Here is a 144,179-nt window from a genome sequence, read left to right as displayed (position 1 = left end):
CTAATTTATCTATGGTTTATACAAACCTTGTAAAAATAAAGTGGGGGACCTGAACTAAGCAAAGAGTTCAGTAAAAGATATGGGAAGAAAAAGGATAAAGAAACTTAAGTGACAGAACAAAGCAATGGGAATGAGCTATGAATGAATTACCATAAACAGAATAAAAAAACATCATGAAATGATGATCGTGTTGAGGATATTCACAGATGGGATGAAACACTGACAAAAATTATGGGAGGGTCATAAAAGGAGGAACAAGACCAGAATAAAATGCAAATAAGAAAACTAGAAATAAGCTACGGTTGTAGCTCAGTGGTAGAGCGCCTGTGTAGAAAGCACAAAGCCGTGGGTTCAATTCCTAGCACTGCAAAAACAAACAAACAAACAGCAATGTTAAGAAAATTAGAAATGATTACAATAAAATAAATATGAAAACGACTACAGCAAAAAATATACATATAGAAATAAGAAAACAGAAATCACATATATGAAGGATTAGGAGCCCCAAAGAAGATAGCAGATCAAAGGGGTGTTTAACCTGTTGATTTCCTTCTCCCTAGCAAAAACTCCTCAAGAAAATAGCAATAATTTATAGTCAATAAAGCAATGAAGTATGAATGTGGCTGGTAAAAGTATTTTTGAGCATGTAGGAACCCAAAAGCTTCTGTAACATTAAGCAACTTTGTTGCTACATATTTAACAAACCCAGATAGTATAATTTACTACACAGGTCATATGGTGAATGTGCACACGTTTCTGTGTGTGTGTGTGTGTGTGTGTGTGTTTGTGTGTGTGCGTGCACGCGCGTGCAATACCCTATTACTGACATGATTCTGATAAATAAGATAACATGATATTAATAAACCATAGGAACAATAAACATATGCAATAAACAATATATGTGAGGTTGCCACCACCAACACAGTATGACATATTATCTTACAACAAGCTTTCTTTAATAAGCTACAATTTAATGATAAAAGTACAGTATAATAAATGCATATAGAAATAATGTAACTACTATTATATTATCCTTGTCAGGTGTCATATGCTGTACATCACTGCACATGCTATACTTTTGTAAGACTGGCAGCACAGGAAGCCTGTTTATACCAGCTCCACACAAAACATGTGAGTAATGCATTGCTTTATGATATAATGATGGCTACAAGGTCAGCCAACAATAGGAATTTTCAGCTCCATTATAATAATATGAAACCCCTATCATATCTGTAGCAAATCACTGGTTCAAAACATTATTATTAAGTACATGACAGTAATTATAAAGAATTAATATAACTAAGACTAAAATAAGTAGTGATTATGGTAACAAAATATAATAAATACGTTAGGAGCTCTAACATGTAGTGTTCTGTAATTAACAAAAGTAGATGAATAGCTACAGGCAGTCAATACTGCTGAGAGAAGGAGAATCAGTTTTCCCTAGGGACAGGCTCCTTGATAAACTACCAGATCCCTAGTGTCAGACCCAAAGACATGCTCATCTGAGCAGCATTAAACAGACTCATTATATTATATATACATACATACTTACATACATACATACTTGTATGTGTAACAATAATAGAATTAAGAAGAGATTATGAACTGAAAGGTAGTGAGGGGGACACAGGAGAAGTTGGAAGAGCTAAGATATGGATAGAAATGCTATAAATGCAGTACTCATGTATGAAATTCTCAAAAAAATTTTACTTTTAAAAATTGAGCTAAGGAAAGAGGTGAGAAAGCTGCTTGGTGTGTCTGTGCCAAGTCCCTGACCTTGCTTACAGAGGCAGGTGTAACAAGGGGGCCAATATAACCCAGCCTTCCAGCTTCTTTATTGACAAAACTATGAGGAGACCTACGAGCTGCATTATAGAACTTCAGTCCCATAGAGTATTCACTGGTTAATATCTACATGTCTTGGTGGATCCTTATCACTTTATATTAACTGGGTTTTGTATGAATATATGACTCATTTCTGGCCAATGAGTCCATGAGGGAGATAATTGTTTATCTGCTCTTAAGAAGAAAGGAGGGTGGCATTTTCCTCTGTCTCTGGATACAGCTACATCTAAGTTTTGCCTGTAAGTGCAAACAGAAAGAAAGAACTATGAAGATAAAAGGCTATGTGTTGAGGATGGCAATACAGAAATGTGAAAATGTAAAAGCCTTTATTCAATTTCTTTTATATTCTTAATTTCTCCAACAAATGCACACTGCATGTCTAGTCTTCCTAGGACGTCCCAAACTCAGTCCTTAAGAATATTTGTGGTTTCAATTTTCAGTGTGATTATGATCTATAAAAGAGGCCAAAGCAAAAAAAAAAGACAAAAAAATCCAATGGTTCTTTTTTTTAAAGACCTTTAAATTATTTTTGTTCTTAGCAAATCCATTCCTAAACATCAAAAGGGTTTTTTGTTCCTTCACTTCCAAACTTTTCAAAGTTACTTCCTATTTTACCCATAACAAAACAAAAACAAAAATAAAATCTTTTTCAAAGTTACTTCCTATTTTACCCAAAACAAAACAAAAATAAAATTCTCAAAGTTTTATGGGAGATAATACATCAGAGTATTAAGGGAGTGCCCCATGCCTCTTAAGAAGAAAGGAAGAGTTTGTTCATGTTTTGTGTGAGTCTCTTTCCTCTTTAGAAAACTGCAACAAGTGCTAACCTGAATGTGTGCACCTGGACAGAGTGCTGACGGCCCTTTATCTAGAGCAGTGGTTCTCAACCTTCCTATAGCTATGACCCCGTAATACAGTTCTACATGTGTGGTGACCCCAACCATAAGATTATTTCCTTGCTACTTCTTAACTGTAACTTTCCTACAGGGATCACAATGTAAATACCTTATAAGGGGTCATGATCCACAGAATGAGAACCAATGATCTAGCATGGGGATGTGTTTCTTATGTAGGTGTGGTGGATAATTCTTCATATTTTAAAATCTCCTTAAGCATTGCCTAAGGAAAAATGTCCTTACAAACAACAACATCTACTTTGTCATCAAGTTTTACACATCAGAGATACGACCATACTGTACGGTTCTGCTGTGTGGCTCTAAAATTAATGAGATGTAAATGCATACACTTATTAAATATTATAAGTAAACCATAAAAGTATTTTATTCACAACATCATTAGGGAAAGAACAAAATGTTCAGAAAATAGACAAATTCCAGTTCTACTTAAGATACCTCTCCTCTTCAGAACCTATCTGTTTTCAACTAGTTTTTCCAGTCAATCAATGATATATAGCTGTGTGGCCATAGTGAAGCTTTCATATTCCGTGACAATGACTGACACAATAGTTACTGTAATTGATCCTCTATAGCCACTTTCTTTATTTTCTAGTGAGATAAATAATTTTTGGAAGGCAGACTGAGTTTTTGCTACAAGATAACATCTCTCTCCACTTCCCCACATACACATACACATACATAGTTTATGTTACACACATGCTCACACACCCCACATATACACACAGGATAGCTTCCCCGCATTTATGTTCATGTGCACACTACACACGTTCACACACTATACATACACATATATGCTAAATTAACTCATACATTTATCTTATTGTCTTTGATCGCAATTTAGAACAGAATCTCCATGAAGACATGAATGTCGAGTTCTCTCTCTCTCTTTTGCAGTTTTCGTGAGTTTTTTTTAAACACAAATAAAACATGTATGCAAGTCATCTACTCATCTTCTTCTCTGCATAGCCTGGTATTGGGGCTGGTGATGCTGACCAGCTATGCTGCTCTTACTGTGATGATTTCCATTTCTTGGAGAAAACATTGTACAAAGTCAGCACAGTAAGATCCACTGCGCAACAGCAGCTCCTCCAGCTCCTTGACATTGTGAACCAGAAACTTCCAGAAGCTGCTAGGCAGCAAAAGCTTGGTTTTCTTGTTGCTCCCACAAGCAATGTTGGGCATTAGGGTCTGGGCCTTGTATCTTCTCTGCATCCTGCTCTCAGTACCTCTGGGTTTTCTCCAGTTTCACTTAATTTTGTCATATCAGTCTGACTGGTGCCTGATGAACTTCTTGGTCCTCTTTTGTACGATCTTCACCTTCACCAGAGGTTGGAGGGCAGCCATGATGCTGCAAAAGAGATGGTGGCAACCTTATAGGTTTCATGGAACAAGTCTAGTTCTCTTCATTGCTGCATCCTCAATACCAAGAGCAGCATCAGGCATATTGTAAGTGCCATAGCCACTGCACAGTGTCTGATAGTACTGTATACAGTCCCCAAGGACACACGTTGTTTGACTGTTTGAACAGTGAAACCCTGTGAAGGCACAAAGTATCTGCTAACTTCTGCTCTGGGTTCTGTGATAAAGGCACGTTCATGAAGGCCAGAAGTCCATGAAGCTTTACTGTTTGGTACATAGTAAGCTGGAACTAGACATTGTATAAAGACACTGTCTTCTGTTCCACCTAAACTTGTAAGAACCCTTCAAAGTTTGAGACTAATATGTTTCTGTATCCACCCAGGAAGCTATTAGTGAAATCGAGATAAACAATTTTTAACTGTCCCAAGTTTTCCATTCTTTTCTCAAATTTAAACACATAAAAATAGTTTTTCAAAGAAATTCTACAGGAAAACAAAAAGAAAACTAGAAATAATAAAAAAAAAGTTAAATCTTTCCATACTCTGTAGGTACAGAGCAAGAAAAGATTGGCAAGAGTTCCTTTTTTCCTTTATCTTTTGGAAATGAGTTGCAGATTCTTCATTCGTCCCAAACACGAAGATGGCTTGGAGGAATAGTCTTTGAAAGTGCACTAAACCAAGCTTCAAGCTGGCAAGTTCCTTGTTGCAGCTGCCAAATCTTAACTGGGCCATTTCTTTTTCTTCTGTTTTGTATAATCCACGTGGCTTTGACAATACAATGGCCGGTACTGTAGTAAAGTTACTGATCCCAAAAGAGGGTGTTCTTGGCAAGTTAAGAACTGAAGAGGATTATGAAAGCCACTTTATGCTATAGCTTCATATAATTTACAGCAGAGTATTAGGGATCCTGAAAAAGGAGAACCTTGCCTGTGATCTTAGACATGTTTACACATGCTCTCCATACACATGCACAAATAATTGCACATTTGTGTATGCACTCCAATTTTGTGTTTCTACACTTTATTCTTAATAGTTTTAGCCCCTGTGGTACTAGGTACAAAGTAGGATTTCAGAGTAAGTATTTATAAGCCAGTGTGTCCGTAGTTGACAGAAGATTTAAAAGGTAGCTTCAGGGAAGGAAACTGCACCTAATCTCACTGCATAGGTTTCTTTTCATTGTCAGATTTTGGAGGTTTTGTTATTATGTCACAGGGACTGAACATAGGACCTCACACATGCCATGCGAGGCAAGTGCTTTGTTTTTGAGCTACACCTTCAACCTTACTGCGGTTTTATCTCGAGACCATTGTCGACTGACACACATAAGAATGCCCAGATCCTTCATGAATCCTCTCTGATGATTTCCCCAGGGTAAAATTTGTGATACTATAGTATAATATGCTAAGTAGGATGCTGCCATTGAGGAAGGCACAATACCGAATATTCAAGTGTTACAAAGAGCCCCCCCATAGTGCTCTCTTAGAGTTATGTTTACCCCCTTATTCCACCAAAACTTCTTAAGTCCTGACAACCATATTCTGTTTCCTATTTCTATAATTTTAAGATGTTAAAATGTAATGCAAAGAGCATTGTATGCATAATCTCTGAGAGTTAGCTTTTTTAAGTCAGCAGAATTTCCTAGAAAGTCATTGAAGTTATTACCTATATAATCTGCTTTTCTTATTTCTGACTATTGGCCCAGGGGATGGATGGATGGATGGATGGATGGATGGATGGATGGATATATATATATATATAAATATATGTGTGTGTGTGTACATATATATATGTATATATATATATATCATAGGTTTTGTTAACCTATGGTATACCTATGTCATTGTAATTTATCTGTCTTGTTTTCAGAATTTGGCTATTACAAATACTACTGAAATAAACATGGAATATAGACTTTCATTTTAATTTAAATCTTGGTCTGAGGATATAGCTTGATGGTATAGCCAGTTTTCTAATATGTGTGAGTTCCCAGACTTGATCCCCAGAACAACAAGAAGGAATGGAGGAAGAGAGAGAAAGAGGGAGAGAGGAAGGGAAGAGGGGAAGGAAGGAAGGGATAGAGAAAGCAAGGGAAGAAGGAAGTAAGGGTAGGATTGCAACCCTTCTAGAATGGCTCTATGTAAGCAAATGTACAGGAAATCCACACTTTCACACATCCTTAACAGTGTTTGGAACTGTTACCCCTCTTTTTTAGAATCTTAGCCAATGTGGCAAGTGTGTGGTGGCATCTCTTATTTCTAAGAGCTCAATTTCCACCTGTGTGTCTTCTTGTGTCTTTCCAAATTGATTAATTATATACTTTCTTAGTTTGGGTTTTGAGAATTTCTATATCCTTACTACCTAGGCCTTGTGAGATAAATATTTGATTTCTTTTTAAAACAGTTTTCTTTTTTAATATTTACTTTTGTTTTGTGTTTGTGAGTGTTCTGACTGTGTGTGTGTGTGTGTGTGTGTGTGTGTGTGTGTACACTTGCACTACATGCCTGTAGTTACTCTCCGTCATTCAGTCCCAAAGAAAAACACAGAGATCTACATTAAATATAAACTGGTTGCCATATTAACTCAGGCTTTCTTATTAACTAACTCTTACATCATACATTAACCTATTATTCTTATCTGTGTTAGCCACGTGGCTTGGTACCTTCCTTTTATCAGTGAGGCATTCTCATCTTGCATCCTCTGTGTCTGGGTGTCGACTGCAGACTGACCCTTTCTTCTTCCCATAATTCTCCTGTTCTGGTCACCCTGCCTATACTTCCTGCCTGGATACCAGCCAATCAGCATTTTATTAAAGCAATACAAGTGACAAATCCTTACAAGGTACAAGACCATTGCCCCACAGCAAAACCTTTGCTTTGCACTTTTTAAAATCAATAGTAGAGAAGCTAAACAGGGAAGAGAAAATGTGGCAGACATTTCAGAAGATACAAAAGCTGATAGAGGGATAGGGAATATAGCCAATGTTGCAGGCGTTTATGAAAATACAATCAAAGAAACTAGAAATCCTTAAACAGGTTTAAAGCTCCAGTTTGCTTTAGTTTTAGGAACTATGTGGGATTACACAAATGAAGAAAAGAAAAGCATCAAGCCAATTCTTAAAACAAAGCAAAATGAAGCTACCTAGCCTGCCTAGCATGGCCCCAGACGTCCTATTCTTAGCAGACTTCAGGTTATGGCCTGAGACTAGCCACTGTATATTCTCATTTTCCTGTTTGCCTTTCTTTTCCTTTGCTTTGACTTTCATCTTTAAGGTAATCCTCCCCTTACTCCTGCCCTGATCCGTTTGACCCTCTTCAGAACTATAACAAACCATCCTTCTATAGTAGGTATGGCCTCACTACACCTGAGTAAAAATTAAACACACTATTTAAAGGATGTGGGTGTCACAAATAGAAGCTTTTTGCATTAGAATGACTAAGATGTGGATTCTGTCCATCACATACTGGAGGTTTATATTCAGAGTATAAAGAAGCAAGACAGGCTAAACCACGATATGGAAACTACAGTAACAGACATCAGCCCATCGTAAACTCCTTGGACTCTGAGCCCAGAGCCACACACAATCATATCAGCCACCACCGTCCCAGGAAGCCCTTTATACGTCTTGGCCAAATCAATGCCCTGCTCTGTTGACTGCTTTCTCCTACCCCTTCCATCACTCTTCATACATTTCACAATCACTTTTAAACACCATTTTCAGGATGATTTCCTTGATCATCACTCTCTCTTTGCACAGGCTGAGTGTCTTTTTCTATGATGTCCTTGCCCCCTATATTTATCTCCTTCAACATATTTCACAGCCTCAATTTAAATTTCCAAGGTTATGTCAGTGACAACGTTTCTCAAAGGAAAGGTTATCATACGGAGAATCTGCCACTTTGTTAACTCTTAAAGTGAACTGTGTTGATCATCCTTATCTGTAGTGAGGAGCTGCGGGCAGGACGGCTTTTCGTCCCGCCCGGCTCCCGCATAGCTAGTTTATGCCCCGAAATAACAACACACAAACTGTATTCATTTAAACACTGCCTGACCCATTAGTTTCAGCCTCTTACTCACATCTTGATTAACCCATATCTAATAATCTGTGTAGCACCATGAAGTGGTGCCTTACCGGGAAGATTCTAGCGTACGTCCATCTTGGGCTGGAGCTTCATCGCTTCTGACCCAGAGGGCAGAGGCATGGCGATTTATTAACTTCCCTTCCCAGCATTCTGTTCTGCCTACTCCACCCACCTAAGGGCCGGCCTATCAAATGAGCCAGGCAGTTTCTTTATTAACCAATGAAATCAACTCAAACAGAAGACCCTCCCACCTCACTTATCATCCACCCACCGCTTAGTATGTGTGGCATAGAGCTACCACCTGGGTCTCGGCTGAGTGAAGAGCCTTAACCTCCAGTACATCACCCATCTATCCAAACCATCACTTCAGATTAACCCACAACTGCAATTGGTGGTTAATGACTCTAACAATGTTTTCATTAGCATCTTAAAATCCTTCTGCCTTTCCTTCTTAACCCCCTTTTCTTTCCTCAGAACAAATACTGAATTTTCTTTGTGTATGCTTCAGGGTGCACAGTGTTACCACCAACAGTCAAATCACCATGCACAACATTACTGCTATAAACTAAGTGTTGGCCCCAGCTGTAGCCTCTGCATTGCTGGGCAACCCTTATATTTATCTTCAGTTGACACCTATCAGATTCCCCTACAGCAGCTGCTACAGAATTCCTCCAGTTTCTTTAAGCTCCAAATCCTACCTCTTTTTTTCCCCCAGGCTCAGAAAAAGCTCCCCCTCTACATAACTGAGGGGACAATTTTATGATCATGAGATGGTTTGAATCTTTTGTCTCCTCAGAGCTTTTCTAGTCCCACCCCCATCTATACACTGCTTCTCAGCTCTCACCCAGTGAAGGAAATGCCTATCGGGCATCCCAATGCCAAATTTTTTATCCACATTGCACCAAATATTGGACATCCCATCTTTGCTCCTTTCCTTTATCACAGAGGAATGTGTAAACCTTGTCAGTCTAAACAGCATTTTGTGGTTCATTGGTGTGTGTGAAGTAGTTACACGATCCTACTTAAAAGAGAGCCTAGTATAACTAAAGTAGTTTACAAATAGTATATTATTTAATACTAATGACAATCACTGATACTTTTGTTATTACATTATATATTATATTGATAGGAAATAGATGCAAGGGGAATAAGAAAGCTTACTCAAGGACACAGAAGTTGGTTTTGTGTCCCTCCCATTAATATATTACAAGTTTTCCAAAAATGAAACATAAGCTTTCTTGATTCTTATTCCATGTTCTCCTGCCATCTCTGTGCTCATTGCTGTTCCCATCACAGGTACTCATTGAGCATTTCTATCAACAAGAATAGGAATACACATATACCACACATAACTGTCATTGAGGCTTCTAGAAATGTTTGCCGAAGTGTTGAAAAATGAATTTTGTTTTTAATATTTAAAATATCTGTTTTAAATATTTTTAAAAGTATTTAAACTAGGTGGTGGTGGCACATGCCTTTAATTCCAGCACTCAGAAGGCAGAGGCTGGTGGATCTCTATGACTTTGAGATCAGCCTGGTCTATAAAATGAGTTTTATGACAGCCAGTGCTACACAGAAAAACTCTGTCTTGAAAAAGCAAACATATATATATATATATATATATATGTGTATATATGTGTATATATTATATCAGCACTCAGTCTCTCTCTTTTTCTCAGTGGTAATCATTTTCTAAAACACTCCTAGCACAAACAATTCAAAATGAAAAAGAAATTCAAGCTCTGGAGCGTTCTTTGGTTTGAAAAGTACTTTTTGACTTGGTGTTTTTCTTCAATTACCTAACTTGGCTCTATGACCCACAACTTGACACAGTTTCCACAGCTTTCAAGAGCTTTCTTTGTCTGAATAAAGACAAGATCAAGTCCAGAGAGGAAGAACCCACAGCAGCTTCAGCTGAAATTGCTTCCATAACAGAGGCCAAGGCTGACACCGAGGCTTCGGAGGAAGCAAACACTTCTCTCATTGACAAGAGTTTAATTGGACATTTTGAGAATCCAGTGTCATGTATGCAGATGCAAATGTTTGAAAAGTTGTTCACAGTGTAGTCTGTGCCAGAGAGAGGCCCCAATGCCAAGCCAGCAAATAGCCTCTGGTTTACTCTGCTGGACTCAGTTTCTAAAGACATTTCAGCGCTCTCTGGGCCTTGTAAATTTCCACATCCAAAGACCCAATCTGTGTTTTCAAAACAACCCTTTTCCCACATGGGCACACATCAGTCCTTACCCTGCCAATCTTGCTACTTCTTGTTCTGATTTAGAAAAGGAATTAGAAAAATAATTTGTAAGGTGTTTGTGCCATCCCTAGAAGTGTAGGATTGAATGTTTAGTAGATTTTGGAAACCAATACAAAGTTAGCAACAGACCCCAGTCCCTTTCTCTGAATTAAAATCTTGACTGTTATAAGATGTGATTCTGTTATTCCCAGTCCCAGGGAAAGACTGCCTAGAAGCTCAGATAAGAAACAAGTCCACTGTAACAGGTGAGCTATAGAGAAGTGTGCTGATAAGTAGAATAAAAAATATATTAACAAATGCGCATTGAGGAATTTATAAGCACCAGACTATTAATAGTCCACACTAAGTTATACAATGTAGAAAATATAAAAGTATTGCCAATTTTTCTGGGTGGTGATGGCGCACACCTTTAATCCCAGCACTTTAATCCCAGAGGCAGAGGCAGGTGATCTCTGTGAGTTCAAGGCCAGCCTGGTCTACAAGAGCTAGTTCCAGGACAGGTTCCAAAGCTACAGAGAATCCCTAAAAAAAAAAAAAAAAAAAAAAAAAAAAAAGTATTGCCAATTTTAATATTGCTTTTATTTTGTCTTCCTGTTATTTCTCAAGAGAAATTGTTAAATGTTTAAACGTATTTTTAGTTTGGTCCTATGCTGGTTCCTTCTGTGTCAGGCTGGAGTTGGTGAGCTCCCATTAGCTCAGGTAAACTGTTTCTGTGGGTGTCCCCATCATGGTCTTGACCTCTTTGCTCATATTCTCACTCCTCCCACTCTTTAACTAGATTTTAGGAGCTCAGCCCTGTGCTCTGCTGTGGGTCTCTGCCTCTGTTTCCATCAGTTGCTGGATGAAGGCTCTATGGTGACATTTAAGATAGTCATCAATCTGACTACAGGGCAAGGCCACTTCAGGCCCCCTCTCCATTATTGCTTAGGGTCTTAACTGGGGTCATCTTTGTGGATTCCTGGGAATTTCTCTAGTGCTAAGTTTCTTGCTAGTCTCATAATGACTCCGTCACATCAAAATATCTCTTTCCTTGCTCTCCATCTTTGTCCTTCCTCCATCTCAACTATCCAGTTCCCTCAAGTTCTCTTCCCATCTCATCTTCTCACCTCCACATTCAAACTAGGCCCTCTGAATGTGGGTGACAGTTCTGTGGCTGGGGCAGACTGTGGGGACACTGGCATTGGCACCAGGATTTATCCCTACTGCATGTACTTTTTTTTGGAACCTATCCTCTTTGGAGGAATACCTTGCTAAACCTAGATATAGTAGGGAGGGCCTTGGACCTTCCTCAATGCAACATGCCTTACCCTCTCTGAGGAGTGGATGGGGGTGAGAGGGGAAGATAAAGGGAACAGGAGGAGGGGAAGGAGTGGGAACTGGGATTGGTATGCAACATGAAAAAAGACAGTTTGTTTTCTTTTTAAAAAAATAAAATAAAAAACAAAAATAAAATAAAAAAGGTTCCAAGTCACGTGGCTAAACAAAGACAAGGAAAAAAATATATTATTTGTGTGTGTGTGTGTATGCGCGCGCGCACAAGGCACTTGCACACACACATGCATATAGGTGATCCTTTGGAACTAGAGTTACTTGTGGTTATGAGTCACTCAATGTGGGTGCTGGAAATGGTGCTGGAAATCAAACTTCAGTCTTCTGCAAGAGCAGCAAGTACTCTTAACCACTGAGACATGTCTCTAACACCAGAAAATTTTAAATGTTTAAAGCCCTAAACTGGATATATACATAGTGAACATTTATCATGTATTAAAAGTAGTTAATTCCAAAAAGAAAAAAAGAATCTTTACTCTTGCATAATGTTAACATGAAAAGTAGAGAAGAGAAATCAGAAGTCAAGAATGAGAATAAATATCTCAGGAGGATAAACAAGAAACGTAAACTCAGCGCTGCCTGTATCTCCACTTTCAGCTGCAATATAAAAAACTTGCAAGTCACTGTTCCTGTCCTTACCACAACAAACAGAAACAAACAAGCTGAAGACCAACAATTTCCTCTGGTTAATCAGAGGACCAAAGGGCAAACCAACATTGTAAGATGAAAGAAATGGGCAAATCCAGAGTCATAGTCAAGATTCATTCACCTGGGCCAGTGCCACCAGAGCCATGTGCTGGTAGGAACACAGAAATGGCAACTGGGAAAAGCTGAAGGAAGACTAGTCTAACACACAGTCCATTGAACAGTGTGAAATGCCTGGAGCCCTGGTCTTGGTGAAGGATGTATCAACCATTTGGAGCAATCCCAAAGCAACTATAGTGAAGAGGACCAGAGATCAGAATGCTAACACTAATGTAAAAAGCCACAAATGATATCACATACCCATTATCCCATTGGTGGAGAGGCAGAGACAAGAGAGTCATGGGTAGTTGCTGGCTAGTCTAGTCAAGTCAGTGAGCCCCCGGCTCAGCTAGAGTCCCTGTCTCAGAAACAAAGATAGAGTCACTGAGGAAAACATTCGATCTCAATATATGACCTCTGCATTCACCTCTACACTCACAAGAATCCATACACACATACTGCGTTAACGCCTCTCTATACATACACAAGTAAATCAGATATCTGCAAATCATGCATGTATTTGTTATTTTTCTGTTGTTGTGAGAATTTCAAATAAAGGAGGGATTTATTTTTACTTACAGTCCATCATGGAATGGAAAGTTATAAAATAGTGTAACTTGAGGTAAATGGTCACTCCAGCCTAAGGAATGGGGCAGCCCACAGCTATGGTATGTATTCTACCTAAATTGGCCTAATCTACATAATTCCTCACAGGTGTGCCTGGAGGTCTGCCTCCTTGATGATTCTTAAGGAATTATAAATATTCCTCTCATATAGTTTATATCTGTTAACAGTATGAAATGGCTCTGGGTCTAACGTAATGCCTTTGGTTTGGAAAGTTCTTGCTGCACATATGAGGACTGGAGTCTGGATACACACAACCCATGATCACAGAGTGATGTGAAAGATGTAGGAATAGTGGCCACTTATTCTCCCAGGAAGGAGATGTGGCTGGAATTTAGAAAGATCTCATACAATGGTTGGATTTTTAAACTGTGTTTTAAGGCCTGAAGACTCAGAGAAAAGAAAAAAGGTATTGTAAGCAAAGAGAATCGCAAAAGCAAGGAGAAAGAGGTGGGTGTACAGGGACCTGGCATTTCTAGAATGATGGAGGTTCAGTACAGCTGCAGAGAAAAGGAGATGTGTACCACTCAGTAATAAATGGTTCCTGAATGCCAAGCTATTTAGACGTTTGTTGCCCACCCCCATTCACTTCCTAGTTTCTTGACACACATTTTTCTATGTGCCTAGGCTGGTCTCCAACTTGAGATCCTCTTGCCTTAGCCTTCTAAGTGTTGGGATTATATGGGTGTGTGTCTTTTACCTTTTAAATTTTCTTCTAAGAAGAAATATGACTGGACTTTTTAAAAAGAAAGTAGCTGTAGTAAGAATGTTTTAGAAGAACTGGAGAGAGCCAGAGTCAGGAGGGCATGGGAGACCCTGTTGCTGTGGGCCACATGAAACAAAGGTAAGTTTGAGATATTTTTAGAAGTATAGTGGGCAGGATTTAATAATAGGTAAATATGGAAAATAAAGCATAAAATACTTTTGAGGCTTTTGTATTGCATAAATTGGCAAATGAAGATTCCATTAGTGAATATAATTCTTATAAAATTAGTGAATATTCTGGGAGAACAGAGGTGGCTACACCTAGTATTGCTATGCTGTGAGGGCACTTTTTGGAGGCTGCTGCTGCCACCCTACAACAGATCTCCAGTCAAAAACGGCACATCTGTTTGACAGAGCAAGTAGGAGTAAAAAGAAAAACGGACTTGACTAATAACTGTATTTGGTATTTTAGGTGGAGTTTTGAAGTTCTCTAATCCTTATGTCGGAGCCAGTGAAGGAAGAAAGGCTGAAGACTTGGGTGTTCCAAATGTCGTCAAGAGAAAGTGAAACTGCTGGACATGGTGACTCAAGCCTGTAATCCTAATACTAGGGAAACAGAGACAAGAAAATTGCAGGTTTGAGCCCAGTCTGGGATATCCAAGGAGATGTCTTAAAAACAAACCAAAATGAAGCAAAAAATAATAAAATAAAATAAATCAAAAACAAAGAGAAACTGAAGGATTGGAGAAAAGGGGGTGGTACAAAGGAATAAGAATTAGGAAGTGGGGGAAGTGTCGCCGAGAGAGACCGGTACAAACACAGTAAAGGCTCATTCAGAACACTGGGAAGGAGCTAACTCCCTGTTCTAGATAACTGCTCTTCTAATGGCAACAAAACTGAAAATTCTTCTTGTATTTTTCTGTTTGTTAACAAGAGACAAATAAAAGAATATCTGAGGTATGGATGCTGACAGAGAGGTTGATCTTACTTTGCAGAAAAGTAATTGGAAGGTTTTGCACCAAGTGAAGAGTGACAGAAAGGAAGAAACAGATAAAAAAGAAAAGGGAGAAATTTTATTTTATTAGGAGAAATTTTTCAGAACATTTGGTAAAGTCTATGACAAAATGCTAGCAAGGGAAAAGACCAACACAGTATGATTTGGTGTAATAGTATCAGGCTCTTTGTAGAAAACAATGTATCAGCATAGTACCTTACAGACAAAGAACACCTTTGCATTTGGTTGCTGCAGGAATAATCCAAAGTAGATGCAGCTGGATACTTGTATCTTTCTTGTATAAACTAAAACTTTAAAATTAAGGTGACTACCCTTTGTCTCAGTTCCTATGTATGGCAGTAATTAATTCACAACCTTCTGCCTTTTAGTCCATGGCAATATCCATTATCATAGAGCTTTGCTTTGCCTTGGAACTTTTTGCTGTATGTTCCCTCTAACTCGGTCAACCATGTCAAGGGAGAAACTAAAGCAGTAGAGTCAAGAACTCTAGGGAAAGGGTCAGTGCTGGAAGGTTCCTAGCACTAGCACTGGAGGACCCTGAAAGGTGGTATTTAGCATCTGTGAAAATCATGGGATACTTTCAGTAAAAGCGGGGGGGAGATCTCCAGTATAAAACATTCATGACTTGATCTTTAGCAAGGAAGATAACTCTTATGAATCGAACAATCATGCTGATAACTATTTTATCAAGTGAACAATCTTTCAATGGTAGATAGTGTGAATAAAGTCAAACTTACCAGTGCTGAATTTTCTTAAGGTAAAATACACCTGCAATACTGCTTGTCAAATGTATAATATGTGAAGACTTGGATATCAAGTATTAAGAGAATGGTCTGCTTCTGAATCTCTGGGTCATTAAAGACCTTTTAAAATATACTGAACATGATGATTTTCAGTTAAATGAATCTACTAACCTTTACTACTTAGCAAGCATCTACAAGTAGGGCATTAAACAATATAAAACTCAGCTGGGAAATAGAAAGACAAGTGTAACTCGGCACTGCCCTCAGTCTGACTCTGAGGAAGACCCAAAGGAGTCAGTCATTCATGTAAATTCATCCATATAGTGAGGAGACCCAGGGAAACCAGAAACTCTTATGGTCCTTGAATCCATATCAGCATTAAAAATTAAATAAAGAATTTTTTGTTTGTGTCTGTGTGTTATAGGTGTTTTGTTTGAATGTGTATGTTTGCATGTATTCATGCCTGTAGAGGTCCAAAGTTGATATCCAGAATCTTCCTCCATCTCTTTACCTGATTCATTGTGGCAGTGCCTCTTAATTTAACACAAAGCTTTCCAGCAAAGGCAACTTTGGGGTACATAGGAGATATCCAGTATGCCCCAGGGAAGCCCTATCTCTGTCTTTCAAACCCTGAAAATACAGGTATGCAACTACACCTACCCTGCATTGCCATTTGGTGTAGGTAAATATGTGATAGTTTGCTCTCTTGCTCAAACTCGGTGCTCTATTCCTCATGTGGTGATAGCATATACTCAGAAAACTGCTGAGATATCAATATTCGCTAATAAAATAGTAACTAAAAAGAAGCACACCAGTTGGTCCTACTACTTTACTGTATTTCAGAAAGGAACCCAGTGCTGAATGGGGTGGCTCACACTTATAACCCCACCATTTGGGAAGCTGAGAGGCAAGGGTAGCAGTAAGTTTGAAGGCAGATTTGGCTACACACTGAGTTCCTGAGAAACTGAAGTACAGAGTGGAAAATTGTGTTAAAACAAAACAGGAAGGGTAGAAGAAAATAAAATGTGGGAAGGGAGAAGGGACAAAGAAGGGACAGAGAAAAGGAAGAAATGAGGGAGGAAGAAGCATGCAGAAATGAAGAGAACAGACTAATAATTCAACAATCCAAGCACATGAATGGATTATTTATTTTTAAAAGCTAAGTGGTTTAGGAAAAGTGGAAGTGGGGGAGAGAAAGTACATTTTAGAGCTCTAGCTTCAGGGCAAGTAATAAAAGTTTTTGCTTTAAATTTTTTCATAATACTGTGAGCAAAAGGAAAGTCTATTCCATCATATCAGCCTCCAGGGCAGAAAACACTAGCCTCCTGAGCTAAATCAAACTGGCATGGGCTCTCAGACTTCAGGCAGCTGCCATTGGTCTCTGCCTTCCATGAGGCTAAACCTGGCAGACAAAAGGAAGCAAAATAAATTTCCACTTATTTTATAGGCAACTTTTTTGCTCTCATCAATTAATTATAAGAGTCCTGCAAGCCCATCTTCCATTCCCAGTGTTCCCTATTAGGATGCTGGCAAGCAACCTCTCACCAAAGACACAAAGCTAACAAGTTCACGCTTGTGCACACACACATACACATACAGAGAGACACAGTTTTTAGTCATGGTGCGATGTCCTTAAGTTGTTCACTGATGACAGCTCTCAATGTCACCTACTTTAAATTCCCTAAATCAGTAAAATTATTAGGATACACCAGTATTTAGGTTTAAAGTGTGGAATCATAGTGGAATTCAAACATTTTTGTTTAGGTTTTTTGTTTTGTTTTGAGACACAATCTTACCGAGCAGCCTAGGCTGCCCTTGAACTCGGAGCTCCTCCTGCCTAAGCATCTCCAGTGCTGGAAATGCAAGTGTGTGTCACCAAATCTGGCAATTCTGTTACATTTTGTGGGTTGTGAGCACGCATGCACGCACATACGTATACATACACACACAGGCAAACTATAATGCATATGTGGAAATCAGAGGACAACTTGCAGAATCAGTTCTTTCATCCCTCACTAGGGTAAATTTAACTCAGGTCATCAGAGTTGTTAGTAAGGTCAAGGGAGCTTCAGTTGTACCTTGGTCCTAGGTTTATAGTAAGGATTAAATGGGGCAATATAAGTAGGAAGTTTAAATGGACAGTAAAGTGTGTGGCCAGAGCACTAAACATATCAACCTTGAACATTTCATCTCTGAATGGCACATGTTTCTTGGGAAAAGAGCCTAAGAAAGTCAGCCTTTTTCACCAAGCGAAACATTTGTTCTACATCACCAAATGAACTTGAAATAAATAGGTAACCGCGATTTTATTCTGGGATTATATGTTTGTTAAACCTAGTGCACAAAGAAATATTTTAATATTTAAATAAAATGTCCTTTTAAGTGTTCTCTAAAAACATCCAAGGTCCTTCTAGCTCTAAAATGTTGTGATCTATGATAAAATTCATAATGAAACAATTTTCTGGAAATCATGGGATCATCTGACGGCACTGAGTGGAAACAACTGAGATCCAGACTGGGAGCCTATAATAGTATAGGAGAAAATGTTGACTTCTTTCCTCTACCAACTGAAGGTCTCGGGCTCTGCTTGCAAGTGTGGTAAAGAAAGCAAGTGAGCTGTATCTGCAGACAAAGAAGCATGTCAAGACTCACAGGATCCCAAGCAAAGCAGAGGAAGTGTGTAGAATTCCATGAAATAATTCAAAACTTCACCCTCGATCAAAGAACGTGCAAGAAATTTGACTCGGGAGGAATTTAGCTAAGTGACATCATTATAGAGATTGAAAAAGTAAAAGGTAGTAGTGGTGGGACGATGGTTCAATTTGTAAAGTGCTTACCATGCAAACATAAGGACCCAAGACCCATGTCAAGTCAGGTGCAGCGGTACATGGATGTGACCCCGACAAGTGGATTCCTGGACCTCACTGGCTAACTGATCTAGCTGAATCAGCGACCTTGGGGTTCACGGAGATATGCTGCCTCAATAGTTTAGGGAAGAAAACCCTTGAGGAAGATACGTGATGTTGACTATTGGCCCCACAGGCTCACACACACATGTGCGTACACACAGAAACACACACACACACAGAGAGAGAGAGAGAGAGAGAGAGAGAGAGAGAGAGAGAGAGAGAGAGAGAGAGAGAGAGAGAGAGAGATCAAATGACAAACTCAAGGTCAGCTGGTTTTCGTGGAACCTGGGGTCTAGGAAACAGAACTGCAGCAGTGACCAACTGTATGTGCACAAATATAAATTACTTTTTCCCCACTAGGACATAATTAGCTTTCTTCATTCAGCTACAACTCAACCAGTCCTTGTCTAAGGAAAACAGACATTGTTCGTAGTCTCGTCCTCAAAGAAAATGTCTGGTTTTACACACAAGTCAGTGGCATGGTTCCGCCTTTAGAAGTACCTTTGAACTGTGGAAACACAATAAATGTTACAGTGACGATGATGCCTCAAAAAAAAAAAAAAAAAGCAGGGGAGAACCAATTACAAGTAAGAAACAGTCCGGGTATATTTTGTTTTAAGCAAACACATATACTCAAATCCAACTAAAGTAGAAAACAGGGCGCGGGAGTCTAGTGATTATTTAACAACTACATAGAACCAAACTTCTCTTACTTAATTCCGAGAAAACAGAGTTGAAAGCCTGCGTGTCCGCTGTCTGCACTTCATATACACTGTGCTGGTCACATATTTGTTCGCTATGTGTTTGTCCACTTAATTCGTTCGATTCTACTTCATAGTCGTCTATTAGTTATTGAGAACTATTGGGTGTGACAAGTCAGACAATGGCAACTCAAAAGGGAGCTTTTCACGCTGAATTGGAGGTAGAAAGTGAAGGAAACCCCCAAAGCGCCCCACCCTACCCCATAAAGCCTCCTTGCAGCTCAGGAGACTAGAGAACATTCAGATAGGGGCTGAAGGCAGCTCCTAGGCCGATGAGGTACAGGGCAGGGCTGTGAGTGAGAGACAGCAGCCGCAGGGCTCTGCCTCTGGGCTTCAGTGTGTGTGACTGGAGGCAGTCCCAGGCCCCAGCCGGCGGCTCTGCAGCCGTCAGGAAGCTCATTGGTAGCCAGGCCTGTTGGCCTCCGCCCGCCCACCCGCCTCCCAGGAGAAGCCGGTCGCCCACAGCCCGGGTGCACGCACCTAGTCGCGAGGCTCTGCGGAGCAGCGGCTGCCACACCCGGGTGAGGCCTGCAGACAACCCGGCCGCGTCCGGGGGCGGGAACGGGAAGGTCGCTCGGGTCGCGCTGGGCCCTTAGGGCGGGCCTCCGGAGGCCCCAGGAACTGCTCCCGGCGCCCTGGGTCTGCAAGCCTGGCTTCTTCACACCGTGACAGCTGAGGAGACAGCCCTGACCAGTGGCCCGCGGACGATGGTGCAGCCCACCTTGCCGCAGCCTGAGGTCTGGGCTTTAACAGAAGTTGTGGCTGGACGGACCTGAGCCTGGTTTAGGCCAAGTGGGGTCCTCTGGAAATCTTGCGCTGGGAACTGTCAAACTCCTCCCCAAGGGAAGAACTGAACATGCCGGAAGTAATCCAGCACTAAGGAGGCTGAGCAGACAAGGAGATCTCCCAGGACTTTGAGGCTTAGCAAGGGATACAGAACGAGTAAGACCCTGTCTCAAAAACAAAACAACACACCAGGTTATTTTCTCCCTCCCTGCACGGTTTAAAGACTATAACAGAGGTGTCTGTGGAAGGCAGAGGACGTGATCTAAACTAGCTAATCAGAAATTGTTGTCTGTTTAGGCATTATAAGGTGTCTGGGAAAGAAATATGCTTTAATAATCACAAAGCATGTGTTCACATGTTTCTAACTTTTTATTATTATTATTTTAGTGAGTACAAATTCCTTTGCTTAGCCAGACTCTTATCACAGTTATCTTGGTGAAACACTTCTCAGTTCTGGTTTCCTCTTAACCACAAACACCAAGGTAAAACATAGGCATGCTGGTGCATGTGTTATCTCAGAACTCAGAAGATGAGGCAGGGTGATTGTGAGTTTTAGCCCAGCCTGGACTGCATAGGAAGATGCTAAGAAAAAGAAAACTCACATACATAGAAAAGCAGGAAAGTAAAGAATTATACACAAAGAAGAATATTCAGAGTCCTTTCATCTATGTGCACACAACTTTCAGATAACAGTGTTTACTAGTCCTGTGGCCTTCCACAAAGTATCATCTCTGTCAGGTATTCAAGGGTCTTCACAACATGGCCCTAGCTTGCCTTTCTACAAATAGTAGTATCCAGCCCCACTGGGTTACATTTTTCTGAAACTACCTGGACAAAGAATAAGTTGTATTATTTCTATTTTTTATAATAGTTATTATTATAAAATGCAATAAAAATCTAGCAAGTGTGTATTAAAAGCTGTAGAATGACAAACTCTGGTTTTTGTTTTAAAATGTATACAGATTGCAACAAGGGAAAAAAACTGCCCTATTTTACATTGCTTACCCTCAGATCTGTACTTAGCTCATCTGCACCAATAAAAACAGCCCATAGACTGTCTCTATGACTTGTTCTCAGCGTGTCAGATGCATTACCTTCCTGACCTCATCTCATGCTGTTCCTCTCATACTGAAAAGGATTGAACTTCTCCAGCATTGGCTCCAGTGTAATAATAAGAGGAGTTTAACTTTCGTTGCATGCTATTTACTAAGACGGGTGAATTATCTGCAGGTGTGTGTCAACCCTATGAACTAGGCATCATTATTACTTCCACTTTACAGGTGTGGAAGCTGAGAGCTGGGGAGGTCAAGTTACAACCAATGAGGTCAAAGTCAATATTCTAAACTGAGCAAGTTTGATTCCAGGGTCCATCTTTGCAAACACTGTGTTGGTCCTTTTACCATGAAGTCTCCTCACTAGCCGACAGAAGTTAATTACTCCATTCATGTCCCTCCATTGTAATACCCCCACCCTACTGGTTTTCATTTTATTCCCATCTGTTTCATAACTTAAATTTCTGATATAGTGACATCAATATAACCCCACAGCTCTTAGCGATGCTCTCTCTAACTGAAATAGCCTGATAGTCCTGAACTTGGCTCGTACAACTCAGTGGAAGTGGAGCTCATTCTTTATGCCACTGCCCTCTTCCAGGGTTTATGTTAGAATTATTTGCTACATCTCCATCCACTATGAAGCCATATGACATTTGATGCATTCATTTTCCTTACTAGTATAATTTGGATCTGCATAGTCCCAGCCACAAGCTCTATTCTTGTATGCTTGGTCTACAGCTGATGGTTTGGCTTGAGGAGGTTTTTGAAACTTTAGCAGGTGGAAAACTAAATCACTCCGTGCATGCTTTTGAGTGTTATACCCATAATTCCTTCCACATTCTCTGCTCCTATCTGCCTTCTTGTTTTTCATGCTTCTTGCTGCTACTGTAATGTTATGCCCAAGGGCACAGAGCCAAGCAGCCGTGAACTGAATCCTTTGAAACCATAACTGAGTAAACCCTTTCTTAGTTTGTTCTCTTTGGTATTTTTGTCATAGCTTCTTAAAATTAACTAATACACTTAATAAAAATGGTCATATTTATATAGACAAATATTTACCAACATGTAGTAAATCCACTACATTCTGAGTACTGAGAGCAATGTCTGACATATTACCTATTATAGGCGCTCAATATAGGGTTGTTATAAGTCCTGTAGGCTAAGCTGACCAGAATACCATAAAGGTAAGGGACAAGTGATTGGCAAATCCAAGTGAGAACAGATTGGTGAAATAATTTGAAGAGTTGGCTATACTTTCCAAATCCTAGTTGTCACCAATTCCTCTAGTCCCAGAAGTGACAGCTCTAGAATAGACAACAGGTTTGACATAAAACACAAAGTTCATAGAAAACCTAAGATAATAGTCTATGTCACACAAGTCAAGACCAGTGTATGATCTGGACTAAATCCCATGATAATGCTACTATTTTGTTTTCCCCACCCAGGATTTTCTGTGCATCCCTGGCTGTCCTGGAACTAGCTCTGTAGACCAGGATGGCCTAAAACTCACATATATCAACCTGCCTGTGCCTCCCAAGTGTTGGTATTAAAGGCATTCACCACCCGGGAATAATGCTGTTCTTGATTACAGTGAATCTATGGGTGATAGAATTGAGTGATCATACTAAAGTAAACGAGGATTGCAATGTTTAATCAAATTATGCTACCTAAAATCAAAAATAAAGAATATTCTAGTGACCCTGTTTTCAAAAGAATTTCTCAATGTTTATTTTGAACATCCTATTCTATAATTATTTGATTAATCTTTTAGTTTTACCAGAACAGAAGTACTAAATCCAGCACTTCTTTTTCTGAGACAGAGTTTCTCTGTGTAGCCTTAGCTGTCTTGGAATTTGCTCTGTAGACCTTTAGCCTCAAACTCACAGACATCTGCTTGCCTCTGCTTTCTGAGTGCTGGGGTTAAAGGCATGTGCCAATACCAACAACCTATTAAATTTGTTTATTTATATTTTTATTGGTGTCTTGTCTGTATATATGTCTGTGTGACGGTGTTGGATCCTGGAATTACAGACAGTTGTAAGCTGCCAAGTGGGTGTTGGGAACTGAACCCAGGTCCTCTGGAAAAACAGTCAGTGCTCTTAACTGCTAAGCCATCTCTCCAGTCCCTGAGATCCAGCTTTTTTATTTGTCTTATCTGTTATAAGATGTAAATGTCCTAAAAAACAGGCAAGTAAGTAGGAATGACTCGTTAATAGGGTTGACTTTGTAATTGACAGCAAATGAGAACACTGCTAATAAAAGATGCATCTTCCTCCTCTCTCTGCTACTCAGTATTGAGGTGGTAAAGGGAGTAGCCGTCGTCATATAGAAGGACTGGCTAGTTCAGGAGCTCTTGAATGTGGAAAATGGGTGAAGAAAGTACCACTGATTGGTACTGAAAAACCTCCACATTTTCAGGATTAGGTCATACTGGGCATCCATCTTGGGTCTCTAATCTGTACCTGTCTGTGTGCCCAGTACAAGGGACAATGTTAGTAAGAAGAGGAAGGCATTGCTTTTCCTTGACATCAGCAAGGAGTCTAGTTCCTTTATTTGACTCCACAGATTAAAATAGTAACTAGACCAACCCTGAGAAGATGTGGGTTCTGACTCCACTACTAAGCATGTATATACATCTCTATTACAGTTCTAAATTGTTCCCAGTCCACAGTACTTCACACCTAACTACTGGGAATTCTGTTAGGAGACAGTGTGTATCTCTTAGTCTCCTTCTAGGATTTCCTTTTCTGCAGGATTGTCTCATTCATAGTGACTTCAGAACTAATCTTTTGGGGCCATTCTCCTGCCTACCAGGAAACATATAGCACAACATACAGAATAATTCAGAAATAGATGTCTTAAACAGCAAGCATGTTTACTCCTTAGTTTGGATTTAAGTTTCCACAATAAATGCAAAATTGTGGCTCATCCTGAGTGTATTCATCCTCCTATAGTAATTTATTGCCCTTCTGAGCAACCTTTGCTCCTTCTTTCCACATGTTTCTGGAAGAATAACACCCCTGCCCATCACACAAGACTCAACCTGCCTTCTTCATGCACACAGAAGTTTGCAGATGAAAATATGACTCTAACTTGACCAAATCCCCCATTAAAAATAGCACAATGAAAGAGAAAGCACAAATCCTTCTGGACACATGAAAGACAATAGAGGTTGTTTTGTTTAAACATTTTTTCCAGTCACAAAAAAGAGCACATGTGTGGAAAAAAACAGGCAACACTAGAAAAGAAGTAGAGGCAAGTAGTTTGCAAATGGAAAGGGTTGAAATCATCTGAACCATAAGATCCAGATACCAAAAGCTAGATAAGAACCTCTGAAGCTACATATACAAGCAAATTTCTGCTTTCCTTTAGTATTTAGATCAACATTTCTGTCATTTGCTCTCATAAGGCTCTTTATTTACGTACATGAATTTGTTTGCTAACACCAACAATCCCTGGAAGTGCCATGCCTGCAGCTGCTAAGACCCTATAAACGACTCTTGTGGTTATATCCAATGGTTCAGAAAATTGCCCGAGGTTCCACTGTGCACTAAACCCTCTCACTATATTTCTTTATCTTTACTTTTATCCTACGGTCTGGTACCTGGATCTCTTTGGACTGACACTTCACAGTGATTGAGTCTGACTTCCTATTTCAGCTTTACCCCTCTTCTTGTTTCTGTTGCTGTGATAAACACCGTGACCAAAATCAACTTGGAAAGAAAGAGTTTATTTTAGCTTACACTTCCAGGTAATGGTCCAACACTGATAGAAGTCAAGATAGGAATGCAAGGCAGGAAGCTGGAGGCACAAACTGAAGCTAAGACCATGGAAGAACGTTTTTACTGGTTCAGCCCTGAATGCAGTTCCTGAAACAAGACTAGGCTATATCCTTTTCATCACACTGGGCAGTATCTCTGATCTCTCTGGTCAAATCAGTACACCTAAATAAGACATTCTTTTTCATAGCAACAATGACTGATTCTGTTTGTCTCCTCAAATGGGTTCTGTGGTTAACCACTGAGGCCCCATTGAAAGATGATCATTTTCATTTCTTGTCATTCCCTTTGGGTTTTACATTCTGAGATTTTTTTAAACCTAATGTTAAAACCTCCTGTAAATCCCACAAACTATTCAGTATTTTCCACAAGTTGGGTGATCGAAATTTTGATAGAAATAGGTAAGAAAGAATAAGATTTTATGGGAAGATTAGTCATTTAAATAAGAAAGTCTTAAAAATCTGCATCACCTAAAGCACCTCACCCAATACCAAGAAAACTACTGTGTGTTTTGTTATCTAGGACTACACACTCTAAAGTTCATAGCAGAGTTTCAGCTGTCGTTACTTCAGGATGTGGTTAATTAGAGATAAACTTTAAATAAATAATCAAGCCCAAATCCAATATGGCTTGTGCCATTTCTTGAAGAAATTAAGACACAGACACATACAAAGAATGACTATGTGAGAACAACTAAGAAGAAACTCATCTACCAGCCAAGGACAGATGCCTCAAGAGAAACCAATCCTTCCAGATCCTTGATCTCAGACATACAGCTTCTCCTAGCTGTGGGAAAACAAATTTTTGTGTTTAATCCATTTCTTTTCTAATATTTTGCTACAGCATCTCCAGCAAACTCTTACTATCTCCCACTAATTATTGTAAGTTGGAATCTTTCTCTATAAATTCTTTGGAAAAGAGCAGTGGGAATCTCTCCCTGGCTTCCTCTATCTGCCCCTAATGTTATCTGTGGAATTATCACTGCACACTTTATCTTCAACCAGAAATTGAAGAACTGGAGCTGAGGTTTCAGTAGTGAGTGGGAAATGAAGCTAGTGGTTATGTGTCAGTGTTCTTTTCCTCAAAAGGCAATTATGGCTATACCTATAATTGCAATACCAAAGAGGCTGAGGCAAGATGATTAAAAATTTGAGCCCAATCTGGGCTGTACTGCAACGTCCTGTCTCTAAAAACAAAATGAAGCAACAACCAAAAAGCCATGATCAATAGTAACTCCTTTTTATCCTCTTCTTATCCTTCTCTACATTCTGAAAAATTTTATGCAAGAGATTGATCTAGGCAAACAATGTTTATGTCTATGTACGTAGGAGGCCCAGAGACGGTTCTGGTATTTGAGTGAAACATCTAGTATCTATAAAAGGCAATAGGATCTGGCATAGGATGTATTTTGAAGCTCTGAAAATTCTACATGCGTTTATGTTAAGACATATAAGCATAGAGAAAGACACTTTGAAAAGGATTCCAATCCGTAAATAATAGACACTTCTCAAAGGAAGTGCATATGGTCAATAAATATTTGAAAAGTATTCACATTCTTGCTCACCACAGGAATAAATTAAAACTATACTAAGAGTCTAATTTACTGAAGTCAAATGGCTATCATCAAGAAAACAAATAACAACAAACACCCTTAAGGGTGTGTGTTTGGGGGCAGGAGATGCAAATACACTACTGGTAGGAATGTGAACTGGTGCAGTCTCTGTGGAGATCAGTGTGAAGAGTCCTCAAATAAACTGCTAAACACAGAACTAATGTATGATCGGTGTATATATCAGATTACATAACCAAATAAATTTAACTGCATCCTCATAGACAAAACATCCATTTTATCATGGCACTATTCATATTTTCTTAATATGTAGCCTCCAAGATTCCCATCAAGATATGAATAGATAAATAAAATGTAGAACATATGCACAATGGGGTTATATATCCAGTCATAACGAATAATGAAACTTTCATTTGCAGAAACATGGAAGGAACTAAAGATCATTTCAAGTAAAATATGATAGATTGGATCATCACATGGTTTCTTTGGTATGCAGAATCTGAGTAAAAATACACACACACAATGAAACAAGAAGGGAAGAAGGAGACTAGCAAGAATGTTGATGCTGTCATCATCCTGACAGCAGGAGGCAAATGTTAACAAAGTACAGTGCCAATTATGTATGAAATGCCAGAATGAAACAAAGTATTTTGTATACTAACTTGAAAAATATTTTTAAGAATGTGTGTTAAGGACATTTTTAGGATGACCTCCTTCGAGTGAGATATTTAAAGCTGAGTAGTCTCCATTGCTCTCTGAAACCCCTCCCCATGGAGGAAGAGCCCGACGAGGACAGATAGACGGTTATGTAGAAGAGTGATTAAATATATCAAGTGAATGGAGACCTAGTGTGGCATAGCTATTACTTCCAAATTGAAACATTTCTTTCCAGAGGGAGGAGGAAACTGATAAGACTCGGGAAGTAAACAAAACCTAAAGGGTTTAGGAAATTTGCAAAATTCACAAAACCCCTTCTCAAGGTTACAAAACTTGTTAGTGACTGCTAGGGGGAGGAGATGCTTCATCTAGCCAAGCTGCCTGAGTATTTGTTCATGTCTTCCAGGAAAAGTCACACAACAGCCAGCTACCTCATTCTTTGAGAGGGTGTGATGATGAATCTCAACTGTGATCTTGATGAGATCAAGGATGACCTGGGTGAGGAGCTCTGTGCACGCCTCTGAGGATGACCTGGGTGAGGAGCTCTGTGAACGCCTCTGGGGATGACCTGGGTGAGGAGCTCTGTGCATGCCTCTGGGGATGACCTGGGTGAGGAGCTCTGTGCACGCCTCTGGGGATGACCTGGGTGAGGAGCTCTGTGCATGCCTCTGGGGATGACCTGGGTGAGGAGCTGTGTGCACGCCTCTGGGGATAACCTGGGTGAGGAGCTCTGTGTACGCCTCTGGGGATTACCTGGGTGAGGAGCTCTGTGCATGCCTTTGGGGATGACCTGGGTGAGGAGCTCTGTGCATGTCTCAAGGGAATTAACTTGACTAGTTTAATTGAGGTGGGAGACCCATCAACTCTGAATAACTCCATCCCTGAGCTCAGACCCTGGACTGTATAAAAGAGGAGAAAGTGTCTAATTATTTTTCTGTTCCTGTGACAAAACACCAGAACCAAGGCAACTAATAAAAGAAACCATTTGTTTTGGGGACTCATGGTTCCAAAGGGTTCGATTTCACAACTATCATGGCATTGAAGAGCAGAAGCTGACAGCTTACAAGTAGGAGACAAAGAGAGCTAGCTGGGAATGGTATGGACTTTTGCAGCCTCAAAACTTTTCACCCCAGTGACCCATCTCCTCTAACAAGATTATGGCTCCTAATCTTTCCGAAACAGTTCAACCAACTGAGGACCAAGCATTTAAATAAATGAGTTTATGGGAACCATTCTCACTCAAACCACCACAGTAAACTTAGCATAAGCAATCATTCATCACTTGTGACTCTTGACTATGATGCGCATGTTCATCTCACAAAGCTCCTGCCAGTGTAAATTTCCCCAATGTATCTATTGCTTGTGTACAAAATGGGGGAGTCTTATGGATTTCCCTCCACCACACCAAAAGCAATGTTTCAGTTTGGAAGTAATAGCTACACCACATGATTCTCATTTCACTTAATACACTTACTCACTCCTCTAGGTACCCCGTTTTCCATCTCTCCTTACATCATTTGGGCTCCCTTATGTCACACTGGTCAGCCTACCTTGTGGATGCCTATCTACCCCATTCAAGCTCCATAATATTGTATTAAACAATCCTATCAACCAATTAGGTCTCCTATTGTAGGTAACCAAACTGTGAGTCAAAAAAAAAAAAAAAACCCCACATACCACAAAGACACTGTAGTCCATATTGTTTTTGTAAGGTATTTTATAACAATAATGAAAAAAAGGAACTAATATACCAGGAATTTAATAATTGCAAAGCATCCTATGAATGAGTCCTGTGGTGTTGGATTATACTTGGCGATAATAATGCTGATAATTTGTTTCATTACATAAACACTTTATGTTTGAAGACATAGATGTTAGAGAAATAAACATCGAAGTATACACATCACGGCATGTGTGCTTCTTATCACATACGACAAAGGGCGATTAACAGTGAGAACGAAACACTGAGCACAATGGGTGACTAATACTGGTTTTGAACACTATTCTCCACTAAAAGACATCCAGGGTCTTTGGAGAATGCCTGATTTCAGAATTGGGTTAAAGCACCAGAGAAACCTGAAACCTCTCTTGAATATTAAAGTAAGAAAATGCTAGGCGAATTTAACAACATGCCACATCAAAAGGGCATAGAATCCCAGTTGAAGGGACTCTTACTGGCCAAATATAGAATAATATAAATATGAAAATTAATAATGATAGTAGCAAGCTAACACTCCATAAATGAAATAAGAATACACACAATATAAATAAAGACCAAATTGAAAGTGTGACTAGGCTATTGATGCAAACTCAAAATATCTCCCCATAAGATACTAATGATAAAGGGCAAGATGCCTAGAAAATGCCACCTTAATCAGAGATCAATGTCAACATCAGTAGTAATGAGGCAGATCTAAATCCTGTGCAACTTAATGGGAGGTAATGAGAAGATATTACATCAGGTCTGTGATATTTCTGCTGTGATGTATTGCCTGACTCTACTCACGAAACCTTACCAGTTACATCTACATTGAAAGCATTCTATAAAATAACTATCTTTAATTCTGCAAATGTCAAGGTCATGAAGGTCAAGTAAAGAGTAAGCTTGTTGCAAATTGAAGGAGACTGAAGACATAGGACATGAAGTTCCAACATAATATTTTATGCTGAAATCTTCTCTTAAAGCATGTCATTGAGGCAAATGGAGAAACCACTAGTTGAGAGAAATAACCACATGGATTTCCTGCTTTGGTACTTGCATTGAGGAGATAAAGGAGAATGTCATTTTTATCCTTTTAGAAAATACATCTGAATATTAGAATCATGGGCCATCCCATGATTCAGTAGCTTCTGCTTTGATTCTTCAGAAAACCATTGTGATATGCAGCTTTTCTGTGCACTTGGGATTGTTTCCAACTTTAAAAGGAAAGTACATTATATTAAAGAGATATTTAAAAACAGAATTAGATAAGGGAGAGTTATTGAAATCTATATTCTCTATTTTCAGTCATTCATATTTTGTTCAGAATAACTATGGCATCTGGACCATTGGTGAACAGGTCTGCTCTTACACCCAATTCCCACCAATTACTTGTGACTACATTAAATCCTAGCTGGAGAATTCTGAAGTTGGCCTTACCAACTTCAGGAAGATGGATTAATGATGCATGCTATGAATGAATTAGTGGCCTAAAATCTAAGTGATTCCCACTTTTCTTCAGACTCATATAGACCTTGACACCAGCTGTGCTCTATGCGCCACCATACAGTTCGTGAACCAGGCAAGAGGCTGGAGATTGAAACACACAAAGACTCACAGAGACAGAGACACAGGTCATCCTTGATACCAAAATGCCCAAAGAATGCCCCCTTTATTGTGGCCAGGGGCATCTTATATAGGGATAGCCATGCCCCAGCCAAACGCACAAGAAACTACTCCCCTGCCATCAGGAACTCCTGAGGGTCTCATGCTTAGAGCAGCTGCAGGCACTCAGATCAGGGGAAAAAAGTTGTTTACAAGAAATTCAAGATCTCTGTGAGTTCGAGGCCAGCCTGGTCTACAAGAGCTAGTTCCAGGACAGGCTCTAAAAAAGCTGCAGAGAAACCCTGTCTCGAAAAACCAAAAAAAAAAAAAAAAAAAAAAAAAAAGAAATTCAAGATCTGGGGGTTCAATGCTGCCAACATAAGGTAAGGCTTGTGACCTTGGTACTTCTTCACAAGAGTACTAAGGAATATATAGAGGGAGGGACAGAGGGGACAGGAAGATAGGCTTCGGTGACAGTATGAGAGAGCCTAGTGAAAATGACGGCTGAGGAAGGGCTTGTGAGCTGACCACAGATGTTTAGAAGGACAGGTAATTTAGATGTCTAGTACCCCCGCATCAGCAAGGGCTGCTGATATTCTGCACACAGAATAAACATCTATATGATCTACTCAGTAATGATGACATGGTCCATTTTCTGTTGCGATAACTGAATACCACAGACTGGGCAACTTGTGAAGAATGGCAGTTTATTTAGCTTACAGCTCTGAATGCTGGTAAGTTTAAAAGCAAGATGCCAGCATCTGGCCTTAACTTTCCCACTGCATGACAACATGGCAGAGGGCACCTAGCAACAAAACAGAGCAAGCACAGGCTAGCTTCGTCTCTCTCTTTCCTTTATTTTAAAGCCACTAATCCCAATCTTGATCCTTAGCCTTATGAATTTTTCTAATTACAATTACTCCCCAAAACGATTTCCACATTTAAACAATATTAGTGTATAAATATGGGGATTAAGCTCCTAACAAACAAACTTTCGGGGTCCTCTTTAAACTACAGCAGGCAAGTATAGCAAGGTTAGTGATTAAAATGTTCTGTTCTGTTGCCATTCTAAGATTCTGATCTGAGAATGGTTAAATGACTCATTCCAGGTCACACAGAAAGACCCAAAGCATCAGTCATAAGTTATATATAAAAGCAATGTCAGAGCAGAAATAAATGAGACCTTTCAAGTCAGCAAAGCAATCCCACAAACCACTAGCTTATGTGCTAGACCATTCAGCTAAAAGTTGGGTGGATCCTTGCTCATCATACTGCTGAGGTTTTCAAAAAGGACACGAGGATAACAAATAGAGATTGCCTGTGGTTTCTTGAGGACTTGTTTCTCAACATAAACTAAAGAAAAAAAAAGTTCTTTGAACCTGAAACGGAGCACCAAGTCAGACCGCATTTGAGAAGAGTACTGTAACCCAATAGGCCCCTAAAACGTCATGTTAGCTTTAGAATAGGCATTCTCAGTTGCTGTAACAGAATGCCTGGAACAGAGCCAAGCAGCTTTAAAAAAGCCCGGTCCCTTAGACACAAATGACACTGCCAAAAGAAAATTAAAAGAAAAAATGGAGCAGGGAGGTCACGTATCCTAGCCTGGCATCTGGCTCTTACAGCTGCTGAATCATATCCATACAGTGTTCTCTGAAGAGATTCCCACGAGAGTCTCACAGGCCCAGCAAGCTAGAGAGTTGTCTATGATCCAGTTCACTAGTGCTTGCTCAGATTATCAGGAAACACTGAGAAAGCCCACAGAATTATTTCCCTGTCTCTTATTAACAGAATGGACAAGATTTCCTCTGGGCATGGGGGGCACTGCTCAGTGAAAGAAGAAAATGGAAGTAGTGACTAAGAAAAAAGCCATTTCTTAATCTCTTTTTCTCCCATGACTGAGATACAGGGATTGAAACTGGACTCTTCTCTTGCCTTGTGAGGAGGAAGCACAAAGGCAGAGCTAGCTCATTCTCACCACGGTAGAGGAGCCAAGCAGGAACCATTCTCCCACCCGCACAGATGCCTTGGGCTCTTTTTTTTTTTTCTTTTCAGATTGTTGGGAGCAAACAGATGGCTTCAGACGCCTGGATTTCAAATTTATGAATGGAAATTTAAACAGATGTTAGCAATCAAGATGGCATGTAAGATTTTTTTTTCAAACCATGTTTATAGCCCTGCCTCCTTCACATAAATGGGAGATGTGGGTCATAAAAGGGTAGGTTTTGATCTTGGGGACAGCCTGGATCCAACATGGTGATTATGCAGCACAGTAACAGAAATATTGAAAGAACAAAGGAAGAAAACACTAATCATCTCCCTGTATGAAAGCTAAATGTTTATCTGTAGAATGCTCTAATGAATCTGTACAGAAACCATTAACCATCTGAGCATTTTCTATGTTTTAAGTAGGTAAAATTGAAGCCTGGGGTTTGGATGAATATCCACAGACACCTAGTTGCTTGAATTTTGTTAAGATTTGATATAATAAAGATTGTTTTGTTTTGCTTGGCTGAAGGTCCCAGACATACAAGGTCCTTCCAAATTTCATAGACGAATAAGAGCCAAGTAATAAAGAACTGATAGTTGTTGTGTGGTGAGAAGCAGGACTGGGAAAGAGAGGTGGGTGGTACAGAGGGTATACTGTGGGATATTTACTCCTTTGGCTTTTTTGAGGGGCCCACCACCTAGAAGCCAAATAAATCACACTGAGGCTTATTATTACTTATAAATGCCCGGCTTTAGTGTGGCTTGTTTCTTGCCAGCTTTTCTTATCTTAAATTATCCCAACTACCTTTTGCCTCTGGACTTTATCTTTCCTATTTCTGTATACCTTTCTTTACTTCTTTCTCCATGGCTTGCTGTTGGCTGGGTGGCTGGCCCCAGATATCCTCCTCTCCTCATTCCTCCTCTTCTCATTTCTCCTTCTGCCTGCCAGCCCTGCCTATCCTTGCTGTTGTCATGCTATTGGCTGTTCATCTCTTTATTAGGAACATCAGGTGTTTTAGACAAGCACCGTAGCACAGCCTCACAGAGTTAAACAAATGCAGCGTAAACAAAAGTCACACACCTGAAAATAGTATTCCCCAACAGGAATGGGATTGGGAAAATGATTCAAACTTCATCAAGTAGTAGCTCCTTCTCCTCCACCAAGGATACATTTCAAAACTTATGGAGGATCCCTAAAACTGGATGGTATCCAAACCAAACTATGCAATGTTTTATATTCATGTGAACATATTGTAAAGCAGAATCAGGAGTTACTGAAAGATAAACCAGGAACTAATTAACAACTATTAATAAGAAAACAGAACAAACATAGTAGCATACTGTAAGCATGTATTTTTGTTTTGTTTTCTAGACAGGGTTTCTCTGTGTTGCTCTGGAGCCTGTCCTGGAACTCTGTAGACCAGGCTGGCATCGAACTCACAGATACCCACCTGCCTCTGCCTCCCGAGTGCCGGGATTAAAGGCATGCGCCACCACTGCCTGGCTAACTGTAAGCATGTATTTAAAACTTACAAATTATGCATTTCTGAAATTCTCCACTTAATATTTTCCAGCCACATTTGCCTATGGGCAGCTGAGACTGGAAAATAAAACCATGAAAAGGGGTGGGAGTGGGGAAACTGCCATACACTTAAACTAAAGGAAAAGGCGGGTGTTTATATTAAAACAAAAGGGCAGAGGCAAATATATGTTGAACTTTACAGGAATGAAAAGGAGTGAGTAAACTGGAGGGTTGCATGAATGTGATTCCTAACCATTCTGAAAAGAAGGGAAGGTTTTGGAAATTGTAGCATCTGGAAGAAGAATATCAACTAGAATCTAGAATATGCTGGAAAATATTGTTTATACCTTCAAAAAGTAGACTCCCCACAAAGTCTGGAAATCAGGTATTAGGCATTGCAGTGTACTGCCAACAAGCCCAATGCCCACAGGGATCCACACTTAGAGGCTGTCCTGGCTCTGCAGAATCTGCCATGTTTGTCTGTCTCCCAGTGCACTGACTACGGGATCACCACTAGTTTCCCTGCCCTATTTTTTATTACATCCTCCATCCTATCAATCGATTTTCAATAGCATCATCAAGGCAAATTGTGACATGATTCTCAAATACAGATTTTCAGACTCCATCTGAAGAACCAGAACCTTCAAGGTAGACCATAAACTCTGCTAAAAAAAAAAATCTACTAATGATTCCCATGCTTGCTGAATGTGTGTGTGTGTGTGTGTGTGTGTGTGTGTGTGTGCTTGTTTATGTGTTCACATGTGTAGGAGGGTGAGTATGCATGTGTATGTGCATGAATATGAAGGACAGAGGTGATAATGAGTGTCTCTTCCTCAACTGGTTTCTGTAGGGGCATTTCATCTGTATTTTAATAAATAAAACTTGCCTGAAGATCAGAGAATAAAACAGTTCCACAGCTTTACAGACCAGGCAGTGATAACACACACCTTTAATCCCAGTAGCTACACTTGTTGCCATAGAAACTGGGTGGTGCATGCCCTTAATCACAGATCTCGAGAGGATTATAAAATGGGAAGAGACAGCTCTCAGGCAATCTCATTCTGAGATTCCTAGGGGCAGGATCGCTATTTTCGGACTGAGGTCAAGGTGAGGCCAGTAGCTGACTGCTTTGCTTTTCTTGTCTTCAGGTTAAACCCCAATATCAGTCCCTGACATTTTATTAATTGTGCTTCAGATTTCCATCTTCTATTTCTTAATTTTAGATTACATTTTTAATTTACTCATTTATTTTTTACTTATGTGCGTGCACATGTACACACACACACTACAGTGCACTTGTGGAAGTCAAGAGTGACTAGTGGGTGTCATTTATGTTCATCAGGTATAGTGGCAAGTGTTTTTACACAATGAGCCATCTCACCCTGACCCTTCAACTTAATTTGTGAGACAGGATTTCTCACCGATCCTGAAGCTTGCCTATTGGTTAGTTTAAAGTGGGACTGGTTCCAATGAGTCTCCTGTCCCAACTTCCCCAGGCTGGGAAGATTACAAGCATACTTTGCTGTGTCTGGCTTTTTATATGTGTTGGGGTCCCAAACTCAGAATTTATGCAAGCGCATTACCAACTGAACAATCTCCTCAGTCCACACCTGCTGAAATGTGAGAATCATTATTAAAATTAAATTAAATAATTTATTTGCCTTGACTCGAAACCTTGCAGTGGCTGTCTGAGGTCACTGCAATGGATACGAGGACATGTGTATACCATCTGGCCTGTGAGTGCTCTGTTGACTACCCATCATGCTCCTCTCTTCCTACACTAAAGGTCTTGTCTCTCTGCTTACCCTGCTCCTGCATCCCACATTCCCATGGCTCCCCTCCCCCATTTCTGTGATGCAATTCCTCATCACTTTCAGCTCCCTTTAAGTGTTTAAGTGTCACCTTCTAGCAGAATTACAGCCCAGACTTGTTTATTGTCTGTCTCTTCTCAGGGCCTCACACCATGCTTGTAAACAGTGCCCCAGTAGCATTTGGTTAAGGAATGAATAAAAAAGCATCTTGACTTGATAGTCTACCAGATGCCAGCATGTTTTTCCAGGGCATCACCTCTGTTGCCTCAGGGACTTCAACAAGCACACACGATACCATTTGTTATCTGAATTTTACAAAAGAAAAATAAATAAATTAGTTAGGTGGAAAAAAAGAGGTGCTAAGAACATTAGGGCTTAAGGCATGGGGTTATCAGAATAGTATTTTCATGATCTCTTAATTCTGGTCTGATATACAATGAAATCATCTACATTTTAAACAATGTCTTCTATTTTTGTCTAAAACTGGTCTCAGAGAAAATTCAAGTTTACTCTGGTATTTACCTAAGCAAAAATAATTAAGGAAGCCAAACTCTTGTTTTCAAGGATCTCAGGATATGCTAGAAGTGGGAGCATCACATACTCTGTTTCCTATTTTAAACATAGATAATAGCTACGTCTTCTGGTTGTACAAACAATTCTTATTTCTTTGCCAAGTTACTTTCTTTTAACAACAATTCATATTTTGTCACTGTGAACATGTAACCCCAGTTACTCGAACCTAAATATTTGTTAGTTCACCTCTCCAACAACTGTTCTCTGCCTAGCAGCTAGCCAAATGGCAAAACAGTTCAGTGCGGGTAACTCTGTTTAAAGCTCACCTGAAAAGATAGATTTTGTTACCAGACAGACTCAAGGCTATCTGCCCCTCCCCCTGCTCTTCCAAATAATCCCATGTAAGTCCCATGGCTTTTCATACCATGTGGGAGCCATTCACTATTGTGGGATCCATGGGAGGATGGCAAGGAAAACAGAACCCATGCTGGGGAATGCAAGCAAGAATTTAGTCACTTGCAAACATGTCAGAAGGGCTAAAGGGCCATCTGGGGGAGGGGATTATCTAGACAGCAAGTCTGGAAGTTGCTACCCTCTCTGGGGCTAGAGAGATGGTGGGACATGGGTTATGATAGTTAAAGAATCATGTAAGTTCAGCCCACTCAGGAGGACTTGCCTAGTGGGAGTTCAAACCACAGAGAAGTTGTCTTGGGTCTAAAGATCTCCCTGACAACAGAGGGAGGAGGCAAGCCAGTCCAGCTTTCCATCCTCTAAAATGATTCTTAGGTATTGATTTTTATTTCAGGGCTCTCCTTTTCACTCCAGATCCATGTCCTTCATTTACCCTGTCGCTACATGAATGGCTAGTAGCCCTCTCTGACTTAACTTGACCTAAAAGGAACCTTTGATTCATACCAGCAGTAGGTATATCCCTTCTTTATCATAGCTCAGCCTTCTTAGATACTTTGCTTTCCTTGTTCCCCTTCTTCCTAACTTTAGCAACACATGGTGTTGTTAAACACTCTCCAAACAGCACCTCTTCAGACTTCTCCATTTTTATAGTCTTGATGTTTCTCTTTTGAAGATAATTATGACCTCCTAACTAACTATCCACACCCCTGGTATCCACTTATACACAGCCAGGAAGAAATTCCTTTAGACCCAGAGATCAAGGTAATCAATCAGTAGGAGCCTTAGTCTAAGACTACAGAAGCCATTAGAAAGAGTGATATGAGAAGAATAATATATAAAATAACAAGCAATGGAAGGAGAGACTATCTAGGAAGTGATTCAACTTTTTAGCCTCCTCTTACCTCTTTACTGATTTCTCCCTATCAGCAACCACCCTTGTTCCTCTAACATTCCAATATCATCGCCTTTCTATGGCTTTCCCATAGCCTGGAAGACCTGCTTGCTCTGGGCTTAGCACACAGGAATCTGTATCATCCAGGACCTCTCCCTTAGAGATCTTTCTGACCAGGTCATGGTACTCGTGGTAGCTGTGCACATTTCTCTCTTTAGCCATGAAGAATTGTATTCATGGTACTCATGGTAGCTGTGCACATTTCTCTCTCTTTAGCCATGAAGAATTGTATTCCTCTGATTCCATGAACCTTAAGTGTAGTAAATGACTTGATTTTGCCAATAAAATTGGGGTGGAAGAAAACATAGCTGTACTTTGGCCCTCTTCCTTATACTCAGTAACTGTCTATGGTTGGGATAAAGGCTATTCCAAATGCCAGAGCCCTGGAATTAAGATGGCAATTGTATAAAGCACAATTTACCAGTTTATCTGGGGCTAGCCATCTGTTGTGGGGCATATTCATATTCCTTGATGTGTGTCATGAAGGTAGAGTGCAATGGTAAAAGTGAAATGTTGCAGATCCCTGAGTGGCTGCAGTGTCAGAAGTGCTGCAGGTTCCCAAGCTGCAGCAGACAGAGGGTCCTGAGACCAGCCAGTCCCAGGCAGGGAGCTGCATAGTGGGAGAAACCTCGATGGGGCAGCCAGTTCCACAAGAAGAAACAGATGGATGGGCAAGCCACACAGGTCTCCATAGGCGGCTGGGCGGCTGGTCCCAGGGAGGGAGCCATGCAACAGGTGAGAAACAGAGACAGGGATAGGCACACCATGCAGAGTGAGGTTGGATATTTATTTAGTGGGTTATGGAAGGGAACCAGGAGAAGAGCAAAGAGGGAGAGGGAGAGAGAGAGAGACAGAGAGACAGAGACAGAGAGAGAGAGAGAGACAGAGAGAGAGAAACAAAGGGAGGAAGGGGAAAAGTAGGGAGAGACAGAAGCCGCCTCTTCGAGAGAAGGGAAGAGAGGGACAGAAAAGGAAGAAAGACTCAGGCTGCAAGCAGGAAGGAAGATCTGCCTTCCAGCAGACTGGGGAGGGAGTGGGAGGGGCTTGTCTCTTAAGGGACAGCACAGATCATTACATTGAGGATTGGTAGGTGGAAGGATAAAGCAATCCTAGCTACACAAGGAGTTTGAGGCCAGCCTAGACTGCATAAGGCTCTGTCTGAACAAAAGGAAACAACACACACCCTAAATAAACAAAAGAAATCATTGTTTAGTATTTGAAGTGACTGAGACTTTGAGATCCTTACCACAGCATGCCTATCTCATTATGACTCTTAGTCTCTTACAGTAGACTGCATGTCTGTGGTTGACATTAATATCAAGGGGATTGATCCACTTGTTAGTTTCATTTACATTTACTGACCTAATCTGTCTACACCAGCCATCGCTGTGCCCCCAACTCCTTGAAATATCCTATGCATTCAGTAGGCAAGCATTTGATTGAACTTTTAATTGCTTGCACAATTTTTACTTGAACTATTTCATCAAAACCAACAAAACTGTCATCAATGAATCCTGAGCTCAGTATGCTCAAAGCACTGAAGCCTAAGGCTTCATTTTGCCAGTATGAGCTGGACTGACGGCTTGCTTGGGTTACAGTCCAGCCAGCTAACAGGAAGTCAAATTTGTTCCAAAGCCACTAGGATTCGTTAGTCATAAAGTGGCCTGATAGGGAACAAGAAATTAAACCTTATTCCTCAGAGTGATGTTACCTCGGAGTGATGTTGGTGGGACAAAGTCCATTAATTCTACCTGTTTTAAAGTTTTCTGTATGGCCTAATCTAATTCCTCAGAAATGACCAAGTCTCAAATTTCACTATTAGTATAAAATATTAACAATGAATAACATTTTAACTAATCACTTAATATAGAGCAACCACTTTTCATTTGTCTTGATTTAAGTTCATTGGAAACTGCTTAGGAAACAGTTGCTTGCTAGGGACTTAAAAGAGTTGAGAATCTCACACTAGTCATGGTCTTTGTTTGCCTGCTTGCTTTCATTTTGGGTGGGTGTTGATGATCTAACTCAGGGCCTTTTGCATGTATACAAGACAATAAGGCCAAGACAGCTATTAAAATCTGACAGAGCTACAGCCTTAGACACAACCCCAGCATTTCAACCCTGCCCTAGACTGTTTTGGGAAATGCACTCTGTATTGCCCAACCTGGTCTCAAATTCCTAGTCTGAAGTGATTCCCTGACTGAGTCTCCTATGTAGCTGATTCGGTAGGCATGTATCACCCAAATATTTTTTAAATACACTGCTTCTATTACTTTATTATTTAAATTAATAGGGTTAAAAAGATCTTGCTTATCAAACAACTAGTTTGATTTCTGTTGTTTTGATAAAACATTGACCAAATCCAACCCAGCGAGGAAAGGGCTTATTGACTTCTATTTCCCTGTCAATACATCTCTTAGGGAGGTGAGGGAAGGAACTCAAGCAGGACCCATGGAGGAGTGGTCTTTGCTGCCCTCAGGTGATACTATCTACCATGGGCTGGGCCCTACCATATCAACAATTAATCAAGAAAATGGCTAAAGGCTGACCTATGGAAGCATTGCCTCAATTAAGGTTTCCTCTTCCCAAACGTCCTTACCTTGTGCCGAGTTGAAAAAAACAAAAATCAGTATTCCAAACTAAACCTGTGATACTTTTAAGTTTTATACTTTTGCTTCTCACTTAAAATTTTCTCTTGAATTTTGAAAATGTCTAAGACTTTGAAGGAACAAGTACCTAAGAACTGTGCCATTATTATTTTTAGGGCATTTTTAGTTTCTTTAGGCTGCCTGTATAAGACACCTAGGTCTACTTATTTACCATTCTACCTATGCCCGACACCAAGTTCACTGACTTCAGTATATGCTCAACAAGGGCACTGCATTGACTGGTAAAATAACTAGTGTTTCTAGATATCAAATCACTGGACATGTGACAGGAAACTATCCAATGCTAACATTAATTGAGGGAAGTTTCTGTCTTGTTTAAACTAAATTCTACTGTATTAACAAGGCATTTATTGTGAGTTCAGATACTTTTTCCAATAGCTAAAAGTTTTCTTCTTCTTTTTTAATGTGCTCTTCCCATCCCCCACCACATGCTGAGAACAGACAGTATGAAAACTATAGGTCTTTCAAACAAATGGCAGTACTTAGACAAGGGAGCTCACTCACAGGTGGTTAAGAAAACAGGAACTACCACAGTGGCCTTAATTTTTATAGCTTACCAAAATTTTCCTGAACTCAGTAATGACTACTAACGCTTTATGATATTATTTACTGTTTCTTAAAAATAAAAAAAAACTTAAGCAAAAAGCATACAGGAAAGTGGATGTGAGTCTATACAATGGTTTACTTTCGGCATGACAGACTTTATTTTGGCACTTTAACAAATTTGCTTTACAGCAGTGACAAAATATTTGCCAGAAAAATCTTTTCCTGGCACAGATATCCCAAGCAAGTAATTCTACAAATAGAATTGCACTGTTTAGACAGTTAGAGGTATACCCACTACATTCTTAGCCTCTGTAATTGAGGGGCATTGTGCAGCTTTGGAAGGGCCTATCATTTCCTTTTAATCATCCTAAACAAGGTGAATGACGTCTGTAATTGGACAGGAATTTGGGAATTAAGGCCTTTAAGGATTCAGATACAACACGGTTCCAAGTGTTACTTTAGTTTTGTTTGATTGAGTTCTGTGGCAAGTCCAGGGAAGGTTCTCAAACGAAGTAGACAAACTTTCTTAAAAGTAAACTTTATGCTGGAAAAGTTGCAGTTCTTGCTGTCTTCTTTCTACTTCCATGGCTCACAGTTTAAAAATAAAATTAATGGTAAAATAGAAAATATAACAGAAAAAAGAAATGCTTTGTACAGTGAGTACCCAACCAGGGTATCCCAATCCCTCCATCTCGTCCTCTGGCATTGCTTTTCCTAGAAATATCCATCCTAAGTAGCAAGACTGTCATTTATCATCCAGAGCCTCCCTACTCATCCCTTCAGCCCCGTGGAGTGGCTGTAGTGTTCCACACAGGAGTTCTACCAATCTCCAGGGAGCTTTGACAGAGAAATAAATCTGTAGGACTGAGCCCCAGATACCTACTTCCAGAAAGGTCCTTTCACTTCTTTGCAATTTGTCCTTTTAAAAGTAAATTGCAAAAGAAGGCATCTTTCTCAATATTGCCAGTAGCTATGCTATAAAGGTTGCAAATCTTGAAACCCCTTGCAGTCTTCCTATCCCTGTACCCAGACACATGGATGATACATACATTTCCTCTGGCCAGTTCAGAGGTGACTCTGGTAATAAACAGCCTTGCTGTTCAGCTCTTTGGTCTTGACTTACAGACACCATGAAATACTCAAAAATCAAACCCACATTGTTGCTGAGAGCAGACGGTCAGTCATAGCAAAGGGGAGATGTACATTTGATAAAATGTACAAAATTTATAACAGTGACATTATCAATATTAGGCCACATGATTTATTCAGTAGTTTGTTTCCAAATTACAATTTATGTCTATTCATAAGACTACAAAAGTTACCATTAGAATTATCTGTGCTTATAAAATGCCAACTGTTTTTTAAACTGTTATATATATGCTCATTAACACCAGTCTGCAACAGGTTACATAGAATCATAGGCACTTCAAAGGCTTAAAAAGATGTTTACAACTTAAATGCATTTTAAAGAACAAAAACTGGTCTTTTTTTTTCTTTAAACTCTTCCTCGTACTTCAGATTGCAAGAAATTAACAAGCACAGTGGCCAAGGAATCTGCAGCAACTTTTCAAAATACTGTTAGCATCTTTGGATTTGCTGAGGCTTGTCAGTTACTCATGTCAAATCCTCCCAAAAGAAGATCTGGTTAGATCACTAGGACTAAACAGCTTCGTAGTAATAATCCAATTTTACACATTAATTTGCGGTTGCAAATCTGCCTGAAGCTACCGGTAATGAAAAGAAAAGCAAGTGTAAAATGGTTAGTCTGACATTTAAAAAAGTACATAAAGTAAGTTTACATATTTGGGAAAAAATCACATATACACTAAATTACCATTATTGTAATCATTCAAAGACAAATCGCACCTTGACATAAGGGTTTGTTTTTAAGGAAGGGGGCAAGAAGGGAAGGCAGAGAAGAGGGACAAGAGATAAATTAACCAAGCCAACTTGGTAAGGTCGATTGGAGACATGCTGATGAGGGGGACAGCAGTCATCTTTGAACCAGGAGACAAACACAATCATTTTGTATTTGCGCATAGGTGCTCAAACCAATTCCACGAATGTCAAGGGTTTTCATAACATAATATTTTGCCACTGCTATTCACAGAACACTGCAGATGTTAAGTTTTTACTTTGTATGTCATTCTAAAGAAATACATGAAAAGTTTTAAATACAATGGGATTTTATCATTAAAGGGCCAGTATGGCTCTGTAATGAACAAAACAAATAACAAAGATCTTCATTACTCTATGCCAAAGCTTTATTTTGAAAAGTTCAGTGATCTCCCAAATAGAGACACTAAGTGGGAGCTTTATGCATAAAACTCCTTAGTAGGTGCCTTCTGGTAAGCTGCACTGGATGGTTTGCGCTCCCCAAGGTCATAGCTTCCTTCATCTTTCTTCCTCATGCGGTACACCAACAGCAAAATGAGAAAAATGGCAAAGAGAAAGCCGATCACCCCACCAGCGATGACAGCTGAAACAAAAGGAAGAGTTCTTTTACATGAGGTTCAAGGTTTGCAGGAATTACTTTGGTCAGTTCCAAACTATTGACATTTTAAAACTTGAGAACCCAAGTTTTAAAAAGAATAATCTGGATTCAATAGTGTCATTCCTCATAAAGGTACATAATATCAACCCAAAAGCCTCCATAAGAAAAATCCAGCAGCAACCTCAACTAATCTTACACTTTCCAGTACTTGCATTTCACAGTGTAAGCTTCTAATCACAATGAATGTACAAATCATGATATAATAGAGTTAAAATTGAAGAATAAATTAAAAAACATGCAAATATCTTTTATTTTTGAATTTGAGGAAACTCTATCACAAATTAGATAGTGTTACATCTTGCAAATCTTCTCCTTCAAAACAAATACCAATACAGGCTTCAGTGTATTTCTCTCATCAGAAATTTCTAGGACCAGGAGTGTTTTGGTGTTTAAACTTTTTCAGATTCTTGAATATTTACATATGTGGAATGAGATATCAGGGATAAGTTCCCAGTTTAAATATGAAATTCATTTATGTTTTCATAGATACTTTATACACAAAGACTAAAGGAAAACTTATGCAATTTAAAAGTAATTCTGTTCATAAAACAAGATTATGTAGTGTGCCCGTGTTTGGGGCGTAAGCCATCTCCAGAGCTCAGGAAGGTCACTTCCCACTTGTGCCATCATAGCAGAATTTGACAAGCGTTGGCTGTTTGGCATATTCCAGACTCTCAGATCAATGATGCTCAACCTGTACTTTCACCAGATGAGTTTCATTAGCGGCTAAATTCTTATCATGTGGGAAGCATTTGTGCCTTTTCCTCCTCTGAGGTTTTGAATTCCAGAGATGACCTCTAATACAACCCTCTGACTGGTATCTCCTGCCCTGCCCCCACCCAATGGTCTTGTGCCTATTCAGCCTTACTGCTTCAAGGTTCTACCACTTTGATGTCCTTGCCATGATGGAATGTAACCTGGAATTGCCTCCCACTTTAACACAATGGCTGGCCGAGGGATAGGCTAGAGGAGTTAACATGTCATTACGAAACAGAGTCTGAAGATCAATCGCTTCCAGGAGGCCAGTAAGATGCTTTATTAAGGCCACTGAATGCCACTTTCCCAATGACATCTTTAAGCACCTTCCTACTTGAAACTGCCGGCACCTCACCTGCTAGGACTTCTGTCCGTTTAAACAGATTGTCTGAATGTTTCTCTGTGTACACATCTGTACTTTTTACAGCAGGACCCAGCTTCTCTTCTGCCTCAGAGATGCCAGCTTCCTCCTTGTCAATGTCTTCAGGTGACTGATATGGAGACGAAAGAGAACATTAATATCACTCTTCAAAGATGTGCTTGGAAGAAGAAATAATAGTAAATATATCCTTAATTTCCTTTATCTTTTACAAGCAAGTTTAGTAAATAATAGTAATAATAATTTTTATGATGTTTCTATGCCCATGGGTGAGGCTCCATTTGGACCCATGTAGCTTGTGGTTTTTGGTACCATAGAAGCAAAGATGGATAGTTAATGAGTTCATAATATAAGAATAATATACATAGTTATTTTAGTTGAAAATTCTCAGAATCTTTACTTTCTGGGCTGGGAAGATGGCCCTGTGCATAAAATGTCTGTTTGTTGTGCAAGTATGGAAACCTGAATTTGACTCCTAGAAGTCATATGAAAACACTGGGTGGCCAGCTCACTAAGTGACTTCTAGGCCAATGAGGCAACTTCTCTCTTTCTCTCCATCTCTCTCTCCCTTTCCCTCTCTCTCTCCCTCTCTCTCTCTCTTGCTTGCATGCACGCACACACACACACATGCACACATGTGGACACACACACTCACATGTCCTTTGAGTAGAGATTTTGTTCAGTTGGTCTGCTGTCGGGAATGTGGTGTTATTTTTATTGCTATGAAGATGTGGTTGAGAACCCCTGATTTACAGCAGTTAGGTTCCAGGAGCTGTTAAGTGAAGGTCTTTCTCCTTAGCTAACACTAATGGGAGAACACTGTCAACGCTCTTAAACTATAAAGTTGGTAGACAGTGAGCCTCCTTCCGAGCCAAACCTATTCTAAGGATTTCCTAAAGATTTCCAGCCATCTTCACCAGAGTAATGTGCCATGTGTCATTCAGTTGTGTTTTGAAGGCTGGAATTCATCCTAGTCAAGAAGAAAAAAAAAAACTAAGAAAAGAGTTCATTTTCTTGGACTACCTCAGAGTCATCTTTATATCTAGGAAGGACCACAAGCTATACAAGGGGGCTTCACTTGAACTCTGGTGATCAACGTGTCCCCTATCTCAGTGATCAGAACACATGAGGCTTCCACAGTAATAATAAGTGAAAATGTCATTTTCTTTTCCAAGGTATAAGAAACTCTGTACTGCATAAATCTTAATCTGCCATGATTTCCATAAATTATCATTTTATTGCTGCATAAACACAAAACCAGGTTTCTCTGTTTTCTGTCTGGGTATTGAAGAAATGGGAGGTCCTCCCAAGACCTGCTGTTCCAAGTAAAGCAGATGAGAGGAATCTGTTGGCAGTATTTTTCTGGTTCTCTCTATTTTCTTCTTATGGAATTCCCATCACCAACTGGCTGCCTGGTAGGACCAGTAGCAGATCAGAGGATGGCTTATCTGATCCTCATCAAGGAAGCGCATGTTTCACTGCTTATTAGCATTGCTTTGGTTGTGAGGTCTTTAGAAGTTAGGAGAAGGGAGAGAGAAACCAAGCAGGTGGATAATCATGTGTGTCCAGGAAAAGAGGAATGAACACTGCAGGAAGTGAGAAAGCCACTGAAGCGTACCCCGAGTTCATGTAATCCTTAGCATCTTTACTCCACATTAAGACAACATGACTTCACCTGTTCTTACTTTAAGTCTCTAAAGTTATTTAAGAGTTGACTTGTTCAGTTCCCTTTGACTCAACTTCTGAATAAGAAGGGGACAAAAAAGTTCACTCGAGGGATGCTCTGGAACAGCCTCCACAGAAATGGCACTTAGAAAAGAGGTCAGTCAGCACACAAGCCCAAGGTGCTCCAGACCGAGCAGCCATTTTTAAACTGAGATGCTCAATTGCACAGAAGCAGCACAGGCTCCACAATGAAGAAAATAACCACTCCGGACAGAGCTAACCTGAACTGCCTCTCACATACACGTCTGTGCAAACTGGAATTATGAAAAGGGAGCGTAGATAACTAAATGGAGCCGACTGAGTGTTTATTGAGTTCATGTTTGGATGTCTAGGGGCTGTGAAAATGTGGTGGGGAAAAGATTGGGCTCCACAAAAACAATGAAGGGCTCAACAGATGTACAACAAACGAGATACGCGATCTCTCCGCAGGACGGCAATGCCACCGTGAGACCTACTCAAAAGCAGAAGCTTCACTAATGGCATCTTAGAGGCAAGGTTTAATTCAGCTATACCATGCTACTATAATCAGAAAATTATATGTTATTACTGCTATTCATGATCAATATCTTCATTATCATCACCTAGAATGGTGCTTGACACACACTGAATAAGCCTCCCACGAATGGATGAATTCTCACCACTACATTAAATCCAACTAAAAATAGACATTTTGTATCAAAATGTCCAGGGATCTCTACTTTCTAAACTCATCACTAAATGTCCATTTGTTAACAAAGCTGATTCAGTTACTTTTTAGGATTAATTTTTAAAAACTTAAGTCAATTTTCAATCCATACTTGTCAGTAGTTCAGAAAGCTGTATCAAACTGGGGTTTGTTTAGGATAAAACTCTTTAGTATTGAAAGCCAATACTTCCCCCAGGAGAGTTTCTGACTACAAGATACCAAATCTTAATGGTCACAGAGCTGAAAACACTGCAAGAGAAGAGGTTAAAACTGTGAGAGAGAACTAAGCCATCTTCCCACAGGCACACAAGCTACTGCCACACAGGCTCTGACATATTTACCCATCCTTCTATCAACAGCACCGGTTAGTTTTCATTTCTTCCCTCTTTATTCTTTTATTCATTCAATTTAGAAATCAATGGAACAGCTCCCAGAAAATGCTAGGTATGTCTGCCTAGGTGTGTCACAGCATGTCTCCTTGCCTTCCTGCTTCCTGGCTGTGGAAATAGTCTGCTGGCAACAGTACCAGTGCTCTGTGAGCCTGGAGAGGGTATGCTAATCCACACAGAACTGCCTACTTGCCTACTGCATTCTGCAGGGAGCCGCCCATTTGTGTCCTGACTTCAAGGTCCCAAAAGTGAGGGGAACCAAGAAGAGGAGGAACAGGGTACTCCACAGGTTAAAAAAAAGCCTGCCTGTATTCCTTCCAGCAGAGGGGTGCTTCTCATCTCACAGTGTCTGCCACTGCCTTAAGGAACCAACCTTCCAAAACCTGCATGCTTGGCAGTATCTTATTTCTAAATGAACAGATGGGTGAACTGAAAAATGGGATGCTTGTGTTGCTAAGTTTTCATAAGCAGTATGCCATCTCTGAAGTGTGTAAAGTCTACCACTATATTATTACACATGCTTCACCAAATTCAACTAATGTTTACACAATGGTTACCAGGCCTCAGGTGCCTGCTACATATATTCACAGCTAGTCCTCCTAAAGATCCAAGACATTTGACTAGACCCAGGATTCAATGCTTAGGCCTTCACCGGACTCTAATATGCAGTTTCCACATTAAATGGCTTACCTATTAGTTGATGGCTAGCTAAGTGAAATACAATGCTAACAAGGTCAAATGCATAAGCTCGGTGTTTTCATTAGCTAGTAGTTTTGTTCTGTTCTAAGTCCAACCATCTCATTCTTATTAAGTAGGCTCTCACTACACATAAATACAGGTGCAATGTGCCCAGGTCCATGTGTTTCTGAGAGTAGAACAAGTGTGTGCAGCATTGATGGTGGACCTGGACACTCACTGGGCCCTTAAGAGAGGACCTATTCTAAAGTTCACCATATATTTTTGACACAAGGAAAAAAAATCTGACTTAAGGTAAATAGAATTTGCCTCATAACTGGGCTAAAGAAGTTCTACAAGAAAGAGTGCCATGTTAAAAACACCATATTCATCAGAAAGTTAGGCTTAGGTGATAAGAATAGTAAGCAGGTTAACCATAAAATGTAGCTAAAAGTCAAAGAGCCATTTTCAACAATATAATGCAAGGGCTATTTGTCCCTATATGATCAAGTGGGGCCTTTCAAAAGAACTGTTCTGTGCAGTCAAAGGAAAGCAGTATTTGTTAGTATATGCTAATGCAACACCAAGCAAGTGCACCTTGGTCTGAGCAGATGTAATGCTTTGTGTCTTCAACGTCATGGTTTCCAGTTTGGGAGCAGCACTGGTGAACGAGATCTTGGGACTCAGTCGGGATGTTGTTAGCTCTGGACTCTCTATGTCTTCATCAGCTCCTAGGAAAGAAGTGAAGATGAGCTTAGCATGTGACTCATTACACATATGTGTACATTATCAGGCAATGTCACTGAATGTTGATTCAGAATCAAGATCTCCAGATGCCAGCCCTTAAGCTTTCAATACAAACAAACCTGTGATCTTCAGTGACTTTGAAGGGGCTGTGGGTAGCATGGCAGGATTTTTTGGGGGGGGTGTAAACACTTTGAACCCTTCCCAATAACCCTGTTTCTCTTGCATATTCAATCTCTTCTGCTACAAGTGATATTTCTGTGAGTGGGAAACATACCATCTCAAAACTCAGAACCAATCAAAGCATGGAAAGTGTAAATTCTCCTTCAGTTGGCTGCTTATCTCATGGCAAGTCTCTGCCTTCCCTCACATTTTATATCCACCTTTCCCAAGGTGGCGTAGTTCTTCATTAACTCCTACCCTCCCAATCTCCTCTACTCTGTCTGCACTGCCCACATGGATTGGCCATGTCATCAACTATTGATACTTTTTGTAAAGCTCATCAATGTCTTCCATGTTGGCATCCAATGGCTTTCTTTTAAGTGGCAGTCAATCAGTCCTTCTTGTGTTGGTTGGATGAACGTCTCCCAAAGCCCATGTGATAGACTGGCCATCAACGCACAGTGCTATTAGAAGATAGTGAAAGCATGAACACAGTGGTTCTTACCTTCCTAATGTTGCAACCCTTTCATACAGTTCTTCATGTTGTGGTAACCCCCAACTATAAAATTGTTTCATTTTTACTTCATAACTATAATTTTTCTACTGTTAGGAATCATAATGCAAATGTCTGATATGTGACCACAAGGGGGTTGCAACCCACAGGTTGAGAACAACTGCTTTAAAAGGAGATCTCCGGGAAGATCAGTCACTGGGGATCAGTCTCTTGATACTGTGACCCTTACCTGTTTCTCTTTTATTAACTAACCAACTTAAGGTACTCCAAGCTTGATGCTCTGCCTGGGTATTGGCCCAAATGTAATAGGCCAGTCAACCATGGACTAAACACCAAAACTGTAAGCTAAATTAATCCTTTCTCTTCTTTAAGTTGCTAATCTCAGATGTTTTGTTATGGTAACAGAAATCTGACTAACACATTCCTATCACCATTGGACACTGTCAACTGCAATCTCCTTGATACATATTATTTCTTTGAGAGCTTACAACTTCCTAATTTTCTCCTACTTTTCTGCCCATTATAAACAGACACATTTATCCTTTTCCATCAAAATGTCAGATAACAAGCACTCTTTATAGCTCAGTTTTATCCTTTTAACCTTCCTCTTTTAAAAAGATTTTAATTTGTGTCTGTGTTTGCGAAATTATTACTTAACAATTCCCTCCTAAACTGAAATTCCAGAAGGCCAAGAGATCACATTTGTTTTGCTCCTTGAATGTCCAATAGTGTCATGAACACTACAAGCTTTGAGCTGAGTGCTGGTGTGTGTTCATTAAGTGACTTCTGAGATTTAAATCTGAAACGTCCCCACAGATTATACTTTATTCTCCAGCCAAGGGCACTGCTTTGGAGGTTGTGGAATATTTAGGACATGGTCTAACTTAAGAACATGGGCTGTTAGGGATGAGTGTTTGAAGGAGCTGGTCTAGATCTCCAGATAGAACCAAATGTCGTATGTTCCCACCACCACAGGCCAATCCACATTGCCAGGCTTTCCCCTCTGTGATTCTCTGAAACCATAAGCAAATGAGCCCTTCTTCCTTTAACTTGTTTCTGTCAGGTTTGTCACATTGATGAGAACAATAGTTAATACGGTGACTAACCACTAGCTTCCTACACCTGAGAATTTCTGACATGCAAATATAACACTGTTTTTAAGTTAATCATCTGTCAAATTTGTACAAAAATTAAAAACAGACTCAAGCTAGCAAAAACGAATCTGCTTCCTCAGATAAAACTGAATGAAAGCTCTCAATTCCTCAAACTAACACATGTGACCATTTCTCATAGAAATTATAGCCATGTGATAAACACTTTTGAAATAAAGAGGCTAATACAGAAAAAGCGTAGTCAGGACTGGGTTTTTAATACTACAAACTGTCTTCTTTAGCTTCAAAATATGTATACCTGTTGTTATAGTGAAGAAATGGCAGAAAACATTGGCAAAATATAGGATTCAGAATTTAAAAAAATCATCCCCAACCAACCTATTTTTCGGTTTGAAATTTACTACACTGAGGAGTCCAGAATCTTCACATGTAAGGTGAAGTGGATAATTTTCTCTCATATGTGCACAGAGTAATGTGCCATTTAACAATGGGGTGGGACAATGGTGTTGATTTCATTGTGGAAACATCACTAAGTGTGTGCATAGACCAAGAAAAAAAGGCTTACTACACACTAGCTAGATGTGTACATAACACCCCCTTACACACACAGACACACATCATGCACAAGAGGGCTGGAATGTGGCTCAGTGGGATAAGGTGTAAGATTTGATTTTGATTTGATTTGATTCCTAGCAGATCCCAAAGAAATCAAGAAAAGAGAAAACAGTGTAGTTAAGAGACTCGGGGAGTGTGTTTGTATATGACTACTGTTTGTGCAACTGCAGACTGTTTTATAATATATTTTTATAATTAGGAATACACTGTAAAATAATGATAAATATAATATAGTAAGTACAAACATCAATAGCATGTTGTTTATCAACATTGTTAAGGATGACTTACTAGAGTTAAGGTTATTGTGGCACTTGTATGTGACGTGGCAGGTTTGTGTACATTCATGCCACCATGAACATGAGTAATGGGGTGAACAACAGCATTATTATTAATATGATATCATCAGCTGACAGGAACTTTTTGGCTCCTGATATAGCACCGCGGTATCATCATAGCATATTCAGTCCATTGCTAGGCAAAATGACATTGTGGGGTACATGAAAATGTGTCAATCACAGATGTAATACATCTTTAGAGGTAAACTGTACATGGAAAATATTATGTAAGTCATTAATAATGACAGCTCCAAAAATACATGGTTCTTTCTTAGTAGCCCACATAATTATCATTAAATTTTGACTTTGTTACTTGATTTGTTACTACAATGAGTCATTTTCTTCTCAATGAATCATTTTTTAAATAAGAACAAAGCCTCAATGAGGAATGATAAGTTTTAATTAAGGGCTTTCAAGACCCCTTCCTTTGTTCCAAAAGAATTTCAAACATGAATCACCCAACTAGGAGTGGGGAGAAGCTGAGGAAGAGAGATCAGTAAAGGAGAAGGTGCCCTCAAATGAGTATTATAGAAGTAGGGGAAAGATGCCGATCCATTCCAGCCTCTGTTTGCATTATCATAAATGGAAAGATGGACTTTCTTGTCCACCAGAAGCCAGAGCACTCCCCTGATAACCTCTCTCCAGGCTCTGACCTTCCTGCCACTCTCAGCCTGAAACAGCCCACACCAGAGCCCATCCCCTCTTCCCTTCACACACCAGGATACCAAGGTCAGTGTCACTCCTCTCTGAAGGTTTCTGCTGTCTTTCCATCATGCAGCTGTTTCTAAGCTCCAAGTGGCTCTCTCTTCCCCTTCTTCTCCCCCTCCCTCTCCCCCCCTCTCTCTCATGAGTGTGTGTGTGTGTGTGTGTGTGTGCCATGTGCATGCGTGTAATAACAATGCATACCCCATCTCAAGGCTCATAGGTGGAAACATTATCTCCAATACAATACTACTAAAAGGAAGGAACTTTAAGGAGGTGATTGGGTAATAAAAGTTTTGTCTGCCCTTGTGAATGAATTAGCACCTTATATAAGAGGTCAATAGGAAGTTGTTTGCTTTGTCTATCAAAAAATGCAGCAAGAAGCACCCACACCTACCACATCTGCTGGTGCCTTTATCTTTGACTTCCCAGCCTACACAACTATGACTAACATATTTAAGCTGTTTTTTTTTTTTTAAGTTATCCACTCCAAAGTATTTTGTTATAGTACACAAAATGGTCCAAGATGATTTGGGACACGTTTTACAAATAAAATATTTTCATGGATGAAATTTAGAAACACAGATAGATAAATGAAAAGAGGGAAGTACCTCCCTAACACAGAAAGCACCGTTTTTTGTTTTTTATTGAAGTATTCCTAGAAAGAATGATGTCTGTTTTCACACTAAATGGGTAGTTAACAATGCATGCTGGATGGATAACTATCTTCTGTGACTTTGTTTTCCACTAAGGTTTTAATTTCTAACAATGGAATTCCTCTCTCATGAACATTCCTATTTTATGGTTCCTATTACTGGTTCACCACCAAAGCCTCTTTCACCTCTTGGAATTAGTTTTTCTGTTGTTTCTTCCCTTCTGTGGGCTCCTGTCCTCTCCCGGTTTGGAGGCTTTCAGGTCATATCCAGTTCAAATCCTCTGAATTTTGTATCTGAAATGCATGGTGTATTTAACAATAAGGACTCTCCTTAAACTTCTGGGGACAACCGAGAGCAACAGCAATATCCTATATTGTTTTGGAAGTCTCTTAGACTCCCATGATCAATACCATGCTTTACTTTCGATAATCAAACCTGTAGTTCCAATCTGGGGTCAGAATATGTGTCTCTTCATTTAAGGAGGGAAGGGTCTATTTGTTTCATAAAGAGATTTTCAACTATTCTCCCTGAGGCTAGCACCACTTTAACCCTCCATTTATGCCATCCTTTCTGGGCATGTGTGGCCTTTCGTTGTGTTGTGGTTTGTGCCTTGGTGCTTTCCAGTATTGGTCAGTTCAGTCTTCTCATGTCTGCCAAGACTAGTACTGCATCCCCATGTGCTTGTCACCTTTGTGGCTTTTGTCAGAGATACTATCTCCCTTTTCTGATGAGTTCATATCTGACTCTTTAAATACCACTTCATTTTGAATGTGGCAGGGTCTTTTTTTTTCTCAATTTGTCATCTTTAACCAGAAATCTGTTATTTATTTGTGTTGGACAGTACCTTCTGACATTGCCATCAATCATATGCTATTATAATGATTATTTTTTATTTATAGATTTCTTGCTTTCTTGAAGACAGGAAACATCTTTTTCTCTGTGTGTTTCAAGAGTTTAGCCCTTGGACTGGCACATAACAGATGCTCGTGAAGGCTTCTCAGTTTGTTGGTTCTAATTCAGAATCCATGTTTATATAATGTGGGGTCCATTTTCCTTGCTGGAATGTACTTTCTGTACATTCTGTACTCTCAGACATTCTGTTCCAGGCCATTTGCTGTCCTACAGGATAGTATGAGAGGAGCTAGTCTAGGTGGCACATTGGACAGAACCCTGAGGAGTCCAGGGTTTCCAGCTGGGACGGGGCATCTGTGAGCTAAAGCTTCTTCATGGCAGAATGGGATTTCACAACACAAGAGGTAAAGCAATAAGGGGCTGAAGGACAGCCCTTTCTCTCAAGCCCCACGTTCTAGTTCTTGTCCTAACTCTATTACTTTCTGACAACCCTACTGTGCGGGGTGAGAGCAGGCTCCTTGGATTTTCTCATGTGAGAGTGGAAAGGATAACAGAATTAGGGATACCTTTATAACAGGATTGCTATAGGGAAAGAGCATCGCTCAGCACAAAGGGCTTCACAGATTTTAGATACACACAGTACTACCTTTAGTTGAAAAACAATGTCCACAGCACAGCTCAGCATAGTTGCTGAAGTCAAGATCAATAACTTTTCTGACTATCGTCCTAACGCTAGAACTGTGACTGAAGAAACTTGTCCACATTCAAGCCTTATCTCCATCCAGTCCATTTGATGACTGGGTTCAAGGCTGCAAATGTACCACTCCCACTAGATGGGTGAGAGAGGGAGGCATGTGAGCACTGTGCCCCATTTCCCTTATACTGAAAGTAAACACAGTCTTAGGAGGCGTTGGCAAAATGAGTTGTGCAACCTCTACAGATCCACAACAACCCTTGGATCCTAAGATCTGTGACGAAATGGGGGAACCACAAAGACCCACATTTATTATTTCTGAGGACATTTTGAAATGACAGTTACGAGACACTTTTGAGGTGCTAAACAAAAAAAAGTGCTGTGAGTGAAGGATATGAATAGTGTTGTGGGCTCCAGAGACAACTCCTTCACACTCGTTCTGCATGTGTGAGGTGATCACGCTCCCTTGAATAACTAGGGCTATTTTTACAGCAAGATAGGGTGGAAACTCGTCATTCCTGAGTCAGCTACTGCCTCTTGTCTTTTCAGATTGGTCATTTTGAAAATCAAATGTTGTACGTCTAGATCTTGTCCAGGTTCAATTGACTTTTGTTTGTCTAAGGCCCTCTGAAATGTAAACCAACCTCATTGTCACATTTATATTCAGCACAATAACTGTTACTATAGTTGAATATAATCTGTAATAGATACCCTAAGAAAGAAAGGTCTTGCTAAGATTTTCTTACATGCTACCAGCCAGACATTTCTTGTTTATCCCCTGAATACATACTTAGCTCTTCCTTTTTCTCAGCTTCTTAGGAGGCATTCCTAGCACAGGTAAAACATTTCCAGGTAAGATGTACTGGGGAAATTATCCAGACTCATTCACTTAGCCTTGTACCTGCATCCTCTGCATTGTGATGATTCCCTTCATTAAGAGATAAAACTTGGGGCTGGAAACATTGCTCAGTGATATGTATGCATGGGGCCATGGATGTTATGATTTGAACATAAAATATGCCCCCACAGACTCATGTATTGGGCATTTGTTCCCCACCTAGTGGTGCTATTTTACAAGATACTAGAAACTTAGAATGCAGGGGATGTTGGTAACAGGGCTTGCCTTGGGAAATTATATATAGCCAACATTACCTTCCACATTATCTGCTTCCTAACAACTAAGAAGTGAAGGGCCTCCTCCACTACATATTCCAATTGCCATGTTCCACATAAGCACATGGGGCCAAACAAATCCTTTGAAACCATGAACTACAAAAGATCCTTCCTCTCTTGTGACACTTCTGTCAGGGACTTGGTCAGAGAAATAATAAAGCTAATATACTGGCTTTGATTCCTAGCACTGCACTACACACACACACACACACACACACACACACACACACACACACACACACACGTGTGATGCTGTGCCAAGCTGTAAGTCTAGGATTAGCTTTCTACTTCACTCTGTGAACAAATGGCTGGCCACCTGGAGAATGAAGGACCGTGTGGACTAAGGCCAAGTCTGCTCAGTTTTCTCAGACACATGTCAGAGCTAAGCCAAAACCAGCCAAGCTTCAGCTTTAAACATGTGAGGAGCCAGCACTAAATGACAAACCTGCAGGATAATGAATTAAATGCCTATTGCTGCCAGCATTGGCTTGTTAGGTAGCATTGCAGAGGTGCAACAGATAACTAATATACCAAAGAAGCCAAAGATATAAAGCTAACTTTATATTACATGGCTGCTACACTGCTCCTGCTACCTATGAGCAATATAAATAAAAGCCTATAAGTTTCAGTTTTTGAGTATAATCTTAACATAAAGCAGACATTTTATAAAACTGGTATTTGTAGGATTTCTTAAAGGTTAGTTTCTAGCACTATACTCTGAAAATCTTACCAATAAAATTTAAGGCTAACATCCCAACTCCTTACCAAAGCTTTATGTGGTAAATACATGGAAATATTTATTTATAAATATATAGATATGTAAATATATAACATATATAAATATATATCATATAATAAATAAATATTCATTTCCATTTTGTAAATGAGGAAACTGAGACTTAAATTGCCAAGATCTCATAGCTTAAGTTATAAAGAACTAGAATTTGCACCCCAAAACTATGCTTATGACTACAACACATGGAACGTCATAGAAGAAGGCACATCAAAATCTATGAATGCCCAGGCAGATTTACCTGAGCCAGAGGCAGAAGAATAGTCATCATCATCAATAGGATATACTCCCGAGGCTTCTTCAATGGAGCTGTTGTCAAGGTACATGTCCTTATCAGATGTCAGCTCTGCTCTCTGAGAAGATAGAGACAAGCAATTCAGAATGGTCAGATTTAAAAGGTTCTGCTTCATGTGCTATTCTAGTTCTGCACATGCTGTATTGAAGACCTGAACCCCTACTGCTGTGCTCTGAATCCTCTTATCTAGCCAACCCTTGTGCAGAATACCTTAGCAACTTACATGAAATCAAGGGCTGACCCCACACACATACTAATGCTGCCCAGGAAGCTTGTGCAGCCTAATCTTATAACAGACATTCAAGTTCTGGCATAGGCTTTGTTCATTCTACTCCACTAAACTTGCCTGAGTGTCTCTTGTCCCAAGTTAATAAACTATCTGAGGCATTCCTCTTATCACAAATGAGATTCCTTGATGGAGAAAGCTAAGCTATAGAACACTCAAATCTTTTAAGACTGTCTTGGAAACCTAAAGCAAGGTATTATGACACTAATCACATTGGGACCCACGAAGACACACCAGACACTCGCAGGCTTGGCCATGCTTGTCTTTCTCACTACACATGAGTGCTCTCAGCTACCAGGGAAGTTCAGAGATCTCTGTATAGACCAAACCCACACTGATGGCAGGCAAGGCAACCTGTGCGGAGCAGGGTCTGTGGGGCTCATCTACCAAGGGCAAGAGTCCACAGCAAGCTCACTTTTTAACGCTTGCTGACTTCGCAAAATTTAATGACAAACACAGATAAACCCACAAGAGCACTTTTTCCTGTATTATAGGCACTTGTTGATAGAAATGTGGAGAGGGATCCAGTCACCAAATACCCCAGCTTGACAGCTTCTCAGCTTTTTAATAAGAGGTTACTATTAAAATTCATCTAATCCTGCCAAAGGAGTAACTTGCATAAACTGTAGACAGAGCAGAGATGAACCTTTATAAAATGGTTTTAATAAATTGATGTTTTACCACCGGTATCTCAGACTAGAAGCTTCTAAACAAAGTTTGACTTTGAAACAGGCAACATGAATTATTATTCTATTTTTAATAATCAAATTGGATGTTTTTCTCTCATAAGAATTATAAAATAAATTTCTCTTACGATGTTGGTTTCAATTAGATTTCTACTAAAAGTAAAACTTGGTTTTAGCAGTCAATACTAATGAGCCTTCTTGAGATGACTAGTAGGCACTGGCTCTGAACAGAAGCACTTTATCCTCTCAAGTATCGGGGCTGGCTGGAGAGGCAGGAGGATTTTAAATGCGAGCTCACATTTTCCACGGGCCTTGATGCCAAAGAACAAAAAAAGGATGAGAATCACTCTGTCTGAGTGATCACACTGACAGATTCAGAGGACAAGCCCTTAGGGATTTAGGTTCCAGCAAGCTGGTTTGCAGGCATGAGTAACGCCCCTCCCACTCTAGCTAAGACTGTTCTGGAGCTTTCCTGCCACAGTTAGAGCTTCCTCTATAATCTGAGGAAGTTCTACAGAATACCAGTTTTCAAGCTTCTGACCATCCCACACTTTCATTATTAACGCTTGCAAACTGAATGGCGACTCCTGCTTACTGTAGCTCTAAGCAACTGGAGCCATTACATTCTCAGTTTGACTGAAGGAGAATACTGTGCACATAAGCTCTCCACATTCCTGGAACCCACATCCATGGATTTAAACTGCTAGAGGTTGACAAATTTGTAACACACACACACACACACGTTTGAGGGTAGCCTCTACCTAGTAAGACCCTGTCTCAAAATAAATAAGTATATATAAATAAAAAATCTGTACTGCGCATATGCAGACTTTTTTCTTGTCATAATTAAGCAGCCACTTGCTTAGCATTTACTTTGCATTAGCTATTATAAGTAACCTAGAGATAACGGAGAAAGCTGAATATGTGTAACTCATGGGAAAATCTGTCATTTTTATATAAAAAACTTGAGCATTTGTGGTGTTGGTATACAAGGGGCATCCTGGACTCAACCTGATACATCAGAATCTTCCTGAAAGCCTCCCACACTCCACACCACTAAGTTTCAGTACCTGGCATATAGTAGGTGCCCAGAAAACGCTGCTTGTGTTGAACTAGTTTGTGGTCCCACCTCAAAGCTACTGTCAGTCCTACTTTGTCTTGCTAACTTATCTAAGGACCCCTTTACCCCTGTCAAATCCTGTCTGCTTTTCAAAACACAGTCTGACTTCTTCAGTCATTTTTCTTGTATGTCCCCTAGTTATGAACTTGCCTTTGACTTTGTAGCAAATGTACCAGTTAAGATAGAGATTTGCTGTTATTTTTAATTGGCTCATATGTATTCTCTTTGCCTCTGGTTGACAAGAATATGTCAATACAGATCTTGAATAACCTGTGTGACCTTGTTCTTTGTCCATCTCAAAGTGCATAGGTACTCAATAAATATTTGTCAACGGAGATTACTAAATCACACTGGCTTAAGCAACCTTTAACTCAGGTTTCAGTAACACACACACCAAGACCTCTAGCATCCTTATAGTTAACTGATCTTGAATTCAAGTCTGCGAGGTAACATGCCACATACTTCCAACACATTGTACTACATCTGTGTAAGTGACCCAGGGCTGTAAAAGTAAGAAAAAAAAAGATTTTAGAAACCAGTTTCTTTTTTCTTAACATAGAATGCACTTTATTTTCTTCTTTGCTCTCTCTCTTGAAAAAAAATTGGGCATGGCAGTGCTAATACTAAGGTACTTAATTCTTATGTAGCAGACATGAGATAAGGCCAGGGGACACCTAGAGATATCTGCTGGAAGCCACCTCAGTCCTGCGGCACCAGGGTGTTTCAGGGCTATTCAGATATCTAATATGTTCTGAGGCAGCCAAGATTACTTGTTTTTCCATCTTTCACTGAGGTGCAGGCAATTTTGACATCAAATTAAAATCATTCTCCACTGCTCAGACTTCAGGAATGTTGAAAACACAGTGGGGATCTGCCATATCCTTCTACAGAATACACTTTAAGAGCAAGAAGGGTCCTTTGCACCTGTAGCAGATAATGCTCCATGAATTCCCCATTGCCCCATCCCCCATGAAACACTGCTCTAAACAAGACAAATGTCATTTTTGAAGATTTCATACCCTGTGTTGGTAAAGGATTTTGCAGTTAACATGCTTGAAAATGCTAATAAATTATGTAGCAACATTCCTGTAAGACTCAGCAATGTGCCTCTCTCTAAAGCCATGGACAGAGGCACTCTCAGCGACTGATCTTCTACCTAGTCAACATCCATTCTCCCAGACAGTATGTGCTCTGCACATGCTCAGTGCCTGAGTGGCACGGAGTGACTGGATGAAGCAACTGAGAGAAAAGTCACAGAGGCCAGCCGTGCAGCAGACTGCAGGATTTCATGCAGAAGCTGTTTAATTTGGCTCTCACCATATCTATGAGGCAGAGCTGATGCTGTTGGCTGACAGGGTTCGGAGAACAACAGAGCTGGTCTCTCAGACCTTCCTCCTCCTGGCTGCTGCAAGATGTGAATACAGGTTCAGAAAGAAAGCTATGTAAAGCAAGAAAGTAGCAGGAAGAAGAAACCTGCTACAGGTTGGACCAGGAGGAACTCTGTCTAACATCCTACTGATCCAATTCCTCTCATGGAGAATGAGGTTGCCTAAAGTCAAAGGTGCCAGTTGCCTTTCATTAATTTTGAAAAATATCTTCATATTTAAGATGTAGCAGAAAGAACTCTCTGCCTAGCTTTGGACAAAGAGACTGTCGTACTTTACTGTAGTGGATATGACAGGAACAAGTCCATGGACATTTACAAACACTCATTTTAAGGGTTTGTTTAAAAAGACTAATATACTATCTAACAATTTTCCAGGCTTACCCTGTTTTCCTACATATACTACATCTGAGCTAGTCATAGAAAAAGGCAAGGTCAAAGGTGTAGTTGCATTGGAAAAAATTCTCAAATCCTATACTTTAAAAACTCATATTGCAGAACTATGGTACAGGTCCTGAGACACACAGAAAGCTCCATGGTATGTGCTTGTGTGTGTGTGTATTTGTATGCGTGTAATCAGAAAATAGAGTGTGTAGGAAGAGGAAGACTATTGGAAGAGACAATATGAGCAAAGTATGACATGAAAAATACTTGATTTTGTATTTTAACAAAGTAATTTTAAAAATAATAAACATAGCTTGGTTGAGGGTGTAACTCAGAGGCAGAACCTATTTCAGTGTCTTTTGCCTTCCCTGCCTTGCCCACCATCCCTGTGCTCTGGGAGGCAGCATGAGAAGGAGGCTCACCATGGAGAAGCCAGTATTTTCTGATAGGCTGACTCTTTAGGGCTTTTGAAGACAACCTAGTTGACACCACATCTGGGAAAAAGAGATAAACATTTCTTGACTTTATAGGGTGTGCTGAAGTTAGCCCCAAACTGTGAGGAAGGCTCTCAGGAAAGATGTCCATGCCTATGGAAGAAACCCCAGCCCATTAAGAATACCTCCAGTGAGCTATCACTGATAGTGCACATATATGTGATCTTAGCACCAAGGAGGCTGGGGCAGGAGGACCAGAGTTTAAGGTAAGTTTGGTTGGCAAAACAAGTTTCATGCCATACTCAAAAATAGCATAAAAGAAAAGGAATGAAAGAAACTAATTTCCTGAGAAAGTGGATGCATAATGAATGTCCTAGTGTGCTAATCCACAGAAAAACTAACTGTTTCTAATAAATCAGCAAAGTACTAGTCTCAGGAAAAATGTAAATGGTTGAATTAGCTTTTAAAAAGTAACCCTGAGTTACTGCAAGGAACTAACTGTGAATACTTCTCTCCATTTAACAAAGAACTGCATCCAGTCAAGAGTAGTCAGACTTACTAAGCAAAAATTCTTACATCAAACTGTGCTTTAATATAGTATTCAGTGCAACAATCAACACACACACATCTTTTACCTAAATCTAAATACCTTGCCAGGGTGTTGTGTGGCCCACGAACACTAACTAGACTTTATGACCCAGTTCTTTCACAGAGAAGCCTCACTGCATGGATGCTGTATATATGGCACTAAAAACTATTTGACTTCCAACTGTGTTGTTTATTGATTCTCCTGAAATTAGCCTGGCTCAATAGCTAGGTTGTTGGACAGGTTTAAAGTAACATGTCAGATTTTAGGTCCAGATTATCTTACATTCTTCTTTAGCAGAATGAAGCCACCTTCTTCCCTGCCCCACACCATGCATTTGAATATACAAAATGGGGTATCTAGTCCCCAGTCTCATTTCTCTTTAATCTAGAATTTGGTGACAATGAGTAGCCCTGATAATACATACTAAGTACGGATATGCTCATTTGCTGACAAACATATCCCTGGCATACCATTCTCTAAACCTCATGAACATAATCTGTTGGTTTTCATAGGCCACCTTTTCATGATGAAGAATGCTTAACTGAAGGAACCAAGTAAGAAGGACATCGAAACCTATATACTTGACACAGTGCCTGCTTTGTAGTAATTACAGAGGAAACCCATTAAAAATATTTCATCTGGAGACAATTTTCACTTATTGCCCTTCTGTAGCTTATGAATTTTGAAACTACTGCTTTACAAATCTTAATTAATATATTTGCTTTTAAAAAGCCCAAATCTTAATTAATATATTTGCTTTTAAAAAGCCCAGAGGACGGGCTCACTGTGAGCCTTGTCAGTTTGGTTGCTCACCTTCCTGGACTTAGGGGGAGTTGGGAGGACCTTGGACTTAACATAGTGAAGGGAACCCTGATGGTTCTTTGGCCTGGAGAGGGAGGGAGTGGGGGTATGGGTGGAAGGGAGGGGAGGGAAAGGGGAGGAGGAGGGGAGGGGAGGTGATGGAAATCTTTAATAAAAAAATGAGAGAAAAAAAGTACCTTCTGGGGCTAAGGAAGTAGCTTATTGGTATACCACTTGCCTAGCATGTGTAAGATTCTAGGTTCGATCCCCAACATCTTTCTCTCTCTCTCTCTCTCTCTCTCTCTCTCTCTCTCTCTCCTCTCATCTCTCATCTCCTCTCTCTCTCTCTCTCTCTCTCTCCTCTCTCTCTCTCTCTCTCTCTCTCTCTCTCTCTCTCTCTCTCTGTCTGTCTCACACACACACACACACACACACACACACACACACCCTTTCCTGAAAAAAGTTGGTTTTTGCTCACACTAAACAAAATAAGAGTTTTCCTCTTTGGTAACAACCACAACAGAAAAGGTGATCAAGGGGGAAAAAAAACCATGAAACTGACAAGTCATACTTCTGTTTGCAGTAATGGCTTCAGATTTCCAAGTTAGGAGGGGAGCAGCCTTTGTGTTGAGTTAAATTTTTTGGCAACAGAAGCAGGGATTTCCAAAGCAATGCACAGTAAGGCAGTGCCTGGGATGGCGAGTGGGCTATGATGAATATGCATGACACACAAAAGGGAAATGTCCATTACTTGCAGATGTCCTCCACCTCATGCCCTTTCCCTGTTTTGGAACAGCAGAGGAAAGCAGGATGTTAGTAGATACGTTATTGTAAGCACTGATGCCTTTCCCCTTCCCAAACTAGAATATTCCAGTATTTATATTGATATTCATATGATCACAGTTTAGATTACAGTAAAAATAGAGGTACTGTGAGCCAAACCTGAAAGAGGCAAGTTTTGAGAGGGTCAGAGTTAATGAATCCTAACGGAAGTAATGAGATGCTGTTTCCTGGTACAGTCTGGCAGAAGAGATGGGGAAATATATTTGGAGTTTATTTTTTATTCATAAGTGTTTTGTAAAAACTATCATCATAGAACAGATTCTAAGCCAAACATAGGAAGCCAACTAGTGTGGGAAGTCCTTCTATACTCTTTCCCTAGTTGGAACTATCTTTGAAATTTCCTGCTTCATGGAAAAGTCTGCTGGATACTATATGCCAGTAGGCTGAAGATCAGTGCCCAATGTTACAAAAGAACTTTGGGTGACTGTCCAGGCAGTGAGATGTCTCTGTGAATTCTAGAGTTTTGGGAGTTGCTTACAAGGTAATTCCTATTTACTTAGGTAATATTATATCCTTCTGGAATCTTTGATGGAGTTGAAGAATAAATGGTTATAATTATAGTTTTTCTGAGTTATGAGAAGATAAAGTAGATATAAATATTTTAACTATAATTCTTGCTTGATACCTGTTTTGTTATATGTGATTTTATTATGTTAAAGTTAAAATCTTCCTTTATATTTAAACAAAAAAAGGGGAAATGGTGTGGGAAGCCCTTTGTTCTATGTGTTGTTTTTATTGGTTAATAAATAAATCTGTTTTGGCCAGTGGCTTTGCAGAACAGGGCAAGACGGGAGTTCCAAGCAGATAGAGAAGGAGAGAGTAGGCAGAGTCAATGAGAAGTTGTGTAGCCGCCTGCAGAAGGTAGATGCACCAGAACCTTGCAAGTAAGCCACAGCCATGTAGCAATACACAGATTAATAGAAATGGGTTAATTTACAATATAAGAGGCAGCTAGAAATATGCTTAAACTATTGGCCGAACAGTATTGCAAATGACAGTTTCTGTGCGATTATTTCATTTCTGGGCAGCCAGGAACTAACAAGAAGCCTCCCACAACGGCTAACAAGTTCTGGTTTGAATTTAATAATTCATTCTAAGGAGTTTTTCAACACTTACAATTCTAGGCTCATGCTCATTCTCCACCCAAATCTGGGGAAACAGAATGGCATGGAAAGCCTATGGGACAGACAAAAATGAAAGTGATACTCAGGAGACAGAGGCAGACAAATCTCTGAGTTAAGGGTCCAGCATGGTCTGCAGAGCAAGTTCCAGGACAGCCAGGTCTACACAGAGAAACCCTGTCTCAAAAAACCAAACCAAACAAACAAACAAGGTGGAGGGCTGCTAAGGATGACTACACATAAATGCACACACATGACCATGTACCACATACACATGCATACATCCTATAAGCATGCATGCACACACATACAAACACATAAAACAAGCCATAGATAGCATCATGGAAGGTGTGCCAGGAACACAGAAGAGTGATCCATTTCATTTAAGCTCATAAAGGCAACGATTCTAATAAAACGGACAGGAGACCAGGAACTAACTGCCAATTGTCTTTAGCTACTTCCTGCTCCTAGTCACTTCTGGCAGAAAAATCCACTCCAAGTTATGGGGAAGTTACTTGGTTACCCAGGCAACAAGCTGAGTGTACAGCTTGACACCTATAGGTCTCAGATGCCAGATAGATCTCCAGTTTCTGAACTGCTCCTGGCTTTCAGTATCCTTGCTATGACATAGATGTTACCTGCAACTGGAGCCCGCCTGCTGTCAGGGGAGCCTGAGTTGACTCCATGACTGGATCTTATAGGCGAGTTGTTTACAGAAGACAGCAGTTATAGCTACTCATTTATAGTAAAGACTGAAAACACATTGACACTTAGAAAAAACACAGAAAAAAATCTAAATCAACACACTTACAACCTTAGCAAAGGCAATAATGCTAAAACAGAAACAATAAACTCAAAGGTTAGATAAGAACAGTGCTTTCCCAGGTAAGTGGAAACAGCTGTTCTGAGTGACAGGCCATGAGCACCTGGCAGAAAGTCACTTTGCAGTTTCAGCTGCCCCAGGCTATGTTTCTTCTCATTATAGAAAGGAACTGTTCTTGACCAAACTTTTTAGTCAGATAAAACAAATGAGGAGGTCTGAACAGCTTTTAAAGAAATTATTTCCTTGACAGAGACACCAGGGAGAGATTTAAAGCTGCTTGAGTCTACTGTGGAACCCAGTGTTCAGTTTGACAGCACACGGTAAAACAAGATTATTATCACAGCCCACGTGCGGAGATGACCCACAAATTCACGAGACATTCTACATTTTGCCTTACTCTTACACAAGACTTTTCTTCTGGCTGAAAGAAAACTTGCAGAACTTGAATAGACTTAAATCTAGCACAGCATGAGCAGAGCCTCCCAAACTGCAATGTGACAAGTAGGGCAGGGGCAGGAGCTCCCAATCACATGGACCTGTCCCTCATGGGATGACAAATAGCCACATGGACTGGGCTATCCCAAAGTAAATAGTTTTTAGAAAGCAATCTTCATAGGAAAAACTTTTATTGAGTAGATGCTGATAACTACAAAAACTCACAACTAGACAGAGCATGGAAAATGAGACCCTATAGAGTATGCAGCCACAAATGTGATATCTATGTCATTCACCCCCTTCCTAAGGCTTGGGGATCACCATGGAAGAGAAGATAGAAAGATTTTTAGGAATCAGAAGCTGCAGAGAACTACTGAGAAACTTCCCCAGATAGGGCTGTAAGACATAGGAACTCACAGTGGCTGTGGCTACATACACAGACTTGTAAACAATCAAACCAGTGAAAAGCCCCCACATGAATGGTGGGGGAAGAGCCACTGTCAGTTGAAGGCTACTGGGAAGGAAGAATCAGCTTTCTAAGGGATGTGTGCCCTAACAAGTTGTCCCTGACAAGATGTCATGTTCCAGCAGATGGCCTCCTCCCACATTCACACTGGTAGCACTGAACAGACTCAGTGAGTCAAAACAAAACAAAACAAAACAAAACGCACATGAACTTGAGAGGGAGAAGCAGTGAGGGATTATGGGAGATACTGAGGAGGGAGTGGGTTGCTGATTTGATCAAACATTATATACATACATGAGCTTCTCAATAAATAACTAAAGGTTAACAGAGATAGAGAAGGGGTAGAGTGAATGTTGTGCTAGGTTATGGCCTGTGCTCTTTATCTGAAGAGCACATTCATAATCTTGAAAAATGAAGGGAACAATAAAACCATGAACAATATTTTTCCACCAACAGTGAACACTTCATAGACATGCATACTGATATGCTGGCCAAAGGCCACAAAACTCAGAAAGGCAACCTAACTCTCTAGAGTCTGATCTTCTTCCATCAGAACTTAGACCTGTCTGAGAAGACACCTGATGGTCTGCTCACATGATCATTTGACCTATGCTATGAGGTTGTAGAGGAAGAAAGAAGGTAAAAAGAGGCTTCAAGATGATACAATTTTGTGCTTTATTAAAAATATTTCATAATCACATAAAAAGTGTTTTTAAAAGCAGCATATTTCATTATTTTTTGACTAAAAGAAGGATGATGTATGGTAATTCACTAGCAATTATTAAAGTAGAAGTTAGAATGCATGTTCATAAACACCAATTCATTACAGATTAACATTTAGTTGGTTGAAAATATGAGAGATTAACAAAAGTAAATATTTATGAATCATATATGTGTTTATATATATCATATTATCCTGACAATTCAAAGAATTCTTTCTCCAACTTTGTCCAAGAACAAAAGTTACGAGCTAATTTCGCCAGGTTTTGCAGGAAGTCATACCAAAGGCTTCCTTCCACAATGGCCCAGCAACCAAGAGCGCTGACTAAACATGATGATACAAAAGTCACCCACTCTCTAAGTATTCCCCTCACCAGAATCTTCAGTGTGTCAAAGTAAAAGACCACCCCATTCCCATACATGTCTTCTGTAAGGCAGATTTTGGCTGAGAACGTATAAAATGTTCCTTGGGCAGGCACAATGACAAACATCTGCAATCTCAGCAGTGGAGAAAGCTGAGGCAGAAGAGTCACAAGACAAGGCCAGTTTGGGCTGTACAGTTTTAACTTGCCAAAACAACAACAGCAACAACACAAAACCCCAAAACATAAACCGTATTATCTAATTTTTTAAAAATGAAAATTCCCCTACTCAGTTTCATCTTAATTATCCAGGGAATGCAATTGATGCAGAATCAATTGGTGCAGATCTGTATGTAGCCTGACTAGTGAGGTCATGGTGCACACACGTGAAATACCAAATGAAGGTGTGGCCACCCCCCAGGGGCCTCAGGACAGCAGCTGAAGACCTGAAGGCTGGGGAGCAATCCCTCACCACTGTACCAAGCTGTGACTGGAGCTCTGCCCAATGCTCTGGAACAGGCACATCCTCTGACTCCTCTTCCTGCAGTTCAACCTTGTTTGCTGTGGTCTGTACAAGAGCATCTTCTCTCTTCTCCTCCTGCTTTTGAAGCTGAAGAATGTGGCTGAGTGAATGCAGCTGCCAGGACAACCTCTCTGGCATGCGAGCCAGGCACTCCGCACCTACGAGCCTTTCTCCTGCCTGGATGGCCCTGCCCTACAGGCAATGGCCACAGTTTTTTCCAGTGGTCACACTGCAGGGCAGCCCCCATGGGAACCCATGGAACTGTTCAAGCTCAGCCCAAAGAATGCCACTTTTAAATCAGATTGTTCCCTTACATCCTATGTAAAAGCAGCTGTAATCAATGGTTCTGGGTGGGTTGGGGGCTCTGTAAAAAGCCATCATTCCAAAAGCCTTAATATTGATTCTTTCCCTTTTCACAGCTTTTAAGAAAACAATTAAATGTTAAGAAACCATAAACAATTCTTCTAAACTTCACTAACATGAAACACTATCTAAATTACACACATACACACATGCACATGCACGTAAACACACCATAGCATATATGACAAACCCATCTAATACTCTGTGTTTTGTTCAAGGGAGACAGAGAGTTGTTTCTTTCTTTGTAAAGACAGTTGAATAAGCTCAATAATTATTAAATCCTGATTAAACCTCGGCTATTCTTGTAACAGTTGCTTAGCAGGCAAGTGTGGTTTAAAGATTGAATAAAAATTCAACTTCATTTGAGATCTGGCATTTCAAATTCTCAATTTTCCAAATAATATACTATTTTCTATGTGTCTATTTTTAGAGAAAACTATCAATTCTAGGCCTGTATTTATAGACAGTTATGATTCCAAGTGGTCACACCCTGACTGAACCTTTAAATACCAGAATATGTTCAGTCTTTTTAACAGGAATTATGGTATATATGTTATTCTGTTAAGTTCACTTTTTCCATACTAGGTCTCTTAGGAACTCAGGCATTTCAAAAGGCAATAAGTCAATATTTAAAGTTTCAATGTACAGACAGTGCAATTTAACATTTGCATCTAAAATCATACTAAAACCCATCACCAATGTCAACAGCAAATCTCCAGATTAGATACCAAGGAAAAACACAATTTAATACAATGTTTGGTATTGGTAATTTTGTTTCAAAAGAAAAACTGAAGTCTTTATTAAAATACCATACGTAAAATGAAGGTAAGACGGAAATCTAAATGGAGTGACAGCCAGCAACATTGTGCATCAGTGTTACACCCACCGTGGGAATGAAATTAGATCTGACCACACCCAAAGGGCTGGGAAAAAAGGGAAAACTTAACTGCTATTTGCTTTGCTCCCAAATAACAGTAATTTCAATTCCAAGGGAACTAGCTTCAATTTCTGTGGCAATCGTCCACCATTCATTCAAGCTTCACATTCCTGGCATGTGGTGACCATAGGAGTTTATAGAAAGGATGGGCGTGAACTCACTGTTTTTACTTGAGAAGTGGAACTCCCTCTCCACACCTATCCCAGCCCCTCAAATTAGAGAAAGCATTTGTTTTCACCCAACTAAATTAGGAAGAGTTGATAGTTCTGTAAGACTCCTTAACACTAGCTGATCAAGGGTCCAGACTGTTGTCAAGCCAAGCATCCTGGAGCTGTCACATGGGGCATTTCACAGCTTCACTGGCTCGGACAGCCTTTTTATCCCCAGCAAGTCATTTTAAGCAACATTTTCCCCCCAGCAAACAAATCTCTCAGCTTCATCTCTTCTATTGTAAAGTGGCCGTTGCACAAAAGAGCTAAAGCATTAGAGAAACCAGAATCCGCTTGGTCAACTAATTCCAATCCCATCCTCCAGTTGGAATGCTTTTATGTGAATCAGGGCTGGCCCGCGAAAGTTACTGCAATGAAGGAAATTTCTGCATCGGTGTTGTTCAAAACGGTAGCCATCAGCCACAGACAGCTATGGAGCAGTGGGCAGGTAGCCAGTGCAGTGCAATTGAGATACTCGTTTTTTATTTACTTTTAATCAATGTATGTTCTAGTAGCCACAAGTGACTGGTGGATGGTGTTATTGAACAATGCATTTCTACAGAGATTTGAGATGATGCTTAAAACTCTGGGCCCTCAAAAGCCATCTACACTGCCAAGCTAAGCTTCTCCTCTTGGATAAGCTGCTTAACTGAATATTTGCAGTAGTCAGTGCCTAACAACTTAATTGCCCTGTCTATCCCAATCTACCTAACTAGGTCATTTAATGACTATTGATTCAACAACTCTTATGTACAGAGGCATTCTATTATTTGTTTAAAAATACAACAGTAAGTGCTAGTGACAACATTTAGTGGGTAAAGCTGCCTGTTGCCAAGACTGAAGTCTTGAGTTTGAATTCTTCAGTTTTACCTTCTGACATGTGTACTACCACATGTGTGTGCACATGTGTGCATGCACACACACACACATACACACACATTTTAAAATATACAATAGTAGGTTATGTGAATGGAGAGACAAAAGGGTACATCAGGACACTGGAATATTACTCAACAATAAACACAAATGAGCCAACAAGAAACATGGAGGAAGTATGACTTGTATCTTGCCTAAAATAAGAATATGGAAAGGCTAATATTGTATGAATTCTACTTCAGGATATTTTGGAAAAGGCAGAACTATAGAGATGTTAAAAACATTAGTAATTACCAAGGAATTGGCATTACAAAAGAGGGAGATAAATAGGTGCAGTATACTGAACTTAAAGGCACTGAAGTATTCTACACAATCCTATAACGGTGGATGCATGACAATATGAAGCTATCAAAACCCACAGAATACTGCAATAAGAAGAATCAACCTTAACACCGATTCTGAATTATAGTTAATAATAATGTCTCAGTACTGATTTGCTGATTGCAAAAAATGCACTTCACTAAAATAAGATGTATTAGTATATAAAATGGGGGGATGGAGGTCTTTGATGGTTAGCTTTAGTTGTCAATGTAACACAGTTCTCAAATATCCAGAAAGAGAATCCTGATGAGGCATTGTCTACGTGGGGTTTTTTGACCAGTGGACATGTCTGTCCAGGATTGTCTCTACTGAGTTAATGGATGTAGGAAGCACCTTTCCCTAGGGAAGGTGTCCTGAACTGTACGAATGAAGAAACTGAGCCAAGCACAAGCAGGAAAGCAAGCAGACACACACCCACTTCTTTCTGCTGCTGACTGTTGGAGATGATGTGAATTGCTGTTTTCAGTTCCTTGATTTCCCTTCTATGATGGACTGTAACCTGGGATTGTTATCCAAAGTGAAATTTTTCTCCCCTAAGTCAAGACATTTTATCATAAAGACAGAAATTAAGCTAAACAGAAGGTATGAAAAATATTATGTATTTCCTACTCGATTATTCTATAAACTTAAAATGCTATCAAAAAATTAAGACAAAGTCAAATTCCTAGAGAACTCTTTAGGCCTCCCACATATTCTGAGCTACGGCCTGGGTTATGTTCCCTTCTACAGTAAGTAGGTGCTTTATTAGGAAATCAGCAAAAACATCTGAGTGCTCAACTGTCTTCTCTTCATATACCAGACTCAATTAGAATAAACAAATAGATGCATGTTCTCAGATTTCAGCATGGCAAGTGTTATAAGTGTGGTGACTGTTTTCTATTTATCCTTATTCAATTCTTCTGGACAGCACTGCTGTTATCTCAAGAGGAGAAGAAACTGTCCTCAGTCAATGGGAAAGTGAAGCCTGGACTATGAATACAACTCATCTGCCTACATATCTTAAACAGTTGTCACTGATCCATCCATTTACCCATCACAACTGCATGAACAGTCTCTGATGTGTTAACTTAATTTCAGAATATAAAAGATCCATTAGATCATATTTTTAAATACTAGAAAAGGCATTTGGGGAACAACTAGCAAATCTGACTGTGGGCTAGATATTAGACAATACTGTTGAAGCATTAACATTTTTTAGGTGAGAATAGCCTTACTCATATGGGGGACTACTAAAGTCTTCAGGGGAGCAGTATCCTCTCACTTCCTACTGATGGAAGACCAACACACACACACACACACACTCACACACACACACACACTATGATAATGTATCACCAGTTATTTAATTTAGATATATTATATCCTGTTATTTTAATTTCTATACATTTGAGAATTTACAACTAAAAAGTGGATGCAGGGGATGATACCAGTTGAAATTTTTTTCAATATTTTCATACCAGTTGGAAGATCAAGCTGAATTTCACTAAAAATTATGCCAGCTTGTAGGTGGTTGGGACTCATGACATATATAGAAAGGTGTAGTTAACAGATTATTGACTTGGAGAAAAGGTACCTGCCAACAGATCAACACATCCTAATTGGAAGAATCTTCATTATGGACAGAAACGGAATCATAATGGTTTGCATATGATTTATCCTGAGAGTTCATGAACTGTGTGAAAGGTAGGATCTATTTTTCGTGTGTTAGTTTTTTTTTTAATTATTAGATGTATTTACTTATTTCATGTGGGGGTGGGCATATATGTGCCACAGCATACATGTGGAAGTCAGACAAAAACTTGCATGAGTTGGTTCTCTCCTTCTACTGTGTGGGTTTTAGAGATCAAGCCCAGGTTATGAGGCTTGTAATAAGTACCTTCCGAGCCTAGAGGACCTTTACAGGTGGGGCTGAGCTGGAGATATTTAGGTCATGAGAAGAATTTCCCACCAACGGAGTTAAAGTAGGCTTTGTGGAATCCTTGGACTCTTGAAAAGCATATTGTAGTAAAAAGCAAATTGAGTGCTCTAGCTTCCTGTCTGGTGATACGATCTCTCCCTGACACACAACACTCCGGCCACTGAAGTGCTGTCTATGGTGGGTCCTCAGGAGATCTCAGTTGCTGACAGTGCCATGCTTTTGAACTTCCCAAACTGTGAGTCAAATGAGCTTCTTTCCTTTTATAAAATTATCCTGTATTGAGTATTTCTCTATAGCAACAGAAAAACAATCATTAAAGAGGGATGCTTTAAGGTAAAAGGAGGAGTCTTCAAAGGGGAGAATATATAATCAATCAAGAGAGAAAACTTGCTTATCAGAATGACACATGCAATCAATTATTTGGTGCCTCTTCAGTGGACAATCATCAGATTCACAGACAGGAACAATATTTATATGTTTGTAATTGTTTTTATTCAAAGGCTAAAGAAATAGAATACAAGGTGTTTTTTTCTCTTAAAAAAAATACAAGCTGTTAATGGCTCAGATGTTATCACCAAAAAAACAAAATAAAAATCCTTTCACCTTCTCAAATAAGTGACCATGGAGAAATTGCTGAACGGTTATGTCAAGAGAGCAGAATTCAGGTGCAGTGGAGCCCAGTGAGAGAATGCATATTAGCACATACAAGACTCCAGTTTCAACTGCCAGCAGCAAAAGGAAAAACAACAAGAAAGCAAAGTTCAAAACAATCTTCATCTTCACCAAGCCCTCGATTTAATTAGCCAAGAAATGAATGACAGCATCAATACCTAAATTATTTTTCATATTGCATACTGATACATTGAAAAGACAATTTGAAATTCAAGATATACACTTTGGATTTGTATAAAGAATTTTTTGTTATACTTCAATATAAAGTTAAATAAAATAAATAATAAAGCTTTAGCCTTAGAAAATGAAGCCTATCTCCCCAGTTAGAGCAATCTCTTCATCTTTTATTTGTGCATGTATTTATGTATGTGAAATGTGTATACAGGTGTACATACATATGTGTGCCACTTGTGTGTGGAGACTAAGAGTCAACTATGGGTAAGTGTCATTTTTCAAGAGCTGTCTACCTTGATTTTTTGAGTCTCTCTGGGACTCAGGGATCACTGATTAGGATAGGTTAGCTGGCAACTGTGCCAGGATCCTCTTGTCTCTGACTTTCCAGTGCCTGGATTAAAAATATACACTACCACACCTGGATTTTTACATAAGTACTATGGTGGAGCACAAATTCCTTTTTGTTTGTTTGTTTGGGTTTTTTGTTTTGCTGTTTTGTTTGATTTTACCAGACAAGGCTACTCTGTATAAAAGCCCTAGCTGTCCTGGAACTCGCTTTGTAGACCAGGCTAGCCTCAAACTCAAGCTCACAGAGATGCATCTGCCTCTGCTTCCCAAGCACTCGGATTTAAGGCTTACACCACCACTCCCAGATGGGAACGAAGATTCTCGATTACCTGTCAAATTTTACAGAATGAGTTATCACCCAGTCCCCATGCATTTTCTAATGCATGTTTGCAATTGAACACACACTGGGTACATCATTGGGCTATTTTCCAGGCATGCCTCTATATGTTAGAGCTAATTCAGAAGCAGAGTCAGACACTCGGGGAATATTTAGGAGGCTTGTCATCTTACAGAAGCAAAGCAAATCTCTCCCCTTCCTTTCTAAGTTCATAAAGGAGAAAATCTTGGCTTTATGATTGTTTGGAACATATATGTAATGTAATACATTTTTCCACAGTCCATAGTTTTCCAAAGCGAATAAAAGAGAGGTGTCAGCTGTGTTTCTCATGAAAGAGGGAGTTTAGACTGGAGACTGGAGCCTCAAAACCATCAGTAGTTAGCTATGCGGTGACCATGATAAGATGTGCTACTCTATCATAACGGAGTAAGGTCCCTGAACTGGACAGATAGCAAACCTGGCTTGGTTTTCAGCTAGTAGGTTAGTTTCTACCTGGTTGTCACCTGTGGACAAGCCAAGCTTCTGTAGGGAGTTCTTAGGAGGTAATTACAGTTTAAATGCCAAATAGACATGCCACAGCAGCTCTAGACAAAATATTCTCGAACCAGAGGCTGCTGCAGCCAAGTCAAATTCAGGAAACAACAGGAAAGCTTTCCTGTTTTGGATAAAGCAAGCAATTTGTAGTGACAGTGCTATCATTGCTCTTCCCCATTGTCCTGGTGGCTCTGCTGTGCCCTCGCCACACTGGAGACTTTAAGGACTCAGAGAGGCTAAAGATGCTGGCCATAACTATGCGCTTAAGCCAAGAGCTAATTCTTGTATCTATACAGAGTGCCTACTATGTGCAGCTGAGAAATGGGATAGTGGAACAAGCCAACAGGAGTTACTGAAATAAAACTTGGAAATAACATTTATCAGAAAATTATTTTCTCAGCTTAAATGGATGGACTCGTGAAGGTCTTCTGGCCACTTTCAAAAGGAAAATTAACATGGGATATGAGGAGAAAATAATTCAATCTGAAGCCAATAAACCTGTAATGAAACTCTGAGGTTGAATCTATCTGTAAAATGAGAAAATAGTAATGACTGACACCAAGATTTCATGGAAAGGCTAAAGAGATGAAGTGTATGAAACAGTTAATAAAAAAAAGAACTTCAAGAGGAAACCATGCAAACAGACCCTTGTGTGAGGCTGTACCTGCCCTCTCGGGCAGACAGGCAAGGTGCCATGTGGAAAGGGAATGCTTGGAACTGAATGATCTTGATGATCCTGACGGGAACTCAGCAGAACAAACAAAGTGATCAAGACTGAAAATCAATGACGATGTGTTCTGAGGCAGTGGTCAAATCCAGCCCCACAAAACAAAAACAAAATAAAACCGTGCCCATCAAGATGCTGCATTCCTTAAGGTTAGAAATTGTTTGAGTAATATTCCCTTAGGCGTAAACTTAGATGACACAACAGTGATCCTACAGAAATGGCCATCATATGTGCAGAGATGAGAAGCCTTCTAGAAAGTACACTACCATTTCTAGATTGTGGCTCATATGCCAATGGTTACATAACATGCAAAAGGCTAAATATTTGCTGTTTTTAGCGAATTAATTTACACAGCTAGGATATGAGGAAATATCCAGGAATTCCAGGGGAGCACAAAGTGTCCTGTGAACTTGAAAATTCAACATAGCCCGAGGAATCCTGCAGTCACCTCTCCACTTCCCAGAACCAGAGATGACTCTTGAACCTTGTAACAGTGATATTCAAATATAACACAGATCATCTTTAAAAAAAAAAAAAAACTAGAACAAAAGAGGGTCCATTGTCACTGTTAGACTCAAAGATTCCCAGAACAAAGCCAGAGATGTTTCAAAAGCAAGAACATATTTCCATGAAATGAAAGAGTTTACAATATTAAAGCCAGCATGGACAACTTTCAATAGGAGGCTAAACAAACTCCAGTCTTCCTGCCTAACAATTCTCCTTACTGAGAAAGTCAAGCCTTTAATTTTCTTGTCCTGTGCCAAGACCTTTCAAGAAGGAAAAATTTACCTGCTCAATAATGACTTCCCTGGTGACGTGACTGAATTAGGACCTAAAGATGCCAAAAATACTCTTAGCTCTCCCTCTTGGCCCCAAGCACCACCATGCTAAGGCGGGGCTTTACCACGGTGAAAAGACTCAAGGTAAGACCTTGCAAGTCTTTATTATTTGTGACAGCTTCAGTCTGTGACAGCGAGACTTTCTTCCATTTCATGGCAGATCTATTACAGAGCATTGCACCATGCAAGCAGCAGGACACAGGGCTTTCTGTGGGGCACCCACCAAGCAGACACTTAAGCAGAGATCAGTGAAGTCCACATGCAGTCTGAACAGACAAATTTGGAAACAGTCATTATCTCCAAACTACAGCAGTATCAGATGAAACTGTAATTTTGCAGGTAATAAAGTTACATAGTGATGTGAGCTATAGGCAAATTCCCAATTTTTATTTTAAATTTAAAAATTTGTAATGTATAATTTATGTGTGCACATGTAAATGTGATATTTGTTGCTGTATGTGTGCTTCTGCGAGAGAGAGAGAGAGAGAGAGAGAGAGAGAGAGAGAGAGAGAGAGAGAGAGAACACCACTGCATTCATGTGATGATCCAGATGACAGGGGTTAGTTCTCTCCTCCACTCGGGGCACAGGGATCAATTTCTGATGTCAGGCTTGCAAAGCAGGCACTGCCACTCCTGCTGGTCTGAAAATTCCACTTTTCTTCTGCTTGGCTTCTATTCTCAAATTTTATGGGGAATAATGGAATACAGTCTTTATGGTCCCACTCCCTGCAACCTGACCTATCCACCTCCACACATACAAACATGACACCACCCCAGGGTCTTGTCCCTACCCTTCCTCTGCCTCAGATTTTTCCTTCAAGCTTCTTTATCCCAGGACAACCTAACAGGAACACAACCTGAATCATCTATGAGACTTAAAATTTTCTAGTACTAAAACAAATTTTATAAAAAGGTAAAGTTCACAGGGGAAGCTCTTAAAAGTTGTAGTGAAATACACATAACAAATTTTGTCATTTAACCCAGTTTTCGGTACACAGTTCAGTGCCATTATGCACAGTCTACACCTTCTCCGTGGTCCTGACTGCAGCAGGAACCTCATCAATGCAGGAACTTTTATCCTGTTGTGTCTACTTTGCCTGACTTATCATTCATTTTAACATAGACTGAGGGTATGTTTTCTAAAATGTGTGAGATAAGAAGTGCTTCAGATTTTAGAATGTGTTTTCAAATTTTTGAAGATACACATATATATATGTATGCCTCTTTCTGTACGTATATATATATATATATACATTTATATATACAACTTGTATATACACAGATTTGCATTGTATATAAATATCTTAGAGACAAGACCCAAGTCTAAAGACTAACTTCTTTTATGTCTTATGTATACCTGTGCACATAGCCTGGAGGTCAAGTCACATAATGCTTTTAATAATTTCATATGTAAAACAGAAACTTTACGGTGCTGGATTCTACATCAGTAGCATCATAACTACTACAAACATATTGAGATTTTGATGTATTTCAGATTTTGAGGCTAAACATACTCAATGTATAATATATTCTATTTAATCTAAAATATAAAAAAATGTTTTACAATATAACTATATAACTAGAACAAAAGTTGTTTTCTTAGTCTGGAAGTCAAACTCGGGACCTCATACATTTAGGCAGTCACTCTACCACTTAGTATATTCTCAGATCTGCGATATCTAATGAAAATATTTGATAGGCTTTTTCAGCATATGTTTTATGTTTGCAGCATTTTATATTATTGCCTGACCACTATCAAGTACTCAACTGATACATGTCATGAGTGCCTCTCACAACACCAAGTTGAGTTTACTTCATCTGCCTTTTTACAATTGAAATTATTTCTGTTCCATGTTTAAATATTTTCTAATGCATCAGAATATAAGTTCCCAAGAGCATGGGGCATATCTAGTTTTGTTTTTCTGTTTCCTCCTCTATACAAGCATACACGAACTGAAATATGTTCATATAAATGTCTTTAGGTAAAAGTATTTTAAAACCACTACTGGTGGAAATGCAAAGATCTGTCTCCAAATGCCACAATGATCTCATACCATCTGGACAGTAACATCACTCAAGACATCCTTTTTTCATAATCCCATGTTTAGCTCCTTAGAACAGGAAAACCAAGTGTAACCTTATGGTAATAGTTTAAGATTATGTCACCTGTGACCTGCAGGACCTCCCTGAAACTCAGGGTCTTCATTTATAAAACTAAGATGAGAGTGGTTAGGGGTTACCACCTAGGGCTGCCAAAACATTAAATCAAGTAATATGTAAACGCACTTTGAACAGTGCTTGGTACTTTGAACGTGCTCTGAATGTGCTGGATTAATAAATCACAGTAATATATTTTACTATCACTATTTTGGGGTGATTGTGTTAGTTCAGGTGCTTGTACCCTTTGCACAGTCTACCTACATGCCAGTACTCTCTCCCCAGAGGGCACTCATTCTTACTCCTTACCTCCACTCCTGCACCCCTCTTACAGGCACCACTCCGCTGCCTGCAGGAGCCAAACTAACACCCCAGCAGGATAAGCTAGAGGAAGGAGCAAAGAAGACAACCTTTAAGGAGACACTCAACTTCACATCTCTACTCTTTCTCTACAGAATGTAACAGTGACAGTGCATGCTTGCTGTATGGGTTGTTGGAAAAATTAAAATGAGTTAATAGCCACCAGAAGATTTGTATAACATTTAATAGATAGTATACGCTCAATAACTATCATCTAAAGTTATGACAGAGTTCTCACAATTATACTACAACTTTTATGGCCTCATTTTAACTTATTTAGCAAGTATTTAGTCCATAGTTAAGTATGAGGCACTGTGTCTGCATGGCCCTTGCTCTCAGCTTATGGTCAGGCAGACAGACACGAGCCAGTTATAATCAGGAGGAAGACATTGTATTGTACTCAAGAACCCCAGAGGAGAAGAATTAACTTGGGTGGATGGGTGACAGGCAAGAAATTTCATGGAGGAAAGGCATCTAGACCTAGAGCAGAGCAAGAAGGAAGGGTGCGTGAGTGTGAAAGAACACTCTGCAGTTCCATTCCGGCACCAGCCACGTGGAACTTCTCACCCCCTGACGGCCAATCGCCTTCCTCTAGTCTCCTCACTTTCTTGCATCCCCTCTACCTTTTCCTGTCCCCCCACATAGCTGTTACCCTCTCACAATGCAATATATACTTTCTGTTTTCTTTCCTAAGAATAAACACTCACAGCTCCAAAACTGTGGCCTGAATCCCAGTCCTAGACCCGAACATGCTAAGCAAGCAGCTCCTGACTTCAACACACACACACACTCATTTACGGTTTCTGATCAGTTCACATTCTATAGACCTAGAAATGCAAGAAAGGATGGCGTGGGCTCTGTCTTTATAACATTATTTCTACCTATGAACCAGCCTGCCAAGCAAGAGTGCCAACTCCAGACTTTCCCTGAGAAAAGCAAGTTAGCTACCTTGACCCACATACACCATGGCCCATGTAGCAGACAAAAACCTAGCTTTGTACTTTGCCAGAGACTCACCTTAACAACTGGACAGTTTCTTAGGTTCTCTGAAGGTTAACTATAAAAGACATCCATTCATGTCAAGGCCTTTCTCATTTACACCTGCTATTTAGGCTGGCTAACACTGTCACTCATTATAAAGCTATGAAAATGCTTAATATTTACCCCATTCTTTCAGCAAATTGGTGTGCCAAGGGTAATTACTATAAGAACTTCTGATGGAATGAGTAACGACCCTCAGACTTTGATGGAGACACTGAGTTAATGAGCCTCAGGTTTCATACAACTTTTTAACTCAAAGCAAACAACAATGGGGAAAACTTAAGTTTATTGACGTTTAAAACACAAGAATACATTTTATGGCTTTACACTAGGTAAAGAGCCAGGATTTCAGCTTGAATAAGGAAGGCACAGGGGAAAATACAGAACTTCTGTGTGCACTAGACCTGGCCACAAGTGAGAGCAGCACTGCACAGTTTTCTCTTCTAAAAAGTGAGGATATACCACTAACCACCTTCTGTAGTAGTTACAAGAATCACAGGCACAGAAGATGTCGAATGGTGTGGGTGAGTACTGAACGTTCAATAGACCATACTCATGGTGTGAAAAACAAGGTTTTAGTAATAAAAATGAGTTCATTAAAACATATACAATGCCAGGAAATTTCATCAGATTAAAGAAGGCAGAAAATGACAATGTTTAAGATCTAAAAGAAAATGTCATTTTTTTCTTCAGACCATAGCTGATTGGTAATTCAATCCTTGTCTTTTTGTTAATGAAATTCTTTGAGTTCTTGAAACTGTAATACACTTGAGAGCTTACTGATAAACTGTCATGTGTGAGCTTTAGAAAATATGAATAATATTTGAATATATATATACAGAAACATACTTTACCTGAAAGATAAAAGATGAAAAAGCTTTTGAAAATAGAGCTGGTGTTTACAAATATATGTGAAGTATATTATGTCCAGTCAAAATCTGCTATGCTTCACATTTCTTTATTTTCCCAGATACCTGAGCAGAGCATATGAAAATCATTGCACCACAATTCTTATCATTTTAATTAATGAACCACAGTGTCTGTTTTCATAGCTATGATACCATTGATTGTTTTGTAACTCTACTATACTGGGGTGAATTAAATGCTCTTAAATAGTCAAGAAATACCTAAAAGCCATGAGAGGATCTGAGGGTTAAGTTCCCAAATGTATCAAAGTCAACTCCTACACTTCATGAACTGTACATTTAAATGACCAGTTACCATTTATTAGAAGACAATCAAAGAAGACCACGATGAATCCAGCCACCAAGGGCAACAATCACGAGCAGTTACCTTATATCTCCAACTACTACTCGCTCTTTGTAAGTCTTTCCTATCATGTCAATTATTTTTCCCGAAGCTCAGGGAAGGTAGATCAGGCAGTGGTTATCGCCAAGTAGCTGATGGACTGAGAGTCTCAGGTCTCATCCACGTTCATACAGCTAAAACAATTTTGTAAGAGGCAGGGCAGAAGGCAGACTCAAGATACATAACCCATTAGGCATGACTTCTGTGTGAATCTCTACTGTATCACAACTCAGCTCTTCTGAATGATCACAGAACTCTCTAGAAGTTCTCAACTTCAAAGGCTACTTGATTACCTACATCTAGGTCTTCAACTCTCCTTGGCCTTAAGAGAAGCACCACTACATTCTGACTGTGTTCGATTTCTCCATGGCAATCACCTTTGCAGCCTTTATAACCAAGTATTTCTACCTCTTTGGAAGGTACTCAGTATTTCTCAGTCTGACTGGTGTCATAACAAAGTAAGACGCCACCACAAAGGCAAGATACTTCATATGAAAAAGCGAAAAACCCAGGATAGCCAAAACAATCCTGTACAATAAAAGAACTTCTGGAGGCATCACAATCCCTGACTTCAAACTCTACTACAGAGCTACAGTACTGAAAACAGCTTGGTATTGGCATAAGAACAGACAGGAGGGCCAATGGAAGCAAATAGAAGACCTGGATATTAATCCACACTCCTTCTAATACCTGATTTTTGACAAAGAAACAAAAAGTATCAAATGGAAAAAAAAGAAAGCATATTTAACAAATGGTGCTGGCATAACTGGATATCAACACGAAGAATAAAAATAGACCCATATCTATCACTATGCACAAAACTCAAGTCCAAATGGATCGACGACCTCAACATAAAGCCAGCCACACTAAACCTCATAGAAGAGAAAATGGGAAGTACACTTGAATGCAGTGGCACAGGAAACCACTTTCAAAATATAACTCCAGAGGCACAGACACTGAGAGAAACAATTAATAAATGGGACCTCCTGGAACTGAAAAGCTTCTGTAAAGCAAAGGACATGGCCAACAAGAGAAATGACAGCCTACAGAATGGAAAAAGATCTTCACTAACCCCACATCAGACAGAGGTCTGATCTCCAAAATATACAAAGAACCCAAGAAATTGGTCATCAAAAGAACAAATAATCCAATTAAAAAATGGAGTGCAGACCTAAACAGAGAACTCTCAACAGAGGAATCTAAAATGGCTGAAAAACACTTAAGGAAATGTTCAACATCCGTAGTCATCAGAGAAATGCAAATCAAAACAATTCTGAGATTCCATCTTACACCTGAAAGAATGGCCAAGATCAAAAACACTGATGAAAACTTATGCTGGAGAGGTTGTGGGGAAAATGGAACACTTCTGCATTACTGGTGAAAATGCAAGCTGGTACAACCCCTTTGGATATCAGTGTGGTGATTTCTCAGAAAATCAGAAAACAACCTTCCTCAAGACCCAGTAATTCCCACTTTGGGGTATATATCCAAAGGATGCACAATCATGCCACAAGGACATGTGCTCAACTATGTTCATAGCAGCATTGTTTGTCATAGCCAGAACCTGGAAATAACCTAAATGCCTATCAGTCGAAGAATAGGTAAGGAAAATGTGGTACATTTACACAATGAAGCACTACACAGCAGAAAAAAAATAATGACATCTTGAATTTTACAGGAAAATGGATGGAGGTAGAAAACATTATCTTGAGTAAGGTAACCCAGACACAGAAAGACAATTATCACATGTACTCAGTCATAGGTGGTTTTTAAACATAAAGCAAAGAAAACCAGCCTACAAACCATAATCCCAGAGAACTTAGACAACAAGGAGGACACTAAGAGAGACTTACATAGATCTAATCTGCATGGAAAATAGAAAAAGACAAGATCTCCTGAGAAATTAGGAGCATGGGGACCTTGGGGGAGGGTTGAGGTTGGGAGGGGAGAGGCAGGGAGGGAAGCAGAGAAAAATGTAGAGCTCAATAAAAAAAGAAAAAAAAAACAAAAAAGAAAGAAATATAACCCTCAAGTCAACAGCACACTTATGACAAAAGGTCTGTGGGCTAGTGCAGAATAGGAGTTGATGTGTATTTAAATTTATGACCCACTTCCAGTATAATTTGCTGCAGGACTCTAAGTAACCAATGGGCTCTGTGTTAGCTTTTCATCGCAGAAACAAAGCCTGACATAAATCAGATCTAAAAAAGAGAAGATTTATTTTGGCTCATAGCTTTGGGGGTTTCAACTCATGGTCAGGTTGGCTGCATTGCTTCTGGACCTGTGGTGAAGCAGACCAGGACAGGAGTTAGAGCAAGCTGCTACCTCATAAAGATTGGAAGTAAAGAGAGAACAGTTATAAACCCAGTGGCCCCAGAGCTCCTTCAAAGATATTGTCTTGGTGACCTGTTTTCATAGATTTCCCTCTTAATATATCCATCAATTCCCAGCAGTGCTGAGCTGGGGCTGACACATGGGCTTTGGGGGAACATTTTAGCAACAGTATCCTTGTGTACTGGATACACCTTTTAAGCAAAATGTTCTAGAGAGAAACAATAGTCCTTCCACACCAGCTTTGAGACATGCTTGGAAGACTGGTTCTCAAGGTGATGTTTCTGTATTAACAGCAGCAGCAACACCTGGACTCTTGCCACAAATATAAATCCCCAAATGCCACCTCAGACCCACAAGTCAAAAATTATGGGAATTATCACAGGTATCTGTATTCTTGCTGTACTCTCCAATGAGCTTGCTGCACACTTGAGTTTGAGGACATCTGGCTTAAAATCTGAGAATGAAAAAAACAACAATAGAAAAATCTAATTATTTAGTAGAAAGCATGGGACGAGGAAAGAACCCAGCTTGGGTGGCAAAGGATGTTCATAAAAAGATTCAAGTTGGACAAATGTCAGGGAATTCGGGACACTGAGTCGCTAGAAGGACCAAATCAATTATATACTAAAAGTGCCCAAAAATTTTAGTGATTGCTATACAGATGAGTTAGGAAGCGGTAAGGAAAGCAGATAGAGGGTCTCAACAAAGAGGACCAGATCAAGTCCATGGGACACAAATATGAGAGGGACTCATAAGATTTTATGACGAGGCCTTTCATCAAGCCCTGGCCATAGAGACGCCTCACTGGCGTTATTTACTGACGTATCAGAGAAAAAGATGGATTTGGAGGTAGACTGACAATTAGTTGTTGTCTGGGTGATAGTGGGTGTCATACAAGTATCTATCAGGAGGTTAAAACACTGGAATGGTAATTGGAAAGAAACAGCAGAGCCATAAACACAAATTTAAGGTGATTCATATAGAAATTACAGTCTGAAGTCAACAAATAGGTTAAGTGAAGCTCCAAGAATGAAGAACAAAACAGGAAAAGGGAGGGAAGAAGAACGAAGGAAGAGGGGAAAAAAGAAGAAAGGAGGAGAAGGAGGAGGAAGAAAAAATGGAACCCCACAGTAAATAAATCCCCTCTCCCGTAGTCTCTAACCTATTGTTATATTCACCCTGGCTTGAACAGGATAGCCATCCAAGTCCCCAAATGGAAAATATAAAACTTAGACTCGCCTGTAGATACAGAGAAGAATGTGAAGGTTTAGGTGCAGCATGGGATCAGTTGGGTTGCTTGAAAATGTAGGTTTAGTTTAGACTTCACCAGTGTGAAGAATTGAAGGTGAAGATCATAAGTTTTAATTATTTATGTGGAATTACTGGTTACAGTAGTTAAGACGATTTTTGCTCTAGTTACCTATCAGTTAGATTGTGCTTAAGGAATAAAAAGCCTATAGAAGACAAAAAAAATGAGTTTTCTAACTAAGGCAAAACTTCTTGTGTTCTGATATTCACATAGGGGCTATCACCCACAGAGGTGCTCTCCAGAGTTCCCCGTCATCCTGACTCCTGGCTGACCATGACCGTTAGAAATCCCACCAGGGATAAGCTTGGAAAGCAACACCAGGGACAATGCCACTCTGTCCACCTTCAAGTAACTAGGGGTGACTGTGCCCAGAAAGAAGCCTAAATAGACATAGTTAACTGGTCTTTTACAAAGAAGCAAAAGCAAGACAACAGAGAATAAACTTTCTAACAAACTGGGACACCTGGACATGCACACCATATGCACAAAGGAAACAGGATCTATATCTTACGTCTTTTACATAAATCAACACAAATGGATCATAGACCTACACATAAAAGGCAAAAGTGTCAAACTTCAGAAGATCAGCATAGGAGAAAATATTAATGACCATGGATATACATTTGAGGTACAACATCAAAAGCCATGATTTATGGGAAGAAATAAATGATAAGATATATCAATTATTCAATTTAAGATCTCATACTCCACATAAGACATTGCAGAGAGAATGAAAAAGCATGTCAGACTGAGAAAAATACTTGCAGAAGACATATATGATGAAGGATAGTTATACAAAGGGAGTATAGCAAGTGACCGGTCCTCTTATCCAGAGGGTACACCCACCCAGTATTTTGTAGTCTTTCATTCATCCTTTTCCTCTTCACTAACCCTCTGTGCTATGTTCTTAGCTGGATGCAGCCATCCCTGGAACCCATGCTACAACAATAAATCTAAGTTAAGACAAGAAAGTGTGTTGGATAGTTTTTTTTTCCACATGACATAAGTTACAGTCTTCTTGAGTAGAGGGAGCCTTAGTTGAGAAAATGGTATCATGTTGTATACAAGTTGCAGATATCTGAAGAATATACTCACTTAAAGCTATACCACACACCCTGAAATATAAAGTTGCCTTGAATTCTCCCACTTTTCTGGGATCCATTGGGAATCTGATGCTTGCTAATGTGTACAATCAAACAGGTAGAGGCCCAGGGGGTATTGCTCCAATATGAAAGACATTTTAGCTTCTTTCTTATTCTGTCTTGGAGGGCCAAAAGTCCCAATCCTGAACCAGCACGTGCCAGTACGCTTTTACATAGAGAACAGGAAATTCTGAAGACTATAGGGAACATAGTCCAAGCTGGCTGACTGTTTCCCTACCAATATGCAGAACTTCTTACCAGTGTGGTAAGTTATTATCTCTCTCAAGGCCAAGGGTTTCATCTTCTGGCATGCAGAGACTGTATGGACTACAGATCATGCATTACATTAAATTACGAGAGGGGGCAGAAGGGATGAAGCGTGGGGAGTCAGGGGAGTTATGTTAATGGATGCAGCTTTAGGAAGGTGATGGGAGAGTTTAAACCTTAGATTGTGGTGATGTTTGCGTAAGACCAAATATACTATAAACTGGTTAAATGTATATTTCTTAAGTGAATATACCATATGGTGTATTAAAGACATTTCCATAAACCTGCTAAAAAATCAATAGAAATTTAAAAGAGAAAATATATTTCTGATATTGTCATCTTTAAGGGAAAGCACCCTCTCAGACACTAACATCTGGCCTGGCTGCTTGCTTACCCAGGTATTTTAAAGTCATTTCACATTCAGCTGTTCAATATTCCTAAAAGAGAAAATTTGCTCAGGTATTCCTGGGCTGGATTTGACATGGTTGGAATCTGCTAGTGGACTCTATAGAGCTTGACCTCTCTTTTCCTGCAGAATTGGGATTATAAAACTCACGCTCTGGAACCCAGTAACACATCAAAACCAAGATGTGGATGTAATACTAGCTTTAACCACTAAATCATTACTATAAATTCCCTTTATGCCAATAAAACAGGAAAGCAAAACACTCTTGAAACAATATTGGAGACCAGCTTCACCAGAGAGCCTGCTTGCGTTCACAACTTCAGTTTTCTGCTTCTCTCTGCAATCTTCTGTGGCTTCATGGGACCTCTTGATAAAATCCTGACTCCTGCCTGGCTAGTTAGCTTCCCACATCTTACTAATAGACAAGATTTCCCCCTCTCTATTCTACATGCAACAATGCCATCTTCATGCAAGTAGGGATTCTAGAGCCATTCCTTTCTCTCATCTGGCTACACTGTTTAAACTCTGCCTCAAGTGCCACCTCTTTCTGAGTCCCCTAAGTCATTTTTTTTTAAATTTTTTTTCTTTATTATTATCACAAATTTTCACCTCCTCCCCTCCTCCCATTTGCTTCTCCCTCCCCCTCTTTCCATTCCTCCCTCCCCTCCCTCTCCAATCCAAAGAGCAGTCAGGGTTCCCTGCCCTGTGGGAAGTCCAAGGTCCTCCCCCCTCCATCCAGGTCTAGGAAGGTGAGCATCCAAACAGACTAGGTTCCCACAAAGCCAGTACGTGGAGTAGAATCAAAATCCAGTGCCATTGTCCTTGGCTTCTCAGTCAGCCCTCCATGTAAGCCACGTTCATAGAGTCCGGTTTGATCACATGCTCCATCAGACCCAGTCCAGCTGGCCTTGGTGAGTTCCCATTAGATCGGCCCCACCATCACAGTAGGTGGGCGCACCCCTCGCGGCCCTGACTTCCTTGCTCATGTTCTCTCTCCTTCTGCTTCTCATTTGGACCTTGGGAGCTCAGTCCAGTGCTCCAATGTGGGTCTCTGTCTCTATCTCCATCCATCGCCAGATAAAGGTTCTATGGTAGTATACAAGATATTCATCAGAGTGGCTATAGTATAGGGCCAGTTCAGGTACTCTCTCCTCAGCTGCTCAAGGAACAAGCTGGGGACATCTCCTTGGACACCTGGGAACCCCTCTAGAGTCCGGTCTCTTGCCAACCCTCAAATGGCTCCCTTAATTAAGATATATACTTCCCTGCTCCCATATCCACTCCTCCTCCATCCCAACTGTCCCAATTCCCCAAGCTCTCCCCATCCTCCCCTTCTCACTTCTCTCTCCCCATCTCCCCTTACCCCCATCCCACCTCCACTCCCAAGCTCTCCATTTTTGCCTGGAAATCTTGTCTACTTCCAATATCCAGGAGGATAACTACATTTTTGGGAGGGTTCACCTTCCTATTTAGCTTCTCTAGGATCATGAATTATAGACTCAATGTCCTTCATTTATGGCTAGAATCCACTAATGAGTGGGTATATACTATATTCATCTTTCTTGTCATCATAATCTACCTTATTCCTTTGTGTCAGAATTATACACAGATAACATAGCCTTCAGATTTCTGCGACTAAATGTACTTCTTAATCCAAGTGAAGTCATGTAAAAACAGCTCAAAAATAAGACAGAAAGAATCTGGGACTTAAATATGACTTTTTGAGTGAAGTCTGAAGGCCAGCAATATGGCTCAGTGTGTAAAGTTCTTACTGCAGAAGCCTAATGACCTGACTCCTGCAGAGAAATGGGGGGTGGAGACACCTGGAAGTTCAAGGTCCAGCTGGTCTGGAGTATGTTGCACAGTGGCAGAAACAAACAAAAGTGATCCTGCTTCATCAAGATGGAAGAGAACCGTGAAAGTTCCTCAGACCTCTGTGCGCTTACCCCCTACTATAACAGCAACAACAATAACATTAATTTCTGGGCCTTCCACTGAAGTGTTTTCAAACTTAAACACTGAGTTTACTATGATAGTTACAGTGAACAGAATCAGGCTAAACAAGTCATGCAAAAAAAGTGCACATTGATTTACATAGACTCACCACATTCAAAATTGCATTCCCTCATTTGCTCAGCAGTGTTTCTGGAAACTCTTAGGTACCAGAAACTTAGTCACAGAACCACAAGGCAGTCTCTGGAGGTAAAATGTAGAAATTCTTCATTGTTATACTCTTGAATGCCAAAGGTAAAACTGAGGACAGCTCACACACACACCTACACTAGGAACACACCTTTCAGTGAAGGCTGTTTACCACAAACCCACCAAAATCCTCATCCTTTGCTTAATCAGTCTTCATTGTCCCAATTCACAAATCCCCTTCTCCTTGCCAAGAATGAAGGCAAACCCATTTCCTTTCAACTTGACGTATCTCCGCCCACCAGAGAAACAGCATGGCTGAACCCTAAATGACACACGCTCCACTCAGCACTTATAATCTTCCCAACCACCAAGAACAGAATGAATCTCTATCTCAAGCAGGTTCCTGCAATTAGAACTCTGACTACTCATGCAAGCCAATTACAGGTTTTCCTTACAAAGCATACTGAATGGAGACATGGCTTTGGCACACCCTAACATTTCTTCTCGGCATCAGCTCTGTACTTGTGTTTTTCTGTTCTTCCATCCCTTCTAAACAACCCTAAACTTGGCATGCTACCACACACCAAGTTCCTATGTGCTGGGATTTAGGACCAGTCCTTAAATAGACAAAAGTTAGAAGGGAGGGGGGAAAACTATCTAGACATATGATAAAAAAATGTTATTTGATAGGATCTTTAAATTATTCTTTAAAAAAACTGTGTGAAGAGGAAGGTTTCCACAAATACTAGTAAAGTAAGTTCCATGTTTAATTTCTTTCTAACAGAGCAAGTATGTGGATAACTTCTCAAAATGCCAGATACACACACACACACACACACACACACACCAGTAAGAAACATACAGTATTATTACAGAAATAATCCAAGCCATACATTTTCTAATCCACTATGACTTTTGAACATACCACGCATCTTTGCACATTATATATGTATTCTGAAATACATTTTGCATATGTATTCTGAAAGTCCACTCCAAACTCTCATTTCACATTAAGCTTAAGAAGTGCAAAGGCATAGCTCTCAGTAAGTTATAAAGTTATACAATTTATTCGTTAAGCTAGATAAGAAAAAAACCAACAAAACCCCAATCACTGTTTCAAATCTTGCTTGCACCAGGAAAAAGAGTTCTTACTTATTTACTTATTTAGATTTGTTTGAGTGTTTTATTTTGCAGTGGTTGTTGTTATTTTTGAGACAGGGCCTCTCTATGTAGACAGACTTGGTTGTTCAGGAATTCGCGATGTAAAAGACTGGCCTCAAACTCACACTGTGTCCAAAGGCTGGAAAGGCTTGTGCCTCCACACCCAACTGTAAAAGAGTATCTAAATATGTGGATTGGTATGTATATTCTAACTTGCAGGGTCAATAAAAGGGTATGAAATGTGAACAAAAGAAGAAGATGGGTATGAAAAATGCCATAACATTTGAAGGCTATGTTTTACATGGAAAACTTTCAAAACCTTGAAGTAGTACATATCAAAGGGGAAAAGCATGAAATCTGGCCTAGTTCATATGCTATCAATGGTACAGAATTTGTGTGAAAATGATTCTGTAGTTCTTCTCACATTGGTATCTATGTTCATCCGTCTGGTGGCTGCTACTAGCTACAACAATCATCTTCCACACTTGGTAAACAAGCTCAAAAGCTAAGACAGAGAAATAAAGAAAGTAGCAGAAGCACAGCAGGTCACGCCCTGTCTCACATTTCACCAATATTGGTTAACTTATTGGAGTTACAAGTAAACACAAACAAACAACAACAAAAAACCCAAAGTGTTCCTAATGTGTATGAACCTAACCATACCAGCCAGCTTTAATGAACACTAATTTGCTCCTCATTTTATAATGTTCTGAGAAAGGAGGCAAAACAAAATCTGTACAACCATTGTATCTTTACATCATTCATTTACTTATTCTCCCAACCATCCATCTACCCACCCATCCATCCAGATGTTTAGGGGCCTCTTAGGTGTCAAGCAGTATGTTAGGGGCTGATAACAACAGTAGGTTGAAAATCAGGCAAAGAGTTTGTTAAAGCCGAGCTCAGTTTAATGGGGGAGAAAACCAAGGGACACTAAACTGTAAACAAAAAGTGCTTGCAAGAAGGGAATGGGACTATGAGAGAGCCACAGTGGGTAGGCAAGAGGATGATCAGAAAGGCTCTCACATCATCCTAAAGGATAATTAGGCCTTAACCACAAGAAGTAAGGGAGGAAAAAACAAAGGAAGGAGAAATGACTGTATACAGAAATAATATGTTCCATAAAAGACACCAGAGCGAAGAAGCTGGGCACAGGAGAAACACACATTAACCTGCTAGCCTGTTCTACCTATGGCAGGGACCTTGGGAAGAGAACAGGCAAGCAGGCACAACCAGACCTGAAGCCCGGGTAAAATATCTTTATATTTACATAACCAGGGGACCAAACCGGACTCTCTGAATGTGGCTGACGGTGGAGGAGGACTGAGAAACCAAGGACAACGGCAATGAACATGAACTCTACAGCATGGACGGGCTCACTGTGAGCCTTGTCAGTTTGGTTGCTCACCTTCCTGGACTTAGGGGGAGCTGGAAGGACCTTGGACTTAACATAGTGAAGGGAACCCTGATGGCTTTTTGTCTTGGAGAGGGGTGGAGTGGGGGTATGGGTGGAAGGGAGGGGAGGGAAGGGGGAGGAGATGGAAATCTTTAATAAAAAAAATGAGAAAAAAAAATGAAGAAAACTGTATGGCACGGATGACCTAAACCTGAGACCTAGGTACCAGTTCAACCATTAATGGATGCTGGGCATCTGATCCCCATTCTACTTGTGTAGACTCAAGTTATAACTCCTATGCCAGATTACAAATGGGGCAAATGAAATACATAAGGGACACAAAAACTGTGTTGTAAAAATAAACTATTCAGGAAATGAACATCATCATAGTACCATCGACTTGAAAAACCAAATGTTAGAACACAAACTGCAACCTGTTTAAAAGTTACTTTCTTCCTTTGAAAACTCAAAGATAGATTTTTAAAAACTGTGCCTAAAGAGATATAGTTTTTAAAAGTCTATACCAATACTTTAAAAGTGTTAAGAGAATAAGATCGACACAACTTAATATTTTTACTAAAATGTATTGTTAATCTGCATTATAACTTTACATGACCTACTGACTCAACTAAGCACGGTGCACAAGGGCTCACACACATTGAAGAGCCAAGCATGGTGCCTTCAGGGGTCTGGGACCTAGTCCTCTGTGCACATGTTACAGTTCTTAGCTTGGTGTTTTTGTGGGAACAACCGCGGGAGTGGGTATGTCTTTGATTATTTTCCTCCTGTTGGGTTACCTTGTCCAGCATCAGTGCGAGGACTTTTGTCTTGTCTTATTGTATTTTGTTTTGTCTTGTTTAGTTGTTGTCTCTTGGAAGCCTGCTCTTTTCTGAAGGGAGACAGAGGGGAGTAGATGAGGAGAGGGGAGGCTGGGGTTTCTGGGAGGAGTAGAGGAAGGCGAAACTGTGGTCGGGATATATTGTATGAGAGAAGAAACTATTTTCAATAAAAATAAATTAATTAAATAATTTTAAAATGGCAGGCTGCAAAATAACATATGTAATCACACTTCCATGAGACATAATCTTGCATTTAAAGCAATCATATAAATTTCCTCAGGAAAAAAAACAGGCATAAATTCAGGGTTGCCTGTCATAAGCTAATTACTTTATTACTGAGAGAGCTCAGAGCCAGCTAGATTAAGAATCTTCATACAAAACTACCAACATGCAGAAGAGCAGTGGCTCTCACCATCCAGCCAACATTTTAATGTCAAGTAATAAAGTAATGAAAGAGAATAGAACTGTGAGTTTTTAAAAGGAGATAAATGACTGTATTATCTACTCCATTATTGGTGTGTGCAGTTCTTTGTGCCAAAAAATGCAAAAATGAGCAAAATGAAGAAAATGCTCTGATATTAATGTTGGTATGTTGTAGTTTATCTCTATAACCCCGACCACCCTTATCTCCCCGGGAGGGGGCTGCTGAAGTATTAAACAGAGGCACGGATTTAACTTATTAAGTCAAGTGATTTTTAATGCTAAAATTGAATTATAAAGCATAACATGGGTCAATTATTATTAAAATAAATGAGTCATCTGAATTGCATGGACTAGGTATGTATTCTGAGATCACCTATCAAAATGACATGGTGGTAATTAAGATTTTCTGAAATAAGAAACAATACAGATACCATCTTACGAGTATTTTAAAGTTATATCCCCAATCACATCCTTCCTTTAAACACAATGAAACCAAACTGTATATGTTTTTGCAACTTTTTCCTCAACGCAAAAAAAAATTATAAAAATAAAGGTGCAGATTTTTGCATCACTGTTAGAAACTACAACTTGAATTATCCCATGCCTAAAATCAGCTTTCTTTTCACTGGGCTGATTATAAAACAGTCATCCAGAAATTCCTGAAATACCTACAATTCTTCTTCACTCAGTACCAGAAAATCCTTAGATGATTAGTGACTCAGAGAAACATTACTCTCTTAACAAGATGCTTCGAGACATTCCTAATGCCCTAAGATGAGGGGAGGTATGGTGGAAGTGATGTCACTCTATATGAAAAGTAACAAATCACAATAACCAGTGACATACCTTCTCAAGAACATGGAGTGCAAAATAACAAAGCCAGGCCTTCAAAATACAGAAAACTGCCACAAGTCACCAGTGACAAGCCCCACAATCCCATGTCCCTTTTAGGCTCAAAGTTTGAAATAAAGCACCTAACTTTACAATAAGAAGAAACTTTTACAAGGGGCACAAGCCAAATGGGTGAGCTAATAATCACTTTACTCCTTTGTTTTGTCTTGTGCTTTAATTGAGCTTATGAAGTTCTCCAAGATTTGCAGTGCATGTTTAAAAAAAAGTCAGTGGAGATTTCAAAGTTTAGTGTATATATATATATATATATATATATATATATATATATATATGTATATGCATGTATATATTTGTATATATATACATAGATTAGTAAATACATAAATATATATATTTAAATGTATCACTTGTTCACAGATTTAGATTCTTGATTTAAACTGACACATTCACTTTGTCTCAAAGGTCCCTTTTTTTAAGGTAAAGTACAAACTGACTTCATGGTAATAATCATAGCTGGCTAAAAATCCCTTCCCTCAAGAGGAGAAAAAATGTATAACTCAATTAAAAACAATAAATTATTTTTAAAAATCCCTTCCCTCAGTGGTTGGGTAGAATGTAGCCAAAGGCATGGTAACTTGACACCACTTGCTGCTGTCTTGATTTTGAAACTCACTTTTGTCGAGTTCAATTAATAGGATGTGATTCAGGAACTTTCAAATATCAGAGCAAAGGGGATAAACACAACTCCAGGCCCCCAGACAGAACATAGTCCAAAAATGGAGTTCAGAATAAAAACAAGTTATGTTTTTATATTAGATATACTAGAATCAGTACTTCATACTTTATTTGACCTAGCAGTGAGACATGGACTGAATAAGATCTGGACAAATCAGGGCTTCTGGTTAAGCCTATAGGGAGCACAGCAGCATCCTATTACAAGCCAGCCTCTATCATGTGCCCTGATTCTACTGCAGAGCCATGCTATTATTTGCTATTTTGGACAAACCAGGAGGTGTTCAAGCACTCTAGGGAGGCAGCATAAAGCGTGAGTTCCTGAGTCCTGCAGCCCCACACACTATGCCCAACAAGAAACTGGCTGATCTCATTTCAGAAAATAGGAAGGAGGAAGAAGAGATTGGGAAAAGAGATGTCTGAGAAAATCTATAAGAGGAAAAAGGAAAGGGGTACAAGAGAACATGTCCCCTAAGTCCAGAGTATCAGAAGCAGGGGGAACAAGCCCAGGGTCCTGAGGTCTGCCAATTGTGCTGTGCTCATGAAGGTTTCTTGGTGAATCACTTACAAGCGTTTACAAAATGACCTGCCCACACTTAGAATTATGTTCAATCTCTCGAAAAGCCCATCAGAATCCAAACGAACTACCCTGAAATCATCTTGCACTTGGTAACAAAGGCAAGATTGCTAAGATCATTAAGACTTAGGTGCTGCAGCTACCTGGGTTTTTCCTGGGCCCACCACTCCCAAGACTTGGTCAAATAACTGGTGTAGAAGGTTCTTCTCTTCATGTGTTGCTTTCATTGGCTAATGAATAAAGAAACTGCTTTGGGCCTGATAGGGCAGAACTTAGGTAGGCAGAGGAGACAGAACTGAATGCTGGGAAGAAGGGCAGAGTGAGAGAGAACCACCATGGATCTTCTGCCTGAGACTGACGCTGGTTAGAATCTTGCCAGTAAGCCACAGTCATGTGGCAATACACAGATTAATAGAAATGGGTTAAATTAAAATGTAGGAATTATCCAATAGAAACTAGAGCTAATGGGCCAAGCAGTATTTTAATTAATACAGCTTCTGTGTGGTTATTTCAGGTGTAAGCTAGCCAGGTGGTTGGGACCAACAAAGGGACCCTCTTCCTTGTAACAAATAGCTGAATTGTTTCATAGTTCTGGGGAAGTAGAAATGGGAGCGTCTCTGAGGCTCACTTACCAGTTGGCCTACGTGACTGGATAAGCTCCAGGTGGGTGGAAAAGCTTGTCTTAAAGGACAATGTGGAAGGCTCCCAAGGAATAACACCTAAGGTTATTTTTACATATAATTCTTTGCACCATCTGCAGCATACATGCAACCATACACACATGCACAACCCCATATGACAAGAATGAACAGTCTCTCTTTCTGTTTAGTGGGTAGATTTCGAGGGACTTCTAGGAGGAATCTGATGCAACACATGGCAACAGTGATGTGAACTCTGCATCCAAGCCACCTGCCCAAGGTAGGTGTGAGACAGAGATGGCCTCTCCAGAGTCACACTGCTTCAACCAGGCAAGGTTCCCTGGAGAAAGTCACCTACTATTCTGGTAGCTCTGCTCATTGCTTGTCAGTGGGGACTTGTGTAAGCAGGAGGTACAGACCTCCTGAAATAACTCTTGCCCCTGGGAACACCTGCAGGTCTCACCAGACAGATGATCATAGACACCGTGGAAGAAACCAGGGGCCAATAATCCAGAACTGAGAAAATATCTCAGAACAGCCATTAGTAGGACTTCACTTGGCCCTTGTTACTTCATGGGTGAGCCCTGTGTAGCAGGCTGTGGGGAGAGCACTCACAGAAGGACATGGACTACCACCCATAAACTGTTCCACTTTTCTAGGAATCACTGCAGTAGACTTCAACGAGACCTTTTAAGAATTTTCTGATGCAACATATCTAGAGAACAGAGGTTGGTTTTTGGGAACTCTTACTAAATTATTTCCCAAGGACTCTGGGGATCTGTGTAGATGTAGGAATGAACCCATGTCATTGAGCAGGTGACACATACCTGTTGGAGAGTATCAAAGTCCCTATTTCATAAGCAACTTTGAAAAGTATTGCATCAGTAATGAAAACATCACCAGCCATTCGATTTTGGATTGCAATTTGTCTCCCTCTGAAAATAACTAGATATTTTGCATAAGTGTTTGGATTATAACACCTAGTTTCTGTCCAGAGTTTAATTTTGATATATAACAGCACAGTTAGTTATAAATCTGAGAAGCTCACTGTGTTAGAGGGTGCTCCACATAACCATGGAGATCCCAAAATTCCAAGTGTCTAGTCCCAAGCCCAGGTTTCAGGTCCAACACTTAAAACCAAGGAGTTAGAAAGGTTGTTGAATTCCAGTATGTCAGTGAAAAACGGTACACACACCACTACATTTCTGCAGAAATAGTATGTTTTAAAAATGCTAATTAAATTTTTAAAAACTAATACCTCAATATTATTTACTGAATTGCTAAATAAAATCACTTGTAGAAGGGATGCAAACATATTCTGCCATCAGACCAGAAACTGGTATTACGTCTGTTAAAACTGAATTTCCTTTGATGGGAAATACCATGGTAACAGTCTGGTGACGCTTCCTTAAACAAACAATAGAAACAAATGGGCAATTAAAAAGCATTCCTCAAATAATTGGCTGCAATTAGCCTATCAGGTGGAGGACAACTGCTTCTGTCTATCCATCAGCTGTGTAAGTGTCCTTTCCCAGAGCTCTGGGGCCACTGGTTTCTTCACAATCTGCAGCGTTTACAATTGTCACACAGTTCTCAAAGAAAAGACGTCATTTTCAGGGCTACCCACATGATAAGGTTTTTGCCATTCCATTCTTGGTCCTTTTTGTTCATTTGCTTTGTGTCTAGTTCAAAAGTCAGACATGTAGCCGGGTGGTGGTGGCGCACGCCTTTAATCCCAGCACTTGGGAGGCAGAGGCAGGCGGATCTCTGTGAGTTCGAGACCAGCCTGGTCTACAAGAGCTAGTTCCAGGACAGGCTCCAAAGCCACAGAGAAACCCTGTCTCAAAAAACCAAAAAAAAAAAAAAAAAAGTCAGACATGTAAGAAAAAATAAAAATGATTTATTTTGTTTTCTCTAAGCCAAGACCTGTGGCTAGAGGAAAATGTGGAGGAGGAAAAACAGGAGAGAAATTTGTAAATAGTCAAAATTGATTTTAAACAGCATAATGTTTTATGGTTTTCTAACAAGATGTCTCCTCAACTTTAGTACAAAGGGGTTCTGTTGAACACTATGTTCAGACTCCTGTACTACTCAGGAAATGCTTCTGACAGATGCAGTCTGTACAGCAATACGAGAGACAGAAGGTTCTCTGGCACATTTCAGTTTAATTTGCTCAAAGTGCTGGTGAGAGGGAAGTTTACACAACACAGTATTATGCTGTGATGCCCCATTAGGTGTCATATCTACTCCCTGTGTTCAATGCTTGTAAGATATTTTAGGCTCTCCTGTTGCACATACAGAGTTGTGGCCAAAGTTTTCATATGCATGAATATGAGGGGCCAAAGCTTTCCCAGATCTAAATCTGCGGCACTACTTGACAACAAGCCAGGAAAGTCCTCAGCTCTCAACTCTGCACTTCCTTTATGTGTATTGCCAATGCATTTTCAATGTTAAAACTGACAGCTTAAAGTAGATTCCCACTCTGTGTCTGGCTGTAGTCAACTCCAGGATCTCCATACCTTTCACTAAAAGGTGGTACCACAGTGATAACGTGAAATATAGGTTAAAAACAAGTTTAAAAGATGGTGCAATACACACTCCAGCATGAAGACAAAAAAAGAACTCCAAATGGCAAGATGAATCATTCTGTGTATCTGCAGCAGAAAGTATGTGACTGTGAGGCTTATCTTTTCCTTGATGGAACCTGTCTGGGGAGACATCTGTCTTGCAGCAGATACTACAACCACCGTTGTTATATATCATTGTATCATGACTTTTTATAATTGGAAATTACAAGGAAAAAAATACCAACAACAAAAAACCTGACCTGCCTTAAGGATATGAAAAAAATAGGACTCAGACCTCTTCAGAAAAGATATTAAGACAGGGGACCACAAGAGGATGTTTGGACCCCAGAGCTGGAGTTACAGGTGATTGTGAGCTGCCTAACTCAGGTGTTAAGAGCTGAACTCAGGTCCTCTGAAAGAGTAGGGAGTGCTCTTAACTACTGAACTCTCTCTACCCTCTGCCATCTACAATTCTTATGGAGAACTCACAACTACTATCCCTGAACACTATCCCTGTTGGTCTGACACAAAAACCACCTAACAACTCCTCCCACAAATAGCCCAGAGCAGAGTATTGGTCGGGAAGGTGGTCCACATGTTTATGGGTGAGCCTGAGTCATAATTAGGCTTTCTAAATCCATAGTCACGGTGACTCACACTGTGGTGGAACTGTAGGAGTCTTTTATTGTGTAAAATAATGAACTGGGTTTTCGCATGTATGGCTAAGGCCTGAGATGCAAGCAGACTTTCCACAGGAGGCATGCACCACCATTGAAATATTGTCAGTCCAAAGCTTCAAGACATAATAATAAATTGAAAATGGTCAGCATCTTTTCCCCCAACTCATATATGAAACCATTCAGTCTGACACAAAGAGGTTTTGCAAATCAATAGACCATTTAGAAATGGCCTGTTTTCATTATAGCACAGTGGCTTTTAAAAATTGTCACACCCAATATAGCAGCTTACAGGGTCTGTGGAAATGCCAGTTCAGAAAAGCTTTACTCATTGTGATGGTTACCATCGGCAGAGGGAGTTCACAGCAGGCTGCTCACCGGGTCCATAAATCAATATATGGAAATCCAAACAAAAGGCTTGGTTAGCACCTCTTCCCAAAAGCATTTTTAACTCCACGATGGAATCAGAAGCCAGACTGTAGCCTGGGTAGAGGGCTAACCCTTTCACACATGATCCTGCTTCACACACCAGCTCTTTTCCTTCAGCTCCAAACTTGACGGTAATTCACCTCCTCGCTGTTAAAATTTCTATCACTTTGTACTTCAGCCCAAACCACTGAAAGAGCTCCACAAGGAATAGAAAAAAAATTATCCTATGGGCTATAAAATGCCTCCATTTCTGTTCCCCTCCACAGTTATTAATGATGGTGGCCCACCCATAGAGAAACAAATGGAACATCTTCTACAAGACAGACAGCCATTCCTTCCCCTACGTAACAACTCCCAATTGCTCTGAGTTGTTTGGTTTTTTGTTTTGTTTTGTTTTTGTTTTTGTTTTTTGACAAATCTCAGTGAGGGTATCTTTGAGGATAAGGTCAAGCTTAAGCTCTTCCCCTTATAAGACAAATGTCTGTACCATTCTACTATTTCAGAAAACTGGCTCAACGGCCTTCAGTACATTTAGGGTTCATGAATCCCAAGTCAAATCCCTCTGCAGGCTCAATATCTGACCCAAGATTCCTTGAAGCATCTATGAGTCTCTGTTATCAGAACTCTGGAGGAATAGATATAAAAGCTTGTCTTTTAATGAATAACAAAACAAAACAAAACAAAAAACCCTCTTTGAAATTTCTCAGCAGTTCTCAGCTATCCATATCTTCAGCACTGGAAAAATTCTACCTTGAATTTCTGCTTGCTGCTTTCCTCCCACTTGAACAGCCTCTGAAGATTCCTCAGCATTCCCTAAGGGATCTTCCAGGTACAACATAGACTTCTCTTCTTAAATCTGAATCCTCCACTGCAAGCTCTAAGAGCTGCAGAAGCGTAGGCTCTGCCACCTGAGCAGTGGATCCATAAAGTAGGACTCCATCATTCCAAGCTCCATCATTCCAAGCTCCATCATTCCAATGCCTGGTGGCAATGCAAATTCCAGGAGGCACATTAATCCCAAAACACTAATCCTGAAACATTCTCAGTGGACAAAATTCCAGGGGAGAGAGAAGCAGGAATGTGGAAGATTACCTAGCTTTCTAGACTCCAAGGTACCTGAAGCTCTACAGAGATCAATCTTCCCCTGAAACTTGGTTATGAATCTGTTGCCACACTCCTTTTGAATGCTATGTATTCATCCTTGCTTTGACCTTTGCTCTGTTTCTCCTGTGTGAAAGAACCATCCCCTTTCTGCCTGTCTATATCTTACACTTTTTAAAAGACATATATCAAACTCCTTTATTCATGAATAGTGTTCTATTCTGGTGTCTCTCTTGGCTAATTTGTGTCTGAGTCCTGACATCAGAATGACTTTAGTAAGGAAGGCAGAGGGGGAGAGGTTGTTAAAAATGCCAGTCATTGGAACAGGCTAAGAGCTATAGAATTGAGAGAAATTGCAATGAATGCATATATGCCAACATTCAAGAAACAAAAATTACATAAATAGAACTCTTACAAGCCACCAAAGACTTAGCTACTTAAAACAAAACAAAACAACAACAAAACCCATTAAGATAGTTCCAGAACTATATCCTGGGCAGAGCAGGTTGCAGTAATAAAACCTGACTCTAAGCTAATGCAGGAGCCACAGGAACAAAGCTAGTCAGCTGTGCTGCAATTCAGCCCATCAGGATATACAGGCAACATAAGGAGACAGAAGACTGAACTTCTAGAAGGAACCCATCTCTGCATCTCTTTACAGGAACACGCCCCAAATCACCTAAAAGATGTCATGAAATGGTAGGCCCATAAAATGCAGGGCAATCATCAAATAATGCATGATAACTGCCTGCAAAAAAATATTATGCAATTATGTTTCTTAATTATGGACAAACCAGGTGATAATTACACTAACATAGGTTCTCTGTAACATCCACATGTCTAAAAATCTAGAGTTGCTTCATCTCTGTGAGTGAGTATAACTACCTCTAAACATATTCATTTATTAAGGACTTTTTTTAAAGGCACAGACTTTCCTAGAATTGCTTCACTGAGCTAAGAATAGCAAGCACATCAAGATGAATGAGGAAGCTCCTACCCTTGAAGAGCTCACACAGTCATGTGGAAGAAATAGAAGAAAGAAAGAAAAAAACAAAAAAACCACTGTGTAAAGCAAAGGAGAAACCTGAAGTATTGCAGGAGAAAAGGGGGCAGTTACCACAGTAGATGGAGGAAGCACCAGAGGCAGAGCAGCACTCAGGTTTGCTCTTGAGGAATGAGTCAAAGGCTTTCAAGTGGTAGAGAAGAGAGTTGGCAAGAAGGGTTTTGAAGAGTCGTCACACACAGGAAAACTCCTGACCCAGGGATTAGCAGGAAGGCACTGAGGCAGTGAGCCAAGGACACATGAACAGGAATCTTCCACTACTCTGGTTCACCTCCAAGATGGGCAGAATTTTACATCAGTAGGCACTGTATATGAGCAAACCACATTGAATGAACCCAAAAGCAGTTTGGTTCTTCCTTTTCTAATAAGAACAAGTGTGGGATACCCCCAAAGTAAGCATAAATGATAAAGATAGTTTAAAAACCAGTTCTCTCTGAGAATACTGTAAAGAGGTTTAAGAGGCAGTCTCAAGCCTAGAATACACAGGAGAAAGTTAAAGACCTAGTTTTGAGTCCAGTTTCATCCTTCCAGTTATACCTCGGCTAAGTTTGTTTCTTCCCCACTCTGAAAAGACTCTGTGGAGCTCATGAGAGGGATGATTCTTTTAAAAACTATAATGTTTTTTCAAAAACAGAGGGCAGTATTGTTGGGGAACATTTGAAAATATATTTACTTTTAAAACACATACAACTTTATACACATACCTAATACCTACTCATACACATAAATACATAAACACTGTTGTGACTAAAACAGGACAACATGTAGGGTCTCTGCAGTGAGGGGAGCAGGCAGCTGAGGTTAAAGGTGATGCCAGGGCAATGGAGTGGAAAATGTGAACTGCACAGGACCATCCATGCCAAGATGCCAGGCTACTGAGCAAATCAACACTGAAAGGACCTGTATCTTGTTTTTCCATTTATTCCAACTGATATAACACCTCCATATAGCCTATCTTAGTAATTAGGGTTTCTATTGCTGTGACAAAACACTATGACCGAAAAGCAAATTGAGAAATAAAGGATTTATTTGGCTTACACTTCACACCACTGTGCATCATCAAAGGAAGTCAGTGCAGGAACTCAAACAGGGGAGCAACCTGGAGCCAGGAGCTGATGCAGGCCATGAAGGAATGCTGCTTACTGATTTGTTCCTGATAGCTTGCTCAGCCTGATTTCTTATAGACCCAGGACCACCAACCCAGGGATGGAATCACCCAAAATGGGCTGGGCCCTCTCTCATCAATAACTAATTAAGAAAATGCTGTACAGCCAGATTTTACAAAGGCACTTTCTCAGTTAATGTTCCCTCCTTTCTGATAACTCTAAGACTAGCCAGCACATAGCCCAAACTGATTGAAACTGAAACTTCAATCATAAACATCCCTTAAGTGTTACTTGATTTTAAAGCACTCATTTTGTTCCTATTTCCGGATATCCCCTTTCTCTATATAAATTATTATGATCCAATCCAGCTTCTCCTTGTTTTATCCACTAGGTAATACTAATCAGTATTAAATAGCCACTGTACAATTATCTAACTCAAATACATATACTATCAAGCAGAATTTTAACAAACCAAGTTTGTTCCCATAATTACAAAAAAAAAATGCATCTGGGCATGGTGGGACATGCTACAGCTCCAAGGGAAAAGACTGTCACAAGTTTGAGAGGCATCCTGATCTATATACATCAAACCTCTGCCTCAGAAGACTACAAACAAACCATAAAAGTAAAAATAAAAGAAATGAAAGATACGTATACAAATATATACATTCCAATTAATTTATCTCTTAGTCGCAAAAACGTTTGTCGTACTCTATAAACATATTAATCTGTTAGTCTTAACTTAGTCTTAACTACACTGTTACTAAATAAAAGTCTTTCCTTGATCTCAGGTGGTCCAAGCTCTTGACATATTAAATTAGCATAATTAAAAGTCAAATATCTTTCTACCCAAAACTATCCTACATGTCACACTACGTAGTTCTTCCCCAATTCCGTTTGAATGGACCAGCCTAGCTCGCCTTTCATCATTCTTCTTCTTCCTCATATAACTGATTTTCTCTATAGTTCCTGTTTATGACTTCTGTAGTAATAAAATTACCATTATGGAATATTAGCACATTTCAAGAATTACTCATGTTTAAGATATTGTGTTTATGCAACTCAATGAAAAGTTTAGTGTTTAATTAAGAAATATAGATTTACAAAAATACAGTTAGTCATCTACAATAGTCAAACTTATAGTCACATTAAGTTTTTTAGATATACAAAGATATATTTCATATGAATAAGCATTCCTCATATATTTTAAAGATGTATAGAATATGGCATTTAAAATGTTTTAATGACTCAAACTTTACTTGACAGTGAGAAACATCTCCTGGCAGCACCAATGTACTCCAGCAAAAAAAAATGATGGACATCAAAGAAGCTCTGTATGGATTTTTTTTCATGAAAAAAACTAGTCATGTGGGCAAAGAAACTGCCTTTGCTTCAATCGCTGACAATTACTGTCCAACTGGACCAGCAGGACACAAGAAAAGTGACTTCCAAGCTTTGCCAAGAAAAGGTAGGACAGTCTTTCAAAATTTCCTGCTTTACAGAAAAGTCTGTCAGATATGCTAGGCCTGTAGGCCAATGTTACAGAGGAACCTTGGTGACTATTCAGACAGCCAAATGTTTCTATCATTTCTTATACTTTTGGAAGTCACTTGTCTGCACTTCCTGCCAATATAGGTAATATTATTCCCTTCTCAGGTCTTTGATGGAGTTTCAGACCAAAAAGTTATAATTATAGTTCTTCTTAGTTATGATAAAAAAGATAGATTATATATAAAACTTTAAACTCGCCAAGATAGGATAGATAACTTAATATTTTCTGTAATTTATCAAATATAAACAGACTAGATATTGTAACAGTAATTCTTACTTGATAACTGTTTTATTATCTGTAATTTTACTATGTTAAAGTTGAAACCTTCCTTTTTGATTAGACAGAAAGGGGGAAATGCTGTGGGATAACTCTTCTGTATGCTATGAATATATGTTATATTGGTTGATAATAAAAGATGCTTTGGCCTATAGCAAGGCAGATGATAGCTAGGCAGGAAAGCCAAACTGAATATAGGAAGAAAGAAGGATGAATTCAAGAGAGATGTGAGCCAACCGTTCAAGAGAAAGAAGATGCCAACAACAATGTAAAAGGCATGGTCATGTGGCAATACATAGATTGATAGAAATGGGTTAATTTAAATGTAAGAGTTAGTTGTTAATAAGCCTGAACTATAAGCTAAGCAGTTTGTAATTAATATAAGTTTCTGTGTGATTATTTGGGACCAGTTGGTTGGGACAGGAAACCTCCATTTACATTACCATTCTTAAGAACACTCTGTAGAATGAAAAGGTCGCTATTAATTAAGTCTGGTTGTAAAAGGAGGCTGCACATTGGTTTCTCGGCCACCCAGACCTAAATAATCACACAGAAACTATATTAATTACAACACTGGTTGGCCAATGGTTTGGAATATTCTTAGCTAGCTCTTATATCTTAAATTAGCCCATTTATATTAATCTATGTATCACCATGAAGCTGTGGCCTACTGGTAAGGGTCTAGCATCTTTCTCCTTCAGCAGGTACATGGCATCTGCCTGGCTCAACCTTCTTTCTCCCTGTATTCAGTTTAGCTTCCCCACCTAATTCTACTTTACATTGCCATAGGTCAAAGCAGCTTCTTTATTAACCAATGGTAATAAAACATGTTCATAATATACAGAGGATAATCCCACATCATCTGGTAAACATTAAAAACTAGGAATATGGTCACCATTCTCATTATATTCTAGGAAGAAAGGAAACTTTCTGCACTGAGGAAGAGAAGAAATTTATTTAGTAAATAGTTTTACTCCAGCCATGGATTCTCCTGCCTCCACTTCTCATCTCTCTGGAATGCTAAATCAGATATACAGGGCAATAATCTGACAGGATTCTTTAGGACCACTAGAAAAAGTCTTGAGCATTTATTCATTCTCCGCTTTAAACAACACACCATCCTTCACCACTGAAGAGGTATTAATAACCTTCAATTAAATGGTACTAGTCATGGCAGCTTCCAATTCCAGTGCCTCCTCCTTACTCAGAACATCCATTAAGTATGGATTACTGTGCTGGGTGCTGCAAAGGTTAAAGTGCAAAGCCCATGTCCACTTTGAATTTAGATTCCAAGATGGAAAGTGATATAAACTGTAAAACGAGAGATACATGCACAAGAAACAAGGGATGTAAAAGAACTGGCCAAGATGGAAGGGCTGTGCTGGATTTGGAAAAGGCAGAAGACATGCTGGTACAGGACAGGCTCATTCACAGGAAGCTGTGGCTTTGGTAAACTTCAGTAGCGCCGTGTACATCCATACTGTGTGCAACCACCATCACATGCACACACATCTATATTCTGACCTTTCCTCATCTTGCTGCATTAAAATCCGTAAACTCATCAAACACTAACCTTCAGTTCTCTTCTTCCAGTCCCTGAAGCCCCCGTTGCATTTTCTTTCTATAAATGTAACTATTCTAGGAACCTCATATAACAAGTTTTTGAGCTTTCTCTCTCCAGCTCCTTTCAATTAGTATAATGTTCTCCAGTTTTACTTCCGTGATAGCAAGGGTCAATTTTTCTTTTCTTATAAAAAAAGAAAAGAAAAGAAAAGAAAATACATTTTTTGAGACAAGGCCTCAATGCAAAGCCAGAAAGGCTTTAATTTGAAATCTTCATAACTCAGAAAACTAAGTGAGGTATGCCATCACATCTAGCTGTTCTACTCTGTGTGTTCAGCACATCTTGTTCATCCATGGTAAATGCACTTTGAATCAATGAAGTAACTATACTTCAAAGACAGGAACATGCTCACTTTCAGTATGTTCATATTTTAAATATGTTCAATGGGAGGGACATTTCACGTCCCTTTCTTGTAGTGGAGTAAATATTTGATATTTCCTACAGAAACAGAGATGAATTGGAAATCAAAAAACCAAAAGCAGGTAAGAAAATGTTTCCCCAAGGCTTTCCTCTCTATTCTTCCATCAAGGAAAATGGAGAACTCAATACCCCCTTGGCCTATGTGAGCTCAGACTTTTCTGGTAAACTGCTTTGCTTTTTCTGAGCTTATTTTGAATACCTCTGCTTCAGTTCTGCTCTACAACTTACTTCACCGAAGGCCAAGAGGACGGCTCTTCATCTGGAAAAAGAAAACCACTGCCAGAAAGATAAAGTAAACAGCAATAAACCTTTTGAAGTCCTGGTTTTGATGAACCACAGAGGTTTGAAAAAGAAATGTATTTGTGGGTTGAATGAGTACCCCTAGGGACCACTGTCTCCACATGAGTGACCTCCCAGAGAGAGGCAGGTGAACCTAGGAAATACCCAATTGAAAGCATCTGACCATTTTTCCGTTTGTCTTCAAGGCTGAGCCTACAAGAGTTTCTTTTTTCCTTCTCTAGCATCTTAAGATTCTGAATGTAGTCCTGCATTAGTTACTTTCCGCTGCTGTGGTAAAACACCACCTCCATGGCAACTGACAGAAGGAAGGGCGTATTTGGGTTTACAGTTTCAGGGCAGCATGCCCATCACCACCACAGAAGACTGGCCATAGGCAGGCACGGTGATGGCAGAAGCTGAAGAACAGAACATACCCTAAATTTCAAACTGGGGCAGCAATGGCTTTGAAACCTCAAAGCCAGATTCCCAGTGATATACTTCCTCCATCAATGCTATTCCTAAGTCTCCCCAAATAGTGTCACCAACTGGGGATCTAGTATTCAAATGCCATAGCCTATTCTCATTCAAACATGGCAGCATCCAAGAGCATAATTATAAACAATTTTCATAACAGAAACTATGGACAAATTATAAAATGAAAATTATAGAAAGAAAATGGGTATGGGAAGTTCTGTCTGTGTTTTGCATCTATTGGTTAATGAATAAAGCTGTTTCAGCCAGTGGCTTAGCAGAGAAGAGCTAGGCGAGGAAAACTAAACTGAATGCTGGGAGAAAGGAAGGCAGGCGGAGTCGGGGAGATGCCATGTAGCTGCCAGAGGAGAAAGATGCAAACAGCTAGCCGGAACCTTGCCAGCAGGCCACGAGCCTTGTGGTAAAACATAAAATAATAGAAATGAGTTAACCAAAGATATAAGAGCTAGCTAGCAATACCACTTAAGTGATTGGCCAAGCAGTGTTTTAAATAATATAGTTTCTATGTGATTATTTTTAGTTTGGGTAGCCTGGAACGAATAAGCGGCCTCCTACCATAGAAAATAACTATATTTTTCTATTTTCTTAGAACTTCTTGAGTATTTAGGTGAAATTATCTCAATGGACTTGAATGTGACAGACCTGCTTTAAAAGTACACCTTATATCAATATGGCCCATTTTTCCCATCCAGATTCATTGATCAGAACCATTCCTGCTTTGTTATGTCCTCCAGTGTCCTTAGAATAGAACACAGATAAATTGTACCTCGTTCCAGAAATGACACCTTCAAAAACTGGAAATCCTGAGCACAGGAATGACCATCAAAGGCCATAAAGTTTATTAAGTTCATAGTACAAGCGGTGCCAAAGTTATTTAACAAAGGGGGAAAAAGTGAGGGGATGAAAGAAGACAGGGTATAAAGTAAAAACCTAGTTAAGTGCACTTTCTACTGCTTTTAAAACACTGATGAATAGTCAGGAAACAGACCAGGCATCTTAAATGGAGCAGGGTCATTTCTTAGAATTCTTTCGCTTCCTGCAGTACAGTGCTAGGCATGCATCGACTATCTTTAATACGTGTTGATTTGTTTAAGTGCTAGCAGAAAGCCAAGATTGGTGCTGCTCCTCCCATCATAATACAAACTCTTAAAAGTTTTAAATTCAACCAGGTAATGAGTCATTACAATATGATACATGAAGATACATAAAGATTTTACCATGTGTGCAACCCCACAACAGATAAATCAACTTGAGAAGATCAGTAAGGAAAAATAAGCACTCAAGTGTTTGAAGAAAATACTTTAATGCCATCTTGTCCATGCTGAGTTGAGTTTCGTCTTTGAAAACATGGAAGATAAAAAGATCTTCCTTTACTGTCACTTTCTGCAGAGACTCTAATGGTTCATGTGGCATTAGACAAAATTCCATACCCATTTCTGGTTATGCAAGATAGTGGCAAGTCTTACTTTGTCCTCTTACACTCAAAAGGAAAACCAGAAAATGACTACAAAATGAACTTTGCCTTTTGACCAAAATTAATTATTTGTTTATTTTGGGGAGCACATAGAAAATTTTCAGATAAGCAGTTTAAAAGAATACATGCTAATACAGCCATCAACTAAAAACAGCTAACTGCCTCCCATATAATTCTCATAGGAATCTCAAAAAACTAGATGTCAATCATCCAAAGACAATGTCTAAGTCAGTGGGTTAGCAGGGCTGACCAGAATTAGAGATTAGAATTAGAGATAGGCCTGGATATGAATGCATTGAATCCTGTGAGCTTCAGACTAGAGACCTCAAGCAACTCATGAAGTCTCATGTTCTACCTCTTGGTCAAATCTGAACAAGCTTCATAATAAGTAAGAGTCCCCCATTGTCTTAAAAACATGAGAAAGTGTACCTTCAAAAAATCAATAGTTTTCTCTCTAGTTTTGCCTTCTATTTCCCCCTGTAATATTTAGAAATTCCTTTGATGAGGAGAAAAGCTATAAACCTTAATAATATGGGATAGTCTCCTTAGTCTCCTAAAATTGATCAAGCTTTCATTTAGATAAACCAAGACCTACTACTTTTCATAATAGCATGCACTGTAGTGGTTTGAAAAAAACTGGACCCCCACAGGGAGTGGCATTATTAGGAGGTGTGACTTTGTTGGATTAGGTATGACCTTGTTGAAGGAAGCACGTCACTGTGGGGGTGGATTTTGAGGTCTCCTTTACTCAAGCTACACCCAGGGTGACACACAGATGCTTCTGCTGCCTGTGGATCAAAATGAAGAACTCTCAGCTCCCTCTTCGGCACCATGTCTGCCTGCATACTGCCATGTCCTACCATGACAATAATGGACTACAGCTCTGAACGTGTAAGCCAGCTCCAATTAAATGTTTTTCATTATAAGAGTTGCCATGGTCATGGTGTCTCTTCACAGCAATAGAAACTCTAACTAAAAGACCCATAAAGGTATGGCAAGGTACCAATAAAGAGTTCCTTTCTTCCTTCCTTCTTTCTTTTGACAAAGTCTTACTATGTAGCCCAGGTTGGCCTTTAATTGGAGATCCTCATTACTCAGTCTACAAAGTACTAGGATTATGGGCATGAGTTACCAATGTAAGGAGCCATTCTACAACTTGCTGGGTCATGCTTTCATTATTCTACAAAGAGATAAACTGGTTGACTGATTAGTGATTTTATTGAAGTTGGTTGCTGTCAAATCAGACTGAAGACTTGATAACAGCTCCTCAGCGAGGCACCTAAAGTTTGATTAGTTTGTCCAACAATGCCAGGTATTCAGAATTCTTGTCCATTTTTTGAAGGCAGTACTGAATTTTATTTTTTTATTTATTTTTTAATATTATTAAAAATTTCCAACTCCTCCCATTAATTTATTGTTTTTAATTATGTGAATACCTGTTGTCTATGTGTGAATAAGTGCACATGAGTGTGGGAGTCCACCAAAGCCAGAAGAGAACACTGGCTCCCCTAGAGCTGGACTTACAAGTAATTTTGAGCCACTTGACACGGTACTAGGAACAGAACTCAGAGCATACACACACTATGAACTGCTGAGCCACCTCTCCAAACATGGGTTTTTCAAGCAACTTTTAAGTTTCAGGGTTTTCCAAGAAACACAACTAGTATTTACTACCCATATCTTCCTCTCAAAGAAAGAAGACATATGGGAACACACACTGCTTGAGAGGTCCTTGATGTCCAAGGATAGCATCACAAGGCATCTTTTGTAAAAGGGAAGTATATATTAGACTTCAATATCTAAAGTACTTAAACTCTATATATCATAGTATCAATAAGTCTCTATGTGACCTCGAATGAGTTACTTTACGTCTCTTAATCATGATGCAGGAAATAAATGCTTTATTAATAAAATGAGAGAATTTGATTAGATCACAGTTTCTCAGAAGAAATGTCCTAGCTCCACTGTGCTAAGATGTCAGCACCCGGAACAACTTCCCAGGGTGCACGATCGAAGTTCTCAGTACATTGCTTCTGCGTAGAGGGGCCATTTCTTTCCACAGTATCTTGCAATCCTTATCAATGTGTCTTATGAAATAAAATGGTCAGAAGGCACTGGATTAGTCCATACCTACCTGTGACACTTCGTGACTGTGATTTTGAGTCTTCTCAAGGTACCACACACAGTCAACCGTGTGGTTCTCTCTTCTACAGTAAGGAACATCATGCTTTGTACCAAGTACTCAAATCCTTGCTACAGTGCTTCAGATTACAATGACATACTGTAAAAGTAACAGTGCTTTACTTTAAATTTTTATATTTAATTACAATACTAATTACTAGTATTCTACCAGTTGGAAAATTCTACTAATATTTTATCTTTTAACCTATTCTCCAAATAAAATCTTTACATAGTCTATAAATAAAAGAAAAAATCTATGTTTAACACAGTTTTATTTTGTGGAGTTATTTTTGTTGTTTGGTTGTTTGGTTTGGTTTTTTTTTTTTTCAAGACAGGGTTTCTCTGTTTAGCCCTAGCTGTCCTAGAACTCAATCTGTGGATAGGACCAAGCTGGCCTCGAACTCACAGAGATCTGCCTGTCTCTGCCTCCTGAGTGCTGGAATTAAAGGCAAGAGCCACCACAGCCTGATGTTTGACAGTTTTAATAGTAATAATAATTGTAGCAAATTGATGTTTATGAGTGATTATTATATGACATGTCAGCCTAGCTTTTAATCACTACAGACTTGTGCTTATGCAGGAGCATTGCTTTTCAGGAAGCAAACCCCTCATGTTTTCTACCAGATCAATTGTATGAGGCACGATGTTAGTAATGTGAACTACCCAACTGTGCCCCCGGAGCTCTACAATCACACTCCAAAGGATTAAAAATGCTAAAAGTCAATGAATACCCTTAGAAGACCAAGAAAATAAGGTGTATCAAAAAGTGGAGGAAAAGCACTAAAGATCAAGAAACAAAAAAACCACCTTTGATCAGTTCAGAATGGAGAAGAAATCCTCCATGTTCACCCATAAGTATAGCAAATAAATTCAACGGTTTAACAATCTAAAAAAAAAAAAAAAAACCACCTTAAAAAATCTGCATTAAACTAATAGTTTGAAAAGTTCTAGGCATCTCATTAGAAGAAAGACGTAAATAAGCATGAGGGAGGGAATGAGGAGAGGGCAAACCATAATGAGCCTGGAACTAACTAAGAGGGATCAGTTAAAAACAGAATCTTCTTCACATAGTTAAGTGGCCACAAGGGACATCTAACTATATACATTCAAGGGACTGAGAATAACAAATAAAGAAGTAGCCATTCAACAGTCCCAAGAAAAAGGGAAGAAAACATTTAGGAGGGAAAATAGAAAGAAGGCATCTTGTGTCAGCAACCCCAAATAAAAAGCTTCTACCTCCTGCTCAAAGGGTGCCTCTTAAACCTTCAACAGCATCGGAAATAAGCACAGAGAATGAGCCCTGGGAGACTAGTGCCTCAGGGTATTTAAGTAATAGCCAGGGTTTGGTGTGTGTGTGTGTGTTTCTTAGATTCTTAACTCTGACAGACACACTGATAACTTATTCCAAGGTGGTTACAAGTGTGGATCTGGTTGGCTTTGTTGTTGTTATTGTCTGTTTTGAGGCAGGTAATTACTCTGTAACCCAGGTTGGCCTACAATGCATGACATGGCCCAGTCTGCCACCAGCTCATAACAAAACTCTTGCCTCCTCCTTCGAAGTTTTGGGTTTGTAAGTGTGAGCCACCACAACTAGTAATTTGGTTGCTTTTAATAAGTTTTTCTTATTTTAACTTGAACATATCTTAGCATATGAAAATTGAAAGATATAGACTATAAAAATGAAAACAAAAATTATCTATGGGTCAATCACCAGAAACTTTTACGACAAGATTTTAATGTATTTTCTTCATTTATTTTTCACATGCTCCTGATGTTGTGGGAAGTATTCATGGTCTATTATATATTAAATTATCTCCTCTCCCATATAGCTTTCACTTCTTGATTTTAGAGTAAAACAATTGACTACAAGCATTGTTTTATGAACTGTGTGTGGTTTTTGACATTATTTTCACAGCACAATAGGAGAAACAAAAAGCAACTTTTGGCTGGGGGTCACCTTCCTGGAATCCCCCAACAATGCACCACAGTTAGGAACCTGAGAGATAATGGTTCATTGCCCCAGTGTCGGGAAGAACTTTCAGGAGTTTCCTGTTATTTGTTCTAGGGCAGTAACAAATAATTAGTACATATTTACAGAAATTCTACTTCATAGACCCATAGCAAGCACAGCCACAGGAAGCCTACAGAACCAAAATATCAGGAAAGAACTACATGGCAAAACATGCTTAAGCCATATCTGAAAGCCATGATTTCTATGCCATATGATGCTTAAATTACAGACCAGATGTCCAGCTTTGATAAGCTCATTTGAACCTTCTGGGACATAGTATCCACATGCATGAAATAAGCCCAGTGACACATAGTTCACAGGCTGTGTGAGGTCCCACTCTGGCAGTGTGTGCAAAGGGCTTTATGCCTACCGTTGTCCTGGAGGCGCTTGTTTCTTCTCAACACCATCCCCTTTGGATATGTGAGGGTCTTAATCTGATTTCACATGTGGAGATACTCAGGCTCAAGCAATATATGAAGGATACCACAAGCCAAGGTTTGAAAGTGCTCAGGAACAAAGCTGGGAGTTGACTTTGCGAGTAAAGTGATGTCCTAAGTAAGTAACACTTCTAGGACCAGCATCCTTCTCAGTTCATAATTAGTTGATTTGTCTGGATGGTGACCAGTTTGAAGGTTTTGTTACTAAAGAGTTTATAAGAGAAGACAAGAGATCAGAGAAACTGTATCTGGCTCCTATGACAAGAACACTCTTTTGGAGCCCTAAATAGATATTAAACAAGAGACACCAAGTAAGGATGGAGATGTGCAAGACAGGGGACAGGGTGGTGAATGGCTTTACCCCATACACACATACCACCTAAGTACATTTTTAAAAGGAACACCCAGAAAATTAGGTACACCACTCCAGTGCTAAAGAGGAGATCCACAACTCTAGCTGAATCCGAGGAAGAGGGCTGTTGGAGGAGGAATAAAAGGATCTTCAGAACCCAAAGGGTACATCCACAGTCAAGAAGCAGTATTTCCCTAGCGTGGTCAAGACCAAAACAGTGTTATCTCTGCCTAGGATTCATTTGCCAGAAGTCTTGTGACCTTTGAATCCAGACTAAGGAAAGATACAACAGATCACACCATAAAGATGAGAATGGGTATCTGTGAACACTGGGAGGCTGAAGTCTGATGAGGACATGCAGAAGGAAGTGTCAGCAAGAGTTCTATTCATCTCTTGGTAGTGACCTGAAGTGCACAATGTATTTCCTTATTACTGAGATTCAAGTTCTCTGGTATCCCTAAGGATATTAAATACCTGTTAAATATCTTATCTCAGTCAGATTCTAGAGTAATCAAAGGATGTCACTGGAACAGCCAGGCATAGTGGCTCATGCTGAAATCCATACATTTGGGAGGTAGAGTTGGGGTGACCACGAGTTCAAGGCCAGTCTTGACTACACCCTGACTTCAGGGCCAGTCTGAGTTAAGTGTAATACTGTGTTAAAAAATAATAATTTACAAAAAAAGAAGACTATCATTGGAAGTTCTTCAGGCATTACATGTTTTCAAGACGAAAAAAAAAAAGGAAGCACCCACTGAGCTGCACAAATGGCACTACATTAGGTCTCATTAAACAGCCCAGTGAAGCCTGCACTATTTATTAGATGTAGCCATAACAGCACTCTGACTCCTAATGGTGAGGCAAAAGAGGGTGGAGAAATGACATTTAAATATCACCAAAGCTTGTTGATAACAAGCATTGCAGAGCAGGCCCATTACTTCCAGACATCCTACAATCATTAACCATAGGCAAGAGTGGATGAGCAAGACAAAGAACCCCAGTGATCTGCCACAGACTTCTTAAGGCAACTTTCAACAAGCACAGTTAAGGAAAGCACAATTTCAGCATCTAAAACCAGATAAGCTGTTATCCTAAACTGGTGCACCAACTGAAATTAGTTTTGAGTAGTTTTCATTAAATCTTTTCTGCAAGTTATCAAGGTACCCTGTGTGTGTGTGTGTGTGTGTGTGTGTGTGTGTGTGTGTGTGCACGTGTGTGTGTGTGTGTGTGTGTGTGTGTAGACTCACATGCATATCTCACATGCTTAACAGATGTGAGCAGAAATCAAAGCAGACACAAAGAATTCACTGCAACTCCCCCAAAGGTTGGTCATTTACGATGACATTGCCAGAGTGATATATGCGCAACTCTAGAAAGTTAAATCAAATGAAAAGAATGTTCAATAAAGCCATCAGTTTTATTTGGGGTTCATCTGGCTGCAGTTTCTGCCTGCAGTCGTCTCATTGTGGGACAACTCAGCACCACACAAGCACCTGGATTCACTTCGGGGTCTCTGGTCCATGAACTATGGCATTCCACACATAGTTTCCCAAAGCAAGGACTGGAATGTCAGCTCTCTACCTCTTAGTTCACTGTCTGTCGAACATTCCCTGCCCTTTGATGTGAAAGAAAAATACTCCAAAACACTACCACTCCTGAAGCCACCCTAACAGTCTCCCCAGCCATGGGAGATTATCTTCAAGTTATAAACACACTGAGGGTTTACCTCTCCCTAAAACCTGGTCCACACCAAGTATGCCAAGGGAAAGGAAAACATTTTGAAAAGTTTCCCAGTTGCCCTTGAACAAAAAGCCCACCTCATTTTCACATGAATTGGTGAACCAAACTGTTAAGAGTTTCTCTATCCTTTAAGTACCAGGACAATTTGTTATTATTAAAATTTTCAAATGTTGCTGTTTTCAATGACTTTTCTCTCCCCTTCCCAGCAGGTATTTGTAACCATAACAACAATCCCACAGTCACCTCCTGCTAAATAATTATAATTGTGGGCCAATTAAACTAATCACCTTTTCACATATTTTTATCCACTTTACAGATGTAAATCTCTCCCAGAATGCCAGGAATGAAGGCTCCTCTTCAAAGGTATCCAGGAATCCCCTGGACAAGTCAGCTTGGGGGCAAGATCAACTCCCAAGAAAACACAAGTGATACTTTCAAGTATGTTGTAAGAACAAGGACCAGATCCCCTGCTGCAAGCCATTCAGAAAGGATTTCCTCAAACTCTTGCTAATGTAGTTGAGTTTGAACAGAAAAACTACCAAATCATCTAAAAAGGAGATTCCAAAAAGTGCAAGATTTTAGGTGTCTGATAATCCATCACATGCATTTTGGAAGGAGAGTAAAATGATATGTAAAGAGATCTTAACCTCCAAGGTTTATCGCTGTAATGGGAACCACTAAGGATGGAACAACTGAGTTCAGAACTCATCAGAGAAATTCTCCTTGAAGAATCACAAAATCCACTGTCTTGGAAAGAGAGGACATATTTCTAACCAGAGGTTGAGTGACAAACAGGGAAAGGGGAAATTCCAACCCCAGCAAAGACAAGCAAGGGGAAACACATTTCATTTGTGTAACGCTACTCCAAGTATAGACACGCCAGTTACTAGATAAACCACCACATGATGGTATTTTCAGCTTGGTGTCACCAGTCCAGAAGCAGCTCACATACAGGACTTACCTGACATTTTACATCCTTGATCTGCTCATTTTGCTCACTAAATGGCACAGCTTAATAATCACTTCAAATATCCATCACAGATCAATAAGCTACTTCCTCTGCTTTAGAAGTCCAAACACAGATTCTCCAAAAGTTGCATTGTATGTATCTCACGAATTAGAAAAAATGCCTACAGAGACTACCACTTAAGCTCTCCCTGAGATTCCATTCATAGCAAAATAGTGCCATTAAAAATACACGTTCTTAAGATGAAAACACACCTACTACCAGTTAAAGGAACAACAACAAAAAAAGGATTGGATTCTTTTAGCTGATAGTTTGATTTTGTTCTTTTTATTTGTATCTTTGCTTGCTTTGATGTCTTCTCTCTCCAAAGTATCCAGAACTGTATCTTAGGTGAACAACAAAGAACACAGGGCTTTGCTTCTGCCCTGACTTTTTCTAGCCAGTAGTACTCAGGTCATCACTTGATGTGTTCATTTTCCAGCAACAGGTACTTCAAAAACCTAATCAATCAACCAGTGGACATAAGTACATTTTAGTGAAGTGACTAAATAAAACCACTTCTCAAACCACATATCTCCTGGAAAACACATTTCCTATGTATATCACTAAAATCTAGGGGAAAGGATACACGCAAAGAAAGACAGATATTCTGTAGCAGCTCAGTAAAGCATCCCAAATGTAGCATCTAATATTCAGTTTTGCAAAAAGAATAGGGGACTTCAGCAACAACTACACAGTGGACTCACACTCAAACTCTAGAAGTCAACAGAGTAATTAGAGATCCACTATAAAGAAGTATAAAAATAGAAGACAGGGTAGATAGCTCACATAGTAAAGAGCTTTCCACACAAGTATGAGAATCTGAGTCTAATACCTATGACCACGTAAAAACTGGGTGCGATTAGCAGGTGCCTATAATCCTAGTGCTGAGAAGGCAGAGAAAGGAAGACCCCTGGGGCTCAATTGCCAGCTAATCTAGTCTAATCATTGGTAAAACCTAGGTCCCATTGAGAGACCCTATCTCCAAAAATAAGGTAGAAACAATTGAGTAAGACACCCGATACCAACCTCTCATCTCCACAGCATGCATATATATGTATACACAAACAAGCAAATACACAAACACAAGTCAGTAACTATAAAATTATATTCCAAAGTCACATGAAGTTTTAGTGAATAAGACCATCCTGGTTTTATCTTGTTGTTGCTTGTAGATTTGTTCTATTGCTTAGTTAAAATTCTTTAAGTCAACAATATTGAAAACCCTAACCTTTAACTGGACAAAAAAAAAAAGAGAAAACATAAACAATGCATTGTTTTGCATTTAATGTGTTAGTTCCTACATAAAATTATCAACCCTAATCGCCCACAGGAAGGATTCTAGCGATCTTATTAAAACCACAAAGTGGGTGGGGGAGAGGCAGGTGTCATTCAATACTCAACACAGATGTGACCTAACAATGTATTAGAGAACTCAAGATGGCCATCTTCTCTGACAAAGCCTTCTGATACCTGGACAGTTCTGGTTCAGCAACAGCACACGCGTTCTTAAATGCATAATGTAAGTCCACCTACCTTTCCCAGGCTTCAGCCCATAAATTTCCCCAGAGTGCAGCCCTGAGCCTCAGACTACCACAGTTAAACAAAAGAATTCATTCCATAAGAGAAGCATCATTCTCAGAGAAGCTTTCCCTCATACATTTGGTCTTTAAGTATAGACAGAATGTACTACAATGATCCATTCACTACTCATTTACACACTGATAAAATGCTACTTGAAAAAAAATCCCAGTGTGCCTGGATAGTCCACAAAAGTGATTAACATAAAATGCCATGATGCTTTCTTTAAAAAAAATTATTTATGATATGCACATGGGTATTTTCTCTGACTAGTGTCCATGAAGGCCAGAAGAAGGTACTGGATCTTCCAGAACTGGAATTGCAGATAATTATGAGAGGCCATGTGGGTGCTGGGAAATGAACCTTGGTCCTTAGGAAAAAATAGCTAATGCTCTTTACTGCTGAGCCATCTTTCCAGGCACCATGCTTTTTCTTTTTTTTTTTTTTTTGTTTCTTCAAAGATATACTTTTGCTATTTTTAACTATGTGTATGCATGTGTCTGTATATGGATATGTACACATGTGTTCGTACCCTTGAAGGCTAGAAGCATCGAGTCTCTGAGAACTGGAGTTAAAGGCGATGATGAACCCTGAAATGTAGCTACTGGGGATGGAAGTCAGGTCTTCAGGAAAAGCGATATGTTTTCTTAACCACCTTTCCAGCATCCACAATGCTTTCTTAAAAGTTTTGTCTCTAAGCTCAGTTCTCAAAAATAAACATGATTATCTCAAGATGAGGATAACAACCTTGGAACTGTGGTGCTAGGTGTGGTATTTCAGGGACGTGGTAGATCAGCTCTAACTGGAGAATGGGGACACATGGATTTCACTGTGGTGGTTTGAATGAGAATGGTTTCCATAGGCTCATATATTTGAATGTTTGTTCCCCATTGGTGAAATGATTTGGGAAGAACTAGGAGGGGTGGCTACATTGGAGGAGGAGTGCCACTAGGGGTGGGCTTTGAGATTTCAAAAGCTCACTTTATTCCCAATTAATTCACTCTCGCTGCCTCGTGCTTATAGAACAAGTGTAAGCTCTCAGTTCCTCTTCCAGGGCCATGCCTCCTGCCTGTTACCATGCTCCCCACCATGATGGTCATAGGCTCACCCTCTGAAACCATAAGTAACCACTAAATGCTTTCTTCTATAAATTTCCTTGGTCATGGTGTCTCTTCATAGCAATGGAAAAATGACTAAGACAGTCATTTAACTTCTCTGAGTCTCTGCCCTTTTCAGCTCCTCAAACCCTTCCTCCCTGGGTCTGAAAAGACATGTACTGTTCCTCAACTTCTGCTCAACTGCTCCCTAAATCCAGTCTCCCAGAGAGCTACCTTCTTTTGACCTCCATATTGTCTTGGTTTTAGTCCTTGGTTATCCCTGGAAGAGTCTTTTGTTTAAAAGACAGCCCTGAGGTTCCTCAGGGGCTGAGGGTTAATGCAGGTCTCTTAGAGCAGGATGTGCACATTCAGACTCAGACAGCAGCTGCTGAGCTGGAGCTAATCCTTAGAGGACTGCTCAGCCCTTCTTATTCTCTAGAAGTGAGATTGCCTGGCACCAGGCCTGCTCCGGCTGCTAGGACCTTATGTTTTCAGCACATTGCAAACAACATCTTCTGAAGACTCCACTCTCAAAATGCCAACAGATTTCTCTGTTTTGCGTTATCAAGCTGCCTCTCCAGATGCAAGTACTTCAAACAGAAGCCTGCTTGTTGTTCACACACTTGAATATCATATATAAATGGTGTGGGGTGGGAAGGTGCCTAGAGAGCCAGGGATGTGAAAGCCCTGCTCACTGAACTGTTACTATGCCAATGTTCACGGAAACAGTCAGAATTTCACACAATAGTGACGGTGACAACAGACAAAGTGACCACCGTAAGTACTGCTAAGTATTTATCTCTGACACCACTTCCTAAACCCAATCTCATATCCCTTGTCCTTGTCATGCCCCTCCATTCCAACCCCATGGTATGTGAAAGTCAAAATAATTCAGCTTTATTCTCTTGGAAATATAGCATACCTAACAACCTAGCTTTAGTGAAATATTTTCTACTTGTAGATTTGAGAGAAGGATTTACAATGTGTATTTTAAAAATAAGGTCATCATTACCAAGTTTTCTTGGCTGGATTCTTAGATCAACTATAATTAGCACAACTCATTTTGTGCCAAGAAGTCTTTCAAGAAAAGTAAAGGTGTTTGAGAACCTATCAGTTCTAACTAACAAGTATGTGCCAAATTTGTCAAATTAAGGACCAACATAAATAATGAAGGCTACTGATTTGTTCATATAGTTAACTGTATACCACTGCATCTAACATACAAACAATCCAAACTCCACAGGGGTTTTAAAATAAAGCATAAGTTTAGATAATTTGGTGACAGAAGACTTCTGAAGCAAAAGAATTATCTTTTAAAAATTCAATATAACTAGATGCTTTTATTTAGTTTTCTTTTAAACGTCCCAAAATCTCTATCCAAATAACTTTTTAAATATTTATTTTTATTACCTTTTATTCATATGTATGTACCTGTGTGAATATACACCACGTGTGGATGGATCCTGGAGACCTGATCGGAGTGCTGGGAACCGGACCCAGGGAAGCAGTGCATTCTCTTCAGGGCTGAGCATCTCTCCACCCCAGCTCCTGTATCCCCTTCAGGACTGAGCATCTCTCCACCCCAGCTCCTGTATCCTCTTCAGGGCTGATCCATCTCTCCACCCCAGCTCCTGTATCCCCTTCAGGACTGAGCATCTCTCCACCCCAGCTCCTGTATCCTCTTCAGGGCTGATCCATCTCTCCACTCCAGCTCCTGTATCCTCTTGAGGACTGAGCATCTCTCCACCCCAGCTCCTGCATCCTCTTCAGGGCTGATCCATTGCTCCACCCCAGCTCCTGTATCCTCTTCAGGTCTGAGCATCTCTCCACCCCAGCTCCTGCACCCTCTTCATGTCTGAGCATCTTTCCACCCCAGCTCTGTCGTTTTTCAATAGCACATTCTTTATTAGATTTACTCACTAGTGAATACTTAAAATTTTGAAATATTTTGAAGAACATGTTATGGAGACTTAAGAATCCATACAAAATAAATTTCACTCATAAGTTATGTTTTAGAATTTGAAGACTTCACAAAAACAATGAAGGAAGAAAAATAACTTTGTAAATCTCCTTTATGGTTTCTAGACAATTATCTGGAGAATGGGAAACGTTCATTTTATACCATAGAAGTGATAAGCAACAAGCTGCTTCTCCTTCAGGTTCTATCTCCATCTCCTGTGGCTTGGTTCCCAGCAGACGTCTGCCAGTGTGTGGCCCTGCAGAGCCTGGCAGCTCTCAGAGGAGACAGACATCATTGCTCTGTTCACAGACTCCACAGAGAGTGTGTTTAGGTTGAGATTGTTGAGTGTTGACTGGTTTTATGTTTTTAGGTGGAAAACATTAAAATCAAACAATGAAAATCATTGTAACAAAACACAATAAGACAAAGTGTGAAGACATTCTGACTAAATGTTTCCTCTAAATGGTTCTACTTGAAGGCTTTGCAAGACTTCCGATCAAAAACATCCAGTGCATTAAAGCTAATGGCTTGGGAGGGGAACCACATTATTTCCAGTTATTATTATCACCATATTAATGTACCAGCTACCAACAATTGAAAACCCATACCATATTGCTTAATCCCTAAAGAAATAAAATCAAAACTGTAAGAACATACAGATACTTTCCACAATTAACTCTAAGTAAAGCGATCTGTCTTCATGTCCATGAGAAGAAACAAGAGTCAGAGCAAAGTGTTGAGGTTGTTTCCCCTCCCAACTCCATATCAGTATTTTATAATTGAAAAGAAAGTAACCAGAAAACACTTCAAAGATCACAAATATAAGTTTTCATACACCATAAAATAAAATAGATTAATTAGCATTTTAAATGAGTGGGAATATCTTCAGATTGTCATTTAACCAGGTTCTTGTTTCCTAGCAGGGACAGGTCAAGGACCAGACCCACCATACAAACCACTCCAGAAGACTCTATAATGCCTCCCACGTCAGAGAGAAAAGAAAAAGATTAAAACTATCATCAAACCAATTAGTTTGCTGTTGATGTTTGCTTTAGAGTTCTGTTGTTTATAGGACTCACTCTGCAGCCCAGACACCTCTAGAATTCACTGTGCTGCTCAGGTTGGCTTCAAACATACAACAGTCTTCTACCTCAGACTCCTAAGTGCTGGAATTACAGGCATGCCTACTGTGTCTGGCTACTTCATTTTTCTTTCCTTTTTTCTTTGTTTTTATGTTTTCTTTTATTTTTGAGATTTGAATAGAATTTCATCCTTTCTCCCTTTTCTTTCCTCTCTCTAAGCTTCCTATAAACCTCTCCTTTCTCTCTTTCAAATTCATGACTTCTTTTTACATTAGCTATTGTTACATGCATATATGTATATACATATATATTTCTAGGTATAACCTACCTGCTCAGCCTACATAATGTTACTTGTGTGCTTCTCTTCAGAGCTGACGTGATCCTTGGGCTCTTAAAATCTTTATATCCCCTCTTCTGTGATGTACCCTGAACCTTAAGTGTGGGTTTATTGTTGTTGTTGTTTGTGTGTTTGTTTATTTTGTTTTAGATGTATCCATTGAGACTGTGTGTTTTGATTGGTTGTGGTTTTCTGTAATGGTCTCTGTCTGTTGCAGTGACAAGAATAGACAAATCTATAGACACAGGTAACATAATGGTTTCCTAGACCTTGATATGAATGGAAGAAATGATTGATAATGGGGATGTGAGGAGGGGTAATGAAAATGGTCTAGATTTGATTGTAGTTGATTGTTCTTACTAAACTCTAAATATATCAAAAGCCACATAATAGAACATTTTAAAAGGGTGAATATTTATAGTAGGTAAACCATATCTTAATGTATCTGTTATACATTGTAGACACATATCAACTGTGAGCATAAAATATTATTTGACAATTATATCCTATCTTTTAGGCATGAACAGTTTCCAGATAACAGGAATTTTTCGTTTTTAGCTCTGTATCAAATTTGCTTTTTGTAGAAACTCTTAAAAGTGGAACTAAAATTGTTGACACACAGGTGAGGCTTGTCAGAAGTCATCCTAAGCTTTCTATTTCTTAGCCTAAAGCAGTGAATCTAAAGCATCAGTGTGTTCAGACAATGCAGAATAGAGCTGGAACCATGAGTGTGCATCTCAGCAGTGTGAGAATGAACTGGGGTAAGCAAGCACCTTCAGAGCATCCTGGGTCTGCAGGAATCCTGAGTCTGCTAAGCCAGCACCTGCAGGGTATGTTATGACTGCAGGTGAGCTGGGTTTTTTCTGCCTCTAAGAATTCTTGCCATCAAGTTCGTGAGCATTTAGGAAATTTTCTAATGGAAAGGACCTAGATCTATCAAGCTTGGTAGAAGAGAAGCTTCATCAACTCCTTGAGGCTACCAGAATACAGTCCCTTTTAGCTTGTACAATCACTCATATTTAAGAAAACTATTCCATTCTAAAAGAGCCAGATTATACCCAGTAGGTAAAATTCAGAGTTTAAAATGTGGAAAAAGCTGAGGTGAGGGTTATCAGCTATGGAGTGTGGAAAGCTGGCCCTCATATCTCAGTTGTATATTTTCTCTTAACACATATACATTTACCCTGTATAGTGAAAACTTTGCTATCTATTCCAACTTGTACTCCCCATATCAGAAGTTCACCCCATCCTATCTGAAAGGACATACACAAAGAGTCATCTTGGAGAGATAATGTTTAGTCACAACCACTGAATACTAACTGAAAACTTCTTGGTTGAAAGGAAAGAGAGGAAAATGGTATGCAAGGCCAAGCTGCACTGGGATTTTAGAGAAATTTAATGCACTTGGCGAAATTATTGGACATGACTTCCTTTAACGAAAAGCAGAGCCATCGCATGACCTTTGGCCATTTGGCTGCAGAAACCAACAGGAAAGCAAAAACAAGGCTGTGTGACTTGACAACAGTCCAAGTTGGCGAATGACATAAAAACCAGCCTGTATGACTCTAGTCTATAGGCCACCAAAAATAAGGAAGGAAATGTGGGGGGAAGTATACTAGAAGAAAGAAAATGAGTTTAAAAAGTAGTTCCTACCCTACTTATTTAAGTGGTGTTAATCACAGAAGTCACTTAAGCCTCAGACAGAAAGCTTAGCTTGATGGCCCATAGCACAGAATGAATTTGGAAGGAATACTGGTTTTTGTGGCAACACATAGAGCAATTAACTTTTAGGGAACTAAGACTACCTCCCAAAGCCCCACAGGCTGGGACAGTGGCCTACCTAGCTACACTCCCATATGGAGTGCCTCTGATTGACCCCTTTGGAGGCTCTTTTCCCTCCTCATCAAGGCCACTTTCTGAGTCATGGCTTTGCCTACCACCACCACCCCCAGGCTCATGTTTCTCTGATTTACATGACAGAGCACAAATGATTACTCAACATGGTAAATGCCTGTCAGAATCACTTGAAGGCATGTCAAATTTCAATGGTTATGTTTCCCCCAAGCTAGACATTTGGCATTAGTATAAGTAGTTCCTAAAATCCCACAGTTCTACTAAAGACAACAAAATATTCTTAGCCTCCATCAGACCAAGTCATCAAAAACCAAAGTAAAATGCATGTTAAGCTACCCAGTATACAACTTCAAACTGCAAAAACAACAGCATCTTCTAGGGCTACAAGGGACTGATCTCCACAGCCAGAGGATGGACGGTATCTCCTCTGAAGATCCAAAACAAAGCGCGGTCCACACACACACTGGGCTTCAGCCCTCACTGCCCATTTGCCTCATCCCTCTGCCTGCCATTTAGAAAGCTCTCTTCCTGTGCCCAGCCCAAATCAATCTTCTTAGAGATCCCTGCCACTGCTTCACACCAGTATCCACGAGAACAGAAGATACAGGGAGATAAAACATCCACGCAGGTCATCACATCTGTCTTGTAATTTTTATTACTGTTTTTTAAGTTTCTAGTAAAATAAAAACCAAAGATGCTACACACATAAAATGCTAAGAGGAAAATATCTTTCCATTCAATGAACAAGACGGTTTTAACTCAGTGAATACTAAACACATCTGTAAAAAGTTTACAGTATGGAATTTGGTTGAACCCTCCGGGTTTTCCGTCTCTATTTGTACCTCAAGGCACAAAACAACAAAGGCAGCCTGGTAAAGACTCACAAGAGTAGTTAATGCTCAAAGGAGAAAAACAGCAAATGCCAGGAGGCATATCACAACAGTTCCCTTAATATTTATTAAACCAACAACAGTGTTTGGAGTAAATCTTATTAACAGAATACACAGAGTTCTGGAAAAAATTAGTTTATTTATATCAGATGTGCCTACAATCCCCATTTTTATTAAAAGGACAGTAAGTCTTCAGTAGAAAGGCTTGGAAATGGCGTATTATTTGACTATTATGTATTGCTATTCATCACTGCAGATGTCAAAACTTTTTCTTTAAAGCATTACACAGTATATGTTAAACCACTTTGACTGGAAATTGTAAAAGCAGCACTGCCACCCTGGTCTTATAGCTGAGAGCTGTACAAGAGTAAGGAAGAGCTTTCTGCCTAGTCTTTGGGTTGTTATGTAAAGGAAACGAGTCAATTTAAGTCACTATATTTGAGGACCTTTTCTTAATAACTTAGCAGTTACCTTCATTGCTTTCCAGACAGGAAGGGATGCTAATGAAGAAAGCAGAGCTGAAAGGGAGATCAAACCTGATTATTTGCGATCACATCATCCTTCTACACCTGAAGCCAGCGCAACTGCACCCTTCCATTATGTGAACCAAGAAGTTCCCTGGTATTAGCCCACTTCAAAGTGGGGTTTTCATTATGTGCCCCCACAAGGATTTTAGCTGCCATCACTCAGTTCACAGTGACTGACAGACTGCCACCGTCAGAATGTTCCGGGTCCTTCTAAACAACAGCAATGAAGCTGAGCTTTGCTCCTTGTTGGTTGTCTCTGTGAGTGACTGCCAGACAGAAGTCAAAACAGCTGTTCTGTCTCCTCACCAAACTTGTAAATTAAAGGCATTCTAGGGGTTGACTTCTATAAAGCAAACTCGTTATTTCTATAAAGCCGCTTTCCACAAACTCTAATGTGTTCTTATGAGTCACTAAAATGCTTGTTAAAATGCAAACTGTGAATCAGTAAGTCTCAGTGGAGTTCCAGATTCTGGATTTCTAACAAACTCTCAGATGATGCTCCTGCTAGCTGGTCTAAGCCACATTTTGGGTAGCAAGGTCCAAACTGGCCTCCAGGTCTGAGGATTGCAATCTCTTAGGCAGCTGCAAAGACTGACACCCTACAGCCAGAAACTCTCTCTTAACACTGCGTGTGCTCTCAGCGATGAAAGCCATGGGTCAGCTGTTCTCCAAAGTTAGCTTGCAACAGAACCTTTCCAAGGAATTTTTGTGGTTCCCGGCACACAGCACCTTTATGGCCATATGACGACATTAGACCAATGGGAGGTAAGGAGAATGATGTGGGTGTGGAGGGAGGCACAAAATCTGCATCTCACACAAGTTCCTGACTGAAGAAGATGTTGAGAGCCCACATACACAGACTGCCACTAGCCCAGAGTTGGATGTACAAACTCATAGGCCTCAACATCCACTGAGAAAAACACTGCTACATAATAGTTATATTTAATACTCTGGGATGTTTACTGACCTATCAGCAACACAGTGGAGAGGGAGGGAGAGGGAAGTCCCATTCCCACTCACTTGACCTTTAAGATTAAGTTACACTTTAGCTTGATATTTTTTGAAGGCATATTTAACCCTATCATCACCAAAAACTAAGCAGAAATATTGAATATCATTATATACATGAACTTAATGGGCTTCTATGCATCCAAGCCACCATGAGCGGCTCATAACTGCAGCTTTCTCAGAACATTTCTTTAATTTCAACTAAAGGACAGATACACATGGAGTAGCAGTTTCTAAAAGGTTAACGTTTTAATGCCATCCTGCAGAGCAATTTTTAAAAGCATTGACAAATCCAGAATTTTTATGCAAGGTCTTTCTTTCCTTCTTTGTCTGTTAAAGATATCCCTCTTTTATTTAACAGATGGAAAATTGTAGTTTTTAGGGTTGAATGAGGGCAAACATGCTCCCAAATTAGATTTGTGAACAAAGTAAACTATGAATAGATTTGATAATGGGCTGCTGCTTTTTGCTTTAAGCAAGAACTAAAGACAGTTCAGATACTTCAAATGTCTTGTTCTCAGCACAGACTGAAGCCTTCTCTTCCTTCTTTGATGGCAAACAATGGCACTATGTGGAAGGCAGCAACTTGAACCAGGTCTGTGGTGTCAAAGTTAAATGCAAGTATCATACAAAAACAACCTTGAAGTCCTGTGTATAAGACTTAACACATGATCAGTGTGTTCAGACAAATCCTAGAATTCATTCTAGGCAAACAAACACACAAGCTCTCCACTCAGAGTATAGCTCGGGCAAGTTTTGTTAAGTTGACTAAACGTGTTTTCTGCTCCAAAAGAAGACAAACGTCCTTTGTTCCTCCAGGGGAAATCTTTCCTCAAGAATGTAAATGTTTCCATTTTATGTGTGTTCACCAAATGTGTGTGCAGGTACGTGTGCACATATGGGTGACTCTTCATATGGAAGCCAGAGGTCCACCTCAAGAGCCATCCACCTTGTTTTTTTGAGACAAGGTCTCCCTTTGGTCTGGAGCTGGCCAGTTAGGCTAGGCTGGTCAGCCTGTGATCCCAGTACTAGGATTACAAACATATGCCATTGAGTCTGGCTGTTTTTAGTTGGGTGCTAGAGATGAAACTCATGCTCTTGTGCTTGCAAGGAAGGCATTTTGTGGATGGAACCACCTCCCCTGTTACTATTTTGTAAGGACATTGTTTTGTTTTTTAAGACAAAAAAAATTTCCAAAGGTACCATCTTTTGTCTCAAGAACTCCTAAATATATCATAACTCAATAAACAATTATCAAAAAGTACATCCAGCAGATACACAATTCAGTGAGGGAAAGAGAAGAAGATGGAAAAGAACAAAATGCAGGAGCCTGGCACAGCCATTAGGTTCCTGGGGCTTGAAGTTCTGCCTGTCAGAGGACATCCTAGGACAGAGAAGACCAAAGAGTCATCTCAATCAAAGGTTCTCCTATCTTGTCTAAGATAACACTCATTTAAGGAGTTTCTATAAAATTAACAGCTGGGCCCCACCCTTGTGGACTAGTTTTATGAATATAAGGCCTAGATGAAAAGGGCACAATAAGAAATTAAAGTCTCACTCTGAAGCCTAGGCAAGCCCAGAACTCATGTCTTCTGCTTTCCTCAGCCTCTTGAAGGGCAGGCATGAGTCAGCAACCTCCAGATGTGATACTGTACACCACAAGTTGAGAAGACTACTCTGAATCCTCCACACCCAGATGAGCAGTCTATTAAGGTTAAAGCAGTCCCTCCTTCCACCAGACAAAACAGCCACACAGAGGGAAGCAGAAAGGGGGAAAGACATACTTTGCTTCTGATGTTCTTACCTGGTCAGTGACGCCCTCGCTCCCCACCCCATCTCTTGTTCATAGGACACTCTTGTCTGATGAATCTATTTTATGAGCCATCCATTTCCATCACCATAAGCACTGAGACTGCAAACGTCATACAGGATAGTCTTCTAAATGTTTAACTTGCCAGTATTAACTCAGAACCACGCCAGCAACTCAGGAAGGTGTCCACTGTGATGAATAACCTTCTTATAAATGTGAACAGAGGTGTAGATAAGTTACATGACTTTCCCACATCACAACCAGAAATTTGCAGACCTAGAATTTAAGGAGATTCCCACCGAGGCTTTGGGATGCAGCCCAGTAGTAAGGATGTGTAATTCACATGGTCCTAGATTAAATCTCCAATACCCAAAACAAATAGATTTCAGTGAAGTTTATCCCTTAGCTTTCTGACCACCAAAGGGAAGCATGTAGACAGAATCTATCAAAGCAAAATACTACATGTTGGTAAAGAACTCTGAACCCTAATGGCCAAAAGAATTAGGCTAGTCAGGTGACTGAAGAAATTGGCACATTGCTATGGCAGCCTGAACCCATGAACTGAATTAAAATTAGGGACACTTGAAACTTTCACTATGCTCTTGAGAGAGTATGGTAGCAGGACAGGGCTTTACAGCAAGTCAGAAACACTGAAGCTCTAACTTGGGAGCGGGAAGAGTAGACTACAAGTTGGCAAGTCACCCTTCCTGGAAGTCAGGTGACGATCAGAAATAATGAGTCGAAACTATGGATCATAATCCTAACCCCAAGGCAGGAGAGCAGAGATAGTTATCTTTCATTTTATTGCCCTTCAATAAATTCTTTTTTAAAATCATCCCACAAACTTCTTTTCTGTAAAGCTGAATGAAACAAATGCACTTACATGATACAGTAATTAGGAAAGCAGTATTTGAGAGGAATCTGTTGAAAGAAAGGACTAATCTACCCCCAATGTGGACAAAAAAATGGAGCAAAGAAGAATCTTCACGTGGGCCATAGTCATGCTGGATTCCAACCTCCTGTGTAGTGCTGACATAGGGTAAAAAATCCAAGGAAGGCTCTTTATCTCCCTACCTACATAACAGCTTTTTCCCATCAGAAAAAAATGCAGTATTAATTCACAACGGTTTTGCATTTAGCCCTGATTCTTATTTATCTTTACAGTATCCCTATGATTTATAAATCAACTTGATTTCAGTTCCCCATTGATCTGGTTCTTCCCAATCCCTGGGGTCTTGGCTCGTCCTTCCACAACTAGCAAGAAGGTTCATGAACCAGTAAAGGAATTAGTTAGAGTATGATTTTGCTAGAAATAAGTGAATTAGCTAAATATCACCTTAAATTATTCATGTTACACAAACCATGAGCCATCTGATGCTGTATATAGCACATGCTCTGTTGGTATTTCAGTTCTTCACATGTGTGTCAGAACAGTAACATAAGGAATAGCAGAGAAGCCAGAAAAGGAATCCTTGATGGAAATAAAAAAAAAAAAAATACTAGTAGGTCAGATAAGCTAGGTTAAACATAGAATTCTATGTTTAATGCTATGTCACTAATCATGACACCTTAATTGATGTATTACATACTAAATGTCAAATCCAGGGGACTGTGAGAAAGTTCAGCAGGAAAAAAATGATTTCAGCCAAGTTTGATGACCTGAATTCGATGATCAGCACCTATAAGGTGGAAGGAGAAAAACAACTCCTAAAAGTGACCCTCTGTCCTCCACACATATGCCAGGAATGAACATGCATGCGTGTGTGTGTGCACACACAAATCCATGTTAAAACAAAACACAACCAGATGTGATGATACATTCTGATGCTATTATCTCTAAGGAGGCTGAGGTAGGAAGATCACAAAGTTATAGGCCAACATGGACTACATGGTGAGACTCTGCCCCCACAAAAAATTAACCCATTAATATTTTAAAAAATAACTATTCCAGCTCCAACATCCACTATTGTTACAAGGATTAAAAAGGAAAACTAAAAAGATTAAGTAAACAAAATTGAATAAGAGTTGACTGAAAAAAGTAAGCTCCAAGTCAAAATTTGTTTTTAGTTTGAAAAACTAGTCAAGAGCTATTATATAATGATGAATGCTAAGTGTTAACAGACCAATTAAACATAAAACTTAATCAAATAACTAATCAGAATAATTATAAAATCTAATCAAATATAATACAAACAAATCAAAATATCTTGCTTAGATAAATGATGTCAGAAGTGGGACATGAATTTTTAATTTATTAGTGAACTTAGTTCACTTGGTGCTTAGAATTTAAAGATCCAGTGTTTTTTTTTCTCTTAGCAGTTCACAATTATAATCTCAAGAGTTACTCTCAGCTTTCCTGTCTTAATTAAACTTGTTTTGTAGGTTTCTGTGTGCTTTAAGTGTAACTCAAGAAAAACGATGGTGATGACAGAAAGTAAAAACAGAATTCAGCAGTGCATCTTCATCTTCCCTGCCCAAATAAACAAATGGCTGGTCTTATATTTGTGACAATGCATGCCACTTGGTGTATGTCACAAGATGCAAGTGAGAAATGCAGAAATACAAGACGTGTCCACACATATTTGTATATACACATTTTATAAACTTTCATCAAAGACTATTTCAGAATCATAAAGGTTAAAAAAAGTAAAAGAAACATGTTTAAAATGCCAGCTATAGGTCAAGTCTTATGTTGGCTATTAATCTTCAAAGCAACAAAATATAAAGCTAATCTTCAAAGTATCAACATAGCAAATACTATAAGCCTCAGTTTTACATTAAGAAACAAGTTTGGAAGTGGTTAAAAAAAACATCTCTGGGTCACATGGCTTTTAAATAGTGACATCAGAGACCAAACTGTGATTTACAGAACTCCAAAGCCTTAACATGATCTCCTGCATTCATCTGAATTCAGAGTGCACAGGGGGGACCGGTGATGCTCAAACTAGAATTTCACATGACTTAAAACAGATGTGGTGCAGCCCCGCCTTTGGAGGACTACCACCCACCTGTCACTCATACAGTAAGACTGTTACCTAACAACCTAACACAGTGACCTTTTGGTTCCTAAATACGTCAAGTGAGTTAAGTCGTTGGCTCAGATGAACTAACCCTAATATAGTAAACCTTCCATTTACCAGAATTTAAGGACCAGTGTGCCAAACTTTTCTGTGTGCTTATATCAGGTGGTTTTCTGCATCTGTTGAGATAACCATACTGTTATCCACCTTGAAGTGTTAATAACTGCATTGCTTTCCTGATGTCAAAGCATTCTTTGGGTAGGTCCTATATGAACTCATACTGTTCTTTTAATAAACACTGTGGCTGCATGCAATGTGGCAATACATAGTTAAAATTATGGCACCAATGGGGCATGAAACTGATCTATAGATATGTTTTCCAGACTTTGACATAGGGCAGCGCTAACCTCATACAATGGAGAAGAGACTCCAATCACATCATTCTCTAAGCTCTGGGACAACAAACACTTGCTCCTTGAAACGCCTTCAGTACTGACTAGTAAAGCCCTCCATGTCTGTGGCCTTTTCCTTTTTAGGAGGAGAGGAGGCAATTACATATTCAAGCCAAGCTGTAAGAAATAATCAGCAAAATTCTTTCAAGCCCACTAGCTGATTTAACATTTAACAAAACCTTAGTAAATACCACAATAAAGATATTAATATTATCCATCAACTTTACTCTGATATTTCCAATTTAAAGCACTGGTGTGTGTGTGTTTCTCATTCTCTCTACAATTCCATCACACATACAACTCTGTGTGTAGTGGATGGACAGCTGAATAATGTATAGATATATAAATTTACATATATAGTCTTAATATAAACAGCAATTTACTGTACAAGTTTTCAAATTGTAATTTTTAATCTATATAAAGCCCCCAACTTAGTTATATTTTGAAAATACATTTTTAACACCTACATGAGATTTAATGTGCATTGGAGCCTTTGATCTAGTCATTATTATTATATATTTGGTTGTGTCCATTTTTTAAACTATTGTAATCAGAGCTTCAATGAGCCCATTTGAAAACACTGCTTTCCCAGCTATGCTCATTCCCTCTGGACATATCTGTAATGGTTAAAATCACTGAGAGGACTCCTAGCTTGAAAAGTAAACTCAGAAGTGTTTCACTTTAAAACATATTTACACAATAAGCATATATACTGTTCAATTGTTAATTTAAAAATAAAGTTTTAAAAGCTCACAAATTATTTGGCAAGGACTTAATTACTTATTTATTGGATTAATCTAATATTTCCCCAACAATACCCTGAAAGAAGAGAAAAACACTAAATATTAACAGCAGAGAGCTTCTCCAGTTCAGCTCCATAGTTTTGTTGATGCCCACAGGGAATCAGTCCTTAATAACTAACATGTGTACAATGCCTCATGTGGGCCTGTTCTGAAGAAGTCTTACCTTCATTTTATTTTTCTTTCAGGTCAAAGAAAAATCACACCAAAAATATATCTTTGGCGTTTTATAACTCTTTGTAATTTTCCCTTAATAATTCTAGATTTTGTTCCATGTGACATTTTTCTGTGACCCACTGTATTAGTGCAGGCTCAGGATCAGTACTATTGGTGTTGGGTGTACCTGGACAATAAAGAAAGAAAAAGAAACAACAAAATACTCCGTAGAGATCAGACAGTCTCTAGATCTTTGTAACACTTTTCATAAAACATATTCAACTGTAGAGGAAAGAAAATTGAAAGCATGTTTAACTGCAGTTTTCTCAGCTAGTAGGCCAGGGCATTCTTCACTCCGGTCCTAAGAAATTAAATGGAAACTCTCCGTTGACTGCAAAGGTCTCTCCTTCCCCAAGCCTTACTAACTCTTTGAGATATTCCAGAAAAGGACAAACATTCACAATTCTGTTTCATTTCTGTCCCTTGAGTCCAAAAGCACTCTCTCCCATACTTGTCTAAACTCAATCTGTCCTAAAAACAGACTGTTAACAGTGTTATTGAGATTTTCTGCTTTTAAAACAAGGTGTCTCAGGCTGGAGAGATGGCTCAGGGGTTGAGAACAGTGGCTATTCTTCCAGAGGACCTGGGTTCAATTCCCAGCACCCACATGCAGGTCACAACTGTCTGCAATTCTAGTTCCAGATGATTTGGAACCCTCAAACATACATTGCAGACAAAACATCAATGCACATAAAAATAAAAATGAATCTTAAAAACATTTCTAAATCAACTAAATGATCCATTCCAAAGCTAAAAACATAGTAAAATAATGTATCTCTATGTTTCCTGCCTGGCTTAGAACTCACGATGCAAACCAGGTTGCCCTGAAACTCACAAGACATATACCTATCTCTGCCTTCCATGAGTTGGCATTAAAGGTGATGTGCATATTTAATAATAGGACCTGAAGCTCGGATGGCTAAGTGGAGAGTTTCCCCATATTTACAACCCCCCAAAAGTAAAACATTCCCTTTCTGAATCCCAGGTCCCAGCAGCACACCAACACATGACTGAGGCCTAAAACCTCTGAATGTATGGTTGGTCTCTCTATCAAGCTGAAGAATACAGGACCAAGGGTAAATGAGCACAACTAACATGCTGGGACTTTGCATCAGTGTCTTGTTTACCTTCTGGCTTTCCCTGTCATGATAATGAGGCTGAGGCAGAAAGGACACAAAGCTGCCAACTGGCCCAGGCCACATGGAGCTGGTGGATTCAGAGAACCCCAAGCATACTAGTATCAGAATGCTGAGCAAAACTGAGCTGAGGAGAAGTGCCCATTAATCCTTGTCTGCCCAGTACTTCAGCATCCATGCTGAATGTCTCACAATCCATAGTGGTTTACCAGATCTTGGCTCTATCTGAATTCAGTGCTGTGCAAAGCAGAGTTATAGGCACCACCCCTCCCTTCAGATGGTGCCAATCTTGGTGTGAGATACAAAAGAGGGTAAGCGACCTTAAAGAACACTTCATGTAGTATCTGTATTCCATAGCCAAAACCACAAGCCAAGAGACAGGAAGAAAGTCACTTAGTGCTTTCTGCCATTCATAGGTACACTTACTGCACCCTCAAGACAGTCAACATTCATGTTGCAAGATCATTTTTGGGGTCCAATTCACTCACACAGATGCATTTGTAAGTGGCTTGAAGCGTTGTATTTTGTGTGAGTGCTAACATAATGAAAGAATGGCAAATCACCGTCGTAGGAACCCAGGCCTATTGGCCTCCCAAAGGCAAACCACTTATGCTTTAACCCAGCCACAGCTAAGAGGTCTAGAAGGGCTACAGGGCAAGCCATAATTATGGAGCAACCTGTGATTCCCAAGGGCAGCTGACTCATTATAACCATCAGAGATGCTTTGTAAAAGATACAAATTATTCCACCATTCTCACTCACTGAGGCTCTGACTGTGTAAGTTTAAGATAAGCCTCTAAGATCTGTAGTTTTACATCCTTCCAGTGACTCCGTCGGTCTGTTGAGGAGGTTGGACTGGAATAATCATGCAAAGCTATTAAAGCTTAGGTTTAATGCACAGAATTTTAAAGAAGGAATGTTTAAAAGTCAGCTGTGTCTAAGGAATGATTACAACAGTGGCCAGGAAGGAGTAACCAGGAAGTGGCACTAGCATGGAGCAGCTTACAAATCTGCCCAAGGCATGCAGACTCCAAACCATGACAAGTACACAAGGGAGTTTCTGGACCACAGGCAACATCATCAAAGTGATCAAGGGCAAACCACAGAGCAGGACAACACCAGTCCAAGAATGGTGCCTACACAGCTACTAAGAAGACACTGAAGATTTGCAGGCTTACTCCCAGCACCTAAGCACCTAGTAGGAAGAGTCGCCTGCTGAGTAAATGGTGACTTCATAGGCGGGGTATAGATGGGAACCACGGTGAATGACTGAATCAAGGGTTTCTTCTCCTTGAACTCCTGTCCGTGGACTAGAATTAAAATGGGGTGGCAGACTAAAAGGTTAAAACAAGACCACCTTGTTTTCAGTAAAAGCTCTTCTTCATGGTATGGGCTTTCTTCTGAGATTTATTTTGGTTCCTACTCCATGAAAGTATAAGGTATCTTTCAGATACTGGAATGTACTGTTGGCACAGGTATGAATGGCAGGCTTTCTTTCTGCCTTGGGAATGACAGAATGATGGGCGAGATCTTGTAGTTTGGTTTTCTGGCAGGGGAGGAAGGACAGCTTGGTGAGAACCTCAGCTGAGAGGACCTGTTGGGTCTCAGCCAGCAGACATGCCAACAGCACAATGGCTTGACTAGACTCGTTGTAAACCTTAATTAATGACAGAGCTGGCTAAGCTTTACATAGCCAAGTCAGCCTCTGGACAGACAGTCCCCAGAAGACTCCAAGTTACCTTTGGTCAGGTCTAGTGTGTGTGGTTGGGGGACTTCTAGAGGCTTGAAAAACAGATCTTGCTTTTGGAAAAAAACTGGCTGGCAATTTAAAATTCTTTCTCAACTAATGATTATCTGAGGTGCCATTTGAATGATTATGTACACAGTCCACTGGTAGTCTGATCTTTGAATGGCAGACAATACTAAAACAAGGAATATGACCTTGATCTGAACATCACATAATGCATACATGAATCAAAATATCATAGGTCATCTCACAAATATACAAAAGTACTATTTATTGCTTAACATTTTTAATGAAAATAAAAGGGCATTCCAGTCCCTATAAGCAAGCGTTCCAAGACATACTCAAATTCCTTCTTGAACACCCATCCTCTGAGCTTTTCCTCTTAAATGAGAGTCTACTGCTAATATTGAACTGAGAGATAAAGAGCCTTTGTTTTTTGTTTCTGTCAAACTCTCCAGCACAAGTAATTTGTCCCATTAGAACTGACAAAATACATTTTAAAAAAAGACTGCTAAGAACTATAATATTTCAACCTTAACTTCCTTTCTAGTGCAAACTTTCTAGAGCCTGACTTTCATAATGCCTTTTGGGATAGCACATAGCTCCAAATGACTTGAGAGTTTCTTTTAATTTACACACATCTAAGCATGTTTATAAAATTCCACCAGTTCAAAATGCTTCCTTTCCTTAAACATATTTCCAGTTCAAATTATATGTTTATAGAAGTCTGCACTATATTATTTCTAAAGATAAACAGCCATGTAAAAAAGATGGACAGAAAACCTAGCAGCACATTACTACTGCCCCACTCAGCTGGCCTCTCCCTTCACATCCTCCAGGCAGCGAAAGTCCTCAGCTGTCAGTGGAAAGCATAAATGGATCACTAGACACAGGCTTCCCTTCTGTCTCTGTATTCAGGAGGGGACCCCTAGTTCCTAGTTCCTTTGCCTGAGACGTTTTTCTATCCTCTGAATAATATAAAACTAAAGAATTCACTAGCTGCCAATATTTTTCCTTCCTTGCCAGAATCTTTGAGGTCAGACAATCATTAGTTTTTAAACCTAGGACACCATTGCAGTTTCCAAATGAAAATACAAAGTTCTGAAAATAATGTCTTGTAATAGTTAAACTTTTAAAAGTTATATCTTTCGAGTATGGGTATATTTATGCTGCTCTAGGTGAAGCAAATAAGAGACAGGAAAGCGATATAAACGGGTTATTAGCGGTCTGGGTTTTGAAACAGCTTTTACTGAGAAAGACTGACTCACTTCCCAACAAAGGCGCTATGTAGGATTCTCAAGTTGACATTTTAAAAATATTTAATCACCCTTTGAATGACAGTTCAAGAGCTCAAAACATAATCTTTCCAATAAAACTGTTCACTTGGAAAACATTCAGTTCTGGTTTAAACTGAGAAAATGGTAGAGCCCCAAAGATAAGGACGTTGAGGGAAATGTGGCAGGGAGAGGAGACAAGCACATTTCAAACAAACAAACAAACAAACAAAAAACAAAACAAAAAAAGCAACAAAACCCATTATCCCTTAAGGAGCTATCAAACCCACAGAGAAACTCCAAAGGGCTTTTCCTCCCTGGAATCCCCAAATGGGAACATTTCCTAGCAAATCTCTGAACAGGGTGCTGTAAAGAAAAGGTCCCCCAACTCTACAGTTCACAGGGAACTGCTCTGAAAATAATTAAGTTGTTCTGTTGCCCTATTTTGCAACAGATGAGCAATTTTTTTTCTTAAACAAACACAGAATAGCTCCCTTTTGGTTTACAACAAGCTAAAGTTCAGAATTAATCGGAAGAGATCACTAATTCCAACGAATTAAACATCATTTGCCAGTGAGAAATCCCATAGGTCTCAGAGCTGTACTTTCACATCCCAATAGTTCAAATGCACAGTTTCCAATTCTAAGTTCCCCAGCCTCTCAAACAATGTACAGCGACCTTCTGACCCGCACAGCATCTCGTGCCCACCCTTCACTCCCAATCACAAATGTTCATCTTCTGCTGGATGCCAAAAGGTTTCCCAATCCCTAATTGCCTAGGGTCAAAAGGGAAAGACGTCCAAGCCCAACTAAAGATATACAGTATTTTCAAAGGGACCATTCCATTAATTCGAATTGGACAAGTTACAAGAAGCCAAAGCAGTGGTGTAGAGAACAAGAGGAAAGGAAAGAGCAGCATGCTTAATTGAGAAGGCAGCCCTAGGACTGACTGCATGCCAATAGAAGGTGCTTTGACTTCCATCTGCCAAAACAGCTCCAGTGGCCCAGGTAGAGGCCACCGCACTAGTCGCGAGCCTGGAAGGCATTTACCATTAGAGGGCGTTCATCGGGCAATTAGGAGGAACAAACTCCAATCCCAGAAAGGAAATCTCGAGGAGAAATCAAATCCCCACCGCCACCAAGAGATGAAGCTGGCACTGGAAGACAACAGTCTCTCTCACAAGAGTACGAGACCCACAGGGTCGTAAGGGTGGCAGGAGACAAGTTTTCATTCCCAAGAAGCCAGAGGTTCTGCGGACCATAGCAATGTCACAAGCGCCTTCACCTTTCCATTTTACGACATTCCAATGCCATCGGATTAAAATTTCCTCTCTCCCCTAAAGCCCCGGGCCTCTCTCTACGAGGAGGGCTCGTGGAAGACACCAGAGGCCAGAGACCTGGTCCGTTTCCGAACACACCACGCGGCCGAGAGTCTCCTACTAGAACACCGACAGTGTCTCTAAGGAGTGTGGATGTCTTGCCACAGCAACAGGGGGCATCAAACAAATGAACTTTTACAAACTTTCCTCTCCCCATACTCTCGAGTTTCTTTCTCCCTAAACTTGCTTTCAGTCAAGCACAAAGCCTGGAGTAGAGGGTCTCGAGGAACAGCCCCTCCCCAAAGTTTCCAACTCATCCCTGGGACTTGCCCAGTGCCAGAGCTTACAGGAGCCTTTCCTGCCTTAGCGGTGCTCTCATGACCAGCCACTCTTAGCCCTCGGTCCTTCCTGGACCACACCACAAAATCCCCTGAGACCGAAAAGTTGAGAGTGACTTTAGGAGCCTTTGAGGTGAAATTATTGTGCCCCTATCCCCGAAGACATGGGATAACTCTCTGTAGCAGCTCAATTCTGCAAGAGGTGAAAGGAACGGACCAGGCGTAAGCGGTGGAAAAGCAAGCTCATTTGTCCCAGCAGCTCTTAGTCAGCCCCACGTCTATGGATAGGAGATCCCCCAGGTGGCGCTCCCCAATTACCCGCTGGCTCCTCTTCTAGCCTGGGCACCCAAAACAGTGCGGGACCCCGGCCTGGCTCACTCACCGTCTCGGCCGACACGCAGGCCATCAAGCCCAAGGTGAGCAGGATCCACGCGCACTGCATATTCCCCCAGGGACGTGACTCGCAATGCGATGAAACGAAGCACAGCGGACAGCGCAGGGGGCCTAGAGATATCTGAGCTGAGCCGCCGCAGGAGCTCGTCTCGAGCTCGGGATCAGATTCCGGGCGTTAGCTGTCTCCTCCGGCGCCTGCTATGGCTTTTGCGCTGCGCCCTGTAACGCGGCGCCTTCTCACTTGTTGGTTTCTGCTCTCCCAACCCGGAGTTGCTGCTTCGTGAGGCTGCTTCTCTATGCTGGCTCTGCTCGCCGGTGTGCTTTCACTCCGCGGACTCAGTGTCCGGGTCGTAGTGCAGTCTGATTTGAAGCAAGCAGCCGATTGCTCGAAAAAGAGCTGCCGCTGAAGTTTGGGATGCAGAGCGGCGGGGACGCGCGATCCGCGCGGCCTGAGCTCCGGGAGTATCTGAAGAACAGCGCTCCGGGGCCGGCTAGTGGCTTGGCTGCTGCGCCCCTCCTTCTGCGCGTCTCCGCCTCCCGGGTCCTCCCCTCGATTCCGCCCCCCACCCCCTCCGCGTCCTCTCCCCGGTCCTGCTCCGCCTCCGCCTCCTCCGCCCCCACCTTCCCTCTCTTCCACGCCTGCAGCTCCCGGTTCCCCCTGGCGACTAGGGGAAAGGAGGCGGCAATGACTCCGGGATAAAGCCAAAGCCGGGAGAAATTCTTACAGGATTACACAGCGATTGGCAGCTTCCACAGCCAGTGGGAGACCGCGACTCCGTGCTGTGGCTGCCCGAGGAACGTGCCTCAGCAAACCTTAGTACTCTTTCATTTTCTCGCTCCCCTTTCCCTTTCTCAACGCCCTCTCCTCTCTTCACCATCTTTTCCCTTCCTTTTCTTTTTCTTCGCTTTAATTTTCTGAAGAAAAATCGGTAAGGGCTGATGGGCACACTGAGCCTTTTCTGCCTTGTGAGGATTAGGTCACTATAAAGAAACAGCGATGAGAGTCGGAAAAATGAGAAAGTTTATAGATTGCTTTCAAGCAATTACAGTGTTCACAGGTCACCAGATCACGAAAATTGAAATCCAGAAAAGATAAAAGTGCAACAAGTGAGTGTTAAGATTATCCTCGACGCCCCCCTCCCCCCCCCAAAAAAAAAAGCAGAGGAAGGGGGATCCAAAAACACAACGGCTCCAAAGCTCAGCTTCATAAAAGGTTGAAAAGCCATTTCTGCCGCCCACAGTTTGTGCTCACCCACTATGTATCCCTCAGGCATCTTCTAAGTTCAGTTACCACATAGTGGTGTTTACATTTGGAAGCAACAAATAGGGATGAAAAATTAGATAGAGATTCTAGAAAATAGCAGATGAAAGGAAAGTTCAGAGAAGGGTAAAGTCGTTTCTGGCTTGAAGAAAATAATGAATATGCATTCCCTGCGTGGAGGAGACTGACCTGAAGTATCAGGCTTTGCCTTGCAGTCCAGTGCGGTGCTGTGCTACAGAACCAGGCAGGCACAGACCCTTATAATTTCTACTGCTGTTTTCCTCTTTGATTTAGGAACCGAATAAATTATGGATCCATTTTCTTCTACGGTACCCATTCCCAGAGGCTGGGGACTTTTCAGGTTGGTGACTATTTTATTATCGTTTGAGATACATTAAAAATACATATTTACTATATTGTGGGTAAATACTACTCCAAAGCTCAAGCCATAGTATATAAGAGCTGTGCCCCTTTAAGACACTCATACATAAAGATACAGCCATGAGGCCATAGCCATTTTGGAATTCAGACTGAACTGTGGTCACATCTTAAGTGACTGTTAGGATGGTTTAGTGATAAATCACTGTTATAAGTCTCAAAGGAAAGCTTAACAGGACAATCACAAGTTATGACATCAACTCTTGCTCAGAGTACCAACTCCCTGGTGCTTATGAGCAGCCTAAGACACTAGCAGTCAAAAGGGGGGAATGGAGAAATAGAAGACTGAGCTTGGCTTCTGAAAGAATCAGCTATGGACTTACTTGTAAGGGGAACACTTTATGGTTGAAGAATACCGTTAGAAGTGGAAGGTTCTGAGGTTTCACAAAAAAATTAACACTACGTTCAAAAAGCTATAAGTCAAGGTTATAGGAGAGAGCTGAGCTGTAGAGAAGACTCTTAGCAGAGAAAAGCTTCAAGAAGACTCTGAGACCAGACCAGCTGACAGAAAGAGGTTTAGACCAACTAAGGCAACTAGAACGCTCACTCTCAAGCCTGTTGAGCTGCCTGTAGATGTGCAGGGTGTTCCATGTTCCAAGCTGTCAGTGTCATCCATGCAAGGTGGGCTTTGGCAATGCAGCTGCCATTGAGTTGTTTCTGTCCCTGCAAGTAATCCCTTAACCACATTCCTGTAGGCAAGCAACCCCAGTACAACTCAGTTTGGCTCACCAAACTGGACTTTAGTGGTATTTGTACATTTGTCTGTCTTGGGCTCCCTATCTGGGGTGAGTAGACATGTGTGTTGTGCCTCCCCAGGAAAAGTGCTGTTAGAACAACTCAAAAGTTAGGAGCACACATCAGTTTTGCAGAGATGTGGTTCCCAATACTCACATTGGACTTGGAACTGCCTGTAACTCCAGGAGGATCTGAAGCCTCTGACCACCACAGGCACCAGCACTCACCTGCACATACCCCACAGACACAGACACATAAAAATAAAATAAATTTATTTTAAGCTATAAATTATCACCTCTATCCCCACAAAGGACTCAGTCTACTTTTCATCCCTGAGGCTTGATTGCATATTGACACCTCTATTGTCTCCAACAATTAACATCTGGAAGCTATAATAAGACTACAGTTTGATGAGAAACTGGAAAAAGACTCTGAATAATACAGACTTAAAAGAAATATGAAAAGAACTATAAATATAATTTCTATCTTGAGGAAAATGGGATTATGAATTCATTTTGTTTATCAAGCATTTACCTAACAAGAAACTCTGATTCAGCTTGGACAGGAAGTGATAAAAATTAATAAACAGATGTATCTACAGAACAGAAAAGATGTGTCTGTCAGCTTCCCTGAAGACAAACTCCAAAGCTCATGGTATTTATTGGACTCTCTGTGACTTATACTTTGAAGAAAATAACATAAGCCTGAGCCTTTATCTCATAAGGGAATTGGTACCAATGTAAGAGTCACTGTAAAGTGCACAAAAATAAATAGTTATCCATGTTCTTGTGTTCAAAAGCATCATCAGGTAAGATGAGAGGAACACTCTGACAGTATAAGAACTGGTTCCACATGAGTTGGCTGTCCATATTGCCTATGCAGAAGGGTTTAGCCGAGGACCACTAGTGTTCATTAGCCATGCCTCTAACTCTGAAAATTATGAAGGCATATGCCTGCATTTTGCTAAGTGAATTTTTTATAAAAATTGAAAGAGACTAAAATTCAGTTGAATTTTGTGAAGTATATCTGATACAGAAAAGATAGCTGTGGGCAGACCAGAGATCATGTGATCTGAGGACTTCCAGCTTACAGACTGAACTTTGAAGGACATAGTAAGAAAATCTTCTTAACTGATGCCTTCCTACCTGTACTAGTGCTGGCATCTCAGAAGAAACTATATAAAATGAGGGCCAGTGATATGGTTCAGCAGGTTTAGGATGTTGCTGTCAATGCTGATGACCTCAGTTCTATCCCTGGAGCCCACGTTTTTCTCAGCTCCCCTCCCTGCCTCTCCCCTTCCCCCTTCAACCCCTTCCCAAAGTCCCACTCTCCCAATTTATTCAGATCTTGTCTTTTTCTTTCCATGTAGATTAGATCTATGTATGTCTCTCTTAGGGTCCTCATTGTTGTCTAGGTTCTCTGGGACTGAGATTTCTGGGCTGGTTTTCTTTGCTTTATGGTTAAAAACCACTTATGAGTGAGTACATGTGATACTTGTCTTTCTGTGCCTGGGTTACCTCACTCAAAATGATGTTTTCTAGCTCCATCCATTTTCCTGAAAAACACAAGGTATCGTTATTTTTTTTCTGCTGTGTAGTACTCCATTGTGTAAATGTACCACATTTTCCTTATCCATTTTTCGGTCGAGGGGCATTTAGGTTGTTTCCAGGTTCTGGTTATGACAAACAATGCTGCCGTGAACATAGTTGAATGCTAGCATTTCTAATGTCAATCATGAGCTTCAACAAACAGGTGTTACATTCCAAGGTAAGCTGTCAAGTATGTGAAGTTGCAAAAGCAAAAAGATGTCACTTCACAGTTCTTGGTTGTTCACCCACTTGCTGCTCCATGAAACGTTACCGTGGGTCTAGGATAGAAATCAATTTGGAGGTATCATCCTGAAAGGTGATATAACAGAAAGGTGATAGTACTTGAAAACAAAGCAAACCTAGTCAGCCAACTATTAATCACGAATTGCTATTAATAGCAAGTGAGCTGAGGCTGTGACGAAAATCTGCAGGCAATCCAAATGAAATCTATTTTTAGAACCAAACTTTCCACAGCTTGGTGCCTTCCACAAGCTCTTTGCCAAGGAAGTTGTCTGGTTTCAGTTATACAAAATCAACATGGTGCTGATATAGAACAAAACTCACGTTTCCATTACTATGAAACAGACAAAGAAAGGAAAACTGTAAAATATATAAATCATCCCTAGATGAGATAGGAAATGAAACACTTGAGTTGGCTTCCCTGGCAGTGCAGTCAGTAAACATGCTTGACCATCTTGATAGGGTGCTCTCTTAGGTAGGCATGTGAATTTTCCCTTTTGGTTTTCAGATTTATTTATTTATTATGTACAATGAGGATGCCAGAGCCCCTGGAACTGGGGTTACAGACACTTGTGAACTGCCGTGTGAGTGCTCTGAATTGAACCCGGGACCTTTGGAAGAGGAGCAGTGCTCTTAACCGCTGAGTCATCTCTCCAGTCCTGTGAGTTTTCTTTCTTACTTTTTTTCTTTCTTCCTGTCTTTTTTGTTGTTGTTGTTGTTGTTGTTGAGGGATATTGATCTTTTTATTTAATTAATTTAGTTTATATCCCAACCACCTCACCTCAGTTCACCCCTCCTCCACATTTGCTTAGAAATGGACAGGCCTTCAAGCATGGGCATAAGCAAAGCATGTTATATCAAACTACCATAAGACCAAGCACCTCCCCCTGTATTGAGGCAAGGCAAGGCAATCCAGTGTGAGGAATAGATGCCCAGGAGCCAGCCAAAGCACCAGAATCAGCCTCTGTCCCCATTGCTAGGAGTCCCACAAAAAGACCAAGCTACACTGCTGTCATTTATATGCAGGGGGCCCAGGTTGGTCCCATGTAGGCTCACTGGTTGCTGGTTCAGACTGTGTGAGTTCCCTTGTGCCAGGCTAGTGGTTTCTGTGGGTTTTCCTCCAATGTCCCTGACACCCCTGGCTCCTATAATCTCTCCTTCTTCTCCTCAGCAGGACTCCAGAGTCTGCCCAGTGTTTGGTATTGGATCTCTGAATCTGCCTCTATTGGTCAATAGATGAAGGTTCTCTGATGACA

General features: G+C 40.0%; 2 protein-coding genes and 1 pseudogene across 4 annotated transcripts in view; all 3 read right to left on the bottom strand.

Moving 5' to 3' along the window:
* Cpq (carboxypeptidase Q) overlaps window positions 1-20,115 on the bottom strand; it is a 352,278-nt gene extending 332,163 nt beyond the window's left edge. For both annotated transcript variants that reach the window (XM_038342182.2, XM_038342183.2), the window contains exon 1: window positions 19,767-20,115. The gene's annotated coding sequence lies outside the window, so the exon portion shown is untranslated. The remainder of the gene's footprint in view (window positions 1-19,766) is intronic.
* On the bottom strand, window positions 3,111-4,109 carry LOC119822705 (annotated as a pseudogene).
* Window positions 20,116-40,981: 20,866 nt separating the features above from the next.
* Sdc2 (syndecan 2) lies at window positions 40,982-139,144 on the bottom strand. 2 transcript variants are annotated; one of them, XM_038342185.2, is made up of 5 exons: window positions 138,650-139,144; window positions 56,604-56,715; window positions 48,608-48,741; window positions 44,513-44,648; window positions 40,982-43,326 (listed from the first exon to the last, which is right to left on the bottom strand). In XM_038342185.2, exons 1-5 carry the CDS (start codon window positions 138,707-138,709, stop codon window positions 43,163-43,165), a joined length of 606 nt encoding a protein of 201 aa, XP_038198113.1. In that variant the 5' UTR covers window positions 138,710-139,144; the 3' UTR covers window positions 40,982-43,162. The 2 variants fall into 2 exon arrangements, with proteins under 2 accessions (XP_038198113.1, XP_038198114.1); XM_038342186.1 differs by lacking the exon at window positions 138,650-139,144 and adding an exon at window positions 57,178-57,237.
* Window positions 139,145-144,179: the final 5,035 nt, after the last annotated feature.

This window comes from Arvicola amphibius, chromosome 9 (assembly GCF_903992535.2).
Source record: "Arvicola amphibius chromosome 9, mArvAmp1.2, whole genome shotgun sequence".
Classification (NCBI taxonomy): domain Eukaryota; kingdom Metazoa; phylum Chordata; class Mammalia; order Rodentia; family Cricetidae; genus Arvicola; species Arvicola amphibius.
Note: the sequence above shows the minus strand (reverse complement) of the source record. Positions and strands in the feature narration are given on the sequence as shown.

Coding starts and splice junctions, on each gene's coding strand:
- Sdc2 (XM_038342185.2), bottom strand. CDS start 138,709: ATGCAGTGCGCGTGGATCCTGCTCACCTTGGGCTTGATGGCCTGCGTG. Junction 48,742..56,603: donor TTCTTCTGCCTCTGGCTCAG/GTAAATCTGCCT, acceptor CTTCTTTCCTAG/GAGCTGATGAAGACATAGAG. Junction 43,327..44,512: donor ACGGACAGAAGTCCTAGCAG/GTGAGGTGCCGG, acceptor CTTTTGTTTCAG/CTGTCATCGCTGGTGGGGTG.